At 46.6% G+C, this 144,179-nt stretch overlaps 1 protein-coding gene across 1 annotated transcript; it reads left to right on the top strand.

Annotated features, from left to right (window-relative positions):
* Positions 1-43,775: 43,775 nt before the first annotated feature.
* Positions 43,776-122,872, top strand: LOC140734996 (synaptotagmin-10-like). The gene is made up of 7 exons (XM_073059792.1): positions 43,776-44,170; positions 84,227-84,593; positions 90,335-90,893; positions 102,149-102,269; positions 104,317-104,488; positions 110,799-110,928; positions 114,696-122,872. Exons 1-7 carry the CDS (start codon positions 44,023-44,025, stop codon positions 114,765-114,767), a joined length of 1,569 nt encoding a protein of 522 aa, XP_072915893.1. The 5' UTR covers positions 43,776-44,022; the 3' UTR covers positions 114,768-122,872.
* Positions 122,873-144,179: the final 21,307 nt, after the last annotated feature.

Below are 144,179 nucleotides of genomic sequence, written 5' to 3'. Positions count from 1 at the left end.
CTTCTGTTGAGCTGAGCCCAATGTTGGAGATTAATTATTGATCTGCACTGCCTGTTGTTTATATTTACTGGTCTAATTGCACATCCAAAATGTTACAGCAATAAGGTTTTCGTTTTGCTAATCTTCCCACACACTTTAGTTGTTTTGTAACAGTAATATGTTTCATTTGGGATATAACAAACAGCATAATTAAACCAAAATCTCACATAATTAACTACCCTTAATTGAACCAAATTAGCTCTGATTGGACCATTTGATGACACAGCAATGTAAATCTGTTTATTTCAGATGGGCTTCCTCTTCGTCCAAAGCAAGAATCTCACTGCCTCTCCACTGGGCTTTGGACCACCTGGGTTTTACGTCACTCTAGCTAATTTCCACAGATGTACAGTACTGTGCAAAAGTCTTAGGCATTTATATTTATAGACTGGGTGCCTCAGACTATTACAGTGTACTGTAGTAATTTTATGTGTTACACTGCAGTACTGCCATTAAAAAAAACAGATTTCATGACATATGTGATAAACCTGATTCTGATCTGGGTCTCTGTTGTGGACTGAGAGTGGGAAGGGGGCAGGGAGAGGGGCATCATGTTGGGAGAAGGGGAAGGGAGAGGGGAGGGAGCAGAAAGCATCAGAGAGACATTCTGTAATGATCAATAAGCCAATTGGTTGGAATAAAATGACCTTGCCTGGTGTCTCAGGGCTGGTTGTGCCAAACCCCTGCCCCCATCTCTGGCATTCCTTCTCAGCCACCTGTTCCACACCCCTCCCGTGACACTCCACACACATCATTCCCAACATCCTTTGCTCCTAGCAGATTTACAAATTCGCTTTCTGCTCCACGTTGACAAACACAGCACTATTCAAAAGTCTTGGGCACCCTAGCTGTATATACATGGCTAAGACCTTTGCACAGTACCGTACAGTGGACAGCATTGTGACTGGTTGCATCACTGCCTGGTATAGAGCTTCCAATGCACAGGATCACATGAGGCCGGAGAGGGTTGTAAACTCAGCCTCAATCACAGTCACAACCCTCCCACCATTGAGGACATCTCAAAAGGAGGTGTTTCAAGAAAGTAGCATCCACCATTAAGCACTCACACTATCTGGGACGTGCTCTCTTCTCATTGCCACCATTAGGATGGAAGACTCAGCATTTTAGATCAGCTTCTTCCCCTTACACCGTAAGGTCCATGCACCCATGAACTACCGCATTATTCCTCTTTTGCATTATGCATTTATTTATTATATTACCGTAACTTATGGTAATTTGTTATGGTTGCACTGTACTGCTGCCACAAAACAACACATCTCATGACGTATACCAGTGACAATTAACCTGATTCTGGTTCCGGAGGAACTCAGCAGGTCAGGCAGCATCTATGGAGAGGAATAAACAGTCAACGTATTGAGATGGGTGAGATGAAGACTAGAGGTCAGACGTTAAGGATGAAAGGTGAGATGTTTAAAGGTGGTGAACGAACTGCCAGCAAAATTGGTGGCTGTGGGTTCAATTTCAACAGTTGAGAGAAGTTTGGATAAGCACATGGAAGGGAGGGCCAGGGCCCAGGGGTGCGTCGATGGGACTAGGAAGAATAACAGTTTGGCACAGGGGTAGGTGGGCCAAAGAGCCTGTCTGACTCTGCACTGTAATAGTGTGGCAGCAGCACTTGTTGTTTGACAGCAGGCAGATGGAGCAGTAATTAACCAGACTTGTTGTAACCTACTCTCTGTAAACAGGATATACCTGGACAGTTTCCCAGATGATTCGAGACGTGCTGGTGTTGTCACTGTTCTGGAGATGTCTGTCTTAGAGGCACATCTGGTCCAGGAGAATAGCCAGCAATGCTACCTGACCCCAGGGCCTTGGCTATATGCAGTGCTCTCAACTGTCTCACGATATCCCGTGGAGTGAATCAGATCAGCTGGGGATTTCATGTGGTCCTTCAACATCACCTCTTTGCTCAAGAAAGCACAGCAATGTCTCTACTTCCTGAGGAGATTGAGGCAAGGAAGCTTCCATTGTAACCAATTTGTACAGGAGTGCCACTGAGGATGTCCAGACCAGCTGCATCACCGTCTGGCATGGAAATTAAAGGCATCTGATCACAAGTTCCTACAAAGGCTCATGAGGACCGCTGGGAGGATCATCAGGGTCTCTCTTCCATCTATCAGAGATATTTACCAGGAGAACTGTGTACACAAAGGCCCTTAGCATTGTCAAAGATCCCTCCCATCTGTCCAACAATCTCTCTGACCCCCCACCATCAGGAGGTAGCGTAGCATTAGGACAAGAACTATTAGGATGGGAAACAGCCTCTTCCCCCAGGCTGAGAGACACTGAACTCCCTGACACCACCCGGGTCTCATCCTACCATCAGGCAGGAGGTACCACAACATTAGGACAAGAACTGTCAGGATGGGAAACAGCCTCTTCCCCCAGGCTGTGAGACACCGAACTCCCTGTCACCACCCGGCTCTCATCACATACGAAGTGCCGGTAGTGTTAAACTGTTTACTTTTTAACTTGTATTGAATATGCATCTTATTATTTGTTAATTTATTTGTGGTAATATTACTTTATGTGGTGTGTGTGTGAGTTATATGTACTGTGCATGTGCATGTGTTGTGCATCTTGGCCCAGAGGAAAGTAATTTCATTTCATTTGGTTGTTTACACATGTACGGTTGAATGACGACAAACCGAACTTGAACTTGGATGGTCTCCAGTGATGATGGGGATCCCCGGAGGGACCGAGAAGGATCACACACATGACACTTCGGCTTGCAGGTACAGCCGTATGTACAATGGTGGGGCAGCTGTTAGCTCAACACTATTACAGCTCAGGACATTGGATTTTGGAGCTCAATTCCTGCATCCTCTGTAAGAAAGTTTGTAAGTTCTTTCCGTGTGTACGTGGGTTTCCTCTGGGTGCACTGGTTTCCAAAGTACAAAGACATACTGGTTAGGAGGTTAACTGGCCATTGTAAGGTGTCCTGTGATTTGGCTAGAGTTAAATTGGTGGGTTGCTGGGCAGCAAATCAGTGGACTGGAAGGGCCTGTCCACACTTCATCTTTAAATAAATAAACACCAAGGCTCTCCCACTGTTCTCATCTTGTCCATAGTTTGATCAGAGGCCAACACAGACAAAATGCTGAAGGAACTCAGCAGGCCAGGCAGCTTTGATGGAAAAGAGTGCAGTCGATGTTTCAGTTATTGGAAGTTTAGAGAGGAAGGGGCTTCAATCAGGTCCACTGCCCGAGAATAAAAGACAGGAGCCGGTCGCGGCAGCGTAAGAGAGCTTTGACCAGCGACCAATTGGTGTTTGAGATTGATTAGTAAGAGCAAATTAAAGGAAGGCAGGGGAAGCACAGCAGCTGCTGTCTGAGTGGAGTGAGTCAGAGTGGTGATCTTAAGGCTTTAGCTCGACGGTTTCAGAGAAGAGAGGCTTCACTCAGAGAAAGTAAGGGAAAGAAAAGTTTTTAACCCTTCTCATTTTTATATCTCCTAGGACAGTAGAGATGTCAGGCAGGATAGTGCAAAGCTCCTCTTGCGAGATGTGGGAAGGCAGGGAGACTTCCAGTGTCCCTGACCACTACAACTGTGAGAAGTGCATCCAGCTGCAGCTTCTAACAATCCATGTTAAAGAGTGGAGCTGGAACTGGATCAACTCCGGATCATTTGGGAAGCTGAGGGGGTGATAGATAGGACATACGGAGAGGTAGTTACACTCTGGGTGTAGGACACAGGAAACTGGGTGACAGTCAGGGAGGAGAAAGAAGGAAACAGTGCAGAGTGCCCCTGTGACCAACCCCCTCAGCAAAAGGTATATCACTTTGGATACTGTCAGGGGGATGACCTAACAGAGGAAAGTCACAGTGGTCAGGACTCTGGTACTGAGTCTGCCTCTGTAACTCTGACTCAGAAGGGGGAAGAAGAGGCACACTGTGGTGATTGGGGATTCTATATTTAGGGAAACAGACAGGAGGTTCTGTGGGTGAGAATGAAATTCCCTAATGGTATGTTGCCTCCCGGGTGCCAGGGTCCGGGATATCTCAGATCAAGTCCTCAGCATTCTTAAGTAGAAGGATGTAGGGCCAGAAATTGTGGTTCACGTAGGTACCAATACCATGTGTAGGATGCGTGAAGAGGTTCTGCAAAGGGAGTCAGGTGCTAGTTAAAGGGCAGAAGCTCCAGGGTGGTGATCTCAGAATTGCTACCCAAAGCATGTGCAAGTGAGGCTAGAACTAGGAAGATTATACAGTTCAGTATGTAGCTAAGGAGCTGGTGTAGGAGGCAGGGCTTAAGATTTTTGGATCATCGGTCTCTCTTCAAGGGGAGATGGGACCTGTACAGAAGGATGGTTTGCACCTGAACTCGAGGGGGACTAATATCCTAGAGGGAAGGTTTGTTAATGCTGCACAGTGGGGTTTAAACTAGAGTTGCAGTTGGGTGGGAAACAAAGTGCCAGAACAGTTAGTGGAGAAGTTGTGGAGGCAAATGTTGGTAAGACCACAGACAAAGTTAGGAATCAAAGGTCGAGCATGGTACAACTAGTGTCCTGAGCTGCCCATATTTCAATGCAAGAAGTATCGTAGGAAAGGCGGATGATAGAGCTGAAGGTGAGCTAGCTGGTTTACAAACAGAGGCAATGTGTGGTGAGGAGAGGCTGTTGATCAAGAAAATTGCAGTCAACAGAATAAGTTACAACATAAAGGTCAGTAAAAATTGAAAAGGGTGAATACAGGACTGAAGGTGTTATATTTGAATGCGCACAGTATACAGAATAAAGTAGATGAAAGTAGATGCCAGATTAGCAGATATGATGTTGTAGGCATCACTGAATCATGGCTGAAAGATTATAGCTGGGAGCTTAATGTCCAAGGATACACAGACTCCCAACAGTGGTAAGGATGTGGTCTACAAATTAAAATGGGCGAGGGAAAAAGCATGCCAAAAGGTCAATGTTACAATAGTCATGGGGGAGCTTCAGATTGGGAAAATTGGTTTTGTGCTTTATTACAGGAGGGGCAATTTCTAGAGAGTCTACAAGATGGCTTTTTAGAGCAGCTCGTGGTTGAGCCCACTGGAGGATCAGCTACTCTGGATTGGGTGTTGTGCAATGAACCAGAATTGATAAGAGACTTTAAGATAAAAGAACCCTTTGGGACAAGTGATCATAATATGATCAAATTCACCCTGAAATTTAAGGGGAAGCTGAAGTCAGATGTATCAGTATTACAGGAGAGTAAAGGGAATTACAGAGGCATGAGAGAGGAGTTGGCCTAAATTAATTGGGAGGTGAAGTTGGAAGGCAGAGTACAGGGTTAATAGCAGGATTCTTAGAAGTGTGTGGGAATAGAGGCATCTTGGTGTCCACAGCCATAGATCCTCAAAGTGCCACGTAAGTTGTTAGGCGTATGGTGTGTTGGCCTTCATAAATTGGGGGATTGAGCTCTATAAAATTCTGGTTAGACCACGCTTAGAATATTGTGATAACATCTGGTCACCTCAAAATAGGAAGGTTGTAGAAGCTTTAGAGAGGGTGCAGAATGATTTCCAATCAGAAACAAGATGCTGGAAATCCGAGGAATGCTGGAGGAACTCAGCAGGCCAGACAGCATCTGGGAAAAGAGTACAGAAACCTTTCAGTGGGACACGCCTGGCCTGCTGAGTCCCTCCAGCATTTCATGTGTTGCAGAGCAATTTATCAGGTTGCTGCCTGGATTAGAGAGCATGTTTTATGAGGAAAGTTTGAGTAAGCTAGGACTTTTCTCTTTGGAGTAAAGGAGGATGAGAAGTAACTTATAGAGGTGTATAAGATGATAAGAGACATAGATAGAGTGGTCATTTAGAGACATTTTCCCCAGGCTAGAAGTGTCTAAAACAAGGCGCATAATTTTAAGATGATTAGAAGAAAGTTTGGGGTGGTGGGGGGGGAGATGTCAGTGGTAGGTTTTTTACACAGACAATGGTGGGTACATGGAACACCCTGCCAGGGGTAACAGTAGAGGCAAATACTGTATCTCAAGCCTTTCAGTCTAGGCAACATCCTTGTGAACATTTCCTGGAGTTTTACCAGTTTAATCCCATTTTGCTTCAGAATTAGCGTTATTATCATGGGCATATGTGGGAAATTTGTTGTTTTGTGGCAGTAGTACAGGCAAAGCATAAATAATTAATATATGTACATAAATAAATAGTGCAATGGACATACAATAAGGTAATTAGTGTTTATGGGTTCACTGTCCATTCAGAAGAAACTGTTCCTAAAACAGAGTGTGTCTTCAGGCTCCTGTAGCTCCTCACTGATGGTAGCAATGAGAAGGTGACATGTCCTGGAAATCCTTAGCAATAGATACTGTTTTTCTTGAGGCATCACCTCTTGAAGATGTCCTTGATGGTGGGGTGGAGGGGGGGGGGGGTTGCCTGAGATGGAGCTGAGTGAGACTACTCTCTGCATTCTCTTGTGAGCCTCCACACCAGCCTTGAGGCAGCCAGTCAAAATGCTCTCCATTTTACATCTGTACCAGATCCCCTGAAACTCCTAATGAAGTGCAGCCGCTGGGAGGCCTTTTTCATGGAAAACTCTGATGCAGGGTTACTGAGACACACTCAAACCTCCCAGATTCAGTACTGTAAAAGTACCTGGAGACATTGTCTAACTTCTCACCTTCATTAACAATCATAGAACACAGAACAGTACAGCACAGGAACAGGCCCTTCAGCCCACAATGTTGTGCTGTATCAGTTGAAAAGTAAATCAACCCCCTCTAAACCAATCCCTCCTACATACACAATGTCCATATCTCCCATCTCTTTCACATCCATGTGCCTATCCAAACATCTCTTAAAAGCCTTGAATGTATTTGCCTCTACTACCATACCAGGTAGCGCATTCAAGGCATCCATCACTCTCTGGGTAAAAAAGTTACCCCTCACGCCCCCCTTGAACCAAACCCCCTCTCACCTTCAATGCATGCCCTGTGTATTAGACATTTCAACCCTGGGAAAAAGATACCTCCTGCCTACTCCATCTTTGCCTCTCATAATCTTATAAACTTCAACCAGATCTCCCCTCAGCCTCCGCCACTCCACAGGAAACAATCCAAGTTTGTCCAGCCTCTCATGCCCTCTAATCTAGGCAGCATCCTGGTAAACCTCACCTGCACCCTCTCCAAAGCCTCAACATCCTTCCTACAATGGGGCGACCTGAACTGTATGCAGTAGTCTAGTATTGCATTTTGTCCTTTCCACAGTTCCTGCAGTTTCGATAGGCAGAGATCTGGGAGTGCTGTATCCCTGGCCGGTGCTCCAGGGTTCACGTTGCCAGTATTCTGGCTGCTTGCAATACAGCTGGTATGGAAATGCCAATGCCCAGGAATGGAAAATCCTCCAAGAAGTGGTAGATAAGGCCCAATCCATCACAGGCAAAGCTCCCCCCAACATTGAGCACATTTACAAGGAGTGCTTCTGTCATCAAGCACCCCCACCATCCAGGCCATGCACTCTTCTCACTATTACCTTCCAGATGAAGGTACACGAGCCTCAGGTCCCTCTACCAGCGGGTTCAGGAGCAGTTATTATCCTTCAACTATCAGGCTCCTGAACCAGTGGGGATAACTATCCACAACTTACAAATTCACTTTCAAGGAATCTACAACTCAGCTTCTCAGTACGTATTTATTTATTTATTGTTTGCATGATTTGTCTTCCTTTACACATTGTTCATTTCTCATGTATAGTTTCTCATAAATTCTTTTGTATTTCTTTATTCTCCTCTGAATGCCTGCAAGAAAATGAATCTCAGGATTGTATGTATATGGTGACATATATGTACTTTGATAATAAATGTGACTGACAGTGTAGACCAGGAGCATCCTGAGACACAGAGCTGTAAAACAAACACACGTGTCACTGCAACATGAAGAGGTGTGTTATATTTGGAATTAGCACACAAAAGGTTAATATACAGCAAGTGATTCTATCCATTCACAGTAACAGAAAAATTGTCAGTGTTTATGAATGAAATATTTCTTTGTAAAATCCTACAATTGTAGCAATCAGTGGGTTTAAAAACCATAGCATTGAAAGAGCCTTGCCTTCGAGGTTGATGCAATTTCCCGTGTTTGAGTGAGACCACAGTTATCGATATTCCACAGTGAGGCAGGCAGCCACATTAATGCTCACACACAGTTCAGTCTCCAAGGTGCTGTTAGTGTTTGGAACAAAGATCATTTTCTATCAGCATGTAGAATAAATCCCAGGAAATGTGTACAACTTCGTCGGCAAGTCTTACTGTTCAAACCATCTCTCAACTCCCAATTCCTCTGCAATGGAGAGGGGCAACTGAGGGAGGGTCACACTGTGGGAAGGGCAACTGAGGGAGAGTCACACTGTGGGAGGGGTGATACTGAAGGAGGGTCTCTGTGGGAGGGGTGGTACTGAGGGAGAGTCACACTGTGGGAGGGGTGATACTGAAGGAGGGTCTCTGTGGGAGGGGTGGTACCGAGGGAGGGTCACACTGTGGGAGGGGTGATACCGAGGGAGGGTCACACTGTGGGAGGAGTGGTACCAGGGGAGGGACACACTGTGGGACCCTAAGGGAGGTTCATACTGAGCAAGGGTCACTCTGCCAGATTGTCAGTAGAAGGCAGATTGAGGGAGGAAGAGAGTTAGGGTGAGGGGTCTGAGGAAAGTTCAAGGGGAGGGAAGTTCAAGGGGGATATTAGAGGAAGGTTTTTCACTCAGAGAGTGGTTGGTGCATGGAATGCACTGCCTGAGTCAGTGGTGGAGGCAGATACACTAGTGAAGTTTAAGAGACTACTAGACAGGTATATGGAGGAATTTAAGGTGGGGGGTTATATGGGAGGCAGGATTTAAGGGTCGGCACAACATTGTGGGCCGAAGGGCCTGTATTGTGCTGTACTATTCTATGTTCTATGAAATGCAGAGAAAAGAGAGCAGTGCATCTAAACTGCTAGAGGACCTCAGCTTCTGGGTTGGCAAGCTCTGTCGACGAAGACCAGTAAGTAAGATGTCTGGTGGCCCACTGGGCCAGGGAGATACCCCCACCCCACCAGGTCAGTAGGTCCCAGGAGCAAGGGGCATGAGAGTCATTGATCCCTTAGGTATGAGGGTCAGTGAGCCCAGAGTTTGAGGCCTGGAGTCTGGGGTCCTTCATCAGCAAGTCAGAAATTTGTGGCCTAGAGTTAGGGTCCCATCATCAGCTAGTCCTACGGTTCATACCAAAGATTGCATTCCAAAGTCCAGAAGTTGAAGTCTGATGGTCAAATCCCTGGGTCGGTAATGGGTGTGTGTGGGTGTCTGTGTGTGAGTGTGTCAGTGTGCATGTGTGTGCGCATGCGTGTGTATGGGTGTGTGAGTGTCAGTGTATGTATGTGTGTTTAGTGTGTGTCTGTGTGTTTAGTGTTTCTATGTGTGAGTGTGTTTGTGTGTATATATGGGTGTGTGTGTGAGTGTCAGTGTGCATGTGTGTATGTGTATTTAGTGAGAGTGTGTGAGTGTGTATGTGTGTTTAGTATGTTTCTATGTGTGATTGTGTTTGTGTGTATGTGTGGGTGTGTGTGTGAGTGTCAGTGTGCATGTGTGTATGTGTATTTAGTGTGTGTGTGTGTGTGTGTGTGTATTTAGTGTGTGTATGTGTGTGTGTGTGTGTGTGTGTGTATTTAGTGTGTGTGTGTGTGTGTGTATTTAGTGTGTGTATGTGTGTGTGTGTGTGTGTGTGTATTTAGTGTGTGTGTGTATTTAGTGTGTGTGTGTGTGTGTGTGTGTGTGTGTGTGTGTGTGTGTGTGTGTGTGTGTGTGTGTGTGTGACACTTGCGGGTTCTGTTGGATGCTAATGCCAGCAACCCATTTCAGTGTATGTTTCGGGGTAGACGTGGTAAGTGGTTCTGTATCTGAGGAGAGAGATTCAGAGCCTGAGGCAGGGTTCTGAGGCTGTCTTTGCAGCTCTAATGGTTGGTCGGTGGGTTTGTTATTGTCACATGTACTGAGATAGAATCAAAAGCTTGTCTTGTATACCGTTCACAGAGATCAGATTATTACACAGTGCATTGAGGCAATACAATAACAATGCAGAACAAAGTGTAACAGTTACAGAGAAAGTGCCGTGCAGGTAGACAATAAGGTGCAGGAACAGAATAGGTAGATTGTGAGGTCAAGAGTCTATCTTCTCATGTAGGGAACCATTCAATAATCTGATGACAGTGGGGTAGAAGCTGTCTTTGAGCCTGGTGATATGTGCTGTCAGACTTCTGTATCTTCTGCCCGATGGGAGAGAATGTCTGAGGTGGGACGGTCTTTGATTATACCGGCTGCTTTACTGAGGTAGTGAGCAGTGGAGACAGTGTCCGTGGAGGGGAGGCTAGTTTCCATGATGTGCTGAGCTGTGTCCACGACTCTCTGCTGGGTTTTGTAATTCCAGCTGCACTGGGCTCTGAGCTTGTGTTGTTCAGCACCCTTCCATTAATTTACTTTGATTAAAATTAAAATTTAATTTAAGCTTACTTTTGACTTTGATGTGGCCTTGCCAATCATAGTGAGCACCAAACCCTCCTCACTCCCTGAGCTCAAAACTCTTCCCCCTTCCCCCCAAAAAAATCAGAAACAGGCATGCAGACTTCTAAATGTTGAAACGGTTCAGGGTAAGCGACATCACTGTGAATGTCGAGTTCTACACTGTGTGATATCGTTTGCCATTCCCACCAGTGAGTCTGTGCTCTGTTAAGCTCTTGGTGTCAGGGACTGGGCTAGCTGATGATATGAATTTGATTTCTGATATTATTGGGATTATATTATCTGCATTTCTTCTTGCTGTTCAACACAGAAATAAATTTTGGTAAGTTCTGAATAGTTTTATTAAAGTTTCGTTCCTGCAACAGATGAATGTACAACCATGGACCGCATCCAGCAAACCTTCACCATTCTGAGGAGGATTTCTGAAATCAGCCATGATGCAATGGTGGAGTCAGGCTGGATTTTCCTTTCAGGAAATAATGCTGGCGTTGACTTTTCTTGTCATGTGCCTCCAGGTACTTCATAATCTCATCCCTAACAATCAATTCCAACAACCTCCCAACCACTGATGTCAGGCTAATAGGTCTATAGTTTCCTTTCTGCTGCCTCCCGCCCTTCTTAAATTGCGGAGTTATCTTTGCAGTTTTCCAGTCATCCAGTACAATGCCAGAATCTATCCATTCTTGAAAGATCATTGTTAATGCCTCCGCAATCTCCCGAACTACTTCCTTCAGAACCCGAGGGTGCATTCCACCAGGTCCGGGAGAGTTATCCACCCTCAGACCATTAAGCTTCCTGAGCACCTTCTCAGTCATAATTTTCACTGCACATAGAAGACAGACAGACAGACATACTTTATTGATCCCGAGGGAAATTGGGTTTCGTTACAGTTGCACTAACCAAGAATAGTGTAGAAATAAAACAATATAAAACCATAAATAATTAAATAATAATAAGTAAATTATTCCAAGTGGAATTAAGTCCAGGACCAGCCTATTGGCTCAGGGTGTCTGACACTCCGAGGGAGGAGTTGTAAAGTTTGATGGCCACAGGCAGGAATGACTTCCTATGACACTCAGTGTTACATCTCGGTGGAATGAGTCTCTGGCTGAATGTACTCCTGTGCCTGACCAGTACATTATGGAGTGGATGGGAGTCATTGTCCAAGATGGCATGCAACTTGGACAGCATCCTCTTTTCAGACACCACCGTCAGAGAGTCCAGTTCCACCCCCACAACATCACTGGCCTTACGAATGAGTTTGTTGATTCTGTTGGTGTCTGCTACCCTCAGCCTGCTGCCCCAGCACACAACAGTAAACATGATAGCACTGGCCACCACAGACTCGTAGAACATCCTCAGCATCGTCTGGCAGATGTTAAAGGACCTCAGTCTCCTCAGGAAGTAGAGACGGCTCTGACCCTTCTTGTAGACAGCCTCAGTGTTCTTTGACCTGTCCAGTTTATTGTCAATTCATATCCCCAGGTATTTGTAATCCTCCACCATGTCCACACTGACCCCTTGGATGGAAACAGGGATCACCGGTGCCTTAGCCCTCCTCAGGTCCACCACCAGCTCCTTAGTCTTTTTCACATTAAGCTGCAGATGATTCTGCTCGCACCATGTGACAAAGTTTCCCACCGTAGCCCTGTACTCAGCCTCATTTCCCTTGCTGATACATCTAACTATGGCAAAGTCATCAGAAAACTTCTGAAGATGGCAAGACTCTGTGCAGTAGTTGAAGTCCGAGGTGTAGATGGTGAAGAGAAAGGGAGACAGGACAGTCCCCTGTGGAGCCCCAGTGCTGCTGACCACTCTGTCTGACACACAGTGTTGCAAGCGCACGTACTGTGGTCTGCCAGTCAGGTAATCAATAATCCATGACACCAGGGAAGCATCCACCTGCATCACTGTCAGCTTCTCACCCAGCAGAGCAGGGCGGATGGTGTTGAACGCACTGGAGAAGTCAAAGAACATGACCCTCATAGTGCTCGCTGGCTTGTCCAGGTGGGTGTAGACACGGATCAGCAGGTAGACGATGGCATCCTCAACTCCTAGTCAGGGCTGGTAGGCGAACTGGAGGGGGTCTAAGTGTGGCCTAACCATAGGCCGGAGCTGCTCCAGAACAAGTCTCTCCAGGGTCTTCATGATGTGGGAGGTCAATGCCACCGGTCGTAGTCATTGGAGCCACTGGGGCGCGGCATCTTTGGTACAGGAACGAGGCAGGACATCTTCTACAGCACAGGAACCCTCTGGAGACTCAGGCTTAGGTTGAAGACATGGTGAAGTACTCCACATAGCTGGGGGGCACAGGCTTTGAGCACCCATACTTCATTTCCCTGACACTATTGAATGTTCCGTATACTGCAGATGTCTTCTACTGTGAAGAGAGATGCAAAATACGAATTCAGTTCCTCTGCCATATCTATATCTTTCGTTACAACATCTCCAGCGTAATTTTCTTTTGGTCCTGTATCTACCCTTGACTCTCTTTTATCCTTTATATACTTAAAAAATCTTTTAGTATCTTCTTTGATATTAGTCGCCAGCTTCCTTTCATAATTAATCTTTTCCTTCTTAGTTTCCTTCTGCGAGTTTTTAAAAGCTTCCCAATCCTCTGTCTTCCCAGTAGCTCTGGCTTCCTTGTATGCCTCTCTTTTGCTTTTACTTTGGCTCTGACTTTACTTGTCAGCCACAGTAGTGTCCTTCTTCCATTTGAAAATTTCTTCTTACTTGGAATATTTTTGTCTTGCATTTCCCTCCTTTTTCAAAGAACCCCCAGCCACTGCTGCTCTGCTGTCCTTCCTGCTGGTGTCTCTTTCCAGTCAACCTTGGCCAGTTCCCCTCTCATGCCACTGTAATTTCCTTTATTCCACTGAAATATCAACACATTGGAATTTAGTTTCTCCTTCTCAAATTTCAAAGTGAACTCAATCATATTGTGATCACTGTTCCCCCAGGGATCCTTAACATTAAGCTCACTTATCACCTCCGGATCATTGCACAGCACCCAATCCAGTACAGCTGATTCCTGAGTGGGCTTAACAACAAGCTGTTTAAAAAGCCATCCGTTAGACATTCTACATATTCTCTCTCTTGAGGTCCAGTACTGGCCTGGTTTTCCCAATCCACTTTCATGTTAAAATCCCCAACGATCATCATGACTTTGCCCTTCTGACAAGCCTTTTCTATTTCCTGCTGTAATTTGTAATCTACATCCTGGCTGCTGTTTGGAGGCCTGTATACAACTGCCATTAGGATCCTTTTACCCTTGCTATTTCTTAACTCAACCCATAGAGAATCTACACCTTCCGATCCTATGTCATCCCTTTCAAATGATTTAATATTATTTCTTATGCACAGAGCCACACCACCCCCTCTGCCTACTAACCTATCTTTCCGATACACTTGGATGTTCAGCTCCCAATGGCAGCCATCCTTTAGCCAAGTTTCAGAGATGGGCACAACGTAAGACTTGCCAATCTGTAGCTGAATTTAAAGATCATCCATTTTATTTCTTATGCTGCATGCATTCAAATATAACACTTTCAGTCCAGTATTTGTTGTTTTCTGTTTTAACTGCACCACACCTCTATTGACCTGTAAATCATCCCACTGGCTGTAATCATGCTTCATCTCCTGCCTGTCCTTTCTATCATCTCTGTTGCACGCTATCTTTTATTTATTTCTGTTTTCCCCTACCTCAGCCCTATCACACCAGTTCAAATCCCCCTTCCAAATTAGCTTAAATGCTCCTGAACAGTGCTATTAAACCTGCCTGCTAGGATATTGAAACAACAACACACACAAAATGCTGGTGGAACACAGCAGGCCAGGCAGCATCCTGACAAAGGGTCTCGGCCCAAAATGTCGACAGCGCTTCTCCCTACAGATGCTGCCTGGCCTGCTGCGTTCCACCAGCATTTTGTGTGTGTTGTTTGAATTTCCAGCATCTGCAGATTTCCTCGTGTTTGCTAGGATATTGGATGCCTTTGGGTTCAGGTGTAACCTGTCCTTTTTTGTACAAGTCATACCTCCCCTAGATGAGGCTCCAATGATCCACGAACTTGAAGCCCTCTCCCCTACACCAGTCTCTCAGCCACACATTAATATGCCTGATCATGCTATTCTTGCACTCATTAGCATGTGGCACAGGCAGCAGTCATGAGATTACTACTCTGGAGGTGCTGCTTTTCAGCTTCCTGCCCAACTCTATGAATTCTCTCTTCAGGACCTCCTCCTTTTTTCTATGCATGTCATTGGTACCAACGTGTACCAAGACTTCTGGCTGTTCACCCTCTGCCTTCAGAATACTCTGCACCTGATCTGAGACATCCTGTACCCTGGCACCTGGGAGGCAACACACCATGTGGGTATCTCTATCAGGCTGACAGAACCTCCTGTCTGTTCCCCTCGCTGTAGAATCCCCTATGACTACCGCATTCCTCATCTTCTTCTCTCCCTTCTGCACCATGGAACCAGGCTCAGTGCCAGAGACCCGATCGCCATGGTCGTCCTCTGTCAGGTCACCCCCCTCAACAGCATCCAAAATGAGATAATGATTACTGAGGGGGATGGCCACAGGGGTGCTCTCTACTCTCTGAGCTCTCCCTTCCCTTTCCCGACAGTCACAGGACTGACAGGACAGGACAGTCACCAGCACCAGCTGCTCATATGAACATCCACCACCTGCTCCCATGGCCTCAGCTGACCTGATTGGAGGGCTACGCCTTGCCCGAGGGTGACCTGCAGGATAGCGGAGGGAAGGAGCATCTTACACTTTCTTTGGTAGAGACATATCTTCATCTCGTCACCCAATTCTGATTCTACAAGGAATGCAAAATGACCTGGAACAGTTCAACCATTGGTTGTTATTACATTGCTCTGAAATCCCTGGTCCAAGGTGGAGAAGAAGCATTCAAGATGAGATCTGAGGTTCACAGGTGCACACAAGCCCTATGTGAAAACACCCTTACCAATTGAAGTTACCGACACCTCAATGCCGAATACTCAACAGGCATATGTAATTGAACAAACATATTTGGTTAAACGTGCACACAGAGCCTACATTCCCAACGGCTATGTCCTAAAGAAAGGAAGGAGTGAGCAAGCCCCTTCCACCTGATATTTTATCTACCCAGGATATTTGACGCTGGACACCAGGTATCTATCCAATGGGAAAAACAGCTGCAGCTTCTAAACTGACCAATCACAATGGAAGCGACTTTCAACAGTCAGAATAAGGCATCCCCCACAGGACAGAGGTGATAGATGGAAATGGTAAAGGACTGAAGAAGAAGGAATCTGATAGGAGAGAAGAATGGACCATGGGAGAAAAGGAAGGAGGAGGGGAACCAGAGGGAGGTGATAGGCAGGATGACAGAAGAAAAGGGGGAGAGAGGAGCCAGAATGGAGAATAGAAAAAGAGAGAAGTGGATGGGGTAGAAATTACCAGAAGTTGCAGAAATCAATGATCCTGCCATCAAGTTGGGGGTTACTGAGACTTAATAAGATATTCGACCATAGGAGCAGGATTAGGCAACTCTGCCCAGACTTAGCTAATTCCATCATGGCTAATTTATTATCCTTCTCAACCCCATTCTCCTGCCTTTTCCCCATAACCTTTGACACCCTGACTGATCAAAAACCTGTTAACTTCCACTTTAAATATACCCAATGACTTGGCTTCCACAGCCATCTGTGGCAATGAATTCCACAGATTTACCTCCTCCTGGCTAAAGAAATTCCTCCCCTTCTCTCTTCAAATGGACATCCCTCTATTCTGAAGCTGTGTCCTTTGGTCCCAGACTTCCACACTATAGGAACATTCTCTCCAGGGGTATCAACGGAGGTCTGTGAGTTGAATGTTCATGCCGGCAGGAAGGAGGCTACCTAGGCGGGAGATAAGGTATTGCTCCATTGACCTGCGTGTGGCCTCATCTTGACGGTAGAGGAGGCCATGGACAGACATGTCGGAGTGGGAGTGGTCTGTGAAATTGAAGTGTGTGGCCACAGGGAGATCCCGCCACTGCTGGAGGACTGAGCGCCGGTGTTCAGCGAAACGGTCTCCCAGTCTGTGGCGGGTCTCCCCAATGTATAAATGGCCACATCGGGAGCACCGGATACAGTATATCACCCCAGCTGACTCGCAGGTGAAGTGGTGCCTCACCTGAAAGGACTGTCTGGGGCCTGGGATGGTGGTGAGGGAAGAAGTGTGGGGGCAGGTGTAGCACTTCTTCCATTTTCAGGGATGAGTGCCTGATGATGGGGGGGATGAATGGATAAGGGAGTCGCGTAGGGAGCGATCCCTGCAGAAAGCCGAGAGTGGTGGGGGGGGAGGGGAAGATGTGTCTGGTGGTGGGATCACGTAGGAGGTGGCGGAAGTTGCGGAGGATTATACGTTGGATCTGTAGGCTGGTAGGGTGATAGGTGAGGACCAGAGGGACTCCATCCCTGGTGGGCTGGCGGGGGGATGGGGTGAGGGCAGAGATGTGTGAAATACATGGGACACGATGAAGGGCAGAGTTGATAGTGGACGAAGGGAAGCCCCTTTAAAAAAGGAAGACATATCCTAGAATGAAAGGCCTCATCCTGAGAGCAGATACGGCAGAGGCGGAGGAATTGAGAGAAAGGGACAGCATTTTTGCAGGAGACAGGGTGGGAGGAGGAATAGTCTAGGTAGCTGTGGGAGTCAGTAGGTTTGTAGTAGACATCGGTGGATAGGCTGTCTCCAGAGATAGAAACAGAAAGATCTAGAAAGGGGAGGGAGGTTGTTTTTTGTTGCATGTTGTGCAAACACACCACAGCAAATCCCCAACCCATATAAATATATATAGCAAATAAAGTTCATCTTTTACCCTTGTTATCATTTGAACCTTCTGCTGCATACAGTGAGGTTAAAGGCTCCATATTGACCACCACTCATCCTTAGTCCACAGGAACTGCCCAAGAGACCTTAATAAGACCATAAGACATAGGAGCAGTATTAGGCCAGTTGGCCCATTGACTCTGGTCCACTGATTTATTATCACTAATAGCCGATTTATTATCCCTCTCAAACCTATTTTCTTGCCTTCTCTCCATAACCTTTAATACCCTGACTAATCAACAACCTACTAACCTCTGCTTTAAATATACCCAATGACTTGTCCACAGCCGTCTGTGGTAATGAATTCCACAGATTCACCATTCTCTGGCTAAAGACATTCTTTCTCATCTCTGTTCTAAATGGACATCCCTTTATTCTGAAGCTGTGTCCTCTGGTCCTAATCTCACCCACTACAAGATACATCCTCTCCACATCTACTCTGTCTGTGCCCTCTGGTCCTAGACTCCCCCACTACAGGGTACATCCTCTCCACATCCACTCTATCTGTGCCCTCTGGTCCTAGACTCCCCCACTACAGGATACATCCTCTCCACATCTACTCTGTGCCCTCTGGTCCTAATCTCCCCCACTACAGGATACATCCTCTCCACATCTACTCTGTCTGTGCTCTCTGGTCCTAGACTCCCCCACTATAGGATACATCCTCTCCACATCTACTCAGTCTGTGTCCTCTGGTCCTAGACCCCCATTATAGGAAACATCCTCTCCACATCCACTCTATCTGTGCCCTTTGGTCCTAGACTCCCCCACTACAGGATACATCCTCTCCACATCTACTCTGTCTGTGCCCTCTGTTCCTAGACTCCCCCACTACAGGATACATCCTCTCCACATCCACTCTATCTGTGCCCTCTGGTCCTAAACTCCCCCACTACAGGATACATCCTCTCCACATCTACTCTGTACCCTCTGGTCCTAATCTCCCCCACTACAGGATACATCCTCTCCACATCTACTCTGTCTGTGCCCTCTGGTCTTAATCTCACCCACTACAGGATACATCCTCTCCACATCTACTCTGTCTGTGCCCTCTGGTCCTAATCTCACCCACTACAGGAAACATCCTCTCCACATCCACTCTATCTGTGTCCTCTGGTCCTAGACTCCCCCACTATAGGAAACATCCTCTCCACATCCACTCTATCTGTGCCCTCTGGTCCTAGACTCCCCCACTACAGGATATATCCTCACCACATCTACTCTGTCTGTGCCCTCTGGTCCTAGACTCCTCCACTACAGGAAACATCCTCTCCACATCTACTCTGTCTGTGCCCTCTGGTCCTAGACTCCCCCACTACAGGGTACATCCTCTCCACATCCACTCTATCTGTGCCCTCTGGTCCTAAACTCCCCCACTACAGGATACATCCTCTCCACATCTACTCTGTACCCTCTGGTCCTAATCTCCCCCACTACAGGAAACATCCTCTCCACATCTACTCTGTCTGTGCCCTCTGGTCTTAATCTCACCCACTACAGGATACATCCTCTCCACATCTACTCTGTCTGTGCCCTCTGGTCCTAATCTCACCCACTACAGGAAACATCCTCTCCACATCCACTCTATCTGTGTCCTCTGGTCCTAGACTCCCCCACTATAGGAAACATCCTCTCCACATCCACTCTATCTGTGCCCTCTGGTCCTAGACTCCCCCACTACAGGATATATCCTCTCCACATCTACTCTGTCTGTGCCCTCTGGTCCTAGACTCCCCCACTACAGGATACATCCTCTCCACATCTACTCTGTCTGTGCCCTCTGGTCTTAATCTCACCCACTACAGGATACATCCTCTCCACATCTACTCTGTCTGTGCCCTCTGGTCCTAATCTCACCCACTACAGGATACATCCTCTCCACATCTACTCTGTCTGTGCCCTCTGGTCCTAGACTCCCCCACTACAGGATATATCCTCACCACATCTACTCTGTCTGTGCCCTCTGGTCCTAGACTCCTCCACTACAGGAAACATCCTCTCCACATCTACTCTGTCTGTGCCCTCTGGTCTTAATCTCACCCACTACAGGAAACATCCTCTCCACATCTACTCTGTCTGTGCCCTCTGGTCCTAGACTCCCCCACTACAGGATACATCCTCTCCACATCTACTCTGTCTGTGCCCTCTGGTCCTAGACTCCTCCACTACAGGAAACATCCACTCTATCTAGGTCTTTCAAGAGCAAGAAGAAGATGCTTAATCGAGTTTCCCAGAAAGCATTCAGTCAGGTCTGTGGTTGTAGAGGAGTCTGAAAAGAATGAACAGAGTATCAGGCTATGGGATAAGGCACTTGGATGAACAAGGATAAATGTCTCCAGCCAGAAGGTGCGGAGCATGTAGAAATCTCTCCCATGGAGGCCAGGTCAGTGAGGTAGGTAGTCAGTTACAAGAGGTTACCGAGGGTCTGTGGAGAGTGGTGGAATATGGGTCTTAGCAAGATGGTCAGCCAATGTACAAGAGGTGACACGGAGACAGGATGGTGAAGAAGGTATCTGCGCACTGTTGCAGCCACTCAGGAAAGAGACATTGGAGCTGACTGTGTGCCGCTAGATTCTGTACTGGGTTGGAAGCTGCCCCCCCTTCAGTGCTGCCCTCCAGTGTTTGCTCAGTAGAAGACAAACTGGAATGCATTCATCTGCGGCTGCATTTGCATGAGATGAGTAACTGCTGCGGGCTTGTTCTTGCAGAAATGTGGCTCCAGGCCAACTTCCATGCACTAACAACCTACAGGCATGACACTCGGAAACTTGGGCTATATTTTTTTAGATATTATTTTCTGTAACTGTATGTTTTTTTGCTAGCATAATTATATGTGTTATATGTGCTTTGTGTTGTGTGTGCTGTTGGTTCTGTGTTATGCAGCTTGGCCCCAGAGGAACACCATTTCATTTGGCTGTATTCATGGGTATGGTTGAATGACAATTAAACTTGAACTTCAACTTGAATTTGAACTTCATCAGTGTGGGCACTGAGTACAGGAGACGGTATGTCATGTTACAGCTCTACTGGATGTTGGAGGCACCACACTTAGAATAGTGAGTAGAGTTCTGGTCGCCCCGCCTTTAGGAAGAACGTTGTTAAGGGTGCTAAAAGATTCAAAAAGACGTTGCCGGGACTGGAAGCTAGGACTGCTTTCCCTGGAGAGAAGGAGGTCAAGTATGACTTGGCTGGGGTCAACCATGGATATTCTATCCCAGCTGTCTAAGTCAATACACAAGCTGGGGCAGTACAATATGGAAAGCAAGCTGTTGCACATGTAGCAGGATCCCTTGTTGCACACAGCTGATGAATCCAAAGGAACGGCAGAGACTGATACAGTTTGACATAGGTGGCATCGCAGAGGTTGCTAGTCAGTGTTGAACTCAATGTAGGATTGCTTCAGGGAATCCAGCTCCAAATAAAATCACAGGGGATGGAGATAAGGTCATGAGGTTTATGGTCTTCTTCCCAGTGTACAAGTGTCTAATGCCAGAAGGCACAGGTTTAAGCTGAAGCATTTACCTGAGGGGCAACTTCTTTATTCAGAGGCTGGTGGGTGTTTGGAATGAGCAGACAGGAAAGTGGTTGAGGAACATTTAATTACAATGTTTAAAGGACACTTGGAGAGGTACATGGCTGGGAAAGATTACAAGGGCAATGGTTCAAACATGGTCCAGTGGAACTACTCAGGAAAGCAACCGAATTAGCCTGGAAGATAGAGTCAGAGTCATAGAACCCAACAGCACAGAAACAGGCCCTTCAGCCCATCTAATTCATGCTAAACTATTTATCTGCCTAGTCCCATCAACCTGCATCTGGCCCTCCATACCCCTCCCATCCATGTACCTATCCAAATTTCTCCTAACTGTTGAAATTGCACCTACATTCACCATTTCCACTGGCAGCTCGTTCCACACTCTCACCACTCTCTGAGTGAAGAAGTTTCCCCTCATGTTCTGCTTAAATATTTCACCTTTCACCCTTAACCCATGACCTCCAGTTGTAGTTTCACCCAACCTCAGTGGAAAAAGCCTGCTTGCGTTTACCCTATCTATACCCCTCATAATCTTGTATGTGTCTATCAAATCTCCCCTCAATCTTCTATGCTTCAGGGAATGAAGTCCTAACCTAGTCAATCTTTCCCTATAACTCAAGTCCTCAAGTCCTGGCAACATCCTTGTAAATTTTGTCTGTACTGTACTCTTTCAACCTTGTTTACACCTTTCCCGTGAGTAGGTGACTAAAACTGCACACATTTTGCCAAATTAGGCCTCACCATTGTCTTATACAACTTCAACATAATGTCCCAACTCTTGTAGTCAGGTCTTTGATTTATGAAGGCCAATGTGCCCATAAGTTTCTTTATGATCCTATCTACCCTTGACACCACTTTCAAAGAATTATAGATGCATATTTCCAGGTCCCGCTGTTCTATTGAATGTGAGCTGGGCCAAAGAGTCTATTCTGTGCTGTATGACCTAGTGACTCCATTGTACTGAGTCTCGAAGGGCTGAATGGCTGGCTCTCAGCTGTTCTATCACATTTCTCCACTGTTACAAAGGATGTCAGTGGCTCGCTGTCTATGAACTGTGGAACTCTGAAACTCACTGACCCATCCCGGCGTGTGGCTACATTGTGTTGCCTGCTTCAGCAAGTCGAGGAAAAATCCTTCTGACCACCAGACCTCTGTTGGACACAGTGATAGTTAACATCTATCCTATCATCAAACCTTCCTCAACAACTTCCTGCTCCAGCTGTGTGTTACATAACATTTGTAAACATAGAGACATCAGATATTCTGAGCACACCTAGTGCAAATCAGCTCACTCACCAGACAGAATCACAAACTAATTTTATCAGCACTGTTAAGTCATTCCCTGGTGGATGAAATAACCTGCAACGGAAACTAGGCAACAGATTCAGTCTCATCATCAATGGCTTTGTGCTTGTGTAGGACTCATGGGTTCTGATGAAGGGTCTCTGCACGAAATGTCAACTGTTTATTTCCCTCTATCGATACTGCCTGACCAGCAGAGTTCATCAGAACTTTGTGTGTGTTGCTCAAGATTTTCAGTGTCTACAGAAGTGTGTGTGTGTGTGTGTGTGTGTGTGTGTGTGTGTGTGTGTGTGTGTGTGTGTGTGTGTGTGTGTGTGTGTGTGTGTGTGTGTGTGTGTGTGTGTGTGTGTGTGTGTGTGAGTCTGAGTGTGTGTGTGTGTGTGCGCGTGCCTGACTGTATACTGTATGTGTCTCTGTTTCTGTGTGGGGAGAACGGGTGAGTCTTGAATGAGAGGGTTCAGCCTCAGAATCGGAGAACTTCCCTTTAGAACAGAGATGAGGAGGAATTTCTTCAGCCATAGGGGGGGTGAATCTGTGAAATTCATGACCACAGATGCCCGTGGAAGCCAAATCATTGGATATATTTAAAGCAGTTGATAGATTCTTGATTAGTCAGGGTGTCAAAGGTTATGGGGAAAAGGCAGGAGAATAGGGTTGAGAGGATAGTAAATTATCCATGATGGAATGGCAGAGCAGAATTGATGGGCTGACTGGCCTAATTCTGCTTATCTCTCTATTGGGCTTATGGAAACTGAAACAATTAAACCAGAGGATATGTCGAGACCTTAGACCAAATAAAAATGTAACTGGGTGTAAAAGAATAATTTTCAGTAAGTCATGTATTGAGTGTGGATGGAATTGCTATAAATAAATTTGAGAGATGGACAGGTGTAAATGATATGGCCAATGCTTTAACAACAATGTCACACCCTGTGAAGATTAAATGCAACACCAATCCTTTGAGAAGTTTGCACCGGTAGATTAGATTTAGGTCAGAGGTTTGATGTTAAATAGCTGGGTAGCCCTTGTCTTCAGCTGAAGTTGGTTTCTGTCAGCAGTGGAATAAGACCAGAGATGCTCTGATTGGATGATCCAGACACAGAAGACCACAGCACAGTAATAGAACTGTGAAGGTTTGGTGAAGGGGGGCGGAGGAATGTTCACAGGACTGCTTAGAATCGGTAAAACAGATGGTGTTCAAGGATTGAGCTTCAGACGATGCAGTCAGACCATAAGACATTTGAGAAATCTAGACCATTTGGCCCAACAAGTCAGTGAGGACATACAGGAGCCTAAAGACCCACACTCACTGATTCAGCAACAGTTTCTTCCCCTCTACTATCAGATTTCTGAACAAACAATGAACACTACCTCACTATTTAAAAAAAATTATTTTGTGATTTAAAGTAACTTTATGTCTTTGTACCATCCTCCTGCCAGAAGCAACAAATTTCACATCATATAAGCCTGTGACAATAAAGCTGATTCTGACTCAGAACTATTTCATAGTTTGATGTTGCCAACAAAGGACAACCCCTTCACATCTGTGGTCACTTCCCTAACCTTTGCAAACCCATCATGTTTTACCAGGAACCTGAACCTTTATTTTCAAGATTCAAGATAATTTAATGTCATTTCCAGTACACAAGCATAAAGGAGAACAAAATGATTGTTCCAGTGTAGCACAATAAGATAAAGGACACAATAATAATGAAAACACAATAAATATAAATGTATAACATTGTTTGTATACACAGATTGATTGTATGTCCATAAAGTGACGCTAAACACAGAAGTGTCTGTACATAAGGTGACTGACAGAAAATGATAAAGTTGTGGTGGTGGGGCATGTGGAAGGGTGGTTAGTGAGTGGAGCTGTTGATTTGATCAGCCTTATTGTTTGGGGAAAATAACTGCTTTTGAGCCTGGTGGTTTTGGTGTGGATGCTACATAGCCTCCTCCCTGATGAGAGTGGGACAAACAGTCCATGAGCAGGAAGGGTGATGTTACTGAAATTTTCTAACACCTTTCTGTGCATGTGTCGCTGATGGCAGGTAGGCTGGTGTCAGTGATGCGTTGGACAGTTTAGAGCTGTAGTTTTTGTACTATGCAGTGAGGCAACTTGTTAGGATGCTCTACTGGGCATCTGCAGAATGACTTGAGCATAGCTGTCAGGGAGCCTGATTCCAAGACATTCAGAAGAACTTCTGGGAGGGATAGGAGGGATGTTAGATGTATGTTTTTACAGAGAGCTTGGAGGGGGTTGGAATGCCCTGCCAGGAGTGGTGGTAGAAGCCGATATATTTGATGTCTTTATTCTGTACTTCTACCGCAGTTAAACAAATTTCCCTCATATAAGTTAGTGATAATAAACCTGATTCTGGTCCTGAGTTACTCATGCAGATCGTGTGTTGAGTGACTGTTGGGATTTTATAAATTCCCAAATGCTAATCTTTGGGGAGGAAACCGGTCACTTTGGATTCTATGTCACTCCAACATCATCCCACGTCCGTGTGATTGCCCTCTAAAGTAGGCCAACTAGATGTCGAATTGATTCATCAGGAGAATAAAGGGAATAGTTAGGGTTAGGGTTAGGGTTAGGGTTAACCCAACATCATCCCACGTCCGTGTGATTGCCCTCTAAAGTAGGCCAACTAGATGTCGAATTGATTCATCAGGAGAATAAAGGGAATAGTTAACACAGACAAAAAAACCATCAAAGAATTTCGACGCATTGACTTCAAAGGGATCCGACTAAGAGGTCTGTTTGCTCCCCACTGATAGACCTGGTATTACGTGACAAATTGTGGCCATTAGCACAAAGCAGCTTTAGGTAGGTTTTAATATTAAAGTAGAGATCAAGAATATTAAAGGTCAATTGACTATCGGGACACTTCAACACACAAAATGAATTGTAATGTTTATGGGGAGAATCTCATCCTATGACATAGTGCAGTTAGCTACCAGTGAGAAGATATTGATGGCATCATCCTGATTTTTTTTCAATGAATAATTTGTCAATAAATTCTCCTGACCACATGGGCATCATGGTTGTAGCATGACACTATTACAGCTTGAGGCATTCCGGAGATCAGCTTTCAATTCCAGTGCTGCCTGTAGGGAATTTGTATCTTCTCACCGTGAACTGCGTGGGTTTCCTCCGGGTGCTCTGGTTTCCTCCCACAGTCCAAAGGTGTACTGGTTAGTAGGTAAATTGGTCATTGTAAATTGTCCCGTGATTACGCTAGTGTTAAATAGGCAGGTTGCTGGGCCAAAAGGGCTGTATCTCTAACTAAACATAATAAACAAAATAACTTCCTCAGTGGTTTCTCAGGACCAGGTCTGACTTTCTTCCTCTTCCATTCAATGAGTTCTGATGTGAGCAGGTGGGTGGTTTGTGAAGTATTGTCTATGAAAAGCTATGCGACTCCTGTAAGCCCTTGAGTTCCCAACACCACCTCAAATGCTCCAGCTGCATGTTGAAAGGTCATGGGTTGGAGTCAGTGACCAGTGGCGTTCTGCAAGGATCTACAACCCCTGCTCTTTGTGATTATTATTAATGACTTGAATGAGAGAGCCAGAAGTTGGAGTTAGTAAGTTTCCGGTTGACACGATGGATGGTGGTGTTGTGGGTAGTGTTGAAGATTGTCAAGGACATTGACACAGGGTGCAGAGCTGGGCTGAGAAGTGGCAGATGGAGTTAATTCTGGAAAAGTGTGAAATGATTCACTTTGCAAGGTTGAACTTTAAGCCAGAATACAAGGTTAATGGCAAGATTCTGTGCCATGTTGAGGAATGGCAGGATTCTGTGCCGTGTTGAGGAATGGCAGGATTCTGTGCCGTGTTGAGGAATGGCAGGATTCTGTGCCGTGTTGAGGAATGGCAAGATTCTGTGCCGTGTTGAGGAATGGCAGGATTCTGTGCCGTGTTGAGGAATGGCAGGATTCTGTGCCATGTTGAGGAATGGCAGGATTCTGTGCCATGTTGAGGAATGGCAGGATTCTGTGCCATGTTGAGGAATGGCAGGATTCTGTGCCATGTTGAGGAATGGCAGGATTCTGTGCCGTGTTGAGGAATGGCAGGATTCTGTGCCGTGTTGAGGAATGGCAGGATTCTGTGCCATGTTGAGGAATGGCAGGATTCTGTGCCATGTTGAGGAATGGCAGGATTCTGTGCCGTGTTGAGGAATGGCAGGATTCTGTGCCATGTTGAGGAATGGCAGGATTCTGTGCCATGTTGAGGAATGGCAGGATTCTGTGCCGTGTTGAGGAATGGCAGGATTCTGTGCCATGTTGAGGAATGGCAGGATTCTGTGCCATGTTGAGGAATGGCAGGATTCTGTGCCATGTTGAGGAATGGCAGGATTCTGTGCCGTGTTGAGGAATGGCAGGATTCTGTGCCATGTTGAGGAATAGAGGGATCTCGAGGTCCACGTTCATAGATCTCTCAAGTCGCTGTACAAGTTAATACATAGAAACATAGAAAACTTACAGCACAATACAGGCCCTTCGGCCCATAAAGCTGTGCCGAACATGTCCTTACCTTAGAACTAACTAGGTTTTACCCATAGCCCTCTATTCTTCTAAGCTCCATGTAGCCATCCAGGAGTTTCTTAAAAGTTCCTATCGTTTCTGCCTCCACTGCCGCCGGCAGCCCATTCCACATACTCACCACTCTGCATAAGAAACTTACCCCTGACATCTCCTCTGTACCTACTTCCAAGCACCTTAAAAACGATGCCCTCTCGTGCTAGCCATTTCAGCCGTGGGAAAAAGCCTCTGACAATGGTTAAAAAGGTGTATGGTGTGATGGCCTTCATTAGTTAAAGGCTGCGAGGTAGTGCTGCAGCTTTATAAAAGTTTGGTTAGACCACACTTGGAGTATTGTGTTCAGTTCTGGTCACCACTTTATAAGAAGGGTGTGGAAACTTTAGCAAGCGTGCAGAGGAGATTTACCAGGATGCTGCCAGGATTAGAGAGCATGTCTTATGACAATAGGATGAGCAAGCTGGGGCTTTTCTCCTTGGAGCTTAAGAGGAAGAGAGGCATCTTGATCAAAGTTCAAAGTAAACTTATTATGCCACTATATACAACGTTGAGATTCACTTTCTCACAAGCATCCTCAGTAAATCCAAGAAACATAATGAAATCAATGAAAGACCACACCGGACAGGACAGGCGCCAGTGTGCAAATGACGACATGCTACGCAACTACACAAAGAAATAATCAGAATAAATAAACAAGGAATAAATATAGAGAGCATGAGATGAAGAGCGTTTGAAAGTGAGTCTGGAGGTAAATGATCGAGGGGCATAAGGTGATAAAAGACATAGACAGAGTGGAGAGTGAGGATGGCAATGGCTAGTTTAAAGAGTTTGGGGGAAAGAACGGAAGGGATGTCAGAGGTAGGTATTTTACCGAGTGGTGAGGGTGTGGTGCCATGGACATCACTCTGTGTTTTAAAAGCAATGCAGTGGACAATGAGATGTCTCGGGTAGTGAACTGCTGGCAGACAATCCACACACAGTCATAGACCCATCAATTATGATATTTTTCAGCTGTCAATCCTCAATATTGTATTTGGATTGTATAAAATGCTTTGATTCTTGGCAAATTTTGTATTAAATCTCCCCTACAGTCAAAAGCTGCCCACTGTCCTGTTAAACACCTCCTGCCATACATCGAAACATCAAAACATGCAGAGAAATGCATTGTTTGCGTCAAAATCAAATCAGCAGGGATTGTGCTGAACAGGCCTGCAAATATCGCCATGCTTCTGGTGTCAATACAGCTCTCTAACCCAACCCATATACCTCAGCAACGTAGGAGGAAACACATGGGGAGTACATACAGCTCCTTATAGACAGGTGTGAATCAAACCCATTTTTCTGATCACTGCTATGGTAAAGCATCACACTACCAAAGATTCAAAGGTCCAATTTAATGCCAGAGAAATGTATACAATATACATCCTGAAATGCTTTTTCTTCGGAAAAATCCATGAAAACAGAGAAGTGCCCCAAAGAATGGAGGACAGATAAATGTAAGAACCACCAAGTCCCCCCCCCCAGCTCCCCTCCCTCCCGCGTGTAAGCGGCAGCAAGCAACAATCCCCCTCCCCCCACCAGCAAAAACAAAAGCATCAGCACCCACCACCGAACACTCACCATGAGCAAAGCAACAGCAAAGACACAGACATGCAGTTACCCCAAAGACTTTGTGTTTCACCCGGCATTCAACATACCACAGGCTCTCTCTCTCCCTAATAAGGGAGAAGGAGGAGTCTCCATTTTCCCAGCAAGCAGGGAGACGTAACAAACAACTTGCTGGTTTATGATGTTAAAAGTCCGGTATATTGTTTTTTCCGAGCTCTGTGCCTGAAGATCACAAAGATCTCAGGTCTTTGGGCCCACAGCAGATATCCTGACTCCCCCAACGACACACGGGTCTCCGGCCGTGACACCGACCCCCCGATCTGCCCATCTCCAGGGCCCCGAGATCTTAAGGTTCCAAATTTGAGCCAGACTGTCAGGCCAAACTCTTGGCGTGCCGAGCAATGGCCAGTTATGGAACCCCGAGAGCAGGTCCCATTCCCACAAAGAACCAAAATCAGCCTGTAACTCCAAGTCAGGGTCTTCAAAAGAACCCTGAAAGGGAAAAATAAATATATTAAAGATGGAAATAGAGATGTTTCCAAAGATGCAAGCAAAGGAGTCGCTGTCTAACTTCGCCCCGTGGTGTCTGTGGGAGAGTTCCAACATTACGCTCATCTCCTACCCCCGAGCCTGCAGAACCCGACTGAGAACTGAACTATCCTACAAATGCTGAAAGAGAGAGGAAATTCAGAGGGTGAATTCCCTATTCTCCTTCAAATAAATACCTTCACATCCATCAACAGCACAGGAAGGTGTTGTTGCATCACCCCCAAAGCCCAGCAGTGCAGTAGGTCCAACTGGGCAGTAATGCTGAGGCTTTAGAAGGCGTTATTGGTCAAATCACACCTGGAGTGTTGTGAGCAGCTTTGGACCCCTTATCCAAGAAAAGGTGTTCTGGCATTGGAGAGGGTCAGGAGGATGATTCCAGGACTGAAAGCATTCACATAAGAGGAGTAGGATCTTGGCCCAAAACTTTGTGTGTGTGGCCTGTAGTGTCTGGAGTTTAGAAGAATGAGGGGTATCACATTGAAACCTATCGAATGTTGTAAGGCCTGGATAGAATAGATGTTTCCTCTTACATAGCCCCCTATTTTTCTTTCATCCATGTGACTATCTAATAAATCCCTTTATTTTTGGTGGCTCAGGTGTGAGAAGTGTGCATCACAAGTTGGGAGAGAGGATAAAAGGAGTATACTTGGGCAAGGCTAGTCTTTCTGGGTTGCACAGGTGCAGCAAGTGTCAGCATTGGAGGTCTAACCTCGGCTGCTAATGAAAGGAGGCTAGGCTCAGGTGGAGTGGCCATTGTCAGAGTTTGCCAGTGGCAGAGTGTGAAGGCTTTCACTTAACAAACTTTGGCAGGAACAGGCGAAGACACTGTTAAGAAGAGGCAAACCTTTTTCTTTTTTAGTATGGAGTAGTCAGGTTGGAATGTGGGAATTCAGCGTTCCTGACTTTTTCACTGATGACCACACCTGCAGGAAGTGCAACCAACTTCAGTGCTTGACTGACCAGGTCAAGGAGTTGGAGATAGAGTTGGATGAACTCAGGATCATTTGGGAAGCTGAAGACCTTTGAAGTGGTAGTCACACCTACAGAACAGGCGGCAGATTTGTCACTACCAGGAGAGTTAAGTGGAGTAAGTAGTGCAGGGTTTCCCTGTTACCATTCCCTTCAGCAACAGTATACCCCTTTGGACACTGCTGGGGTGGATGGCCTATCAGATCATGGCAGCAGCTGCCAGGCTGGTGGCACTGTGCCCGGCTCTGAGTCTCCACAGGGAAGGGTAAAGTCAAGCAGTGCCATAGTTCTAAGGGACCCGATAGCTATGGGGACAGAAAACAGATTCTGTGCCCGCATGGATGAATGAGTGACTAAGGAGATGGTGCAGGGGGCAGGCTTTCAAGTTCCTGGATCATTGCGACCTTTTCTGGGAAAGGGGTGACCTGTACAAGAACAATGGGCTACACCTGACTGGAGGGGAACCAATATACCAGGTTTCCGAAGTTTCAGAAAAAATATGGAAGCAGCTAAAAGAGGGGGTGGAGTTGCACTATTAATCGGGGACAATATCACAGCTGCACTCAGAGGAGACATAATGGAAGGGTCAGGCACTAAGTCCATTTGGGTGGAATTCAGGAATAGGTAGGGTGCCATCACACTAATGGGAGTGTACTACACCCCCGCCCCCCCAATAACCACTGGGACATTGATGAACAGATGCGTCATCAGATCAGGGAAATGTGTAAAAATAATAGGATTGTTGTCAACTTCCCTAATATAAACTGGGAGCTTAGGGGCTGAATTTGTTAATTGTATCCAGGCAGGATTCTAAAATCAATATGTGGACAGTCCACTTAGAAGAGCGGCTGTACTGGACCTGGTGTTGGGTAATGAGCCTGACCAGGTGACTGACCTTTCAGTTGGTGAACAGTGACCACAACTCCTCAACTTTCAGAATAGCTGCAGGTAAGGATAGGTATGGTCCTTGTGGGAGAATTTTAAATTGGAGTAAGGTAAGTTACAAGGGGATTAAGCATGAACTAAGAAGAGCTAATGGGGAACACCTTTTCTCTGACAAGTCCACTTCAGAGATGGGAGGCCGTTTAAAGATCAATTGCACAGAGTAGAGGAAAGGTATGTTCCTGATAGAAGGATGGGGATGGAAAGATAAGAGAACCTTGGATATCCAGAGAGGTGATGAACTTAGCCAAGAAAAAAAAGGAAAAGTATGTAAAGCTTTTGAAGGTAGGATCAAACGGAGCACATGAGAAGTATAAAGAAGCCAGAAAATATCTAAAGAAGGGAATTAGGAAAACCAGGAGGGGTCATGAGGAGTTCTTGGCAAGTATGTTCAAGGTGAATCCCAAGGCATTCTATACATATATTAAGGGCAAAAGCATAACTAGGGAGAAGATGGGACCACTCAAGGATACAGGGGGGAACATTTGCTTAGATGCAGAGAACGTGTGAGGTACTTAATGAGTACTTTGCATCAATATTTACCAAGGGAAAGGATATGGAGGATCAGGAGATCAATACGGAGTGTATAAATATGTCAGGGTGTTCAGAAGTCAGCACTTCCGAGAAGGAGGGAGTGTTGAGCCACCTAAGGAGTATTCAGGTGGATAGGTCCCCAGGGCCCGATGGGATTTATCCCAGGTTATTGAAGGAGGCAAGAGACAATATTGCTAGGCCTTGATCAGTATCTTTGTGTCCTCTCTAGCCACAGACGAAGTCCTGGAGGACTGGTGATTGGCTAATGTTGTATCTCTATTTAAGGAGGGAACAAGGGAAAATCCTGGGAACTATAGACCATTGAGTCTCACATCAGTTGTAAGGAAATTGCTAGAGAAAATTCTTAGGGATAGGATATATGAGCATTTGGAAACCCTTAGTTTAAATAAGGAGAGACAGCATGGCTTTATGTGGGGCAGGTTGTGTCTTAGCAACTATATTGAGATTTTTGACAGGGTGACGAGAGAGATTGATGAGGGTAGGGCAGTGGATGTTGTCTGCATGGATTTTAGAAAGGCATTTGACCAAGTCCCTCATGGGAGACTAATCCAGAAGATTAAGATGCAGGGGATCTGTAGCGAATTGGCTGCTTGGATTCAGAAATAGCTTGGGCAAAGAAGACAGAGTGTAGTGGTTGAAGAGACTTATTTGCTCAGGAGGCCTGTAAATAGGGGAGTTTTGGAGGGCCCTGCTCTAAGACCTCTGTTGTTAGTAATGTATATAAATGACCTGGATGAAAACGTGGATGGGTGGGTTCGTAAATTTACGGATGATACCAAGACTGGCGGAGTTGTGGATGGTGTAGAAGACTGGCAAAGAATACAGCACAATATAGATCAGTTACAGACATGGGCTGAGAAATGGCAGATGGAGTTTAACCCAGACAAATGTGAGGTGTTGCACTTTGGTAGGACAGAAGCAAGGAGACAGTACACTATTAAGGGCAAGGTCCTGAACAGTGTTGCTGAGCAGAGAGATCTCGGGATCCAAGTTCATAGCTCCTTGAAAGTGGCTACACAGGTTGATAAGGTGGTTAAGAAGACTTGCTTTTATTAGTTAAGGCACTGAGTTCAAAATCAGGAGGTTATAATGCAAGTTTATCAAACTCTGGTTAGGCCACATACACTTGGGTAAACTTGTGTTGTTTTCTCTGGAGCATCAGAGGCAAAGGGAAAGCCTGATAAAGGTTTGTAAGATTATGAGAGGCTTAGATAGAGTAGACAGGGAGTATCTGTTTCCCAGGGTTGAAATGTCTAATACCAGAGGGCACGCATTGAAGGTGAGAGGGGGTGGATTCAAGGGGGATGTGAGAGAATTCTTTACTCAGAATTGTGGATGCCTGGAATGGCGGTAGAGGCAAATACGTTAGAGGCTTTTAAGAGAGGTTTGGATAGGCACATGGACGTAAGGAAGGTGGAGGGATATGGACATGGTGTAGGAAAGAGGGATTAGTGTTTGGGTGTTTTTGATTTGCCTTTTAGCTAGTTCAGCACAATACTGTGGGCTGAATGGCCTGCTCTGTGCTGTACTGTTCTATGTTAAACACCCCTAATATATCTGCTTCAACACTCTCTGTAAAAAATCTACCTCTGACATTCCCCCTATACTTTCCTCCAATTACCTTAGAATTATGCCCCCTTGTGTTAGTCAGTTCCATCTTGGGAAAAAGTCTCTGACTGGCCACTCTATCTATGCCTCTTATCACCTTATACACCTCTGTCAAGTCACCTCTCATCTTCATTCACTCCAAAGAGAAAAGCTCTATCTCTCTCAACCTATCCTCATAAGACATGCTCTCTAATCCAGGCAGCATCCTGGTAAATCTCCTCTGCACTCTCTCTAAAGCTTCCACATCCTTCCTATAATGAGATGACCAGAACTGGGCACAATATTCCAAGTGTGATCTAACCAGGGCTTTATAGAGCTGCAACTTACCATGCCACTCTTGAACTGAGTCCCTTGATAAATGAAGGTCAATAAACCACACGTGGAATTTACCCTTGCAAGTGGAACAAGTGCCACACCTGTCCCTACACTTCCTCCTCACTCCCATTCAGGGCTCCAAACAGACCTTCCAGGTGAAGCGACACTTCACCTGTGAGTCTGTTGGGGTTATCTACTGTACCCGCTGCTCCCAGTGTAGTCTCCTTTATATCAGAACATAGATTGGGAGACCTCGTCACCAAACCCCCCCCCCCCCCCCACTCCGATGGCAACCTATTCCAATCCAATTCTCCTTCTCATTCCCATTCTGACATGCCAGTCTTTGGGCTCCTTACTGCATGATGAGGCCACACTCAGGGTGGAGGAACAACACCTTATATTACATCTGGGTAGCCTCCAAACTGATGGCATGAACATCGATTTATCGAACTTCATATAATTTCCCCCCCCCTTCTTCTTCACCATTCCCCATCACCATTTCCCTCTCTCACCTTATCTTCTTACCTGCCCATCGCCTCCCTCTGGTGCTCCTCCCCCTTCCCTTTCTTTCATGGTCTTCTGTCCTCCCCATTGGATTAACCTCTCTCCTACCTTTTATCTCTTTCACCAATCAACTTCCTAGATCTTTTCTTCACCCCCTCTTCCTCTCCCAGTTTCACCTGTCACCCACTACCTTGTACTTCTTCCTCCCCTCCCTCAAATTCTTAGTCCATTTTGTTCCCCCTTCCTTTCCAGTCCTGATGAAGGTTCAGCTCAAAACATCAACTGTGTATTCTTTTCCACGGATGCTGCCCGACCTGTTGAGTTTCTCCAGCTTTTTGTGGGTGTTGTTTTGGATTTTCAGCATCTGCAGATTTTTTCATCTATCTCATCTTGTGCTGCCATCAGGAAGGAGGTACAGGAGCCTCAGGAAAAGTTATTAGCCCTCAACTATTAGGTTCTCTGACCTGAGGAGATAACTTCACTCATCTCAACAATGACTCACAATCTATGAACTCACTTTCAAGGATTCTTCATCTAATTTTCTCAATATTTATTGCTTATGTATTATAATTATTATCATTAATATTATTATTTATTTTTCACTTTTTTTTGTATTTGCATAGTTTGTTTTTATTCTTATATTTACTGTGAATGCCTGCAAGAAAATGAACCTTAGGGTTATATATCTGTATTGTATTATACGTCTATGTATTTGTACATGTGATTTGATAATAAATTTTTGAGCTTTGACTATCGTGAATGGACTGCATATCAGGGGAACAATCTCAGGACAAAGAGTGGTTTGGAGAATTCACATCACTCTGTGTGTTAACAGCAATGCAGTGGACAATGAGATGTCTCGGGTAGTGAACTGCTGGCAGACAATCCACACACAGTCATAGACACATCAATTGTGCACTGTATTAGCTATCAATCCTCAGTATTGGGTTGGGATTCTATAAAATGCTTTGATTCTTGGCAAGTATTGTATTACAAATCTCGTGTAATCAAAAACTGCCAACTGTCCTACCAAATACCTCTCCCACTACTTCGGGAAGGCCGTTCCTTCCATCCATCACTCTCTCTGCATTGGGAATGTCTCTGGCCGTCCACTCCATGATAGCTTTTATAATCTCGGACACCTCAACCAAGGCACCTCTTATCGTTCAGATAAACCCCAGCTAACCCAAAAAAGCATTCTCTCTAATCTACTTCCTCTCTGCTGCCACTGCAGACCCAGGTGTGATATGTCTGTCCCTACACTCTCCCTGTCACCACAGACCCAGGTGTGATATGTCTGTCCCTACACTCTCCCTGTCACCACAGACCCAGGTGTGATAAGTCTGTCCCTACACTCTCCCTGTCACCACATACCCAAGTGTGACATGTCTGTCCCTACACTCTCCCTGTCACCACAGACCCAGGTGTGATATGTCTGTCCCTACACTGTGTTGTGTCACCACAGACCCAGGTGTGATATGTCAGTCCCTACACTCTCCCTGTCACCACAGAACCAGGTGTGATATGTCTGTCCCTACACTGTGTTGTGTCACCACAGACCCAGGTGTGATATGTCTGTCCCTACACTCTCCCTGTCACCACAGACCCAGGTAAGATATGTCTGCCCCTACACTGTGTTCTGTCACCACAGACACAGGTGTGATATGTCTGTCCCTACACTCTCCCTGTCACAACAGACCCAGGTGTGATATGTCTGTCCCTACACTCTCCCTGTCACCACAGACCCAGGTGTGATATGTCTGTCCCTACACTCTCCCTGTCACAACAGACCCAGGTGTGATATGTCTGTCCCTACACTCTCCCTGTCACAACATACCCAGGTGTGATATGTCTGTCCCTACACTCTCCCTGTCACCACAGACCCAGGTGTGATATGTCTGTCCCTACACTGTCCCTGTCACCACAGACCCAGGTGTGATATGTCTGTCCCTACACTGTGTTCTGTGACCACAGACCCAGGTGTGATATGTCTGTCCCTACACTCTCCCTGTCACCACAGAACCAGGTGTGATATGTCTGCCCCTACACTCTCCCTGTCACCACAGACCCAGGTGTGATATGTCTGTCCCTACACTCTCCCTGTCACCACAGACCCAGGTGTGATATGTCTGTCCCTACACTCTCCCTGTCACCACAGACCCAGGTGTGATATGTCTGTCCCTACACTCTCCCTGTCATCACAGACCCAGGTGTGATATGTCTGTCCCTACACTCTCCCTGTCACCACAGACCCAGGTGTGATATGTATGTCCCTACACTCTCCCTGTCACCACAGACCCAGGTGTGATATGTCTGTCCCTACACTCTCCCTGTCACCACAGACCCAGGTGTGATATGTATGTCCCTACACTCTCCCTGTCACAACATACCCAGGTGTGATATGTCTGTCCCTACACTCTCCCTGTCACCACAGACCCAGGTGTGATATGTCTGTCCCTACACTCTCCCTGTCACCACAGAACCAGGTGTGATATGTCTGCCCCTACACTCTCCCTGTCACCACAGACCCAGGTGTGATATGTCTGTCCCTACACTCTCCCTGTCACCACAGACCCAGGTGTGATATGTCTGTCCCTACACTCTCCCTGTCACCACAGACCCAGGTGTGATATGTCTGTCCCTACACTCTCCCTGTCACCACAGAACTAGGTGTGATATGTCTGCCCCTACACTCTCCCTGTCACCACAGACCCAGGTGTGATATGTCTGTCCCTACACTCTCCCTGTCACCACAGACCCAGGTGTGATATGTCTGTTCTGATAAAGTTGCAGACCCTGGTCAGACCCCATTGGAGTACTGTGCTCAGCTCTGGTCACCTCACTACAGGAAGGATGTGGAAGCCATAGAAAGGGTGCAGAGGAGATTTACAAGGATGTTGCCTGGATTGGGGAGCATGCCTTATGAGAATAGGTTGAGTGAACTCAGCCTTTTCTCCTTGGAGCGATGGAGGATGAGAGGTGACCTGATAGAGGTGTACAAGATGATGAAAGGCATTGATCGTGTGGATAGTCAGAGGCTTTTTCCCAGGGCTGAAATGGTTGCCGCAAGAGGACATGGGTTTAAGGTGCAAACACGAGGAAATCTGCAGATGCTGGAAATTCAAACAACACACACAAAATGCTGGTGAAACACAGCAGGCCAGGCAGCATCTATAAGGAAAAGCACTGTCGACGTTTCGGCCCAAGACACTTCGTCCTGACCTGCTGTGTTCCACCAGCATTTTATGTGTGTTGTATGGGTTTCAGGTGCTCGGGAGTAGGTACAGAGGAGATGTTGGGTAAGTTCTTTACTCAGAGAGTGGTGAGTGTGTGGAATGGGCTGCCGGCAACGGTGGTGGAGGCAGATATGATAGGGTCTTTTAAGAGGCTTTTAGATAGCTACATGGAACTTAGTAAAATAGAGGGCTATAGGGAATATTTACCCTCTAATAAATATCCTCTATTAGATCCTCAGAAATCTTGACACCCAGGAACTTGAAGCTGCTCACTCTCTCCACTTCTGATCCCTCTATGAGGATTAGTATGTGTTCTTTTGTCTTACCCATCCTGAAGTCCACAATCAGCCCTTTCGTCTTACTGACGTATGTTTCAATGTTTCGGTGTACATGCGACAAATCAAGTTAATCTTTGTTTTCTTTTTCCTTTCTAACTGTGGGCTAAAAGGACTAGCTCAGATGGGAATACAGTATTGGTCAACAGGAAGGGCTCTATCTCCCTCTGACTCTGTGAATTAATGACTCCGTAATTCTGGGGCTTTGGTGATGCTCTTAATCTGAATCAAGTTTGATATCACTGCCATTTGTCATGTTTTGCAGCAGCAGTATATTGCAATGCGAAATAAACTGAATATGTAGTGTAAAATGGGAGCAAAAAATAGTGAGATGGTGTACATGGGTTCATTGTTCATTCAGAAATCTGCTGGTCGTGTACATGGGTTCATTGTTCATTCAGAAATCTGCTGGTAGTGTACATGGGTTCATTGTTCATTCAGAAATCTGCTGGTAGTGTATGCGGGTTCATTGTCATTCAGAAATCTGCTGGTAGTGTACATGGGTTCATTGTTCATTCAGAAATCTGCTGGTAGTGTACGTGGGTTCATTGTTCATTCAGAAATCTGCTGGTAGTGTACATGGGTTCATTGTTCATTCAGAAATCTGCTGGTAGTGTACATGGGTTCATTGTCATTCAGAAATCTGCTGGTAGTGTACATGGGTTCATTGTTCATTCAGAAATCTGCTGGTAGTGTACATGGGTTCATTGTTCATTCAGAAATCTGCTGGTAGTGTACATGGGTTCATTGTCATTCAGAAATCTGCTGGTAGTGTACATGGGTTCATTGTCATTCAGAAATCTGCTGGTAGTGTACATGGGTTCATTGTTCATTCAGAAATCTGCTGGTAGTGTACATGGGTTCATTGTTCATTCAGAAATCTGCTGGTAGTGTACATGGGTTCATTGTCATTCAGAAATCTGCTGGTAGTGTACATGGGTTCATTGTCATTCAGAAATCTGCTGGTAGTGTACATGGGTTCATTGTTCATTCAGAAATCTGCTGGTAGTGTACATGGGTTCATTGTTCATTCAGAAATCTGCTGGTAGTGTACATGGGTTCATTGTCATTCAGAAATCTGCTGGTAGTGTACATGGGTTCATTGTCATTCAGAAATCTGCTGGTAGTGTACATGGGTTCATTGTTCATTCAGAAATCTGCTGGTAGTGTACATGGGTTCATTGTTCATTCAGAAATCTGCTGGTAGTGTACATGGGTTCATTGTCATTCAGAAATCTGCTGGTAGTGTACATGGGTTCATTGTCATTCAGAAATCTGCTGGTAGTGTACATGGGTTCATTGTCATTCAGAAATCTGCTGGTAGTGTACATGGGTTCATTGTCATTCAGAAATCTGCTGGTAGTGTACATGGGTTCATTGTTCATTCAGAAATCTGCTGGTAGTGTACATGGGTTCATTGTTCATTCAGAAATCTGCTGGTAGTGTACATGGGTTCATTGTCATTCAGAAATCTGCTGGTAGTGTACATGGGTTCATTGTCATTCAGAAATCTGCTGGTAGTGTACATGGGTTCATTGTTCATTCAGAAATCTGCTGGTAGTGTACATGGGTTCATTGTTCATTCAGAAATCTGCTGGTAGTGTACATGGGTTCATTGTCATTCAGAAATCTGCTGGTAGTGTACATGGGTTCATTGTCATTCAGAAATCTGCTGGTAGTGTACATGGGTTCATTGTCATTCAGAAATCTGCTGGTAGTGTACATGGGTTCATTGTTCATTCAGAAATCTGCTGGTAGTGTACATGGGTTCATTGTCATTCAGAAATCTGCTGGTAGTGTACATGGGTTCATTGTCATTCAGAAATCTGCTGGTAGTGTACATGGGTTCATTGTCATTCAGAAATCTGCTGGTAGTGTACATGGGTTCATTGTTCATTCAGAAATCTGCTGGTAGTGTACATGGGTTCATTGTCATTCAGAAATCTGCTGGTTGTGTACCTGGGTTCATTGTCGTTCAGAAATCTGTTGGTAGTGTACATGGGTTCATTGTCATTCAGAAATCTGTTGGTAGTGTACGTGGGTTCATTGTCGTTCAGAAATCTGCTGGTAGTGTACATGGGTTCATTGTCGTTCAGAAATCTGCTGGTAGTGTACATGGGTTCATTGTTCATTCAGAAATCTGCTGGTTGTGTACATGGGTTCATTGTCGTTCAGAAATCTGCTGGTAGTGTACATGGGTTCATTGTCATTCAGAAATCTGCTGGTAGTGTACATGGGTTCATTGTCATTCAGAAATCTGCTGGTTGTGTACATGGGTTCATTGTCGTTCAGAAATCTGTTGGTAGTGTACGTGGGTTCATTGTCATTCAGAAATCTGTTGGTAGTGTACGTGGGTTCATTGTCGTTCAGAAATCTGCTGGTAGTGTACATGGGTTCATTGTTCATTCAGAAATCTGCTGGTAGTGTACATGGGTTCATTGTTCATTCAGAAATCTGCTGGTAGTGTACGTGGGTTCATTGTTCATTCAGAAATCTGCTGGTTGTGTACATGGGTTCATTGTTCATTCAGAAATCTGCTGGTAGTGTACATGGGTTCATTGTTCATTCAGAAATCTGCTGGTAGTGTACATGGGTTCATTGTTCATTCAGAAATCTGCTGGTAGTGTACGTGGGTTCATTGTTCATTCAGAAATCTGCTGGTTGTGTACATGGGTTCATTGTTCATTCAGAAATCTGCTGGTAGTGTACATGGGTTCATTGTCATTCAGAAATCTGCTGGTAGTGTACATGGGTTCATTGTTCATTCAGAAATCTGCTGGTAGTGTACGTGGGTTCATTGTTCATTCAGAAATCTGCTGGTAGTGTACATGGGTTCATTGTCATTCAGAAATCTGCTGGTAGTGTACGTGGTTCATTGTTCATTCAGAAATCTGCTGGTTGTGTACATGGGTTCATTGTCATTCAGAAATCTGCTGGTAGTGTACGTGGGTTCATTGTTCATTCAGAAATCTGCTGGTAGTGTACGTGGGTTCATTGTTCATTCAGAAATCTGCTGGTAGTGTACGTGGTTCATTGTTCATTCAGAAATCTGCTGGTTGTGTACATGGGTTCATTGTCATTCAGAAATCTGCTGGTAGTGTACGTGGGTTCATTGTTCATTCAGAAATCTGCTGGTAGTGTACGTGGGTTCATTGTTCATTCAGAAATCTGCTGGTAGTGTACGTGGGTTCATTGTCATTCAGAAATCTGCTGGTAGTGTACGTGGGTTCATTGTCGTTCAGAAATCTGCTGGTAGTGTACATGGGTTCATTGTCATTCAGAAATCTGCTGGTAGTGTACATGGGTTCATTGTTCATTCAGAAATCTGCTGGTTGTGTACATGGGTTCATTGTTCATTCTGAAATCTGCTGGTAGTGTACGTGGGTTCATTGTTCATTCAGAAATCTGCTGGTAGTGTACGTGGGTTCATTGTCATTCAGAAATCTGCTGGTAGTGTACGTGGTTCATTGTTCATTCAGAAATCTGCTGGTTGTGTACATGGGTTCATTGTCATTCAGAAATCTGCTGGTAGTGTACATGGGTTCATTGTCGTTCAGAAATCTGCTGGTAGTGTACGTGGGTTCATTGTTATTCAGAAATCTGTTGGTTGTGTACATGGGTTCATTGTTCATTTCGAAATTTGAAGTGGAAGGGAAGAAGCTGTTCCTAAAACACTGAGTGTGTGTCTTCAGGCTCCTGTACCTCCTCCTTGATGGTAGCAATGGGCAGTATGGGTACAATTCCCATTGCTGCTTGTAAGGAGCTTGTATGTTCTCCCCGTGACCATGTGAGTTTCCTCTGGGTGCTCTGATTTCCTCCCACAGGCTAAAGATGTACCAGTTGTTAGGTTAATTGGTCATTATGAATTGTCCTGAGATTAAGCTAGAATTAGATCAGGGGACTGCTGGCGGTGCAGCTCGAAGGACCATAAAGACCTATTACATGCTAAATGTCAATAAATAAATAAAAGAGGGCCTGTCCTGGGTGATAGGGTCCTTAATGATGGACATGCCTTTTGAAGCTGTCCTCGATGGTGGGTGATTAGATGCCAGCATCCAGTATCTAATGCACTCCCACACTCCCTGCCAGGTGACAGTGAGGTACCCCATGCATGTCCCACACTCCCTGCCAGGTGACAGTGAGGTACCCCATGCGTGTCCACATGGGGAGGAGGTGTTCCCACTCTGGAAGGAAGCATTGCTGGAGGAACAGACTCCATTGCTCAGATCCTCTTACTATCTTTCCTTTCAGTTAGTCCTGACGAAGGGTCTCGGCCCGAAACGTCGACAGCGCTTCTCCCTATAGATGCTGCCTGGCCTGCTGCGTTCCACCAGCATTTTGTGTCTGTTGCTTCCATTGCTCGGAGCCAGATGTGCAGAGTGTGGTGTTCACTGGATATTGGTGTTCCTGTCTGTGCCACAGACCAGAGGGAAGTACAGTATGTAAGAGCCCCAGGAAGATTGACCAAGTCTAATACCCAGCACTCACTGGCCATGCTGTTCAAGATGGGCATTGTCCTATACCCAGCACTCACTGGCCATGCTGTTCAAGACGGGCATTGTCCTATACCCAGCACTCACTGAGCCATGTTAAGGTGGGAGATCCAGGAGCAGGATTTTTTGCACTGGGTCAGGAGGATGCCTTGAATATGCTGCTGGGGAGGTGCTGGAGGAAGATACAATAGAGGTGTACTAGAGGCTGTTTAGCGAGGGCCATGAACATGCAAGGAATGGAAGGACATTAAGGTTCAGAATAATTTATTTCCCATGTATACATCAAAACAAATCTGATGTTTGCATTAACAGCCAACTTTCCTAATGAAGTGCTGGCAAAAATGGGCATTATTTAGGCACAAGGCATTAGTTTAGAGTAGTAATTGAATATCTAACTAATCAGATTGGCACAACATCATGGGCTGAACAACCAGTACCATTCTATAAAACATCAACTGTTTACTCCCTTCCATAGATGCTGCCTGACCTGCTGAGTTTCTCTGGCATTTTGTCCATGTTGCTCAGGATTTTCTGCATCTGCAGTATCTCTTGTGTTCACAATGGATTGTTGGAAAGCTGCTCAGTCTCTTTGGGATGCCCCATCAGAGGATGACCTCAGGAATGGCAGACACCGAGCTTAGGAGGTTCAATGCAGCAACACGATTTCCAACAGCAAGATCCAAATGTGAAATTTTGGGACTGGTCATGGAATTGAACAGAACCCCGTTCACCATCTAGAGATGAACAATGGGAGGGTCACACTGTGGGTGGGGTGGTACTGAGGGAGGGGTGGTACCGAGGGAGGGTCACACTGTGTGTGGGGTGGTACTGAGGGAGGGGTGGTACCAAGGGAGGGTCACAATGTGGGAGGGGTGGTACTGAGGGAGGGTCACACTGTGGGAGGGGTGGTACCGAGGGAGGGTCACACCGTGGGAGGGGTGGTACTGAGGGAGGGTCACTCTGTGGGAGGGGTGGTACCGAGGGAGGGTCACACTGTGGGAAGGGTGGTACCGAGGGAGGGTCACACCGTGGGAGGGGTGGTACTGAGGGAGGGTCACACCATGGGAGGGGTGGTACTGAGGGAGGGTCACACTGTGGGAGGGGTGGTACCGAGGGAGGGTCACACCGTGGGAGGGGTGGTACTGAGGGAGGGTCACACTGTAGGAGGGGTGGTACCGAGGGAGGGTCACACCGTGGGAGGGGTGGTACTGAGGGAGGGGTAGTACTCAGGGAGGGTCACACTGTGTGAGGGTGGTACCGAGGGAGGGTCACACCATGGGAGGGGTGGTACTGTGGGAGGGTCACAGTGTGGGAGGGGTGGTACCGAGGGAGGGTCACACCGTGGGAGGGGTGGTACTGAGGGAGGGGTAGTACTCAGGGAGGGTCACACTGGGTGAGGGTGGTACTGAGGGAGGGTCACACCGTGGGAGGGGTGGTACTGAGGGAGGGGTGGTACTGAGGGAGGGTCACACTGTGTGAGGGTGGTAGCGAGGGAGGGTCACACCGTGGGAGGGGTGGTACTGAGGGAGGGGTAGTACTCAGGGAGGGTCACACTGGGTGAGGGTGGTACCGAGGAAGGGTCACACCGTGGGAGGGGTGGTACTGAGGGAGGGGTGGTACTGAGGGAGGGTCACACTGTGTGAGGGTGGTACCGAGGGAGGGTCACACCGTGGGAGGGGTGGTACTGAGGGAGGGGTAGTACTCAGGGAGGGTCACACTGGGTGAGGGTGGTACTGAGGGAGGGTCACACTGGGTGAGGGTGGTACTGAGGGAGGGTCACACCGTGGGAGGGGTGGTACTGAGGGAGCGCCGCGCTGCGGGAGGGGAGGTGCTGTGTGACGTGCAGAGGCCGATCCCAGGACACGGTTCAGAAACATCTCCCAGGAGCCGGGTTCCACAGATCCCCGGCGCAGCGCAAAATATTGCTGACGGACCGCGGAAACATTCTGGGCCGGTGGCGATCGGACGAACTGTTAAAGCACCGGATGGGGTGGGCGCCAGTCAGATGCAAGCTGCAGCGCTGAGTTGTGCGGGGATCGGAGCGGACCGACAGCACCGGGCGCAGGGTCGGTGCGAAAGCGGCGCAGGAGGAGCGCGAGGAGGGGGCGGCGATGAGCGGCCCCTCACAGAACGGGGTCAGTCTGTGCGAGAAGGCGCTGCACATCGTTACCGAGCTCTGCTTTCGGGGGCTGGTGGAACGCAACAAATGCTACGAATTCATCTTCAGTGGAGAGCGGCGGAGCGGAGTCAACGGGGCAGGTAACGGAGGGCGAAAGGGGCAGGGAGGAGAGGAAGGTTGGGGAAAGGGGGATGAGGAATAGGGAGAAGAGGGAGGGTGAGGTCGGAGGGAGCGGTGTCAAGCTGCGGGACCGTCCACCTGTTGCTTCGAGCATTGACTCCAACCCGCGGCAAGCCACGTCCTCTCCGCCCCATTCCCGAATCCTCCCCAGCTACACTCCCCCTTCCCATTCCCCAACCTTCTCTCCTCCTCCCCATTCCCAAACTCTCCCCAACCTGCTCCCCCTTCCCCATTCCCAAACTCTCCCCAACCTGCTCCCCCTCCCCATTCCTAAACCCTCCTCCCAACCCGCTCCCCTCCTCCCCATTCCCAAACCATCCTCCAACCCGCTCCCCTCCTCCCCATTCCTAAACCCTCCTCCAACCTGCTCTCCTCCTCCCATTCCCAATTCCCCCCCAACCCGCTCCCCATCTCCAACTCTCATTCCCTTCCCTCCATCCTCTTCCTCAATTCCATACACTTTTCCCCAACCTTTCTCCTCTTTCCCCATTCATCTCTTTTCTAGCCCCTCCCCCTCCTCCACCCTCACCTACTCAACCTCTCTTTCCCCTCTCCCGCACTCGTCTCAACCCAACCTCAGTCCCTCACCCCATTCTCCACTACTCCTCCTTCCATTCTCTCTTCTCCACCCTCTCATCCATCCCTCTCCTTTCCCTCTCTACCTCTCCCCCTCGCTCCTCCCCCTCTCTTCCTCAGTTCTTCTCCCCCTCTTACCCTCCTCTCCCTTCCGCCCCTCTCTCCCTCGCCCATCCCCTTCTTCCCTGGCATATTACTCTTCCCGTTTCCCCTCTTCCCCTTCTCCACCTCGTCCATCGTCCCTTCCGCTTTTCCTCGTCTGTATCTCTTCAGTCCCTGTTTCCTTTTCCCCTTCCCCCACGTCGCTCCTCTCTTTCCCTCTCTCTCCCCGTCTGTATCTCTTCAGTCCCTCTTTCCTTTTCCCCTTCCCCCTCCTTCTTCTCCCCTTAGCCTCCTTCTCCCTTCCACTCTCTGCCTTTCCACCACCTCCCTCTGTCCCATCCGCTCCTCTTTTACCCTCTCGCCCTCTCCCGGCAGACTGCGAACGGAATGGTGTTGTTGCGGCTCCCCTGGCGGCGCTGGGTCCGGCGGAGAGAAGGTCTCTCTTGTCCTCCAGTAGGTATGGGGTTGTCCCGGCTCCGGGACTTACACCGCATTCGTTCCTCCAGACCGCGACCAGGTCTGACTATCAACCAACTGCCGACCCCCGTTAACTCGAGACTTAAGATAGAGTTTAAATCCGGACTGGCCTTGGGTTCCGTCTCCTTCCCCCCTCTCTCTCTGAGCTGTTTAAATCTCTCCTGCTCCTTTTGGCATCTCTATCTCTGTCTCTCTCTAACTCTCTCCGAAGTTCTCAACCCTTGGTTCTCCCCCACCCACCCAGCCTGAAGGTCATATAACACGCTCCCTCCCACCCTCTCTCTCTCCTGGGGTCACACTTCCCTCCGACCTATGCTTCATCGATCAGTGGCAGTGTGGGAAGACCATTAATTTCCAGATTCACCAGGATTGGGATTCCTGATAAACTATTAACACAACAATACTTATTTTTATCAATTTGTGTAAAGTATTTGTTTTCAAGTGAAGCTGCGCAGGCAGGCAAGGCACAAAACTTAAGTTGGAAAAATGCTTCTAATAAATATCTCCGAAGTTCTATTCAATGGACCAGCAATCTAATTTGGAGTGCAAAAGATCATCTCAGAATTGGAATCAGAATCAGGTTTATTATGACTGACATATCTTGTGAACTTTGTGTTTTTCAGCAACAGTACAGTGTAGCACATAAAGTGCACTATGAATTATAATTAGGAATTATATTTTTAAAAAAGTAATATAATATAAATGGAATACTAAGGTAAGGTAGCCAATAATATTAACGAGGATTCCAAAATATTCTTCAGACATGTAAAGTGTAAAAGAGGGGTGAGAGTAGACATTGGACTGCTGAAAAACTGCACTAGAGAGGTAAAATGGCGGACGAACTAAGTAAGTATTTTGCATCACCCTTCACTATGGAAAACACAAGCAGTATGCTGGATGTTCGAGAGTGTCAGGTGACAGAAGTGAATGAAGTGAAACTGAAGGTAGAAAAGTCACCTGGATCAGATGGTGCACACCCCAGAGTCCTGAAAGGGGAGGCACTAGTAACGGTCTTTTAAGAATCACTAGATTCTAGAATCATTCTGGAAGACTGGAAAATTGCAAATGTCACACCACTCTTCAAGAAGGGAGAGAGACAGAAGAAAGGAAACTATAGGATAGTTAGTCTGACCTCAGTAGCTGGGAAGATGTTGGAGTCCATTATTAACGACGTGGTTTCGAGGTACTTGGAGGCACATGATAAAATAGGCCGTAGCCAGCATGGTTTCCTCAAGGGAAAATCTTGTCTGACAAATCTGTTTGAACTCTTTGAAGAAATATCAAGTAGGAGAGATAAAGCTGAATCAGTCGACGTTGTGTATTTGGATTTTCTGAAGACCTTTGACAAGCTGCCACACATGAGGCTCCTTAACTTGTTAAGAGCCCATGGTATTACAGGAAAGATTCCAGCATGGATAAAGCATTGGCTGGTTTGCAGGAGGCAGAGTGGGAATAAAAGGAGCACTTTTCTGGTTGGCTGCTGGTGACTCGTGGTGTTCCCCAGGGACCGCTTCTTTTTACGTTATATGTCAATAATTCGGATGATGGAATTGATGGCTTTGTTGCAAAGTTTGCAGACGATATGAAGGCAGGTGAAGGGGCAGGTAGTGTTGAGGAAGCAGAGAGGCTACATAAGGACTTAGAACAATTAGGAGAATGGGGAAAGAAGTGGCAGATGGAATACAGTGTCGGAAAGTGTACAGTCATGCACTTTGGTAGAAGAAATAAAAGCAGAGACTATTTTCAAAATGGAGAGAAGTCTCACTTGGGAATCCTCATGTAGGCTTATCAAATGAGGAGCTTTAATGGCTGAGGGGGGATCGCATTGAAACCTATTGAATGTTGAAAGGTCTTGATAGAGTGGGTGTGGAGAGGATGTTTCCTATGGTGGGGGAGTCTAAGGTCAGAGGACACAACCTCAGAATAGATGGATATCCTTTTAGAATGGAGAAGATAGGAATTTCTTTAGCCTGAGAGTGGTGTATGTGGAATTCTTTGCCACGTGTGGCTGTGGAGACCAAGTATATTTAAGGCAGAGATTGATAGATTCTCGATTAGTCAGGACATGAAGGGAGAAGGAAGGAAATTGGGACTGAGAGGGAAATGGATCAGTAAAATGGCAGAGCAGACTTGATGGGCCAAATGGCTTAATCCTGCTCCTACATGTAATGGTCTAATATACTGTATCATTATATTAGCAAATAATAATGTAATATATAGTGAAAACATATATTTGTGTGCAAACGAAAATTTTATTTCTATACAGTATATTATATGTGGCAACATATATAACTATATAATTCAAACTTATGTAACACTCTCTTTCCGTATGTATATACGGTAGATAAATATGTGGATATCCCTCATGTGAACCCTTGGGGATGTTTGGGTTAACCTATTGTTGCAATGTTACTCGCAGTGCGGCAATTGAAGTATAATTACAGATCCAGAGATAGCAAGGCGTTTAGTGAGAAGGATGCTGCATTCAGATAGCGTCTTTCAATGGCTGTGAGAGTAGCCTCCAGCACTCAGAGGCAGACAGTATGCACTGTGTCTGGGATACTTTCACGCTGATTCTAGTTCAGAGTGAGGTGTGAACAATGTGATAACTCAAAGTTCAAAGTCAATTTATGAAAGAACATGTATGTCACCATATACTAGCTGAGATTCATTTTCTTGTGGGCATTCACAGGAAATACAAAGAAATGCATTGTAATTTAAGAAAAACTATAACATAAGCAAAGACTGATAAACAGCAAATGTGCAAGTACTATATATTTATATATACAACATGTATATAAAGTGTACATATACCTTAAATCTATGCCCTCTAGTTTTGGACTCTCTGACCCTGGGGAAGAGAGTTACTGTCCACCCTCTCTATGCTGTCATGATTTTATAAATCTTGATAAGGTCATAAGGCCTGCTGCGATCTGGGGGGATAAAAGTCCCAGCCTGTCTAATCTTGTGTACAGGCCCTTTGGCCCGCTGTGTTTCTGCTGAGTATCAAATTCATTGATATGAATCTCACTTGTCTGCAGAAATTCCGTATCCCTCTATCCTCTGTTCATTCCATCACTTGCCCAGCTGACCCTTAAATGTGTTACTGTTTCTGCCACCACCATCTCCATGGCAGCTAGTCTCAGATACCGACTACTCAAGGTGAAAAATTTACCCCATCCCCGGGGCCCTTTAAAGCTGCACCCTCTCACCTTAAGCAAATTTGAATGTGGGATATTGGGTTAATGGCAGGATTCTGCAGTGTGCAGGAACAGAGGGATCTCGGACTTCACATCCATAGATCCCTCAAAGTTGCCACGCAAGTTGACAGGGTGATGAAGGTGTACGGCGTGTTGGCCTTCATTAGTCAGGGGACTGAGTTAAGAGCTGTAAGATAATGTTGCAGCTCTATAAAAGTCTGGTTAGATTAGAATTGGAATATTGTAATACAGCGCCAACTCTCAGACACCTCCTCTTACTCAGTGCCAACTCTCAGAAACCTCCTCTTACTCAGTGCCAACTCTCAGAAACCTCCTCTTACTCAGCGCCAACTCTCAGACACCTCTTAATCAGCACCAACTCTCAGACACCTCCTCTTACTCAGCGCCAACTCAGACGCCTCCTCTTACTCAGCGCCAACTCAGACACCTCCTCTTACTCAGTGCCAAATCTCAGATACCTCCTCTTACTCAGCACCAACTCAGACGCCTCCTCTTACTCAGCGCCAACTCAGACGCCTCCTCTTACTCAGCGCCAACTCTCAGAAACCTCCTCTTACTCAGTGCCAACTCTCAGAAACCTCCTCTTACTCAGTGCCAACTCTCAGACGCCTCCTCTTACTCAGCGCCAACTCAGACACCTCCTCTTACTCAGCACCAACTCTCAGACACCTCCTCTTACTCAGCACCAACTCTCAGACACCTCCACTTACTCAGCACCAACTCAGAAACCTCCTCTTACTCAGCGCCAACTCTCAGAAACCTCCTCTTACTCAGTGCCAACTCTCAGACACCTCCTCTTACTCAGCGCCAACTCAGACGCCTCCTCTTACTCAGCGCCAACTCAGACACCTCCTCTTACTCAGTGCCAACTCTCAGAAACCTCCTCTTACTCAGCGCCAACTCAGACACCTCCTCTTACTCAGTGCCAACTCTCAGACACCTCCTCTTACTCAGCGCCAACTCAGACGCCTCCTCTTACTCAGCGCCAACTCAGACACCTCCTCTTACTCAGCGCCAACTCAGACACCTCCTCTTACTCAGCGCCAACTCAGACACCTCCTCTTACTCAGTGCCAACTCTCAGATACCTCCTCTTACTCAGCGCCAACTCTCAGACACCTCCTCTTACTCAGCGCCAACTCAGACACCTCCTCTTACTCAGCGCGAACTCAGACACCTCCTCTTACTCAGCACCAACTCTCAGACACTTCCTCTTACTCAGTGCCAACTCTCAGACACCTCCTCTTACTCAGCGCCAACTCTCAGTCACCTCCTCTTACTCAGCACCAACTCTCAGACACCTCCTCTTACTCAGCGCCAACTCTCAGACACCTCCTCTTACTCAGCGCCAACTCTCAGACACCTCCTCTTACTCAGCACCAACTCTCAGACACCTCCTCTTACTCAGCGCCAACTCTCAGACACCTCCTCTTACTCAGCACCAACTCTCAGACACCTCCTCTTACTCAGCGCCAACTCTCAGACACCTCCTCTTACTCAGCGCCAACTCTCAGACACCTCCTCTTACTCAGCGCCAACTCTCAGACACCTCCTCTTACTCAGCACCAACTCTCAGACACTTCCTCTTACTCAGCGCCAACTCAGACACCTCCTCTTACTCAGCGCCAACTCAGACACCTCCTCTTACTCAGCACCAACTCTCAGACACCTCCTCTTACTCAGCGCCAACTCTCAGACACCTCCTCTTACTCAGCACCAACTCTCAGACACCTCCTCTTACTCAGCGCCAACTCTCAGACACCTCCTCTTACTCAGCACCAACTCTCAGACACCTCCTCTTACTCAGCACCAACTCTCAGACACCTCCTCTTACTCAGTGCCAACTCTCAGACACCTCCTCTTACTCAGCGCCAACTCAGACACCTCCTCTTACTCAGCGCCAACTCTCAGACACCTCCTCTTACTCAGTGCCAACTCTCAGACACCTCCTCTTACTCAGCGCCAACTCTCAGACACCTCCTCTTATTCAGCGCCAACTCAGACACCTCCTCTTACTCAGCACCAACTCTCAGACACCTCCTCTTACTCAGCGCCAACTCTCAGACACCTCCTCTTACTCAGCACCAACTCTCAGACACTTCCTCTTACTCAGCGCCAACTCAGACACCTCCTCTTACTCAGCGCCAACTCAGACACCTCCTCTTACTCAGCACCAACTCTCAGACACCTCCTCTTACTCAGTGCCAACTCTCAGACACCTCCTCTTACTCAGCACCAACTCTCAGACACTTCCTCTTACTCAGCGCCAACTCAGACACCTCCTCTTACTCAGCGCCAACTCAGACACCTCCTCTTACTCAGCACCAACTCTCAGACACTTCCTCTTACTCAGCGCCAACTCAGACACTTCCTCTTACTCAGCGCCAACTCAGACACCTCCTCTTACTCAGCACCAACTCTCAGAAACCTCCTCTTACTCAGTGCCAACTCTCAGAAACCTCCTCTTACTCAGCGCCAACTCAGATACCTCCTCTTACTCAGCGCCAACTCAGACACTTCCTCTTACTCAGCACCAACTCTCAGACACCTCCTCTTGCTCAGTGCCAACTCTCAGACACCTCCTCTTACTCAGCACCAACTCTCAGAAACCTCCTCTCACTCAACACCAACTCAGACACCTCCTCTTACTCAACACCAACTCTCAGAAACCTTCTCTTACTCAGTGCCAACTCTCAGACACCTCCTCTTACTCAGCGCCAACTCAGACACCTCCTCTTACTCAGTGCCAACTCTCAGACACCTCCTCTTACTCAGCGCCAACTCAGACACCTCCTCTTACTCAGCGCCAACTCTCAGACACCTCCTCTTACTCAGCGCCAACTCTCAGAAACCTCCTCTTACTCAGCCCCAACTCAGACACCTCCTCTTACTCAGCGCCAACTCAGACACTTCCTCTTACTCAGCACCAACTCTCAGACACCTCCTCTTACTCAGTGCCAACTCTCAGACACCTCCTCTTACTCAGCGCCAACTCAGACACCTCTTCTTACTCAGCGCCAACTCAGACACCTCCTCTTACTCAGTGCCAACTCTCAGACACCTCCTCTTACTCAGCGCCAACTCAGACACCTCCTCTTACTCAGCACCAACTCTCAGAAACCTCCTCTTACTCAGTGCCAACTCTCAGAAACCTCCTCTTACTCAGTGCCAACTCTCAGATACCTCCTCTTACTTACCCCTTGAACAGGACCCCATAAAGGAACTCCAGACCATTGTCTTCCACACCATCACCAACCTTATTGACTCTTGGGATCTCCAATCCACCACCCACACCTCCCGTTTCTACCTCCTCCCCAAGATCCACAAACCATTTATCCAGGTAGACCCATTGTTTCAGCTTGTTTCTGCCCCACTGAACCTGTATCGGTATACCTCGACTCTGTTTTATCCCCACTAGTTCAATCCCTTTCTACTGACATCCGTGACACCTCACGCACTCTGGATCTTTTCAATGATTTCAGGTTCCCAGGCCCTCATCACCTTATTTTTACTATTGATGTCCAGTCCCTATACACCTCCATCCCCCACCAGGAAGGCTTCAAAGCCCCCCATTTCTTTCTGGACACCAGACCCAACTAGTTCCCCTCCACCACCGCTCTCCTCTGCCTAGCAGAACTTGTCCTCACTTTCAATAATTTCTCCTTTGGGTCCTCCCACCCACTTCCTTAAAAAAAAAAGGGGTAGCCATGGGCACTCGCATGAGTCTCAGCTGTGCCTGCCTGTTTGTCGGCTACGTGGAACAGTCTATGTTGCAAGCCTGCACTGGTGACCATCCCACACTTTTCCTACGCTACACCGATGAATATATTGGTGCTGCTTCCTGCACCCATGTTGAACTCATCAATTTCATCCATTTCGCCTCCAACTTCTACCCCGCCCTCAATTTCACCTAGTCCATCTCCGACACCTCCCTCCCCTTTCTCGATCTCGCTGTCTCTATCGCTGGAGACAGCTTATCTGCTGATGTCTATTACAAACCCATGGACTCTCGCAGCTACCTAGACTATGCCTCCTCCCACCCTATCACTTGTAAAAACACCATCCCAGTTCCTCTGTCTCCACCGCATCTGCTCTTGGGATGAGGCTTTTCATTCCAGAATGGAGATATCCTCCTTTTTCAAAGAAAGGGGCTTCCCTTCCACCACAATCAATGCTGCCCTCAACTGTATCTCTTGCTTTTCAAGAATGTCTGCTCCCACCCCATCCTCCCACCACCCTACCAGGGATAGGGTTCCTCGTCCTCACCCACAACCCCACCAGCCTCCGCATCCAGCACATAATTCTCTGAAACTTCCACCATCTCCAACAAGATCCCACCACTAAACGCATCATTCCCTCCCCCCCCACTTTCTGCTTTCCACAGGGATCGTTTCCTATGCAACTCTCTTGTCCATTTATTCCTCCCCATTGATCTCCCTCCTGGTACTTATCCTTGCAAGCAGAACAAATGCTACACCTGCCCTTACACCTCCTCCCTCACCACCATTCAGGGCCCTAAACAGTCCTTCCAGGTGAGGCAACACTTCACCTGCGAGTTTGTTGCTGCTCCCAGTGTGGCCTCCTGTATATTGGTGAAACCGATGTAGATTTGAAGACCACTTCACCAAGCATCTACACACCATATGCCAGAACAAGCAGGATCTCCCAGTTACCACCGATCTTAATTCCACTTCCCACTGCCGTGATCAGGACACACTCAGGTTGGAGAAACAACATCTTATATTCTGTCTGGGTAGCCTCCAACCTGATAGCATGAACATCGATTTCTCAAACTTCCAGAAATGTCCCCAACCCCCTTCCCCCTTCCCCATTCCCCATCCCCTTTTCCCTCTCTCACCTTTTCTCCTTGCCTGCCCATCGTCTCCCTCTGGTGCTCCCCCTCCCCCCTTTTCATTCATCCATGGTCTTCCGTCTCTTTCACCAATCAACCTCCCAGCTCTTTGCTTCATCCTCCCCCTCCGAGTTTCACCTATCGCCTGGAGTTTCTCCCCTCACCCTACCTTTTAAATCAACTCCTCAGCTTTCTTTCTCTAGTCCTGCCAAATGGTTTCGACCCGAAACGTTGACTGTACTCTTTTCCATAGATGCTGCCTGGCCTGCTGAGTTCCTCCAGCATCTTGTGTGTGTTGCTTGGAGTATTGTATTCAGTTCTGCACCCCTCATTATAGGAAGGATGTGAATGCTTTAGAGCGTAGAGCGAGTGCAGCGATTTACCAGGATGCTTCCTGGATTAGGGAGCATGTTTTATGAGGATAGGTTGAGTGAGGAGGGCTTTTCTCTTTGGAGTGAAAGAGGAGGAGAAGTGACTTGATAGAGGTGTACATGATGAAGGAAGCATTAGATTGATCTTACAGGATGCTAAGAGGTCAGCACAACATTGTGGGCCGAAGGGCCTGTACTGTTCTGTTTTCTAAACCTGCACCCTCCAGTGTTAGACATCCCCACCCTGAGAAACAGACAAATTGTGACAGGTTGGTGCAGAAACTAGTAACGGAAGCCAGCAGCACAGAGGAATCCCAAGTTAGTAAAAAGCAGCAAAGCTGAGCAGTCCTTATTTGAATGCATGCTGTGTTTGCAATAAGACGGATTGTCTGACAAAACTGACAGCAAACTCTGAGTGTGATCTGACAGTTGTTCTAATGACGCGGTTCCAGGGCCACCAGGATGTTGCTGGTTACGCCCTGTTCCTGTGGGAAAGGAAGTGGGCTAGGCTTTTAACCGAGGGGGTAGGGCTGAGCAGGTGGTAGGTGGACCAAGGAGGCATGAAAGATACTGGCAGATTGACTCAGGTGGGGAATGGAGAGGGATGGAGTTGGGAAACAGGCAGGGCTGTGATAGGTGGTATTGGGGGACAGAAAGGACTGTGATAGGTGGTATTGGGGGACAGGACTGTGATAGGTGGTATTGGGGGACAGAAAGGACTGTGATAGGTGGTATTGGGGGACAGACAGGACTGTGATAGGTGGTATTGGGGGACAGGACTGTGATAGGTGGTATTGGGGGACAGACAGGACTGTGATAGGTGGTATTGGGGGACAGGACTGTGATAGGTGGTATTGGGGGACAGACAGGACTGTGAAAGGTGGTATTGGGGGACAGGACTGTGACAGGTGGTATTGGGGGACAGACAGGACTGTGATAGGTGGTATTGGGGGACAGGACTGTGATAGGTGGTATTGGGGGACAGACAGGACTGTGATAGGTAGTATTGGGGGATAGACAGGACTGTGATAGGTGGTATTGGGGGACAGGACTGTGATAGGTGGTATTGGGGGACAGACAGGACTGTGATAGGTGGTATTGGGGGATAGACAGGACTGTGATAGGTGGTATTGGGGGACAGGACTGTGATAGGTGGTATTGGGGGACAGAAAGGACTGTGATAGGTGGTATTGGGGGACAGACAGGACTGTGATAGGTGGTATTGGGGGACAGGACTGTGATAGGTGGTATTGGGGGACAGACAGGACTGTGATAAGTAGTATTGGGGGACAGACAGGACTGTGATAGGTGGTATTGGGGGACAGACAGGACTGTGATAGGTGGTATTGGGGGATAGAAAGGACTGTGATAGGTGGTATTGGGGGACAGAAAGGTCTGTGATAGGTGGTATTGGGGGACAGAAAGGACTGTGATAGGTGGTATTGGGGGACAGGACTGTGATAGGTGGTATTGGGGGACAGAAAGGACTGTGATAGGTGGTATTGGGGGACAGACAGGACTGTGATAGGTGGTATTGGGGGACAGGACTGTGATAGGTAGCATTGGGGGATAGACAGGACTGTGATAGGTGGTATTGGGGGACAGAAAGGTCTGTGATAGGTGGTATTGGGGGACAGACAGGACTGTGATAGGTGGTATTGGGGGACAGGACTGTGATAGGTGGAATTGGGGGACAGGACTGTGATAGGTGGTATTGGGGGACAGGACTGTGATAGGTGGAATTGGGGGACAGGACTGTGATAGGTGGTATTGGGGGACAGGACTGTGATAGGTGGAATTGGGGGACAGGACTGTGATAGGTGGTATTGGGGGACAGACAGGACTGTGATAGGTGATATTGGGGGACAGGACTGTGATAGGTAGTATTGGGGGACAGACAGGATTGTGATAGGTGGTATTGGGGGACAGAAAGGACTGTGATAGGTGGTATTGGGGGACAGACAGGACTGTGATAGGTGGTATTGGGGGACAGGACTGTGATAGGTAGTATTGGGGGACAGACAGGACTGTGATAGGTGGTATTGGGGGACAGACAGGACTGTGATAGGTGGTATTGGGGGACAGACAGGACTGTGATAGGTAGTATTGGGGGACAGGACTGTGATAGGTAGTATTGGGGGATAGACAGGACTGTGATAGGTGGTATTGGGGGACAGACAGGACTGTGATAGGTGGTATTGGGGGATAGACAGGACTGTGATAGGTGGTATTGGGGGACAGACAGGACTGTGATAGGTGGTATTGGGGGATAGACAGGACTGTGATAGGTGGTATTGGGGGATAGACAGGACTGTGATAGGTAGTATTGGGGGACAGACAGGATTGTGATAGGTGGTATTGGGGGACAGAAAGGACTGTGATAGGTAGTATTGGGGGACAGACAGGACTGTGATAGGTGGTATTGGGGGACAGGACTGTGATAGGTAGTATTGGGGGACAGATAGGACTGTGATAGGTGGTATTGGGGGACAGAAAGGACTGTGATAGGTGGTATTGGGGGACAGAAAGGACTGTGATAGGTAGTATTGGGGGACAGGACTGTGATAGGTAGTATTGGGGGATAGACAGGACTGTGATAGGTGGTATTGGGGGACAGAAAGGACTGTGATAGGTGGTATTGGGGGACAGACAGGACTGTGATAGGTGGTATTGGGGGACAGGACTGTGATAGGTAGTATTGGGGGATAGACAGGACTGTGATAGGTTGTATTGGGGGATAGACAGGACTGTGATAGGTAGTATTGGGGGACAGGACTGTGATAGGTAGTATTGGGGGACAGACAGGACTGTGATAGGTGGTATTGGGGGACAGAAAGGACTGTGATAGGTGGTATTGGGGGACAGACAGGACTGTGATAGGTGGTATTGGGGGACAGAAAGGACTGTGATAGGTGGTATTGGGGGACAGACAGGACTGTGATAGGTGGTATTGGGGGACAGGACTGTGATAGGTAGTATTGGGGGACAGACAGGACTGTGATAGGTGGTATTGGGGGACAGGACTGTGATAGGTAGTATTGGGGGACAGACAGGACTGTGATAGGTGGTATTGGGGGACAGGACTGTGATAGGTAGTATTGGGGGATAGACAGGACTGTGATAGGTGGTATTGGGGGACAGACAGGACTGTGATAGGTGGTATTGGGGGACAGGACTGTGATAGGTGGTATTGGGGGACAGGACTGTGATAGGTAGTATTGGGGGATAGACAGGACTGTGATAGGTTGTATTGGGGGATAGACAGGACTGTGATAGGTAGTATTGGGGGACAGGACTGTGATAGGTAGTATTGGGGGACAGACAGGACTGTGATAGGTGGTATTGGGGGACAGAAAGGACTGTGATAGGTGGTATTGGGGGACAGACAGGACTGTGATAGGTGGTATTTGGGGACAGGACTGTGATAGGTAGTATTGGGGGACAGACAGGACTGTGATAGGTGGTATTGGGGGACAGAAAGGACAGTGATAGGTGGTATTGGGGGACAGACAGGACTGTGATAGGTGGTATTGGGGGACAGGACTGTGATAGGTAGTATTGGGGGACAGACAGGACTGTGATAGGTGGTATTGGGGGACAGGACTGTGATAGGTAGTATTGGGGGATAGACAGGACTGTGATAGGTGGTATTGGGGGACAGAAAGGACTGTGATAGGTGGTATTGGGGGACAGACAGGACTGTGATAGGTGGTATTGGGGGACAGGACTGTGATAGGTAGTATTGGGGGATAGACAGGACTGTGATAGGTTGTATTGGGGGATAGACAGGACTGTGATAGGTAGTATTGGGGGACAGGACTGTGATAGGTAGTATTGGGGGACAGACAGGACTGTGATAGGTGGTATTGGGGGACAGGACTGTGATAGGTAGTATTGGGGGATAGACAGGACTGTGATAGGTTGTATTGGGGGACAGACAGGACTGTGATAGGTTGTATTGGGGGATAGACAGGACTGTGATAGGTAGTATTGGGGGACAGGACTGTGATAGGTAGTATTGGGGGACAGACAGGACTGTGATAGGTAGTATTGGGGGACAGACAGGACTGTGATAGGTGGTATTGGGGGACAGAAAGGACTGTGATAGGTGGTATTGGGGGACAGGACTGTGATAGGTAGTATTGGGGGATAGACAGGACTGTGATAGGTGGTATTGGGGGACAGGACTGTGATAGGTGGTGTTGGGAAACAGGATGGAGGGACACCCTTTCAAAACAGAGATGCGGAGAAATTTCTTTAGCCAAAGGGTGGTGAATTTGTGGAATTTGTTGCCACATGCTGCTGTGGAGGCCGGGTCATTGGGGGTATTTAAGGTAGAGATTGATATGTTCTTGATTGGACACAGCATCAAAGGTTACGGGGAGAAGGTCAGGAACTGGGGTTGAGGAGCCATGATTGAATGGTGGAGCAGACTCGATGGGCCAAATGGCCTAATTCTGCTCCTTTGTCTTATGGTCTTATGTACAATATTCAGATCCGTTTGCTCACAGAAACCCAATAGAACCTATTAAAAAAGACCGCCATACACCCAGAGTGCTGAGACAAAACAGACTGTGCTGTTATTAATAGTAAACAAATAACATTTAGAACTGTAGCTCATGAAAGTGAGTCCACAGCCACAAAGCCAGTCACAGCTGAACCACAGCCTCAGTTCAGTGCAGAGACAAGCAGTGATCTGAACACTGGCCGTCCCTCTCCCCAGGCCTTTACACCCTGACCTTTTCAATCTGGTCAGAAATTAAATCAGCCACACATCTTTGCTCTTGGACCCGGGTCCTGCTGCTTCGATACGCTCTCAGGCCTGGGCCCTACCGGTTCAGTTCAGCCTGTACCTGACCTTTCCAATCTGGCCCAGCATTCATATCAAACAGTGGGTTGTTCCTCACTCTCAGGCCCAGGCCCTGCTGCCTCAGTTCTGCTGCTTGAATTGCCTCCAAGTCTGCTCCAGCAATCAACTCATTCCCTGCTCTTGGGTCCAGGCCCGCCATCTTGATTTGGCCCGTAAGCACCACGCCACAACTGTCCTGCATCTTCGAGACTCAGTTCACTCTGCAAAAATGCCAGGTCCTACTGGCGGTTCGAAGGCTCAACTCCAAAAGGGAAGATATTGTCATGACTGTTTACCAGAAAACATGTGAGCAGTAGGTAGTTAGTGGTTGTGTTTTCTTTCTATCAGCAAGTTGTTGCTGTGTTTCGCCACCACCAGCTCAAACTGCAACTTAAAGATGTTTTTTGCATTTTTATATTGTTCAGTGAAAGTTTCAGTAATTGTGCAAACACGAGGAAATCTGCAGATGCTGGAAATTCAAACAACACACACAAAATGCTGGTGGGACACAGCAGGCCAGGCAGCATCTATAAGGAGAAGCACTGTCGACGTTTCGGGCCGAGACCCTTCGTCCTGACACATCGACAGTGCTTCTCCTTATAGATGCTGCCTGGCCTGCTGTGTTCCACCAGCATTTTGTGTGTGTTGTCAGTAACTGTGACACAGTTGCTTCTGTCTTTTTCTGGAAACTTGGTTTCCGTGGCGGTTGTTATATTACTTGAATCTGGCTATCGCATCGATTAACTGTTATGTCTCAGCTGGCATGAGAAGACCACGAGTACTTTTATTGTTTTTCTCTCCTTCGTCTCTCGCCACACTTCTCATTCTTTGCTCTCGTAACACTTAATGAATAATCAGCAACTTTTATGCCTCATTCTTGACTTCCAAAGAACTTTTGGGTCACAAAAGTATCAGGATCTAAGACGGAACAATAATCTACTAAATGAATATGTTTTCTCTGTATTTCCTGCAGAGAAGGTAGTGGACTCTAAATCTCTCTGTTTTAAATGGATGCCCTTCTATACTGAGGCTATCTTGCCCGAGACTCCCCCACCATGGGAAACATCCTTTCCACATCTACTCTGTCTAGGTCTTTCAATGTTCGAAAGGTTCCCCTCATCAGTGGGCTAATACTGCTCTTATATCTTATGGTCTTATGGTCCTATCCTTCTAAATTCCAGCGAGTACAGTCCCAGAGCAATCAAATATTCTTGGTATGATAATCCTTTCATTCCAGGAATAATCCCTGTGAACCTCCTCTGGACCCTCTCCAATGCCAGCATATCTTTTCTTAGATGAGGAGCCCAAAACTGTTCACAATACTCAAGGTGAGGCCTCACCAGTGCCTTATAAGCCTCAGCATCACATCTCTGCTCTTGTATTCTAGATCTCTTGAAATTAATGCTAACATAGCATTTGCCTTCCTCGCCACTGACTCAACCTGCAAGTTAACCTTTGTAAACTGTTTATTCCCCTCTATAGATCTTGCCTGACTGGCTGAGTAACCCCTCAAGAATTCCATCATCTGCAGAATCTCTTGTGTTTTTGATCTATATAGAGAAATGGACGGTCAATATTTTGGGCTGTGACTCTTCATTTGGGCCTATAAGGAACAGTCAGCATGGTTGTGTGTATGAGAAATCGTGTCCCAAGAATTTAATTGGATTTTTTTGAAGAGATGACAAAGAAGATTGATGAGGGCAGGGTAGTAAAGATTGTCTAAAGGGACATTAGCAAGTCTTTTGACAAGGTCCCACATGGTGCAAGGGGAGATCATTGGGGATGCAGGTTGAATGAGTCAATCGGATACCATTGTCCTGGTGGAGGTAGACAGGGTTGCAGTGGAAGGTTATCACTGAGATGCAGGCCTGTGGCCAGCAAAGTGCAGCAGGGGTCAGTGCTGCATTCCTTGTTGCTTTTCAACTATATTAACAATTTGGACAACAATGTTGTTAATGTGTTGGGAACATTTATGAATGACACCAAGATTGGTGATGTAGAGGACAGTGAAGAAGATTATCTAAGATTACTACAGGATCTATAGGACCTGGGGAAGTGGCCCGAGGAATGCAGACAGAATGTAATGTGAACAAATGTGAGGTGTTGTATTTTGATCACTTTAAACCAGAGCAAGACTTGCAAAGTTCACAGTAAATTTATTATCCAAGTACATACATGTCACCATACACAACCGTGAGATTAATTTTATTTTTTATTTATTGTTTGATTGTTTGAGATACATTGCCTTCCAGCCCATCAAGCCGTGCTGCTCAGAAAATGCTGACTTAACCCCAGCCTAATCATGGGACAATTTACAATCATCAATTAATCTACAAAATGAAATGTCTTTGGGATGTGGGAGGAAACCACAGCACCCAGACAAAACACATGCACTCACAGGGAGGACATACACATTCCTGATAGAAACAGTAGGAATTGAACCCAGGTCACTGGTACTGTAAACCGTTGTGCTAACCACTACGCTACAGTGCCACCAGTGTCATTTGGGCATACTCAATCAATCCAATAACCATAATAGAATCAATGAAAGGGAACGAGGTTCCAGGAACAACATCTGCGTGAAGTACATCCAGTTTGAAGACCGTGTTAGGGATCTGGAGTGGCAGCTGGATGACCTTCAGCTTGTACAGGAGAGTGAGGAGATCATCAATCAGAGTTACAGGGAAGTAGTCACCCCTAAATTGCAGCAGATGAGTAGCTGGGTGACTGTCAGGAGAAGGAATGGGAAGGCGATTAGGCAGTTAGTGCAGAGCACCCTTGTGCCCATTCCCCTCAATGATAGATATTCTGGTTCGGAGACTGTTGTGGGGCCACGAAGACCAGGTTACTGGTACCAAGCATGGGTACATGGTGCAGAAGGGAAAGAGGAAGAAGAGGGGAGCAGTAGTGATAGGGGACACAATAGTCAGAGGAACTGACAAGATTCTGTGGATGTGAACGGAATGCCTGGATGATATGTTAACTCCCAGGTGCCAGGATCAGAGACATCTTGGACCAGGTCCGTAGCATTTTGGAAGGGGATGGAGAGCAGCCAGATATCTTGGTACATATTGGTACCAATGACTTGAGAAGGAAAAGCAAAGAGAACTGAAGAGAGAATTTAGAGAGCTATATCATGTTATATAATGAACCAGAGGCAATTAGGGTGCTTAAGGCAAAGGAACCCTTAGGAGTCCGTGAAAATAATGTGATTGAGTTCAACTAGAAATCTGACAGGGAGAAATTAGAAGGAAGATAGAGGATTGGGAAGCGTTTGAAAACCTACAGAAAGGAACTAAAAGAATCATTAGGAGGGAAGAGATGAACTATGAAAGCAAGCTTGCAAACAACTTCAAGGAGGATAGAAAAGGCTTTTTCAGGTAGATAAAAAATGAAAGAGAGATGAGAGTAGATAGAGGACTGCTAGAAAATGAGGCCAGAGAAATAATAAGACCATACAACATAGGAACACGATTAGGCCATTTGGCCCATCGAGTCTGCTCTGCCATTCAATCATGGCTGATCTTTTTTCCCTCTCCTCAACACCACTCCCTGGCCTTCCCCTCATAAACTTTGATGTCATATCTATTGAAGAACCTATCAATCTCCGCCCTAAATACATCCAATGACCTGGCCTCAGCAGCTGCCAGTGGTAATAAATTCCACAAATTCACCACCCTCTGGCTTAAGAAATTTCTCCACATCTCTGTTTTAATTGGCTGCCCCTCCATCCTGAGGCTGTGCCCTCTTGTCCAAAATTCCCCCACCATGGGAAACATCCTTTCCACATCTACTCTGTCTAGGCCTTTGAATATTCAAAAGATTTCAATGAGATCTCCCCTCATCCTTCTAAATTTCAGCAAGTACAGACCCAGAGCTGTCAAACATTCCTCGTATGATAACCCTTTGATTCCTGGAATCATCATGTGAATCTCCTCTGGACCCTCTCCAATGCCAGCATATCTTTTCTTAGATGAGGAGCCCAAAACAATTCACAATACTCAAGGTGAGGCCTCAGCAGTGCCTTATAAAGCCTCAGCATCACATCCTTGCTCTTGTATTCAAGACCTCTTGAAATAAATGCTAACATTGCACTTGCCTTCTTTATCACCAACTCTACCTACAAGTTAACTGTTAGGGTGTTCTTCACAAGGAGTACCTGGTCTCTTTGCATCTCAGATTTTTGGATTTTCTCCTTGTTTAGAAAATAGTCTGCATAATTATTTCTACTACCAAAGTGCACGACCATGCATTTTCCAACATTGTATTTCATTTGCCACTTTCTTGCCCCTTCTCCTACCTGCAGCCTACCTGTTTCAACACTACCTGCTCATCCACCAATCTTCATATCATCTGAAAACTTGGCAATAGAGCCATCTATTCCATCATCTAAATCATTGAAATACTGCACCAAAAGAAGTGGTCCCAACACTAACCCCTGCGGTACATCACTAGTCACTGGCAGCCAACCAGACAGGGATCCTTTTATTCCCACTCGCTGCCTCCTACCGATCAGCCAATGCTCTAACCATGTTAGTAACTTTCCTGTAATACCATGGACTCTTTAACTTGGCAAGTAGCCTCATGCGTGGCACCTTGTCGAAGGCCTTCTGAAAGTCCAGAGATACAACATCCACTGCATTCCCTTTATCTATCCTACTTGTAATCTCCTCAAAGAATTCCAACAGGTTTGTCAGGCAGGATTTTCCCTGAAGGAAACCATGCTGAATTTGTCCTATCTTGTCCTGTGTCACCAAGTCCCCTATAACCTCATCTTTAACATCCTTAACGGGGGACAAGGAGATGACAGATGAACTTAATGAGTACTTTGCATCAGTCTTCACTGTGGAAGACAGTAGCAGAATGCCAGGTGGAAGGTGTGAGGGAAAAGTATTGGGTGCAGTTACTATTACAAGGGAGAAGGTGCTCAAAAAGCTGAAAGACCTGAAGTTGCATAAGTCAACCGGACCAGATGAACTGCATCCTAGGGCCCTGAAAGAGCTAGTGGTAGAGATTGTGGAGGCTTTAGTAATGATCTTTCAAGAATTATTGGACTCTGGCATGGTTCTGGAGGACTGGAAAATTGTAAATGACACTTCACTCTTTAAGAAAGGAGGGAGACAGCAGAAAGGAAATTACAGACCAGTTAGCCTGACCTCAGTGGTTGGGAAGATGTTAGAGTCAATTGTTGAGGGTGAGGTTAAGGAGTATTTGGTGACACAGGAGAAGATAGTACAAAGCTAGTATGGTTTCCTTAAGACCTGATGAACCTGTTGGAATTCTTTGAGGAGATTACAAGTAGGATAGATAAGGGGGATGCAGTGGATGTTGTATAACTGGATTTCCAGAAGGACTTTGACAAAGTGCTTACCAATCTTATCAATCTCATTACTTACACAGGCACAATGAAGTGGTAAACGTCGTCCACAAAAGTCTTGCTTAAAAACACAAGCTCATAAAAGACACTATAGCTCATTATAAATACAATCTGATCCAGTTTTAGGATTGGAGTCCTACAAATTATATTACGACTGATCTGTTATTACAGATAGGACAATCCATAATAACCATCTGGATATAATAATGCAGGATAAACAAGCAGGAACATCTCACTTAATAGATACAGCCATTCCAAACACACAGAAATCAATAAGTGAAAAACACCAGAAATATGCTGAATTACAAGAAAAAACTGAAATACTACAGAACATGAACAAGGTACACATTGTCCCAATAGTAATATCTACAACTGGTCACATCCCAAAGGCACAACACAATAGTATTAAACAATTTGGTCTACACAGCAATATTTATGTAAATCTCCAGAAACACCACTAAGCACCACTAGAATGGTTCAAAAGTTCCTAACAATTAAGAAATAAATGCCCGTACCTGAGGTTTTACCAGCTTGAGCTGAGAAAAATAATAATAAGAGTAATAAATAAGCAATAACTATCTAGAACATGAGATAAAGAGTCCTTGAAAGTGACTCTATAGGTTATGGGAACAGTTCAGTGATAGGGCGAGTGCAATTTAGTGAAGTTATCCCCTCTGTTTCAGAAATCTGCTGGTTGAGGGCTAATAACTGTTCCTGAACCTGATGTGTGAGGCCTGATGCTCCTGTACCTCCTTCCCGATGGCAGCAGTGAGAAGAGAGCATAACCTGGAAGGTGGGGGTCCCTGATGATGGAAGCTGTTTTCCAGTGAAAACGCTTCATGTAGATGTGTTCAGTGGTTGGAGGGATAGACTGGACTATATCCATTACTTTTTGTAGGATTTTCCATTCAGGGTCATTGATGTTTCCATACCAGGCTGTGATACAGTCAGTCAATCAATATGCTCTCCACTACACATCTGGGGGAACTTGTCAAAGTTTTAGATGTCATGTTGAATTTTTACAAACCCATTATTAGAGGTGCTGCCATGCTTTCTTTATAATTGCACTTACATGTTATGTTCTCGACAGGCCCACCAAAGTAATAGCACCGAGGAATTTGAAGTTGCTGACTCTCTCCACCTCTGATCCCCCGATGAGGACTGGCTCATGGATCTCCCGTTTCCTCCTCCTGAGGTCAACAATTAGCTCCTTGGTCTTGTTGACATTGAGTAAGAGGTTGTTGTGGCAGCACTCAGCCAGATTTTCAATCTCCTTCTTTATGCTGGTACGTCACCACCTTTGATTCAGACAATGACAGTGGTGTCCTCAGTGAACTTGAATATGGCATTGGAGCTGTGCCTAGCCTCACAGTCATAAGTATAAAGTGATCAGAGCAGGGGGCTAAGCACACAGGCCTGTGATGCACCTGTGCTGATGGAGATTGTGGAGGAGATGTTGTTGCCAATCTGAACCGACTGGGGTCTGCAAGTGAGGGAATTGAGGATCTCATTGCACAAGGGGATATTGAGGCCAAGGTGTTGAAACTTATTAATTAGTTTTTAGGGAATGATGGTATTGAATACTGAGCTGTAGTCAAGAAAGAGCATACTAATGTAAGCATCTTTGATGTCCAGGTGTTCCAGGTTTGAGTGAGGACTTCTTTTGTAGACCTTTTGTGATGGTAGGCAAACTGGAGTGGATTCAACTTGCGTCTCAGTACACAGTGAAGAGTGGAGTTCCAGAGACTGATGTAGAACAGAGAGACCTAGGGATACAGGTTTCCCTGAAAGTGGTTACACAGGTAGACAGGGCAGTAAAGATGGTGTTTGGCACATTGGCCTTCATCAGTCAGTGTACTGAATACAGGAGGTGGGCTGTTGTCGTGCACAAAACTGGTGCTACTGGATGTGCAGCACACCCTCTCAATGTTATCGATACAATCTGCAACCTGTGATTGCCCTGTAAGAAATGTACTCTTTAGTCATCTAAACACCAGAGCAATCTTACACCTGCTTGTCGGTTGTTTGTCACGCTTTGTCTGTTCATGAACACAAGAGATTCTGCAGATGCCGGAAATTCAGAGCAGCACACAAAATGCTGGAGGAACTCAGCATCTATGGAGAGGAATGAACAGCCAAAGCCCCTCATCAGGACTGGAAAGGAAGGGAGCAGGAGGCAGAATACAAAGGTGGGGGAGAGGGAGAGGAGTACAAGTTGGCAGGTGAGGGGGATGGGGGTGTGTGGGGGAGGGGTGATGAAATCAAAATCTGGGAGGGGATTGGTGGAAGAGGTAAAGGGCTGAAGAAGAAAGAATCTGATAGGAGAAGAGAGTGGACCCTGGGAGAAAGGGAAGGAGGAGGGGCAAAAGGAGGTGATGGGCAGAAGAGAAGGAGTAAGAGTCAAGCAAAAATGGAGAATGAAAAAAGAGAGAATTGCGTGCAGCAGTGGAGCCCAGTATTGCGTGCAGCAGTGGAGCCCAGTATTGCGTGCAGCAGTGGAGCCCAGTGTTGCGTGCAGCAGTGGAGCCCAGTGTTGCGTGCAGCAGTGGAGCCCAGTGTTGCGTGCAGCAGTGGAGCCCAGTATTGCGTGCAGCAGTGGAGCCCAGTATTGCGTGCAGCAGTGGAGCCCAGTATGGCGTGCAGCAGTGGAGCCCAGTATTGTGTGCAGCAGTGGAGCCCAGTATGGCGTGCAGCAGTGGAGCCCAGTATTGCGTGCAGCAGTGGAGCCCAGTATGGCGTGCAGCAGTGGAGCCCAGTATTGTGTGCAGCAGTGGAACCCAGTATTGTGTGCAGCAGTGGAGCCCAGTATGGCGTGCAGCAGTGGAGCCCAGTATTGTGTGCAGCAGTGGAGCCCAGTATGGCGTGCAGCAGTGGAGCCCAGTATTGCGTGCAGCAGTGGAGCCCAGTATGGCGTGCAGCAGTGGAGCCCAGTATTGTGTGCAGCAGTGGAGCCCAGTATTGCGTGCAGCAGTGGAGCCCAGTATTGCGTGCAGCAGTGGAGCCCAGTATTGTGTGCAGCAGTGGAGCCCAGTAATGCGTGCAGCAGTGGAACCCAGTATGGCGTGCAGCAGTGGAGCCCAGGATTGCGTGCAGCAGTGGAGCCCAGCTATAGAAAGGAAGTCATTGCATTGGAAGAGGGTTCCTTAAGGTTGTCATAGGAGAGTGGGTTAGTGAGGATAAGCTCCTACCACCTATTATATGCTCCCAATGATGTATGTCTCAAATAGCCTCTGACAACCAACTCTAGTTCTTGGCTTTCACATGTGGTTTATCTTCTAAGCCCAGCAGAACCATTTCTTCTACCAGGAGAAGGGGTAAAGGTGGGTTACTGCTTTGGGCAGATGAGTCTCGTCGCCCATGGTTGGCAGCTCACCTTGGAGGGGGAAAACTCTGATCTTGGACCAGCACTGCCTTGCTGCTAAACCCACGCATGGGGAAGACTTCAGGAGTAAACCCCGAGGGAAAAATCCAGAGCTGAGTTCCCTAAGGCAGTCCCATGTTGAGTTCAATGCTAACTGGCCATTCCTGTGATATCCCTGGTGCCAGACTATATCGGTTTCTGCTATTCCTTTGGTTCATCAGCTGTATGTAGAGGGGGAGCTTGCTACATGGGCATCTGTTTGCTCTCCATATTGTACTGCCATGGCTTGTGTATTATATAGATAGCTAGGACACAGTATCCATGGTCAACCCTGACGAATGGAGGGCCTTAAAGTGGCAAGGGTACAGAAAATCACAAGGGTGTCACCGAGACTGGAGGTCTTGAGTTACAAGAGACTGGAGAAGCTGGGACTTTTTCCTTCAGTCTCAGAGGCAGAGGGGTGGCCTTTTAAAGTTTTGAAGGGGGAGATCAGGTGGGTGTTAACAGTCTATTTCCAGGGGCTAGGGGAGGCCAAAACTGGAGGGCACTGTTATAAGGTGGGGGGGGAGAGAGACTTGAGGTGGCAGATTTTTTCTCACAGAGGGTGGTGGGTACATGGAATGAGCTGTTAGAGATAGAAGTGGGTACAGTTAGAAAGTTGAAAAGGTACTTGTAGGGAAGGGTTAGAGGGATATGGACCAAACACAGGGAAATGGAGCCATCAGATTGACACTGTTAGAGTGAAGGGCCCTTTTCATGCTGTGTGACCCTGAGTCTAATGTGAGACAATTCCGAATGTTCTAGATTGAGCATCACACACAAAGCCACTGTCCTCAGCTCTAGTCATAGTCATAGAGGATTACATTACATAAACAGACCCTTCAGCCCATCTAGTCCATGCCAATCAGTTATTCTGCCTAGCAACACACACAAAATGCTGGAGGAACTCAGCAGGCCAGGCAGCATCTATGGAAACAAGTACAGTTGAAATTTCGGGCCGATACATTGACTGTACTTTTCTCCATGGATGCTTCCCGGCCTGCTGAGTTCTTCCAGTGTTTTGTGTGTGTTGCTCAGACTTCCAGATCTGCAGATTTTCTCTTGTTTGTTATTCTGCCTAGTCCCATTGGTTCTCTACACCCTCCCACCCATGTGCTTATGTAAGAATGCTGTTCCAGGACTACAGTTCAGCATTCAACACTATAATTCCACCCAGGCTCGACAAGAAGCTCAGAGACTTCAGCCTTCACCCTGCTTTGTGTAGCTGGATTCTGGACTTCCTGTCAGATTGCCACCAGGTGGTAAGAGTGGGCTCCCTCACCTCCACCCCTCTGACTCTCAACACAGGAGCCCCTCAGGGCTGTGTACTGAGTCCCCTCCTTTACTCTCTGTATACCCATGATTGTGTTACCACTCACAGCTCTAATGTACTAATTAAATTTGCTGATGACACTACATTGATTAGCCTTATCTCAAACAATAATGAGGTGGCCTACAGGGAAGAAGTCATCTCTTTGACACAGTGGTGTCAAGAAAACAACGTCTCCCTCAATATCGCAAAAACAAAGGAGCTGGTTGTGGATTACAGGAGGAATGGAGACAGGCTCACCCCTATTGACATCAATGGATCTGGGGTTCCTTGGTATTCACATCACCGAGGACCTCACGTGGTCTTTACACACCAGCTGTGTGGTGAAAAAGGCACAACAGCACCTCTTTCACCCCAAATGGTTGAGGAAGTTTGGTATGAGCCCCCAAATCCTAAGAACTTTCTACAGGGGCACAATTGAGAGCATCCTGACTGGCTGCATCACTGCCTGGTATGGGAACTGTACTTCCCTCAATCACAGGACTCTGCAAAGAGTCGTGCAGACAGCCCAGCGCATTTGTAGATGTGAACTTCCCATGATTCAGGAAATTTACAAGGACAAACACGAGGAAATCTGCAGATGCTGGAAATTCAAACAACACACACAAAATGCTGGTGGAACACAGCAGGCCAGGCAGCATCTATAAGGAGAAGCACTGTCGACGTTTCGGGCCGAGACCCTTTACAAGGACAGGTGTGTAAAAAGGGCCTGAAGGATCATTGGGGATCCGAGTCACCCCAACCACAATCTATTCCAGCTGCTACCATCTGGGAAACAGTACCGCAGCATAAAAGCCAGGACCAACAGGCTCCGGGACAGCTTCTTCCAGCAGGCCATCAGACTGATTAATTCATGCTGATTTGAGTGTATTTCTATCTACATTGATTGTTCTATTTATTATAAATTACTATGGTTATACATTGCACATTTAGACGGAGACGTAACATAAAGATTTTTACTCCTCACGTATGTGAAGGATGTAAGAAATAAATTCAACTCAACACTTATCCAAACAACTGTCAAATGTTGCAACTGAACTGCTGTTCCACTCCTGCTGGCAGTTCACTCTGCACTCTCAACACCCTCTGAGTAACGATGATCCACTTCAGGCTCCCCATAAACATTTCACCTTTCACCCTTGACCCATGACCTCTAATTCTCACCTCACCCTGCGTGCATTTACCCTATTTACCCTCATTCTGTACCAAAACTGTACATAATACTCCAAATTAGGCCCCACCAATATCTTTTGGAACTTCAACATAACATCTCTCCTGTATTCAGTACATTGATTTATGAAGGCCAGTGCTTTCTTTACAAGTCTATCTACCTATGATGTCACTTTTAATGAATTCCCAGGTCCCTTTATTTTACCACACTCCTCAGTGCCCTCCCGTTCACCGTGTAACACCTACCCTGGTTGGTCCTACCAAAGTGCAACAGCTCCCACTTGTCTGCATTAAATTTCAACTGTCATGTTTCAGCCCATTTTTCCAGCTGATGCAGTTCCCTCTGCAAACCATGATTGCCTTCCTCACTGTCCAGTATGCCCCCAGTCTTGGTGTCATCCACAAATTTGCTGAACCAGTTAACCACATTATCATTCAGATCGTTGATATAAATGACAAACAACAAAGGACCCAGCACTGATCCCTGCGACACTTCACAGGCCTCCAGTCAGAGAGGCAACCATCTACGACCACTGTCTGGCTTCTCCCATAAAGCCAATGTCTAATCCAGTTTACTAACTCATCTTGAATGTCAAGTGACTGAACCTTTTGGCCATCCTCCCATGTGGGACCTTGTCAAATGCCTTGCTAAAGTCCACGTAGACAACATCCACTGCCTTGCTTTCATCCACTTTCCTGGTAACTTGCTCGAAAAACACGTTAAACAGTATAATCTTCCTAGTTCTGGCTTCACTAGCAGTTGGCATGGCTAGCAATCCTGAGATCACAACCCTGGAGGTCCTGCACTTTAACTTAGCACCCAACTCCCTGAGCTCCCTATGTAGAACCTCATCACTCATCCTACCCATGCCACTTGTACCTACAGTGCATGGCCCATGACCTCTGGCTGTTCACCCTCCCATTTAAAAATGCTGAGGGTTGGATCAGAGATGTCCTGGACCCTGGCACCCATGAGGCAAGTACATTCCAGGAATCTTGTTCTCACTCACAGACCTCCTATCTGTTTCCTTAACTAACAAATCCCCTATCATCACAGCTTGCCTCTTCTCCTCCCTTCTCTTCTGAGTCACAGAGCCAGACTCAGTGCCAAAAACCGGGAGGCTGTGACTTTCTAGGTCTTCCCTCCAAAAGTATCCAAAGTGATATACTTGTTGAGGGGGATGGCTCCTTAACCCTTTACCCCTTCTTGACTGTCACCCAGTTTCCTGTGTCCTGCACCTTGGGTGTAACTACCTCTCTATGTCCTATCTATCACGTGCTCAGTCTCCCGAATGATCTGGAGTTCATTCAATTCCAGCTCCAACTCCTTAACACGGGTTGTTAGGAGCTGCAGCTGGATGCACTTCTTGCAGGTGTAGTCATCAGGGACACTGGAGGTCTCCCTGCCTTTCCACAACCTGCAAAACGAGCATTCCGCTATCCCGCCTGGCATCTCTATTGACCTAGCAACATCCTTGTAAATTTTCTCTGTGCTCTTTCAATCTTATTGATATCCTTCCTGTAGGTTAGTGACCAGAACTGTACACAATACCTCATGAGTGAAGCTCTTGCTGAATGAATTAAAGTCCTCCTTTTAAAATTAAGTTAATAATCTATGAATTTTAGTGCACCAGGCAGGCTGTTCATCACCTTGTATCTGTGCTAGGATTGTTAATGGAGCACAGATCATTCAGCCCCAGTCTCCTGGTCTGTACCAACATCCCCTCTTTGCCAGCTCATAACGGGATGTAGTTTTCTCCCCTTATGGTGAATCAGCCTGCATTCCCACACATAGCTGTTTCTTTCTTCCTCAACAGAATATTAAATTATGGAACAGTGCAATACGAGCCTGTGGCAGGTTCTGAAGCATCCATCAATTATTAAGCCATCAGTAATTGAAAGATTATCGGTAGGTTCTGAAGGGACCTGCACTGAGTAAATGTGGAACTGAATACATAAATATGTGCTGGAATTGGAATGCTAAACACGTTTTGATGAATAGCTCACACTGAGCACAGAGCAGATTTTTTTTTCAGATTCACATTCCGATTTATTTATCACGTGTACATGGAAACCCACAGTGAAATGTGTCGTTTGCATTAACAACCAACACAACCAAGGATGTCCCGGGGGCAGCCTGCAAGAGTGGCCACACTTTCCAGTGCCAACATAGCATGCTCACTGTGCTCAGGAGAACAACACAGAACATGACAAGCAACAAAACAGCAAAGCAAGCCTGTTCCTCCTTCCTACTCCCCTCATACACATGGACAGTCCACAACAGACCTCCCGTCTCCAGTATCCCAGGCTTCAGCCATGGGGTTTCAGCTTCTGGGCTTCTGTTGGGTAGAACAGTGTAGCACAGAAACCAGCCCTTCCACTCACAATGCTGTACCAACTTAATTAAACAGAACACTTCATCCATTTTGCCTGCACGTGGTCCTTTGCCTCCATTCCCCAAATATCCATGTGTCTTTCTAACAATCTCTTCAATGCCTCCATTGTATCTGCCTCTATCAACACTCCTGGCACCTTCCAGTTGCCCACCACTCTCTGTGTAAAAGAATTTGCCCTATACATCGCCTTTGAAATTTCCCTCTCACCTTAAACCCATGCCCTGCTGGATTAGTCTGCCTCTACTTTCTTAGAAGTTTGTGCAGATTTGGCACGTCCCCAAAAACTTTGACAAACTTCTGTAAATGCACAGTGGTGAGTATCCTGACTGGTTGCGTCACAGCCTGACCTGGAAACACCTACATGCCCAGAAATGGAAAAGTCTACAGCAGCTGGTGGACAAGTCTATCACAGGCATAATCCTCCCCACTACCGAGCACACTTGCAAGGAAGACAGCCACAAGAAAGCAGCATTGATCATCAAGGACCCCCAGCACCCAGGCCATGCTCTCTTCTCTCTATTACCATCAGGCAGGAGGTACAGAGCCTCAGGTCCCACACCACCAGGTTCTGGAACAGTTATTACACCTCAGTTACCAGGCTCCTGAACTGGTGTGGATAACTTCACTCACCACTTCTCTGAACTGATTCTACGACCTATAGACTCACTCGCAAGGACTCTACAACTCATCTTCTCAGTATTATTTTCTTTATTTGTCCTCTTTTGCACATTGATTATTTGTCAGGCTTTGTTTATGTAGTTTTTTATAAATACTATTGCAGTTCCTTATTTTCCTGAAAATGCCTGCAAGAAAATTAATCTCAAGATAGTATGTTGTAACGTATGTGTTCTTTGGTAATAACTTTACTTTGAAATCTCATTTTGGCTCTGAGCAGACATACCTGTACAATGGGGCAGCTGTAGTGAGTGGAACAGTGTCCAGTAATAATGGGGACAATAACAGAATGGCTTGATAACACCACTAATCCATAGCCCTAAAGGTTGGAGGACTGACTTTGAACCTCTGATAAGGTTAAAAGTCAAAGTTAAAAGTAATTTTATTATCAAAGTACTTATAAGTCACCATATACTACCTTGAGATTCGTTTTCCTGCAGCCATTTACAATAGAAAAATACAGTAGAATTTATGAAAAGCTACACATAAAATATACAAAACCTATACACAGAGGTCATGGGTTAAGGGTGAAAGGTGAAATGTTTAAGGGGAACATGAGGAAGAACTTCTTCACTCAGAGGGTGGTGAGAGTGTGGAGTGAGCTGCCAGTGGAAGAGGTGTGTGTGTGTTCAACATTTAAGAGAAATTTGGATGGGTGTTACACATACAGTGCAAGTGACCCTCCTGCATGTAATGGTGTTTAGTGCAAACACTTTCTAGTTATTTAAATGTATTGTTACAACTATAGAACATAGTACAGTACAGCACAGGAACAGGCCCTTCAGCTCCCAATGTTGTGCCAACTCAATTAAATTAGTAATCAAGTGGCCAACTAAACTAATCCCCTCTGCCTACACAATGTCCATATCCTTCCATTTTCCTCACATTCATTTGTTAATTTATCTGCCTCCACCACCACCCAGACAGTATGTGCCAGGCACCCACCACTCTCTGTAAAAAACAATTGTCCCCACATCCCCTCACATAAATGTATGCCCTCTGGTATTAGATATTTCAATCCTAGGAAATATCTATTGTCTGTCTCCTCTGTCTGTGCCTCTCATAATCTTACAAACCTCTGTTAGATCATGCCTCAGCCTCCACTGCTCCAGAGAGAACAACCCAAGTTTTCCAACCTCTCATTACAGCACACTCCCTCTAATCCAGGCAATATCCTGGTAAAACTCTTCTGCATTTTCTCCAAAGTCTCGGCATTGTTCCAATAATGGGCTGGCCAGAACTCTAGCAATACTCCAGATGCATCTAAACTAAAGTTTTATTAAGCTGCAACATAACGTCCTGACTTTTGAACTGAATACCTTGGCTGATAAAGGCAGCGTGCCGTATGCCTTGTCAGACACAGTTTGCAGTCTTGTGTTAAACTCAGTAATAGTACAACAGTGCAGGCCCTGCACTCTCTGTAAGTGTGTAAGCATCATACATGCTGAAAGATACCTATCTTTGCAAAGCATTGACTCCCTGGGCACCTCCACAGGATCTCTGATGGGATAATAGTGGAAGAGGTATACCTGATGCCTGTACATGTCACACTTTGTAAGTTCAAGTTTAATTATCATTCAACCATACATGAATATAGTCAAATGAGACAGCGTTCCTCTGGGTCCAAGGTGCAAAACGTATTCCCAACAGCACACAACATACCGTACATAGTGGAAATAGCACAGAGAGTAACAGAGACAAAGCTGATTTCTAATACTTGATCGACAGCCTGAGAACGGCTGAACTCCAGCTGTCAGCCCAAGAGACCAGTCAGCGCATTCTGCTGTCCTGGTTCTGGCAATCCATCATCGATCACAACCTCTCCTTGTCAGCACCTCTGAAACAAGGTGAACAAACAAAATTCACTCCTGCTATTCTGCTGTGTGGGAGGGGCGGATCTGAGGGACGGTCCCACTGTGGGAGGGGCAGTACTGAGGGAGACTCGCACTGATGGAGCTCTCTCTCTTAAAGTTGAAAATTTACTGCAAAATTGCCTAAGAACAGTTTTGGAGACAGCCAGTGGACTTTGGGAGTGTGGAATATCACCTCAGCAGTGGGCTGAAACAGTTTTCTTGCCTGGAAGGCTTCTGTTTGGTGAAGTTTTTCGGTCTATGTCTCTTGGTGCTGAGTAGCTGGCAGATTGCCAAAGTTGGAGTCTGATTTTGCTGGGAATGGGGATGGATTATTCCGTTTGTAACAGTGGAAACCATCTCCCGTTTGGAGCACCTATCCCAGGGCGACTGGGTGAAGAGGACTTTGGACTTCGGAACGGCAAGAGGAGCAGGGACTCGCCAGGAAAAACTTTCATTGTTCGCAGGTGCACAGATGGTGCTGGGGTTTTTAACACCGCATTTTAAACTCTGCCTATCCACTCCTTTTCCCCTCCCGTCCCATCCCGTCTCGTCTCTGAACTGTTTGTTTTTGACTGTTTGCTGGTGTTCCGCTGGGTGTAGACTGTGCAGTATCCCAGTGGAGGTGTTGAACTTTTGAATTCAAACTGAGTCGTGGAGGGGTGCTCTAAGATGTCTGGGCTGAAGTTGTATGTGGAGGCTGTGGGGTTGGGAATTGCAGCTCAGGAGGAGGACCACCCGTTCTAAAGAATGCTGTACCGTGTACTGTGCCCACTTCAGTCGTTAGGAATGCTGCAATAAAGGCCATGGCGGAGACTGTTGGAGGCCGCGAGGGCATTGTTACGAAGCGGTTTTGAACGGGAAGACTATTTTCTATTTGAAGTCTGTCAGCGGTGTGTTTTTGGCCCCGAGTCAGGGGTTAAGGTTGGGGAGAGTTTTTATGCAGGTGGAGCTGGTGTTGGCCCTCATACAGATGGGAATACGCTCAAACGTCCCTGACAAGGCCCTCATCCCCTACCTGCACTCCATCAGTGAGGTGAGTTTGAAACTAACCCCGATACAATATAGGGCACCTCCGCAGGGTTATGAGCACTCATTTTCATTCCAATGCCATCTGCTGCTGGGGATGCCGAGAGGCAGCTTCAGGTATATTTTGATGAGCATTATTATACCGTCCCGTGGGCTACGGGACACTGGAGGTGCCACCCCTGTAAAGAGCTTGGGCATATTCCAAAACATTGCCTGAACTGTCCGGCTGCCAACTCTGCCCCGGAGGCACAGCTGGACCTCCCCCGCTGACGCCCCTCCTGCTGTCTACCCTGTTGTCCCCTCCCCCCCACCAGGCCGTTGGCTGTGGACGTCGTTGGATACAGGGTGGGTAATGGTGAGGGGTGGGTTCAATGGGGGCAGGAAGGTGAAAAAGCAGGAAAAGCATCTGAAGGCTTCTCCCCCAGAGGATGACCAGCTTGTTGCTGTTGAACTGAGCCTGGAGGGTCTCGTGGCTCCTGAAATCCAGCAAGAGCCTGGGGAAGTCGGGGGAGGGAGGTGGTGGCGGAGGCTGATGAGGACGCCTCTGAAATGGAGGTCGACGTGCCTCAGCATATATGCGGCCTGAAACCGCAGAGGAATGTGTCCCCTGAGACTGGAGATCAGGGTCCACAAGAGGAAGAGGAGGATTTACCCCCGGTAAAGGCCCTATGTGTGGAGTATATTCCCCCAGAGCTGGAGGATAGCCCTATCGTACAGGGGCCCTCTGCTGGGGTGGCATTTTCTGAAGGTGTGTCCTCTGGGCTGGTGAGCGGTGCCACTGTAGAGAGGCCGTGTGGGGAGGCAGATGCCTTTGGTTGAGACTGCGCACTCAGTATTCCCTGGGGATGGGAAAAGCCCTGTAGAACAGGGGTCACCTGTGGGATTGGTTTCCCAGATTGTTGCCTCAATGAAGGTCAAGTGCCCTACGGAGCGTGTAGTCCACGAGGGGAACCGGAGACACCCAGAATCACCATCCCACGCAGCTAATCGGAGGGAATATGTCCCAAGGGGTGAGGAGGTTGGGGACTCTCCCAGTGCTGAATCTGGGGAGGGTGACAAGGGTGTGGAGATGGGTTCGGTCCAGCAAGCTCGTATCCCGGTTGTGGGAGGAATTCTGGATCCAGAGGTGGTGGGGCCTCCCTCTGACGCTGGTCCTGGGGATGGTAGGACCAGCATCTACAGTTAGGGTGAGGAGGGAGGTGGTCACATCAGGTGTGGGTGACGAGAGTGTTGGACGTGGTGAGGAATTCTGGATCCAGAGATGGTGGGGCCTCCCTCTGTCGCTGGTCCTGGAGATGGGATAGAGCCTGTGGTCAGATCTCCCATTGGGGCCACGGTGGGGAAGATAAAGGGGGACTCTTTTGAAGCAGAGATGGCAGACTTGCTTGAGCCCAGCACCAAGTCACAGCCCATCTCTCTGGAGGAGAACCGGCAGTTTGTGAAGGACTACTGCAGGAAACCATTTGAGGTCCAGCTGGCCACTGATCGATGGTCCAGTCTGCAGGGGGTTATTCAGTCCATCTGAACTGTCCTACAAAAGAAGGGGAAGGGAGTTGAAGTGACCTGTAAGGAGAGGCGCCAGTTTAAGAGACCCTTGGAGACCCCGGAGAAGGGTTGTGGGGTGAAGACGGGAAAGAGGTTGAAGGAGAGCTCTGCTCCTTCTCCCAGGGGTCTCAATAAAGTGAGTCATGAAGTTAAGTGTTGCCACCCTTAATGCCAGAGGTGGTGGGGGGGCTCTCCGCAGATTCCATTATCTCTCTGCCCTCTGAGACAGGTGATATGTGGTAAGATTCTTGCAGGAAACCCGCACCTTTCCAGATGGATCCACCTGGCTCCTGAAATGCCGAGGGATGTTGGGGTGGGGGGGTGGGTGGGTGCAGGTTGTCCACATGAGTCACCTCAGCTCCAATTCCAGCGGGGTGGCCATCTTGTTGGCCCTTTTTCTCCATCCTGAGGTTTTGCTGGCTCAGAAACTCGTGCCAGGCCACCTACTTCACCTAGCCGTGTGCCAGGATGGTGTGCCGATGGATTTTGTAAATGTGTACACCCCTGAGCCTGGCCCAATACAGTTGCGCCTGTTCTAAGAGATGTTTGTGTTGCTGGGTCCATAGATCAGAGCGAATGGATAATCCTAGGAGTGATTTCAATCGCACCCTCATGGAGAGGGATCGCACTGGTCCTCAGAGTAGTCGAGCATCAGTAAGACAGTTAATGGAGTTGGTTGTGTCCTCTGACTTGGACGATGTCTGGCGGAGCCTTCACCCCGACCTCTGTGCTTTCTCAAGGAGGTACAGAGGGGGTGAAGACGCGCAGATCGATTAACTGTACATCTCCAGGGCACACATCTCCCGGGTGTTCGCTGCCTCCATGTGGCCGGTTGTGTGCTCGGACTGCCACTTGGTGTGGGCAGAGCTGAATGCGCTGCCCACACGGGTAGAGTTCACAAACTGGCATCTCAAAACCGGCTGCTAGAGGGCGGCTGGTTCCAGGATTCATTCCCTCAGTTTTGGAGGATCTGGCAGGAGGAACAGGGAAGTTTCCCCTTCCTGAGGCTCTGGTGGGATGTGGGCACGTCTCACATCCGACTGTTTTGCCAGGAATATGCTAGCGGGTCGACCAAGTGGTGGTTGTCCGGAAACGATTGGCTTGAGAAGGAGCTGATCGACCTGGAGTTCCAGCCAGGGACGACTAGTGGAGACCAGCTCCTCTGGGATGAGTACCAGACGAAGGAGGAGGCACTGACACCTGCAGCTTGAGAGGTCCCAAGGCGCTTAAGTGAGGTCGCGGGTCCAGATGCTGCAGGATCTGGACCGCGCCCTGCCCTCCTCCTACTCTCTCGAGAGGTGAAGGGTGTCCACAGGCAGTGAGTGGAGTTGCTGGCAGAGGATGGCTCCTCCGTCACGGATCCGGCGAGAATTGTTGAGGAAGTTCTTTCCTTTTACGAGGCTCTTTTCACACCGGAACCATGCAGTGAGGATGCACACGGAGCTCTGTGGGAGGACTTGCCGAGGGTCAGCCTGGGGGTGCTGTGTGACTTGATGGACCGCTGCCTTTGGTGGAGCTGACCAGTGCCCTCAATCAGCTGCAGAGAGCCAAGACCCCATGAGTAGATGGGTTGACCTTTGAATCTCTCTGAGCCTCTGGGACATCCTAGGAGTTGATTGTGCAGGGGATTGGGGGAGAGCCTGGTGATGGTTGAGATGCCCCTCTCTTGGCGTAGAGCTCTTGTAGCCCTGTTGCCAAAGAAGGGGATCTCTGTTGCCTGAGGAACCGATGGCCAGTATCTTCCCTCAGTGTGGAGTACAAGATCTTTGCCTGGGGAATGGCCAATCGTCCAGGCTCCGTGCTGGCGCAAGAGGTCCACCCTGACCAGTCCTACACAGCCCAGAGTGGTCAATCCACCATGTCTGGGACCTGATTTACCTGTGCAGGGAGGCTGGTCTGTCAGTTGCCTCTCTCTTCCTTGGCCAAGAGAAAGCGTTTGGCAGGGTGGACCACGAGTACCTTTTTGGGACTCTGTGCCACATTTTGTGGTCCGTATCCAAATGTTGTACACTGCTACAGAGTGCCTCGTTAAGGTTAATGGGTCGTTGACAAGCTCCCCTGTGCTTGGGGGTGGGTACGTCAGCAGTGCCCCTCGTCAGGGCAGTTGTTCTCTGTTTGCGTGGTGCCTTCTCCATAGGAGATTAACGGGTTTGGTTCTACATGAACCAGAAATGGAGGTTGTCTTTTCAGCTTATGCCATTGACTTCCTCCTCATGGTCACCAGCTGGTTAACCCTTGCAGAGGATGCAAGACTGTCAGCCGATCTTCTCGGCCGCGTCCTCTGCAAGGGTCAACTGGGAAGAGTGTTCGGGTCTCTTAGTGGGTCAGTGGCAGGTGGGCTCCTTACCAGAGGGGCTGAGACCCTTGGTTCTACTTGGGGGTCTGCCTGAGCTCGACGGAAGAGGTCTGGCCGGTGAACTGACAGGGCTTGGATCCCTGTCTGATTATTCTAGTCCCAGCCACTGCTTTTGTCTCCAGGACCCAGAGGGGCCGGTGGACTTCTGGGGCATTTGGAGGCATTGAATCTCTGCCGCAGCCCTGAGCCTTCCGATGTGGAGGGCAGTCGGTCATTGGTGTGGATGTGCACCCAGCTGGTGGCTCTCCACCTCCGGACCCTGCAGAGATACCTGTACAGTGACCAAGCTCTGGAACAGTATGTGTTGGTGCCAAACTTTCTCTGCTGGGGACGCTGCCTGCAGGAGACAGTGTGGCTTCCAGCAGACAGCATCAGCCACAGCGCTCTGAGGGAGCTGCCTTGTTTTACCGAGAGCTGTTGAGCGTATGGGGTCAGGTCTTGTCCACACAGGGTGATCCTGCACCCATGGGGGTACGGTGCTCTAGCTGTCAGGGGGTCTGGTCACCATCCTATCACAGTGGGTCGGGGGGGGTCAGGAAGTGGAGCGTTTCCGGCTGCACCGCCTCCTGATGGGCTGGAGGTACTCATCAGACCCAGGCCTCGGGATACCACGTGGGAGAGGGTCCCACACAACATGAACCGTCTCGTGGGGATGCCCACTGTGCATTCCGTGATGCTCCATAGCATTTCTTGTACAGGCTGCTCTTGCACACCTTTCATTTCCTTGCCTGCATCTGCCAACTGGATTTGCCTTCACAGTCTGGCAGCAGTGGAGGTCCCCAGCAGAAATCTCTGAATCTCTACACAGGGTCCTTCTCCTGTACTTTGGGGATCTGGGGTGGAAGGTGTTACGTAGGGCAATACCATGCAACAGGTTCACTGACACCCCGTCCCCCTGTCCAGTCTGTGTCCGGGAGGGGTCAGTGTACCAGCTTTATGGAGTGTGAGGGGTTACAGCCCCTGGGGGAGTATCTGAAGGGGCTGCTGCTCAGGTTCTGCCTGCACTCAGCCCTGCGCTCCTCGTACAGGAGGGGGCGGGTTGTGAGGAGGGTCTACTGGTGGGCTTGGTTCTGGGCCTGGTGGCCAAGGTGGCCATTCACGGGCCTGGGCGATGGAAAGTCAAGGGATCTGCCAGGGTCGACTGCCTGCCCCTCTTCCGAGGATACGTTCGTGCCCGGCCATACTTCGAGAGGGAGCATGCGGACACAATGGGTACAGTGGGGGTTTTCTGGTTGCAGTGGGCTCCCCAGGGAAATGACTGTTTTATAGACAGTAATAATCATATTTTAATTTAAATTAATTCACTCTCTTGGAAATACTGAATGTTTGTACTTTGTGTATTTGTTTGTAAATAAAGGTTTATAGTTTTGTTAAAAAAGAGGGTGGTACTGAAGGGGGGTCACACTAGGGAGGGGTGGTAGTGAGGGAGGGTCACACTGTGGGAGGGGTGGTACTGGGGGATGGTCACACTGTGGGAGGGGTGGTACTGAGGGAGGGTCACACTGTGGGAGGGGTGGTATGAGGGGAGAGTCACACTGTGGGAAGGGTGGTACTGAGGGAGGGTCACACTGTGGGAGGGGTGGTACCGGGGGAGGGTCACACTGTGGGAGGGGTGGTAGTGAGGGAGGGTCACACTGTGGGAGGGGTGGTATGAGGGAGAGTCACACTGTGGGAAGGGTGGTACTGGGGGATGGTCACACTGTGGGAGGGGTGGTACTGAGGGAGGGTCACACTGTGGGAGGGGTGGTATGAGGGAGAGTCACACTGTGGGAAGGGTGGTACTGAGGGAGGGTCACACTGTGGGAGGGGTGGTACCGGGGGAGGGTCACACTGTGGGAGGGGTGGTAGTGAGGGAGGGTCACACTGTGGGAGGGGTGGTACTGAGGGAGGGTCACACTGTGGGAGGGGTGGTACCGGGGGAGGGTCACACTGTGGGAGGGGTGGTACTGGGGGAGGGTCACACTGTGGGAGGGGTGGTACCGGGGGAGGGTCACACTGTGGGAAGGGTGGTACTGAGGGAGGGTCACACTGTGGGAGGGGTGGTACTGAGGAAGTGTCTTACTGTGAGAGGGGTGGGTCAGAGGGATGGTCATACTGTTGCTCTCTAAAACCTCTCTTTCTTCCATTGAGTGAGTATGTCTAGCTTCCCCTCTAGTCCTGTAGTTCCTGGGTGGGTGCTGAACCAGTGTGAGACATGCAGATGGGAGAGGAGATGCCTGTGCATCTGTGTGACCCCAGGATCTCTGTGCCTTTGGGAACTCCCCCCTCATGGATACTCTTGTGCCGGGGCTTTGCAGGAGTCAGTGGGAACGTTGAATCTGACTGGCTGCATCATCGTCTGGTACGGAGGGATCAGAAAAGCTGCAGAAAGTTGTCAACTCCATCATGGGTACTTGCCTCCCCAGCACGGAGAACATCTTCAAAAGGTGATTCCTCAAAAGGGCAGCACCTGTCATTAAGGACCCCTGCCACTCAGGACATGCCCTCTTCTCATTGTTACCACCAGGAAGGAGGGACAGGAGCCTGAAGACCCACACTCAGTGTTTCAGGAACAGCTTCTTCCTCTCCACTGTTAGATTTCTGAATGGACGATGAACCCATGAACACTCACCCCCTCTCTTTTTGCACTATTTAATTTAATTGAATGTTTTTATATATATCGATCGTAATATATAGTTATTATATTGGAATGTACTGCTGCTGCAAAACAACACGATTCACAATGTATGCCAGTGATATTAACCCTGATTCTGATTATTTTTCGGGAAGCTTTGAGCACCTCTTTGAATTGTTCCTTCTGCCTGTCGGAGAACTCAAGGCAGAGCTTGTCCCAGTAATCTTGTGCTGACCTGCGATCACAGTGTCCTTACTGAGGTTGGATCCAGACTGAAGGTGATGTAGGATTAAGAAATCCCAATCTTTTCATGCTACGGACCAATACCATTATGCAAATTGTCTGTGGACCCCAGGTTGGGAACCTCTGCTCTAAATGATCCCCATAGCCTGCCGGAAGGTGCTGATGGTGAGAGCAAACAAGGGCTGTGTTGAGGGCAAAGTTTCAACCTTGCTTGTCTGCATTGGTGTTGTGCTGTGGGGTACAGATAGCAAGAGTGCAGATGGTGAACCAAAATGGGGGAGCAGGACAGCACAATGGGCTGAATGGCCTCATCTTGTTCCCATTGGCAGCCACTGGAGAGGCTGTGTAAGTGCCGCTGAGTCTATCTCTGGCGTGCACACCTCACATCTCATGGTCCAAAGCTCCCCGGTGTCTCTACTTCCGGAGCAGGCTGAAGGGAGCTGGACTTTGTGTATCTATACTCACGTCATTCTGCAGAGGCACAGTAGAGAGCATCCTAACAAGCTGCATCACTGCTGGTATGGAAACTGCACTACAACGGGTAGTCAAAGCTGCCCAACCCATCACCAGCACCAGCCTCAGCCTATCCACCATCAAGAACATATATTCAGAAAGGTGCCAGAAAAGGGCTAGTCACATCATGAAGGATGCTGTATACTCTGCTCATGGACTGCTTGTCCCACCCCATTAGGGAGGAGGCTACATAGCATCCATGCCAGGACCACCAGACTCAAAAATACTTCCCCCAAGCAGTAAGGCAGATCAACACCTCCATAAGACCATAAGATCTAGGAGCAGATTTAGGCCATTTGGTGCATTGTGCCTGCTTCACCATTTCATCATGGCTGATCCAATTTCCCTCTCAGCCCCAATCTCCTGCCTTCACCCAGTACCCCTTCATGCCCTGACCAATCCAGAATCTATCAACCTCTGCCTTAAATATTCATAAAGACTTGGCCTCTGCAGCTGCCTGTGGCAATGATTTTCACAGATTCACCACTCTCTGGCTAAAGAAATTCCTCCTCGTCTCAGTTCTAAAAGGATGCCCCTCTATTCTGAGGCAATGTCTTCTGGTCTGAAACTCTCCCACCATGGGAAACATCCTCTCCACATCCACTCGATAGGTTTCAATGAGGTCACTCCTCATTCTTCTGAATTCAAATGAATACAGGCTCAGCCATCAAATATTCTTCATATGACAAGCCATTGAATCCTGGTCTACCACCCTGGACCTCCACACCCCAACCTCAAATGCCCAGTGTCACTTTATGGACAGACAGTCTATATAAACTATCTCATGTGTTTATATTTATTATGTTTTTTTTATTCTTATTTTTTGTGTTCTTTACCTTTTTTTTGTGCTGTATCGGATCTGGAGTAACAATTATTTCATTCTCCTTTACACTCGTGTATCGGAAATGACACTAAACGATCTTGTTATCTTGAATCTTGAAACTTGAACTGTGTGAATCTTTGGATGCGAGACCTGGCGGCCGCACTGATCTCACATCATCTCCTTTTCTCTCTCCTCCCTGTCTGTCCACTGTGCTGTGTGTTTCACTCGGACTTTCTGCTTGCCTGTAGACATTTCGGTCAGTCTGCTTGCGGTGGTCGTCAGTTTCTGTGCTCTTGCCCTGTTGGTAGTGTCACTGTTTGTGTTTTGGAAGCTATGCTGGCCACACTGGAAGAACAAAGGTCTGACATCTGATGCCAATAACATCCCTCAGCCAGCGCCCAGCCATGACCCCGAACCCGAGGAAGCTCCGGAGAAAAAGGAAGTTGAGGAGGTCAGAGAGAACAGGAAGAGCTCTATGGTGTTACTGGCTACCCCCATGAAGATCAGCCAGACCTCTCCTGACATCCCGGCAGAGGTACAGGCTGCCCTCAGAGAACACCTGCTGAAACACACCCGGGTGCAGAGGCAGACGACAGAGCCCACCTCTTCCTCCAGGTGAGTGAGGGGGACACATCCTGAGGACATGGAGGACGGAAGCGATGGCTTTGTGGCCAACTTGGTGGATGAGGTGGAGGGGAAGGTAGTGTCGATGAAGCAGGGAGTCTACCGAAAGACTGGGAGACTGGGCAAAGAAGTAGCAGATGGGATATAGTGTAGGGAAGTGTATGGTCATATATTTTGATAGAAAGAATAAAAGCATAGACTATTTTCTAATGGAGCTAGTTCAGAAATTGGAAGTACAAAGGGACTTGGGAGACATGGAACATCTTCTGCCAAGTCCCATCAACCTGCACTGGGACCACAGCCCTCCATACCCTCTCATTGATGTACCAATCCAAACTTCTCTGAAATGTTGAAATCAAACCTGCAAGCAGCACTTCCACCGGCAGCTCATTTCACACACTCACCACCCTCCGAGTGAAGAAGTTCCCCCTCACGTTCCTCTTAAACATTTCACCTTTTACCCTTAACCCATGACCTCTAGTTGTAGTCCCACCCAACCTCAGAGGAAAACGCCTGTTTGCATTCACCTTCATAGGAAAATCTGCAGATTCTGGAAATCAAAGGAACACACAAAATGCTGGAGGAACTCAGCAGGCCAGGTAGCATCTATGGAAATAAGTAAACAATCAACCTTTTGCACTGAGACCCTGTATCAAGACTCCTGGCCTGCTGAGTTCCTCCAGCATTTTGTGCATATTACTTGCATTTACTTTATGAATTCCTCATAATTTTTTATATCTTTATCAAATCTCCCCATATTCTTCTACGCTCCAGGGAATAACGTCCTGACCTATTCAATCTTGCCCTCATATCCCAGCAACATTCCTGTAAATTTTCCCTGTACTCATTCAGTCCTAGTTCAGGATTCCCTAAAGATTAACAAACTTAGAATTGATTTTGAGAGGACTGGAATATAGAAAAAGGGTGTAATGCTGAGGCTTTATAAGCCAGTGGTCAGACTGCACTTGGAGAAATTTTGGGCCCCTTTTCTAAGAAAGGATGTACTGGTATTGGAGATTGCCTACCCCACTTTATTCTGACTTTATTCCTGATGAAGAGTCTTGGCCCTAAACCTTGACAGTTTATTCCCCTCCATAGATGCTACCAGACCAGCTGGGTTCCTCCGGCATTTTGTGTGTGTTGCTCTTTTTCACAGAAAGCACTTTGATGTCAGGTGTTAGAGCAATTGGGTTAATGCAGGGTAAACTAAACTGGTAAATTGGTTTATTATTGTCACCTGTACAAAGATACGGTGAAAATCCTGTCTTACACACCGTTCATACAGATCAGATCATTACACAGTGCATTGATGTAGAACGAGGGGAAACAATAACAGAATGCAGAATAAAGTGTAACAGCTACAGAGAAAGTGCATGCAGGCAAACTGTAAGGTGCAGGGTGATAATGATTGAGAGCCCATCTTCTCATACTAGGGAACCATTCAACAGTCGATAGCAGTGGGGTGGAAACTGTCCTTGAGCCTGGTGATAGGTGCTTTCAGGCTTTTGTATCTTCTGCCCGATGGGAGAGGGGAGAAGGGAGAATGTCTGGGGTTGGTAGGGTGTTTGATTGTGTTGGCTGCTTTGCCGGGGTAGTAGACGGAGTCCATGGAGGCGAGGTTGGTTTCCCTGATGTTCTGAGCTGTGTCCACAACTCTCTGGAGTTACTTGTGGTGAGGGAGAAGGTGGGGTGGGGGAGATGAGTGAAGGCCTTGGCATCGACTGCCCCTCCTTTAGGTTTCAATGTTTTTAAGTACATGTGACAAATAAAACTCATCTTTAATATTAATCTTTAAACTGAACTTTTTACAAATCCAATGAGCTGTAACCTCCATCGCATACAACCAGAGATGAAGCATGGAAACAGACCTTTTGGCCCATTGAGTCTGTGCTGACCCATTTACACCAATCCCATTTAATTCTATTCACTTCTCATCAGTTCCCCGCAGAATTTACCGCTTAGCCACTGGGGATAATTTGCAGAGGGGGATTCACTCACTGACCAGCAGCGTTATTGGGATATGCGGAAGGTGCAAAGGATCTTGCAAGTCCTCATGAAGCTTTCCCTGATAGTTAAGGTCCATGGGTGAGATTTTAAAAAGGAACGTCTGCAGGCTTTTGGCTTTCTTTTCCAGTGGCTCAATTGAATTGGGATCGAGAGAGGAGGCAACTCACAGGGCTGTGAGTGAGATTTATAAACGGAGTGTCAGTGGGCTTTTGCTGTTTTCCAGTGGCCTAATCAAACAGCAATTCAGTAGCAAATGCAAATAAAAGTAAAGGTAGAGACAAGTGAAGTAGCCATTGTGTGAGTCGACCAGCATCAGAGTGAGAAGAGTTCGGCTCATCTGGCTTGGGTGAGGAACATATCAGGTAAGTTTGTTCTTCTTCATTCTTTGTCTGCTAGTGCATAGTGCAGTGAGGATGGCTCCAGGGGCTGTGTTGTGCTCTTCATGTCAGATGTGGGAATTCTGGGAGATCTCCAGCCTCCTGGACAACCACATCTACACTAGGTGCAGTTCCTCAGAGAATGTGTCAACAAACTCGATAATCTTCGGCTTATACAGGAAACTGAGGAGATGATAGAAAGGAGGTACAGGGAAGTAGTCACCCCGAAGTTGCAGAATGTACCTGGGTGACTGTCAGGAGAGGGAAGGGAAATGGACAGCCGGTGTAGAGTACCCATGTGCTGTCCCTTAAATAATCAGTATGCTGCTTTGGATACTGTTGAGGGGGGTGACCTGCAGGGCGAGCCACAGCAACCAATCCTCCGCACTGAGTCTGGCTCTGTGACTCAGAATGGAAGTGCGGAGAAGAGGACTGCAGAAGTGATTGGACATTCCATGGTTAGAGAATAGACATGGAATTCCGTGGACCCAGATAGTGCCAGGGACAGGGATGTCTCAGATCAGGTCCACGGCATCCTAAAGGGGAGGGTGAGCAGTCGGAAGTCTTGGTACATATTGGCACCAATGACATGGGTAGGAAAAGAGAAGAGGTCCTGAAGAGAGAGCTTAGGGGGCTAGATAGCAAGCTGAAAAGCAGGGCCTCCAGGGTAGTCATCTCTGGATTGCAGCCTGTGCCACTCACTAGTGTAGGTAAGAGTAGGATGATTTAGCAGATGAATGTGTGGCTGAGGAACTGGTGCAGGGGACAGGGTTTCATTATTTCTGGATCATCGAGACCTCTTCTGGGGAAGTTATGACCTGTACAAAAGGGATGGTTTACACCTCAGGAACCAATATCCTTGTGGGCAGGATTGCTAGAACTGTTGGTGAGGGTTTAAAATAACTTGTCAGGGGGTTGGGAAACTGAGTGATAGGGCTGAGGATGGGGCAGTTGGTATACAAGCAGAGGCAGCGTGTGGTGACTCTTTCAGGAAGGGCAGGCAGATGATGGGGCAAAATTGCAGCCAGTGAGATAAGCTGAAGTGTAACATGGGCCAAAATTGAAAAGGGTGATGAACACAGGACAGAAGGTGTTACATTTGAATGCATGTAGTGTTTGGAATAAGATAGATGATCTTGTAGCACAGTTTGAGATTGGCAGCTTCGACGTTGTGGGTATCACTGAGCCGTGGCTGAAAGATTATGATTGGGAGCTTCACATCCAAGAATACATATTGTATCAACAGGAGAGGCAGGTGGCATGCTCTGTTGGTAAAAATGAAATCAAATCCTTAGAAAGAGGTGACATAGGATCTGAAGATGTGAATCCTTGTGGGTTGATTTGAGGAACTGCAAGGGTACAAAGACCCTGATGGGAGTTATGTACAGGTCTCCAGAATGTGGGCTACAAATTTCATGAAGAGATAGAGAATGCATGTCAGAGGCAATGTTACAATAGTCATGGGGGATTTCAATATCCAGGTGGATTGGGAAAATCAGGTTGGTGCTGGATTCCAAGAGGGGAAATTTCTAGAATGCCTACAAGATAGATTTTTAGAACAGCTTGTGGTTGAGCCCACTTGGGGATCAGCTATTTTGGATTGTGTGTTGTGTAATGAATTGGATTTGATTAGGGAGCTTAAGGTCGAGGAATCCTTAAAAGATAGTGATCGTAATATGATAGAATTTACCCTGCAGTTTGAGAGGGAGAATCTAAAGTCAAATGTATCAGTATTACAGTAGAGTAAAGGGAATTACAGAGGCATGAGAGAGGAGCTGGCCAAAGTTGATTAGAGGGGGACACTAGAAGGGATGACAACAGTAGCAATGGCATGTAATAGAGCAAAAATTAGTGGGAAGTTTTAAAAAACCAACAGAAGGCAACTAAAAATGCCGTAAGGAGTGAAAAGATGAACTATGAAGGTAACACACACAAAATGCTGGAGGAACTCAGCAGGCCAGGTAGTATCTATGGAACAGAGTGAACAGTCAATGTTTCGAGCCGTGACCCAGCACTCATCAGGAGACCTGATGGAGGATCCTGGCCCGAAACGTCAGCTGTTTACTTTCTTTCCCAGACACGCTGCCTGGCTTGCTGAATTTCTCCAGTATTTTGTGTGTGTTACCTTGATTTCCAGCATATGCAGATTTTCTCCTGTGTGAATTATGAAGTTAAGCTAGTCAATACTATCAGTAATGACACCAAAAGTTTTATCAGATATATAAAGAGTAAAAGAGAGGCAAGAGTAGATATCGGACCACTGGAGATTACACTGGAGAGGCAGTAATGGGGACAAGGATATGGTGGACAAACAGTAAATATTTTGCATCAGTCTTCATATTGGGATACACTAGCAGTACATCGGAAATTCGAGAGCATCAAGGGGCAGAAGTGAGATCAGTTGCTATTACTACAGAGAAGGAGCGTGAGAAGCTGGAAGGTCAGAAGGTAGAAAAGTTACCTGGACCAGATGGACTACACTTCTGGGTTCTAAAGTAGGTAGCTGAAGACATTAGTAATAATCCTTCAAGAATCACTAGATTCTGGCATGGTTCTGGAAGATAGGAAAATTGCAAATGTCACTCCACTCTATCTCATTGGGTGTATTAATCTCAGAAAGGATATGCTGGCATTGGAGAAGGCCCAGCAGAGGTTTACGAGAATGATCCTGGGAAAGAAAGGGTTAAAATTTGAGGAGTGTTTGATGCCTCTGAGCCTGTACTCACTGGAGTTTAGAAGAATTGAGGAGAAATCTCATTGAAATCTATTGAGTACTGAAAGGACTGGACATGGAGAGCAACTCACACAAAATGTTGGGGGAACTCAGCAGGTCAGGCAGCATCAATGGAAATGAATAAACAGTCAATGTTTCAAGCCAAGACCATTCATCACTGGAGAGGATGTCTCCTATAATTGGTAAGTCTAAAACCAGAGGGCACAGCCTCAGAAATCAGGAATGTGTCTTTAGCCAGAAGGAGGTAAATCAGTGAAATTCAATGCCACAGGCGGCTGTGGGAGCCAGGTCATTGAGTATATATAAAACGGAGGTTGATAGGTTCTTGATTTGTCTGGGTGTCAAAGTTTACGGGGAGAAAGGCAGAGGGTAATAAATCAGCCATGATTGAATGGTGGGGCAGACTTGATGGCTTAATAATGGTCTTATGGAAACTCACAGGGCAAGGAGAACATGCAAACTCCATCCAGACAGCACCTGAGGCGGGAATCGAACCCAGATCCCTGGAGCTGTGAGTCAGCAGCTCTACCCGCTGTGTCACACTCTGTGAGTAGAATCTGATCCCAGGGAAGGGTGTGAATTTGAGACTGAATCGTCTCCGTTTGTGTCTGCAGGCATAACTCCTTTAGGAGGCACCTCCCAAGGCAGATGCATGTCACCAGTGTTGACTTCAGCTCAGACAGCCTGCCCCGGGGAGAGACCACCACCAGCATCGGCCGCATCAAACCCGAGCTCTACAAACAGAAGTCTGTTGATTCACAGGACGGTGAGGAGGAGGAGTTGAAGACCAGTGGCAAGTTAAACTTTACTCTGAGATATGACTACGAGAACGAGAACCTGATTGTGACGATTCTTAAATGCTTGGACTTGCCAGCAAAAGACGATTCCGGAACCTCAGACCCATACGTTAAAATTTATCTCCTACCTGATCGGAAAAAGAAGTTCCAGACTCGGGTCCACAGGAAGACGCTGAACCCCAGCTTCAACGAGAGCTTCCAGTTCCCTGTGTCCTTCGACCATCTGAACAACCGAAAGCTACACTTCAGTGTGTTTGACTTTGACCGGTTCTCCAGACACGACCTGGTTGGTGAGGTGGTCACTGACAATCTGTTCGAGCTCCTCGAGCTTCCCAAGGAGGACACCATCTGGAGGGACATCGTCTGCGTCACATCGGTGAGTATGGTTGTTGTCGGTTCACCAGTCACCTGGTGAGGCAGCTCCTGGACCAGTGAGAAGGTCCAGGCTCCACACCGAATAACTGAATCAGATTTACTGTCACCGGCAGGAAATTGGTTAACTTTACGGCAGCAGTACGATGATAATGTAGAAAAAAACAGTGAAGCACAGTGAGTATATATATTTAAATTAAATTAAATAACTAGTGAAAAACAGAAATTAAAAAAGTAGTGAGTTCATGGGTTCAATGTCCATTCAGAAATCTGCTGGCAGAGGGGAAGAAGCTGTTCCTGAATCACCCGGTTACAGTTAGGGTGACCCACAAGTGCTGTGTTCAGTTCTGGTCACCTCAGAACTGGGCTGAGAAGCGGCAGATGGAGTTCCACGCAGATAAGTGTGAAACGGTTCATTTCGGTAGGTCAAATTTGAGGACAGAATATAATACTAATAGGAAGACTCTTGGGGTCCATGTCCAAAGGACACTCAAAGCTGCTGCGCAGGTTGACAATGTTGTTAAGAAGGCATAAGGTGTGTTGGCCTTCATGGGACTGAGTTCAAGAGCCGTGAGGTAATATTACAGCTATTTAAGACTTCGGTCAGACCCCACTTGGAGAACTGTGCTCAGTTCTGGTCACCTCACTACAGGAAGGATGTGGAAACTATAGAAAGGGTGCAGAGGAGATTCACAAGGATGTTGCTTGGATTGGAGAGCATGCCTTTTGAGAATAGGTTGAGTGAACTCGGCCTTTTCTCCTTGGAGCGACAGAGGATGAAAGGTGACTTGATAGAGGTGTATAAGATGATGAGAGGCATTGATCGTGTGGATAGTCAGAGGCTTTTCCCCAGGGCTGAAATGGTTAGCATGAGGAGGCATAGTTTTAAGGTGCTTGGAAGTAGGTGCAGAGGGGATGTCAGGGTAAGTTTTTCTACACAGAGAGTGGTGTGTGTGTGGAATGCACTGCCTGTGACGGTGGTGGAAGCAGATACAGGAGGGTCTTTTAAGGCTTGTACACGCTGGAATTAAGGAGATTGAGAGGGGATCTGATTGAAACATATAAGATTATTAAGGGATTGGACAAGATAGAGGCAGGAAATATGTTCCAGATGCTGAGAGAGTCTAGTACCAGAGGGCATGGTTTGAGAATAAGGGGTAGGTCATTTAGGACAGAGTTAAGGAAAAACTTCTTCTCCCAGAGAGTTGTGGGGGTCTGGAATGCACTGCCTCGGAAGGTAGTGGAGGCCAATTCTCTGGATGCTTTCAAGAAGGAGCTAGATAGGTATCTTATGGATAGGGGAATCAAGGGATATGGGGACAAGGCAGGAACCGGGTATTGATAGTAGTTGATCAGCCATGATCTCAAAATGGCGGTGCAGGCTCGAAGGGCTGAATGGTCTACTTCTGCACCTATTGTCTATTGTCTATTGTCTTAGACGGTACATGGAGCTTAGAAAAATAGAGAGCTATGTGATGGGGAAATTCTCGGCAGTTTGAATTGAATTGACTTAATTTCTTACACCCCTTCACATAATGAGGAGTAAAAATCTTTATGTTACTTCTCTGTCTGAATGTGCAATGTGGAAATTACAGTAATTTGTAATAAATCGTATGTAGAGTAAGATATAAAACAGACCAGTCAATATAGCTTAGAAATACAATTTTTATCAGTGTGAATTAATCACTCTGAAGGCTGGTGGAAGAAGCTGTCCCGTTGGTCCAGGCTTTAATGCTGTGGTACCGTTTCCCAACAGCTTCAGTGCCGCCGTAGAGTGTACCGTTTCCCGACAGCTTCAGTGCCGTAGAGTGTACCGTTTCCCGACCGCTTCAGTGCCGCGGTAGAGTGTACCGTTTCCCGACAGCTTCAGTAGAGTGTCGCCCCCGGCACAGCCACACAGCGGGACAGCAGGTTCAGGCTAATGATGCAGGAATCCTGGATGTCAGCAAGCCACACCTTGTGCTCCATTGTGATGCACAGCCACCTCTTCCCTTTCCGGCTACCTCCACCATAGGAAACATCTTCTCCAAATCTGCCTTATTCTGTCCTTTGAACATTCGGTAGGTTTCAATGAGATTACCCCCCCCCCCATTCTTCTAAATTTCAGTGAGAACAGACCCAACGCTGCCAAATGCTCCAAATATGTTAACCCCTTCATTCCTAGAATCATCCTTGTGAACCTCCTCTGGACTCTCTCCAATGACAAGACATCCTTTCTGAGATATGAGGCCCAAACTATTGACAATACTCCAAATATTGCCTGACTAGTGTCTTGTAAAGCCTCAGCATTATCTCCTTGCTTTTATATTCTATTCCCTTGAAATAAATGCCAACATTGCAATTTGCTTTCTTTACCACAGACTCAATCTGTAAATTAAAGTTCTGGAAGTCTTGCACAAGGACTCCCAAGTCCCTCTTCACCTCTGACGTTTGAACCTTCTCCCCATTTAGATAATAGTCCACACTATGGTTCCTTTTACCAAAATGCATTATCATACATTTCCCAATGCTGTATTCCATCTGCCACTTTTTTGCCCATTCTTCCAATTTGTCTAAGTCCTGCTGCAATCACATTGCTTCCTCAGCACTACCTACCCCTCCACCTATCTTTGTATCATCTGCAAACTTAGCCACAAAGCCATCAATTCCATTATCCAAATCATTGACAAACGATGTGAATAGTAGTGGTCCCAATACTGACCCCTGAGGAACACCACTAGTCACTGGTAGCCAACCAGAAAAGGCCCCTTTTATTTCCACTTGCTGCCTCCTGCCTGTCAGCAATTCCTGTATCCATGCCAGTATCTTTCCTGTAACGCCAAAGTATTTTGACTAAACATTGCCGTTACTTTACTGATTCCTCTTCAGTAATTTGTGACCAGTTCTACATAACTTCCTGGATTTCATTTTCTTTCATTCCCTCAGCATCCCTCTCAACCCCACCGAGATCTATCTGCTCAGGTAATTGGTGTGGCAGTGGGCTGGTTGTATTCAGAGAGATGGTGGAATTGGAGGATTGCTGTAACACAATCCACCCACCTTCCTCACCCATGTGAGGAGAGCGCACGCTGCCATTGTTCAGCTCCTGGACACAGCCTTGATCATTCTAGTCTTAGAGTCATAGAGCTCTAGAGCACAGAAACAGGCCCTTCTGTATATAGAAACATAGAAAGCCTACAACACAATACATGCCCTTCAGCCCACAAAACTGTGCCGAACATGCCCCTACCTTAGAACTACCTAGGCTTTACACATAACCCTCTGTTTTTCTAAGCTCCATGTAGCCATCCAGGAGTCTCTTAAAAGACCCGATTGTTTCCGCCTCCACCACTGCTGTCGGCAGCCCATTCCACACACTAGGCCATTGCTAAACTGTTACTTGCCTGGTCTCATACCCCTCCCTGACTTGGTAACCCCCTCTGGCCCCTACACCTCTCCCTGACTCTGTAACCCCCTCCAGCCCCTACACCCACCCATCTCTGTAACCCCATTCGGCCCCTAGACCCCCCCCCCATCTCTGTAACAGCACTGGGCCCCTACATCTCTGGTGTCCCAACTCCGTCCGTCAGGTCCCAGTGGTCAGAGTCTACTTGGCAGCTCCACCATGTCAGACAAATCGTCTGGTGGTTCAAACCGCTTCGGAGGGTCATTTCCAGCACTTTTGGGGAAAGAATGGGCGAATGGGATGTCTACAATCCCTTTGAGGGGTTGGAATGGGACAGGGGGGCCGAATGCTCTCAGTGATATAAATGTTCTCACAGAGGTTTCTGAGAGGCATAGATAGAGTAGACAGATTGGGTTGAAATGTCTAGACCCAGAGGGCATGCAATTAAGGTGAGAGGGGGTAATTGCAGGTTTTTTACACAGAGTGGTTGGTGTCTGGAATACACTGTTCTGGGGTGGTGGTAGGACAGTTACATCAGAGACTTTTAAGAGACATCTAGATAGGCAAATAAATGTGGGAAATGGAAGGATATGGACATTGTGTCGGCAGAAGAAATTAGGGTTGGCAATTTGATTACTAATTTCATTGTGAGCTGAAGGACTGTCTGTACTGCTGTACTGTCTTTGTTCCATGGTCTATGTTCTCTGAAGATGTGACGTTATGGTCATTAATTTTCCTCATCGATTACCTCCAGAAGAGCAGATGGAAAGTTCTGGAATGAATGTTAATGATCTTTGCGTCACGTTCTGACGGTTGTGTAAATATTGACTCCAGAGTAAGTATGTCTGTCAGCTATTTTATAACAGAGGGATTAACTCACTAAAGACCAGCGTGAAGCAAGCTGCTACATTCCTTACAACATTTGCAGGCACTGGGAGTGATGGACTTACTGACCAATCGGTTTATTATTGTCACATGTAGCGAGGTACAGTGAAAAACTTGTCTTGTATACTGTTCACGCAGATCAGAACAAGGTAAAACAATAATAATGCGGAATAAAGTGTAACAGTTATAGAGAAAATGCAGTGCTGGGAAGCGATATGGTACAAGATCATAACAAGATCCATCATATCATACTAGAGTGCCTAGGATAGAAACTGTCCCAGAGCCTGGTGCTGCATGCTTTCAGGCTTTTGTATCTTCTACCACCTGGGATGGAGCAGAAGAGAGAATATCCGGGTAGGGTGGGGACTTTGAGTATGCTGGCTGCTTTATTGAGGCAGAGAAAGTGTAGACAGAGTCCATGGATGGGAGGCTGGTTGCTGAAACATGCTGAGTTGTGTCCACAACTCTCTGCAGTTCCTTGTGGTCATGGGCAGAGCAGTTGCCATAACAACCTGTGATACACTGGATAGGAAGCTTTCTGAGGTGCATTGATAAGGATTGATGGGGACATGCAAATTTCTTTTAGCCTCTTGAGCAAGTAGAGGTGTTGGTGAGATGTGTTGGACCAGGACAGGATATTGGTAATGTTCATTCCGAGAAACATGAAGTTCTCAGCCTGAGCACTGTTGATGTAAACAGGATTGTGTCCCCTGTCCGTGGCCAGCTCTTTTGTTTTGCTGACACTGAGATAAGGCCTGTTGCCAGTGCGGGTAGCAGTAAGGTGCAAGGCCAGAACTAGGTAGATTGTAAAGTCAAAACTTCACCTTCAGCATTCAGCCTGGGAAAAATACATACTCAGGACAACAAATATCACAGGTCTTTAAGTCCTTTATTTGTTTTAGATGTTTTAATGCAGAAAGAATCAAAATAAAAACAACAAAATGAATTTTAAAAAACGGTTACTGCTGTTACAATCCCAGCTCACACTCTTATGTATCAACTTGTTACATATTAAATATGAAAATAAATAAAACAAAATATACAAAACCAATATGGTAGAATTATTGGCACACACGTGCTTGACTTCCAATAAAGTATTGTCTAGCCCCTAAACAAATTCACCTCGCTCACACTACTAGCCCAATAAGGAACTTTGCACAATCACGCCACCCTGTGCCGATTCCTTACTCGTGAAAATCTTTCCGTACTGTACAACCAGTACTCCTAGGGAAAAGTATCTCCCAGTTTTGATGTTCTTTCTAGAACATTGTAACTCTTCTTTCTACTCCGCAGTGCATAATAACGTTACCGTTTTCTGCTAAAGTCACAGGCAACTATTTTAGCGTTACCATGGTGAATAGGTAGGTGCACTTTAACAATAAAAAATAATATTCAATGGTCACCTGATTACACATAGACCAATTCAGCACAGGAACAGGCGCTTTGGCCCATAATGTATGCCAAACCAATTAAATTAGTAATCAAATGGCTAACTAACTAAGCTCTTCTGCCTCCACAATGTCCATATCCCTCCATTTTCCTCATAGTCATGTGCCTAGCTCTCAGTCCTCTCAACCTCAGCACCACTGATATAGGCAGGAGCAGTGCTCCCCCTCCCCACCGTGCCTGAAGTCAGGACCAGCTCTTTCGTTTGGTTGACATTGAGGGAAAGGTTGTTGTCAGGACACCAGGTCACTAGGCTGGAGATCTTCCTGTACTCCGACTCACTGCTATCACAGCCCACCACGGTGTTACCATCTACAAACAAGTAGCTGGAGTTAGGTCAGAATCGGGCCACTCAGTTGCAAGAGTTGTAAGTATATCCGGACCAAATAAAAACCATGAATTTCCCCAGGATTCCTGATTGTCAGGTGTTGCTACAAATTTCAGCTCTCGGAATTTGAGTGTGCTTCTGTTAACTTCCTTCCATCTCTACGGCAGGACCTGATGATGCCCGGATAACATCTCAGCCAAGGATCTCTGTGTTCTAGCCCAGTCTCTTATTTCTCCCAGGATTTGATATCCGTATTGGTTTATTATTGCCACATGTACATAAGAAGCTTTTTATCTGCATCCCATTCAGACTGATCATTCTCTACATAAGTACATCCGGGTAGTAAAAAGATGACTGAATGCAGAATGTCATGCTACAGTTACAGAGACAGCGAAGTGCACGTCAACAAAGGAGACGGTCATAATGAGGTCATGAATTCATCTTTTAGTATTTGAGGGGTCTGTTCTGGAATCTGATAACAGTGGGATAAAAGCTGTCCTGGAATCTGGTTCTCAGCGTTTCCTACCTTCTGTCCAATGGGAAGAGAGAATGTCTAGGATGGGAAGGATCCATAGTTACACTGGCTTTTTTATGGAGGCGATGAGAAGTAGAGATGCTGTCAAAGTTTCTTGATTCTGGTACCTGTATGGCTGGACCAGGACAGGCTGGTCAGACAGGAAGATCTGTAGGTGCACCTGTAAAGATTGGTGAGGATTGACAGGGACATGCCGAATCTGTTCAGGGAATTGTGGTAATCTGGAAACAGTCCTTCTGTGACATGAATCTGCATTTGGATGGAGCAGGTAGGTGGGTATGTGGTCTGTTACTGACACGGCAGAATAATCAGACCACGGACTCTCCCAGCACAGGAGGAGGCCATTCAGCCCATAATGCCAGGCATAGCAAAAGACCTCCTCCTTGAAGAGTGCCCCAGTGTGAACCTCTTACTTCCTGCACAACCCTGTTCAAGCACTTGTCAAATTCAGTATTTGTTTATTGAGAGATACAGTACGGAACAGGCCTTTGATATGCTGCCCATAGCCCACCAATTTAACCCTAGCCTAATCACGGGACAATTTACAATGACGAAATAACCACTAACCAGTCTTTGGACTGTGGGAGGAAACTGGAGCTCTTTGAGAAAACCCCCACACACGGGAAGAACATACAAACTTGCGACACCAGAACTGATCTCTGAAGTCCTGAGCTGTAATAGTGTTGCACTATGTTTACAATTATACAGGTTTTCCCAGCTTTCCGAAGGTAGAGCGTTCCTATGAAACCGTTTGTAAGCCAAAATGTCGTAAAGCGAAGAAGCAATTACCATTAATTTATATGGGAAAATTTTTTGAGCGTTCCCGGACCCAAAAAAAACCTACCAAATCAAATAACACATCAAACCTAAAATAACACTAACATATAGTAAAAGCAGGAATGATATGATAAGTATACAGCCTATATAAAGTAGAAATATTGTATGTATGGTGTAGTTTCACTTATCAAAATCAGGAAGACAGCAAGCCAAAATGGATTTGGAGAAAAAAAATCGGCACGTACACGCACGCGCACACAAGGCTTCACGGTCATTGTAGTCTTTCTCGGGGTAAACACACGTATAAAGCAGGCATCTTATTTTCATAAAAGTGAAAATCCTCTTTGGTTAGCAAAAACAGGTACTAATGTAGGTCTTTCGTAACAGTGAGCTGTCGTAAAGCGAACGTTCGAGAAACGGGGGCACCTGTATTTGTTTCCTCTTCAGCAATTCCCTGCTGATAGTAGCCATCATAAACGTTCCCCCACACCCCACTCCATTGGTGACACCTATTACCTGTAACCCTCCAGTTCGGCCGGCGGTGTTAGTCTAGGGAAGACAGTCTCTGGCCCCACCAAATGTGTGAAATCTGAGGGGCAAAGCCGTCTGTTTGTGTGGATGCTGTGTGATGTGTCCCCTGTTACAAATCAGTATCACGAAATAACAGACTATACATCATATGCAATTAAACGATTTAGCTTTATAATTCTTAATTTGACTAGAGGGTTAGTAAAGAAAACAAAAAGAAAAGGGCCCACATTAATGAAACAGTCTGATGCCCACGTTGGAGCTCACGGATTCCTGTCTGGTGGTCCTCCATCGATTTCCCCCGGGTTTCGTCGACTCCTGGCTCCACTCCAAGACCACTCCTTTCAGGCATCTTCTCTCTTCATCTTCCACCAAACAAAAGACCTCGAACAACTCACTCTCAAGCACACAAGAAAAAACACTCCCTTCATTGGATGGCGCACATTCCAAAGCCCCTGTTATCTCCAGCCATAATCCAAACACTACTGCTACTGAAAACCCATTGCATTAACAGTGAAACCTTTCCCAGAGCGTTACATACCTTTTTGCTTTTCGTTCTCTGTTGAACCTGCTCTACTCATTGTAGAACCATTCCAGATCCTCTCCATGTGACCATAATGCATAGGAGCATATTTAGGCCACTTGGCCCATCGAGTCTGCTCCACATGGCCGATTTAATTTCCATCTCAATTCATTTCTCCTGCCTTCTCCCTGTAACCTTTGATCCCCTTGCTAACCAAGAACCTATTAACTCAGCTTTAAATATATTGCTGACTTTGGCAACAAATTCCACAGGTTCACCACCCTCTGGCTAAAAAAGTTTCCTCATCTCTGTTCTAAAGGGATTTTCTTCTATTGTGACACTGTTCCCTCTGGTCCTAGACTCTCCCACTGTGGTAAATATCCTCTGCATGTCCACCTTACCCAGGCCTTTCAAAGGCATAGATAGAGTGGACAGCCAGGCTGGAAATGGTTAATACAAGAGGGCATATTTTTAAGGTGATGAGGGGAAAGTATGTGGGATGTCAGAGTTAGGTTTTTTTACACCGAGTGCGGTGGGTGTGTGAACACGCTGCCAAGTGTGGTGGTGGAGGCAGATACATCAGGGGCATTTAAGAGACTTAGGCACATGGATGATGGGAAAATGGAGGCAATATGGGAGTGAGGGGTTAGATTCATCGTAGAGTAGGGTGAAAGGTTGGCACAACATCATGGACTGAAGAGCCCATACTGAACTGTACTGCACCATACTGTACTGTACCATACCATACCATACCATACTGTACTGTACCGTACCATACCATACCGTACTGTACTGTACTGCTCCATGTTCTATGTAATATTCCTAATTCTGAACTATTTATTATTCCAAATAGCTTGATTCTGCTCCTATGTCTTATTGCATTGTGGTCTTATATTCGGTAGCTTTCAATGAGATCCCCCAATCTTCTGTCTTGCCTCTGGCTGTCACTGGGACCTATCCATCCCCAGGACAGTTGAACCTTTCTGAGTGTGTGTTCAGCAGTGGACACACTGCTCTCCACTCAGGGTTCTGCTGCTCGACACAGAACTGAAACAGGCAAGTCAGAGTAACTCACACAGAAAGCTGGAGGAACACAGCACGTCAGGCAGCATCACAGTCTACAGTTCAGGCTGAGACCCTTCAGCAGGACCGGAAAGCATAACTGAAGATACCAGAATAAGAAATGGTCAGACAGCTGGTGGTGTCATTAGACTCCGAGGCAAGTGGTCTCAGGTTCGCATCTAGTTGGTTCCTTGCACACTTTCCATCCATGTTGGGTTGTGTGTTGAACTTGCAACTCAGCCTCATAAAAAGCAGAGTAAGTGCTAAGGAAATGGCAAGGTTGTTACCAGATGTGCACAAGGCATGGAGAGGAATATCAACAATATTTCAAAGAGAGTTTGTAGTGACTTGCATTTTGTTTGTGTTGTTCTGGATTTCCAGCATCCGCAGAATCTCTTGTGTTTATGATTTGCTGCTCCACTGTAAAGTCTCTTCAAGGGATGTCTTCCCTGAAGAAGTTTAAATCTTCTCTTCAGTGGGAGTTCTGTGGACCCTTTCTCTGTGATCTCTGATCTATCACCTTCCACCTTTCACCCCCCCAACCTTCTTATTCTGGTTCCCTACCCCTTCCTTTCCAGTGTTAAACAAAGCTCTTGGTCCAAAACTCTGACTGTTAATTCCTTTTCATGGATGCTGCTTGACTTGCTGAGTTCCTCCAGTATTTTCAGTGCGTGCTATGGATTTCCAGCTTCTGCAGAATTTCTTGTGTTTCTGAACAGCCAAGTCACGTGTAGCTTTTTGTTATGTTCACAAGGACAGTGAGGTACAGGTAGAATGAATAGGTCCAGGTGAGGTACAGGTAGAATGAATAGGTCCCCGTGAGGTACAGGTAGAATGAAAAGGTCCAGGTGAGATACTGATGGAATGAAAAGCTTGCTTGAATCATCATTGCAGGCACTTAGGTACAGACAACGCACTGAACATAAATTGTACCACACAGTAAAATAAAAGGGCTGTAAACCAAGACCTTAGTACAAAAAAAAAACACACTTGGAAACAAGTCCATGGTAGAGCCAGAGCTGGTCCATGGAACACTTTAACAAACTTCTAGAGATGCACAATGGGGTCGATCCTATCTGGTTGCACCATGGCCTGGTATGGAAACATCAGTGCCCAGGAATGGAAATGTCTACAGAATGTGGTAGATAAGGCCCAGTCCAACACTGGCAAAACTGAGGACATCTACACGGAATGCTGTCTCAAGAAAGCAGCATCCATCATCATGACACCCTCTATCCAGGCTATAGTCTCTTCTTGAAGCTGCCATCAGGAAGGAAATACAGAAGCCTCAGGACCCACACCACCAGGTTCAGGAACCATTAGTCCCCCTCAACGATCAGGCTCCTGAACCAGTGTGTATAACTTCCGTCACTTCAACGCTGACCTGATTCCACAACCAACAGAATCACTTTCCAGAACTCCACAACTCATGTTCTCAGTATATTTGTTTGCTTATTTACTTTTCTTATCACCTTTTTTTGTATTTGCATAGTCTATCTTCTTTTGCACACAGATTGTTTGTCAGTCTGTGTGTCGTTCTTTACTGATTCTCTTCTATTTCTTTGTGCTACAATGAATGCCTGAAGAAAATTAAATTTGGATAGGTACATGGATGGGAGGGGTATGGAGGGCTATGGTCCAGATGCAAGTCAATGGGATTAGGTAGAATAACAGTTCAGTATTGACTAAATGGGCCGAAAGGCCTGCTTTTGCACTGTAGTGCTCAATGATTCTACAATTTGAAATGTCAGATGTTAATGTCTGCCTTTAATTGCTGCCTCTGCCCACAGGAGAGCGTGGATTTGGGAGAGATTATGTTCTCTCTGTGTTACCTTCCCACAGCTGGGCGGATGACTCTGACCGTCATCAAATGCAGGAACCTGAAAGCCATGGACGTCACTGGATTCTCTGGTAAGCTCAACCACAACACCGGAGAGGCAAGTGCTGTTGACAAACATGGGTGTTTTGGAACAATGTTGTCTCCGGGATAAGTGCAAAGGGTAACGGTGACCAGAGGGTTGTGGGTTGTAGAAGGGTTAGCCTGCAGCCCTGCACTCCTCATGAATGAGAGATCTGGGAGTCCAGCCTTCATGACCCGTTCAGAAATGGTGTTGCAAAGCTGGTGATGGATAGCACCACAAGACATAGAAACAGAATGAGGCCATTTGGCCCACTGAGTCTTCTCCCCTATTCTATCATGGCTGATTTATTCTCCCTCTCAACCCCATTCTCTTGCCTTTTCCCCATATCCTTTGATCCCTTCCCTATCAATCTCTGCTCTAAATATACCCAATGACTTGGCCTCTACAGCTGTCTGTGGAAATGAATTCCACAGCTTCACCACCCTCTGGCTAAAGAAATCCCTCTTCATCTGTGTTCTAAAAGGACATTGCTCTTTTCTGATTTTCTGCTTTCTGGTCCTAGAATTTCCCATTACTGGAAATATCCTCTCCATGTCCACTCAAGCTTGGCCTTTCAATATTTGGTAGGATTCAATGCGAGATCCCCCTCATTCTTATAAACTACAGCAAGTACAGGCCTAGAGCCATTAAATGCTCCTCATAGATTAACTCTTTCATTCCAGGGATCATTTTCACAAACCTCCTCTGGATGCTCTCTAATGCCAACATGTTCTTTCTTAGATATGGGGCCCTGAACTGCTTACAATATGCTAAATGCAGTTTGACCAATGCCTTATAAAACTTGAGTATGATACCCTTACTTTTGTGTTCCAGTCTTTTAAAAACATTACATTTGCCTTCAAGAATCTGATGCCCCAAGAGAGCAGCATCTTTAATCAAAGATCTCCTCCATCTGGGCCAGGCTATCTTCTCATAGCCCATTGAGCAGGAGATACAGAAGCCTGAAGTCCCACACCACAAGATTCAGAAACAGCTCCTTCAAGTTCAATTGCCTTTCAAACATACATGAATACCCATGAATACAGTCAAACGAGACAGTGTTACTCCAGGACCAAGGTGCACCAACAGTCACACACAGCACAAGGCACACATAGCACATATAAGATGGCAATTACATAGAAGATGTCAATAAAATACAGTCACACAAATAAAATATAGTCCATGAATGTTGCAGCTATCTGTAATTGAACCCAACATGGCTTGTCTTTCCTTCAACCATTCAATTCTTGAACTAACTGGTACACCCTAATTGCTATAACTTAGGAACACCACAATCACTTTGACTTTTCACCTCATGCTCTGTGTTTCTGATGCTGCTGTAAGTAAGTTTTTCATTGCATCTGTGTACACATGGACTTGTGCAGCTGACAATAAACTTGACTTTGACCAAGGCACAGGTCAAATTCAATCCAATTTGATACAATTTATCAAATTAAATTTAACTTCCCATTCCCATTCCAATATGTCTGTCCATGGGCTCCTCTACTACCCCGAAGATGTCATTCTTAGGTTGGAGGAGCAACAACTCATATTCCATCCGGGTAGCCTTCACCCTTTCGGTATGAATGTAACTCCTGTAACTTATCTCGTCTTCCTTTCCCTGTTCTGCTTTCCTTTTTACCGCCTCTCTTCTCCTCACCTGCCCATCACCTCCCTCTGGTGCCCCTCCTCATTCCCTTTCTTCCATGGTCAGCTGGAAAAAATGGTGGGGTGGAGGTGCATTTGGGAGCAACTGAAGTGTTGCCCTGTGCCTGCTGTCCCTGGCTGTAGAGGTTATGTTTTTGGAGGTGGTAGCTGCCCAGCATAAGTGGCTAGACTGCACTCTGCAACCATTGTCTGGTGTGAGGGAGGAGGGAGTATTTAGGGTTGAAGGTGAGGTGCTGATTGAGCAAACTGTCATCAGGGAATCCATTAACCACTTTGGTGTTGTCTGAACCGCACACAGGGGAAGTGTTTCACCACTCCTCACTTGTGCCTTGTCTATGAAGGAAAGGCTTAGGGGTTTTGGGAGGTGTGAAACTCTCTTTGTTTTTCAGACCCATATGTAAAGGTTTCTCTCATTTGTGATGGAAAGAGATTGAAGAAGCGAAAGACTACCACAAAGAAGAATACCCTCAACCCCGTTTACAATGAGGCCATCATCTTCGACATTCCCCCAGAGAGCATGGAGCAGGTCGGCCTGTCCATCACCATCATGGACTACGATCGGTGAGTCTCCCTCTCTCCACTGCTCTCTGCTTTCACTCAAACGGCTTCCTGACTACGCTGCTGAGAATATTGTTCGGGACTGCAGTCAGACAGACAGACATACTGTATTGATCCCGAGGGAAACTGGGTTTCGTTACAGTCGCACCAACCAAGAATAGTGAAGAAATATAACAATATAAAACCATAAATAATTAAATAATAAGTTAATCATTCCAAGTGGAAATAAGTCCAGGACCAGCCTATTGGCTCAGGGTGTCTGACACTCCAAGGGAGGAGTTGTAAAGTTTGATGGCCACAGGCAGGAATGACTTCCCATGACGCTCAGTGTTGCATCTCGGTGGAATGAGTCTCTGGCCGAATGTACTCCTGTGCCTAACCAGTACATTATGGAGTGGATGGAAGACATTGTCCAAGATGGCATGCAACTTGGACAGCATCCTCTTTTCAGACACCACCGTCAGAGAGTCCAGTTCCATCCCACAACATCACTGGCCTTACGAATAAGTTTGTTGATTCTGTTGGTGTCTGCTACCCTCAGCCTGCTGCCCCAGCACACAACAGCAAACATGATAGCACTGGCCACCACAGCCTCGTAGAACATCCTCAGCATCGTCCGGCAGATGTTAAAGGACCTCAGTCTCCTCAGGAAGTAGAGACGGCTCTGACCCTTCTTGTAGACAGCCTCAGTGTTCTTTGACCAGTCCAGTTTATTGTCCATTCGTATCCCCAGGTATTTGTAATCCTCCACCATGTCCACACTGATCCCTTGGATGGGAACAGGGGTCAACTGTGCCTTAGCCCTCCTCAGGTCCACCACCAGCTCCTTAGTCTTTTTCACATTAAGCTGCAGATGATTCTGCTCGCACCATATGATGAAGTTTCCCACCGTCGCCCTGTACTCAGCCTCATCTCCCTTGTTGATGCATCCAACTATGGCAGACTGCTGTCAGTATTGTGTTCAGTTATGGTCGTCTCATTATAGAAAGGGTGTGGAGATGTGGCAGAGGAGATTTGTTAGGATCCTGCCTGGAATAGACAGCATGAAAAGCTAGGGCTTTTCTCTATAGAGCAAAGGAGGATGAGAGGTGACTTGATAGAGGTGTACAAGATGATAAGAGGCATGGAGCCAACAGCTAAAGTCCTTTTTCCATGGCAGAAATGGTTAATATGAGCAAAGGTAATATGAATGTGATTGGAGGAATGAATTTGGGTGATGACAGATGTAAGTTGTTTCACTGTGCTGGGTGTTGTGGTGAGACGTTTGGATAGGCATACATGAATGAAAGGGAAATTCAAGATTCAAAATCCAACATTATTTAATGTTATTTCCTGCACACAAATGTAAAGCAGAATGAAATAATTGTTCCTCCATGTCCAAAGCAACACAAAAAACACAAGATAAAGAATATAGTAATAATAATAAGAAGGCAATAAATATAAATACATAAGATAGTTTATATACATAGATTGATAGTGTGACGCATAGAGTGACACTAGGCGCAGGAGTGTCTGTACATAAGGTGACTCTGATAGTTAATGATAAAGTAGTGGTGGCTGTGGAGGGGTGGGTTACTGGGTGGAGGTGTTGATCAGAGTAATTGTTTTTGAGTCTGGTTGTCCTAGTGTGGATGCTACATAACCTCCTCCTGATGGGAGTGGGACAAACATTCCATGGATCCTTCCTTTTCTGACACTTTTTGGTTTCTTCTTGATGGTAGGCCAGTGCAGTGCAACTCCATACCAAATAGCTTGCTCACACAGTAGTTAATACATAACATGTCTGTACGTGACCTTGTGGAACATCGGGTGGCATTTTTACCATTTCCATTTGACTGTTTTTTAACGAGGCTGAGTAGCTAACTCTTCGCTCAACCTAGCATGGATAGTAAGCGTGCAAGGAGCTGGCCGGATTTGAACTCAGGACCATTTGCCTCAAAGTCCATACTGATGCCACTACACCACCGGCTGTCTTCTGTACGTAAGGTGACTGAGAGGAAATGATAAGCGAGAGATGTGGAGGTCTGGGTTGGGTAAAGTACCAACCCAACTTACTGCTTGGGGGAAAGTAACTGTTTCTGAGTTGGGTGCACCTGGTGTGGATGCCGTGATTGGAAGGATAATTAGGAGGGAAGGGTTAGATTGATATTAGAGTAGATTAAAAGGTCAGGACAACATCTTGGGTCAAAGTGCCTGCTCTGAGTTCTAAAGGTGGAGGTGATGATTCATGTTGCCTCAAGAAGGACAACATCTATCATCGGTGATCCCCGTCATCTGTTTTCCCACTGGTCACTTTGCTGAATGATTGGCCTTATTTCTGAATGGTCATCGCTTTTGTATCAATACCATGAGTACCTGAGGAAGGAAGCAGCACTGCAGAGAGCATTAAACACAAGCGATTCTGCAGACACTTGCAGTCTTGAGTAACACACAGATGGAGAACTGGACTAGGATGGTTGTCCTAGAGGAGGTAATCTCCTGAGTCCAAGGCCAGTGAATACCACTCTATTATGGGCAGTCTGGTCAACCTGGGAGGACCTGATAAAAGTTATAAGATTGAGATATATATATGTAAAATTTAGTAAGTCATACAAAACGAGAGGGAAAAAAAATTGAAGTATTGTAAATGGGTTCACTGGCCATTCAGAAATCAGATGGCAGAGGCAAAGAGTCTGTTCCTGAATCATTGAGTGTGTATCTTCAGGCTCCTGTACCTCCTCCAGATGGTAACAATGAGATCAAGGAATGTCCTGGGTGAATGGGGGGGGGGGGGGTCCTTAATGATGGATGCTGCATTTTTTTGAAGCATCACCTTTTGAAGTTGTTCTGGGTGAAAGGAAAGGAAGGAAACTATAGACCTGTTAGCCTTGACATCAGTGGTTGGGAAGTTGTTGGAATCGCTTGTTAAGGATGAGATTATGGAGTACCTGGAGGCACATGACAAGATAGGCCAAAGTCAACATGGTTTCCTGAAAGGAGAATCTTGCCTGACAAAGGAGATTCAATAGACATGGTGCACATGGATTTTCAAAAGGCCTTTGACAAGGTGCTGCATATAAGAGCCCATGGAATTACAGGGAAGTTACTGACATGGATGGAGCATTGGCTGGTTGGCAGATAACAGAGAGTGAGAATAAAGGGATCCTATTCTGGCTGGCTGCTGGTTACCAGTGGAGGTCAACAGGGGTTGGTTGGAACCACAGCTTTTTATGATGTATGTCAATGATTTAGACCATAGTATTAATGGATTTGTGGCTAAATTTGCCAATTATACAAAATAGGTGGAGGAGCGGGTAGTGTTGAGGAAACAGAGAACCTGCAGAGAGACTTAGATAGTTTAGGAGAATGGGCAAAGAAGTGGCAAATGAAATACAATGTTGGAAAGTGTATGGTCTTGCACTTTGGTGGAAGAAATAAATGGGCAGACTATTATTAAGATGGGGAGAGAATTCAAAATGCAGAGATGCAAAGGGACTTGGGTCCTTGTGCAAGATACCCTAAAGGTTAACCTCCAGGTTGAGTCAGTCGTGAAGAAGGCAAATGCAATGTTGGCATTCGTTTCTCAAGATATAGAATATAAGAGCAGGGATGTGATGTTGAGGCTCTATAAGTCACTCGTGAGACCACACTTGGAGTATTGTGTGCAGTTTTGGGCTCCTTATTTTAGAAAGGATATACTGGCATTGGAGAGGGTTCAGAGAAGATTCAGAGAGTGATTCCAGGAATGAATCCAGGAATTTTCTTTTGGTATGTTGGCCTTTATAAATCAGAGCATTGAGTATAGGAATTGGGATGTAATGTTAAAATTGTACAAGGCATTGGTAAGGCTGAATTTGGAGTATTGTGTACAGTTCTGGTCACCAAATTATAGGAAAGATATCAACAAAATAGAGAGAGTACAGAGAAGATTTACTAGAATGTTCCCTGGGTTTCAGCACCTAAGTTACAGGGAAAGGTTGAACAAATTAGGTCTTTATTCTTTGGAGCATAGAAGGTTGAGGGGGAACTTGATAGAGGTATTTAAAATTATGAGGGGGATAGATAGAGTTGACGTGGATAGGCTTTTTCCATTGAGAGTAGGGGAGATTCAAACAAGAGGACATGACGAGAGTTAGGGGGCAAAAGTTTAAGGGTAACACAAGGGGGAATTTCTTTACTCAGAGAGTGGTAGCTGTGTGGAATGAGCTTCCAGTAGAAGTGGTAGAGGCAGGTTCGGTATTGTCATTTAAAGTAAAATTGGATAGGTATATGGACAGGAAAGGAATGGAGGGTTATGGGCTGAGTGTGGGCCAGTGGGACTAGGTGAGAGTAAGCGTTCAGCACGGATTAGAAGGGCTAAGATGGCCTGTTTCCGTGCTGTAATTGTTATATGGTTATATGAAAGGGTTTCCGTATGAGGAATGTCTGGCAGCTCTTGGGCTGTATTCCCTGGAGTTCAGGAGAATGAGGGGGATTCTCATACTAATAGTCCGAATGTTAAGAGGCCTGAACAGATTAGATATGGCAAAGTTATTTCCCATTGTAGGGGATTCCAGGACAAGAGGGCACGACTTCAGGATTGAAGGACGTCCATTTAGAACTGAGATGCAGAGAAATTACTTTAGTCAGAGGGTGGTAAATCTGTGGAATTTGTTGCCACGAGTGGCTGTGGAGCCAAGTCATTGGATGTATTTAAGGCAGAGATAGATAGGTTCTTGATTAGCCAGGGAATCAAAGGGTATGGGGTGAAGACGGGAGTGGGGATGACTGGAAGAATTGGATCAGCCCATGATTGAATGGCGGAGCAGACTCAATGGGCCGAATGGACTACTTCTGCTCCTATATCTTAAGGTGTTATGGTCTTATGGGTGCTGGGGTTACTAGTGCCCATGATGGAGCTGGCTGAGTTTACAACCCTCGGCAGCTTTTTCCGACCCTGTGCAGTGGCTCCTCCACACCAGACAGTGATACAGCCTGTTGAATGCTCCAGTGAATGAAACCAGTTAGAATGCAGGAGAGTGATTTGTAGACGGTACACACTGCAGTCATTGTGTGGCAGAGGGAGATAGGGAGGGGTTGAAGAGTGGGTAAAATGCTATTGTGTGGCTGTTCTGGAGTTGTACTTTTGCTCACCTTATGCAGGTTTGACATTTGACCTTTATAACTTGGACAGCAATGGTGACATAGAGGTTAGCGCAAGGGTTGCCAACCTTTTTTATGCCATGGACCAATACCATTAAGCAAGGGGTCCATGGACCCCTAGGTTAGTGTAATGTTATTACAGAGCCAGTAATCTAGGTTCAATTCCTGCTGCCATCTTCAAAGGATTTGTACCATTTGTGAGCACATGGATTTTCTCCGGGTGCTCTGGTTTCTTCCCACATTTCAAAGACGTATGGGTTAGTAGGTTATAGACACTAAAGACACTGCAGATGCTGGAAATCTAGAGCAACAAATAACAAATTTAAACATTTACCCCACAGTTATATTACTAATTTTCCCCAGTAAATATGTTGGAGCAAAAGTACTGTCTCGTTGCTGGAAATGTTGGTTAAGCAAAGAACAATCGCGTCATAATGATGCCACTGATGTTAAATATTGGTTTAGTCAAAAAGGAAATCGAAGTTCTGATGAAGGGTCTTGGCCTGAGATGTCGACTGTTTGCTCATTGCCATAGATACTGCCTGCCCTGCTGAGTTCCTCCAACATTGTGTGTGTGTGTGTGTGTTGCCAAGGAAATCGAAGAATGAAATCATGGTGGACCAGGCACACAAATCTGGCCTCCTCAATGTTCCCACTTCTTATGTTATACGTATAAAAACATTATTTGGATATTAACAGAAACTGGTACAGCACAGTAGCATAGTGGTTGGCATAACACTATCACAACACCAGCGACCCTGGTTTAATTGCCGTCGTTACATATAAGGAGTTTTATGTTCTCCCCATGACTGCAGGCGTTTCTCCAGATGCTTCAGCTTCCTCCCACAGTCCAAAGACATTTGGGTCAGGAGGCTGATTGGTCACATGGGTATAATTGGGCAGCACAGGCTTGTTGGCCCAGAAGGGCTTGTTAGCCTGCTGTATCTCTAAACCTAATGGAGTAAACTTCTGGAGGAACTCAGCAGGTCAGGTAGCATCTACTGGGGGGAATAAACAGTCAGCTTTTTGGGCTGAGACCCTTCATCAGGACTTTTGTCGGGTCAGTAGGTAAGTTGGTCACATGGTGCAATTGGGCAGTGCAGGCTCAATGGGCCAGAAGGGCCTGTGACAGTGCTGTATCTCTAAATCAAAGATAAAATGAGCTGTGGCTGCTTCTTCTGTCCATTCACAGAGTTGGTCACAATGAGGTCATTGGCGTGTGTCGTGTGGGGCAGGATGCAGAGGGACTGGGACGTGAACACTGGAATGAGATGTTGGCCTACCCCCGTAAACCCATCGCCCACTGGCACCCACTGGCAGAGGTAAGGGAGTGGTCATTGTGACTTTGTGTTGGTGAAACAGGGATGGTGGACCAACGTTAGTTACCATGGCCCCCTTGCAGGAAAACTGAGAAGAGGTATACACGATGGGTGGGAGGCAGATCAGATAGTGACCAGCCCATATTCTCCACCTTTGTCAGCTCCCTCAGTCAGGGAATCCATCATTACTGTCATCGAGCAGATGGGGAGACTGTAAACCTGTTCACAGTACCGCTTGCTGTCATCTGTCTGGCAACTTAAACAGTGTATCAGACACCCGTCCATATCCGTTCAATCCTGTCCTCCATGTGTTTCTAAAATGATACTATTGTTCCTGCGTCAGTCACTTGTACTGTATTCGTCTGCTCGTACTATATACTCATCACACTCTATGTCAAAAAGTTGCTCCTCACAACCCTTTTAAATCTTCCTCCCCACCCTAAAACTATGCCCCCTACCCTGGGAAAAGGCTGTCACCTTATCGATGGACTCCCCTACCCTGGGAAAAGGCTGTCACCGTATCGATGGACTCCCCTACGCTGGGGAAAAGGCTGTCACCTTATCGATGGACTCCCCTACGCTGGGGAAAAGGCTGTCACCTTATCGATGGACTCCCCTACCCTGGGGAAAAGTGTGTCACCTTATCGATGGACTCCCCTACCCTGGGGAAAAGGCTGTCACCGTATCGATGGACTCCCCTACCCTGGGAAAAGGCTGTCACCGTATCGATGGACTCCCCTACCCTGGGAAAAGGCTGTCACCGTATCGATGGACTCCCCTACCCTGGGAAAAGGCTGTCACCTTATCGATGGACTCCCCTACCCTGGGGAAAAGGCTGTCACCGTATCGATGGACTCCCCTACGCTGGGAAAAGGCTGTCACCTTATCGATGGACTCCCCTACGCTGGGAAAAGGCTGTCACCTTATCGATGGACTCCCCTACCCTGGGGAAAAGGCTGTCACCTTATCGATGGACTCCCCTACGCTGGGAAAAGGCTGTCACCTTATCGATGGACTCCCCTACCCTGGGGAAAAGGCTGTCACCTTATCGATGGACTCCCCTACGCTGGGGAAAAGTGTGTCACCGTATCGATGGACTCCCCTACCCTGGGGAAAAGGCTGTCACCTTATCGATGAACTCCCCTACGCTGGGGAAAAGGCTGTCACCTTATCGATGGACTCCCCTACCCTGGGGAAAAGGCTGTCACCTTATCGATGGACTCCCCTACGCTGGGGAAAAGGCTGTCACCGTATCGATGGACTCCCCTACCCTGGGGAAAAGGCTGTCACCTTATCGATGAACTCCCCTACGCTGGGGAAAAGGCTGTCACCGTATCGATGGACTCCCCTACGCTGGGGAAAAGGCTGTCACCTTATCGATGAACTCCCCTACGCTGGGGAAAAGGCTGTCACCGTATCGATGGACTCCCCTACCCTGGGGAAAAGGCTGTCACCGTATCGATGGACTCCCCTACGCTGGGGAAAAGGCTGTCACCTTATCGATGGACTCCCCTACGCTGGGGAAAAGGCTGTCACCGTATCGATGGACTCCCCTACGCTGGGGAAAAGGCTGTCACCTTATCGATGGACTCCCCTACGCTGGGGAAAAGGCTGTCACCTTATCGATGGACTCCCCTACGCTGGGGAAACGGCTGTCACCTTATCGATGCTGCTCATCATAAGGTCAACCCTCACTCCCTGACGTTTCAATGACCGTGCCTGGCCAACATCTCCCTGTAACTCAAGCCCTCTAGTCCTGGCAACATCCTCATAAATCTTTTCTGCATTCTTTCCAGTTTAACCACATCTCTCCTATAACAGGTTCCCAAAGCTATACACATTACTCCAAGAACAACGTCACCAACTACTCGTACAACTGTAACACAGTGTTCCAACTCCTACCCTCAGTATGCTGACTGGTGCAGCCAGCAGACTGAACACCTTTTTCACCACCTGTCTTTCTGATGTGGCTTTTAATGCACTGTGCCCTTATACCCCCAGGCCCCTCTCTTCCATACACTCCTGTTGCCTTGTCATTACTCCCTAGGTAGTATGTGTTAACGTAGAGTTGTAGAACACTACACAGAAACAGGACCTTCAGCCCATCTAGTCCGTGCCAAACTATTAATCTGCCTAGTCCCACTGACCTGCACTGGAACCACAGCCCTCCATACCCCCGCATCCAAATTTCTCTTAAGTGTTGAAATTGAACCCACATCCATCACTTCCACTGTCAGCTCGTTCCACACTCTCACCACCCTCTGAATGAAGAAGTTCCCCTCATGTTCCCCTTAAACATTTCACCTTTCACCCTTAACCCATAACCTCTAGTTGTAGTCCCACCGAACCTCAGTGGAAAAAAGCCTGCTTGCATTTACCCTTTCGATACCCTTCATCATTTTGTATAACTCTTTCTGTATACATAATTTTGTGTACCTCTATATGAACTTAACAGCAAACACAGAACACTACAGCATACTACATGTTGTGCTGATCTTTTAACCCTTAACCCTTTCCTCCCACATAGCCCTCCAGTTTTCTATCATCTATGTGCCTGTCTAAGGGTCTTTTAAATGCCCCTAGTGCTGCCTCTACCACCACCCACTAGCAGGGCATTCTACACACTCACCACTCCCTGTGTGAAAACAACCCAACTCTGACATCCCCCCTATACTTTCCTCCAGTCACCTTAAAATGATGTCCCCTCATATTAGCCATTTCTGCCCTGGGAAAAGTCTCTGGCTGTCCACTATATCTGTGCCTCTTATCTTGTACACCTCTATCTTAATCACCTCTCATCTTCCTTCACTCCAAAGAGGAAATCCTGAGCTCACGCAACCTATCCTCATAAGCCCTGCTCTCTAGTCCAGCAGCATCCTGGTAAATCTGCTCTGCAGCCTCTCTAAAGCTTCCACATCCTTCCTATTGAAGCGACCAGAACTGAACACAATATTCCAAGTGTGGCCAAACTGGAGTCCTATGTTACCTAACAGCTCTTGAACTCAGTCTCCCACTGAAGGCCAACACACCATACGGCTTCTTCACCATCCTTTGAACATTCAACTTTCAAAGTATAATTCAGTCGGCACGGTCGTGTAAATGCTATTACAGAACCAGCGAGCTGGGTCCAGTTCCCGCTGCTGACTGTGAGGAGTTTGTCAGTTTGCTCCATGACCTCCAGGTGCTCTGGTGAACTGGTCACACGGCGCAGGCTCGTTGGGCCAGAGGACTTGTTACCATGCAGCATCCTTAACAAAAATCCCTACACTGGTTTGACTTTCTAAGTGCAGTCACCTCACACATATCTATGTATGTAGGTATTTATGTGTGTATATATCTATCTACCTATTTTAATTAGAGATACTGAGCAGAATAGGCCCTTCTGCCCCTTAAAGCTGTGCTACCCCAGAAACTCCCCACAATCCCGATTTAACCCTAATTTAATCATGGGATAATTTGCAATGCCCAATTAACCTCCTCACTGTTGTGCCTTTGAACTGTGGGAGGAAACCGAAGGATCCGGGGAAAACCCACACATTCCACAGGGAGGTTGTGCAGAGACTCCATACAGAGGATGCCGGGGTTGAACTCTGGACTCAGACACCCCGAGCCTTCATAGCCTCACGCTAACCGCTACACTAACATAGCGCCCTCTATCTGTATCAGAATCCTATGTGGTCTAATGCAACCTCCCATATGTAAGCAGGGTCTTAGTACTGGAGAATGACTCATTCTTGGAGTAATTTTGCTCTGAACTGATTCTATTCCAGGCGCCAGGACGAGCGACGAGTTTTGACAGCCAAGGATCCTGTCCTTCTCCCAAGCTTCCTCCTTCACCATAGGAAGAGTCTTCCTCCGCACCGCATACCCAGAATCCATGGGGGAGACTGGAGACTGGAAGCAATCCTGTCGGACACGCACGGGGCAGGTTTGCCAGTGTCACATGGATCACTGATGACTGATTCCAGCTGCTATCAGGATGAAAGGGGGGCCCTTCCTGGGAGTTACTTCAGGGGGGTACTTTCTGAACACATGGCTGGGGACGGGGTCACTTTAAATCACACGTTGTTTTATTGTAAGTTATTTGCCGATGTTGTGACCTTTTGATCCACTTTCTGTCGTTATGTAATCTGTAGGAGTCGAGCTGGATGAAGGCAGCATCAAACTCAGGGGGGTCGTCAGGGCAGTTCACGGCCAGGATCCCAGTGGGTGGGCAGGCAGGAACTGGGGAGGGGCGATGACCTGTCACAGGCACTCAACACAGACACATCTGACAGACTCAGAATCAGGTTTAATATCACCGGCATATGTCATGAAGTTTGTTGTTCTGAGGCTGCAGCACAGTGTATACATAATAATAATAAATACATAAATTACAATACGAATTAACGTAGAAAAATTAAATTAAGTAAGTAGTGCACAAGGAGAGCAAAACATAATGAGGTAGAGCAGTGTCCATGAGTTTATTGCCCAATCAGAAATTGGATGGCAGAGGGGAAGAAGCTGTTACTGAAATATTGAGTGTGTGTCTTTATGTTTCTGTATCTCCTCCCTGATGAGAAGGAGGCACGTCCAGAGTGATGGGGGTCCTTAACGATGGACGTACCTTTTTGAAGGATCACTTTTTGCTGATGTCCTGGAAGCTGGGGAGGGTGGTGCCCATGATGGAGCTGGCTGAGTTTACAACTTTCTGCAGCTTTTTCTGATCCTGTGCAGTGGCTCCCTCCCCATAACAGACGGTGATGCAGCCAGTTAGAATACTCTCCATCGTACATCTGTAGAGATTTTCAAGAGTCATGCACTGATGACCTCAGTTTCACAGTCCCAGCACAACTGTTCTAAACAGGAAAGTCTCAAACAGGCTGGTAGCGATAACAGAGGTGGGGTAGAGAAAGTATCTTAACACTCATTCCTCATTTGATTCAGCAGGAAGTAAAGGAAGCAGTGTTCATGTGTTAAAGGTTATAAAAATATTTTGTTAGAGTTTTATAAAGAAAAAATACAGAAAAAAATGGTTGATGAAATAGTAAAATACACAAAATAATATTTATCAACCTATCACAATGCTGGCTACACAATGCACTGCCGGAGGAAGCCATAAATATCCAACAGCTTTTTCACTCTCTCTCTCTCTCTCTCTCTCTCTCTCTCTCTCTCTCTCTCTCTCTCTCTCTCTCTCTCTCTCTCTCTCTCTCTCTCTCTCTCTCTCTCTCTCTCTCTCTCTCCCCCTCTCTCTCTCTTCATCTTCCTCTCTCTCTTTCTCTGTCTCACTCTCTTTCTCTCCCTCTCAATATCCTTGTCTTTGTCTCCAGCAATTGGCCTTAGTCGTGACCCAAGCTAAGAAAAGATTTGCCCTCACAGACAGAAGTTCATCTTCTTAAGCTTATCACCCCTGCTGGGGCATAGTCTGCTGACAGCAGCTCATCAGAGTCCTCTGTAGTGGGCCAGTCTTTCATGTTGTCGCCAGGTATAGCCCATCTTCTTAGTGGCTCCTTCCTCTCCCAGGGACGAGGTCTTTGAAGCTTCTGTTGGTGTTTCTGTAGCTCTGGGTTTAATGGGATGGGGTTTCTAGCCCCATGCTCAACCCTCCTCCTTTCACAGACGGGCTCACAACCATCATGGTGCAGTTACAAAGAAATTGCCCTTTTTAATATCCTTCAAGACCCTTTACTCCAATAATACTTGGTAAGTTGATGAAGAAGATCCTGAAAGGTAGGACTTATGAACATTTGGAGAGGTATAATATGATTAGGAATAGTCAGCATGACTTTGTGAAAGACAGGTCATGCCTTACCAGCCAGATTGAATTTTTTGAGGATGTGACTAAACACTTTGATGATGGTAGAGCAATAGATGTAGTGTATATGGATTTCAGCAAGGCATTTGATGAAGTACCCCATGCAAGGCTTATTGAGAAAGTAAGGAGGCATGGGATCCAAGGGGACATTGCTTTGTGGATCCAGAACTGGCTTGCCCACAGAAGGCAAAGAGTGGTTATAGATGGGTCATATTCTACACGGAGGTCGGTGACCAGTGGTGTGCCTCAGGGATCTGTTCTGGGATCCTCACTCATTGTGATTTTTATAAATGACCTGGATGAGAAAGTGGAGGGATGGGTTAGTAAGTTTGCTGATGACACAAAGGTTGGAGGTTTGTGGATAGTGTGGAGGGCTGTCAGAGGTTACAGCGGGACATTGATAGGATGCAAAACTGGACTGAGAAGTGGCAGATGGAGTTCAACCCAGATAAGTGTGAGGTGGTTCATTTTGGTAGGTCAAATATGATGGCAGAATATAGCATTAATGGTAAGTCTGTTGGCAGTGTGGAGGATCAGAGGAATCTTGGGCTCCCAGTCCATAGGACACTCAAAACTGCTATACAGGTTGACTCAGTGGCTAAGAAGGCATACGGTGCATTGGCCTTCATCAATCATGGGATTGAATTTAAGAGCCGAGAGGTAATGTTGCAGCTATACAGGACCCTGGTCAGACCCCACTTGGAGTACTGTGCTTAATTCTAGTCACCTCACTACAGGAAGGATGTGGAAACCATAGAAAGGGTGCAGAGGAGATTTACAAGGATGTTGCCTGGATTGGGAAGCATGCCTTATGAGAATAGGTTGAGTGAACTTGGCCTTTTCTCCTTGGAGTGATGGAGGATGAGAGGTGACCTGATAGAGGTGTACAAGATAATGAGAGGCATTGATCATGTGGATAGTCAGAGGCTGAAATGGCTAGCATGAGAGGGCATAGTTTTAAGGTGTTTGGAAGTAGGTACAGAGGAGATGTCAGGGGTAAGTCATTTATGCAGAGAGTGGTGAGTGTGTGGAATGGGCTGCCGGTGGCAGTGGTGGAGGTGGAAACGATCGGGTCTTTAAGAGACTCCTGGATGGCTACATGGAGTTTAGAAAAATAGAGGGTTATGGGTAAAACCTAGTTAGTTCTAAGGTAGGGAGATGTTCGGCACAGCTTTGTGGGCTGAAGGACCTGTATTGTGCTGTAGGTTTTCTATGTTTCTACTTTGCCCGTTTATTCCTATCATGACCTGCAGAGTTCCTACAGCATTTTGTGAGTGTTAAACAACATTTTCACCATTATCTGCTCTCAAGGTCGTAGAATAGAACTCATACTGAAATCTCATGTCCACGTCTGATGCTATTTTGTCTTTCAAACCTCTATTTGGTGTTATGCATTTTAGCATATGTCACGGAGGAATCAAATTTGTTGTTACACAAAATGCTGGAGGAATTCAGCAGACCAGGCAGCAACCATGGAAAAAGGTACACAGTTGACATTTTCAGGGCGAGACTCTTCATCAGGACCGGATAAAAATCAGATTAGAGGTTAGAGTAGGAAGATAGGAAAGAGGAGAGGATGAAGTACAAGGTAGTGGGTGACAGGTGAAACTGGGAGGGGGAGGGATGAAGTAAAGAGCTGGGAGGTTGATTGGTGAAAGAGGTACAGGGCTGGAGAAGGGGTAATCTGATAGGAGAGGACCGAAGACCATGGAAGAAAGGGAAGGGGAGGAGCACCAGATGATGATGATGGTGCCAGAAGGTGATGGGCAAATAAGGAGATAAGGTGAGAGAGGGAAATGGGAATGGGGAATGGTGAAGCAGAGGAAGGAAGGGCACTGTTACTGGAAGTTTGAGAAATCGGTTCATACTGTCAGGTTGGAGGCTACCCAGACAGAATATCAGGTGTTGCTCCTCTGACCTGAGCATGGCCTCATCACATTTTGTGTGTATTACTTTGATTTGCAGCCTCTGCAGATTTTCTCCTTTGTTGTTAGAGTAAGAAGGTGAGTGGTGTGTTGGCCTTCACTAGTCAAGGGGATTGAATTTAAATGTTCACCAAAACCCTGATTAGACCACACTTATGCTTTATGTTCTGTTCTGCTCTCCTCATTACAGGAAGGATGTGGAAGCTTTAGAGAGGGTGCCTAGGAGATTTACCAGGATGCTGCCTGGATTAGAGAGCATGTCTTATGAGAATAGGTTGAGAGAGGCAGGGCTTTTCTCTTTGGAGTGAAGGAGGATGAGAGGTGACTTGATAGAGGTGTACAAGATGATAAAAGGCATTGATCAAATGACTTTTCCCAGGGTGGAAATGGCTAATACGAAGGTGCACAATTTCAATGTGTTTTTAGGGAAGTATAGGAGGATATCGGGGTAGGTTTTTTACAGAGAGTGGTGGGTGTGTGGAAACTCGCTGCCAGAGGTGGGAGGAGAGGCAGATACATTAGAGACATTTAAGAAACTCTTAGATAGGCACATGGATGACAGAAAAATGGAGGGCAATGGGGAAGGACAGGTTAGATTAAAAAGTTGGCACGACATCGTGGGCTGTGATGTTCTATGCTCTATAAGAGATTTAGATAATTCCTTATGGGAGTCACTGAGGAGTGGTGGGACAAAAGTGAACATAGATTTATAAAGCATAGCCCAAACAAATCACAAATATTTTATTCAGTAACTAACAATCTGCTGGGGGAGACCACAAGTCAGGTAGTAGTGATGACTGTTTACTCCCCTCTAGAGATACTGCCAGGCCACTGAGTTACTCCAGCGGCTGGATGTTACTCCACTTCCCGCATTTGGTGTCAAATATGTCACTGGGATCAATATGCGACCAGTCCCACTCCAGCATTCAGACACACAGCTCGGTGCTGTGAGGCCCAGGCGCTGGTTACCTGGACCCTGGCTGTTTACCTGGTGATGACCTTTCAGCCACCGTTTGTGGCTCTGAATTGATCAAATACAATCAGTTTATTGTCACTGACATAGGTCATGGAATTTGTTATTATGCTACAGTAGTACAATGCAATACATAAAAAGTTAAAATAAAATAAGCAGTGTGAAACAGGACTCAGGAAGGAGATCAGAGGCCAGTGTGGGTGGTAGGATGTGATGCCTGGACACTGACAGTGTGGAGACGCGGACTGAGACACAGGATCTCCAGTCACTGTACTCGAGTCGTAGTGCTGGATAAACAACACCCTGAACACAGACACGTGCCCTGCCGGATACAAGGACACTCCAGCGGTGCCACGGTAACTGTGTGCCATGGCAACAGCTTATTATTGAGCGTTTCAGTCTGAGGGGTTAGAATGAGCAAAGCCCAGAACCTCGAGGCACTGAGCAGGGATGTGAACCTGCCTCCCAGTCTCTCTATCCGAATCTCACCATGTTATCAGACCTTCACACTGAGCAGGGATGTGAACCTGCCTCCCAGTCTCTCTATCCGAATCTCACCATGTTATCAGACCTTCACACCGAGCAGGGATGTGAACCTGCCTCCCAGTCTCTCTATCCGAATCTCACCGTTTTATCAGACCTTCACACCCGCAGTGACCACAGCAGGTGGCGAACATCTGGCTTCGTACAGCTGGTTCCAAAGGGAAGCAATGGCCCATCCAATGGGTTGGACAGGTCCAACCTGTGGACTTGGTACGGGAGATTGTAGTTATTTATTTTTCAGAGTCTCAGTGCAGAACAGGCCCTTCTGGCCCAATGAGCCGCACCTCCCAGCAGCCCCCAATTTAACCCCTGTCTAATCACAGAGCAATTTACAATGAACAATTAACCTACTGGCCAGTGTGTCTTTGGAATGTGGGAGGAAACCTGAGCTCCCAGAGGAAATCTCCTTAGGTATGGTGCCTGAATTGAACTCGGAAATCCGGTACGCCCTGCGCTGTAGTAGCATCGTGCTGTCTGCTGTGCCACTATGATGGCGGATTGAAGGAGTCAGTAAGGTAGAGAGTGGTGGGCCCCCCTCCTCTGTGGGTGGGTGGGCCACAGAAGGTCAGACTCCGGACCAGATGTCCATGGACAAAGCCGGAGAGAATCATCTCACACTGGAGGGATGTGAGGAGGCAGGAACTCCCCCCAGTCCCTGACAGGTGGCAATGGCACATTGGGACATCTCCCGTCTCATTGCTACCATCAGGGAGGAGATACAAGAGCCTGAAAACTCACTCAACTCTTTAGGATCAGCTTCTTCCCCTCTGCCATCAGATTTCCAAATGGTCCATGGTATTCTCCCTGTGACCAGGTACTCGGATTTCCTCCCACATTCCAAACACACATGGGTTCGGGATGGTGGGTTGTGGGTGCTAGAAGTATGGCCACACTTGCGGGCTGCCCCCACTACAATCATCGGACTGTGTTGGTCAGTGACGTATTTCATATGTTTTAATGTTTTGATATACCTGTGGCCAGTAAAGCAAATCTTCCAACAAAGGGATGAAACAACAGCCCAACACGAGTCCATTTAGCATCACGAACAGTCAGGAAACTGTATTGACATTGACGTTAGCCAGGGCTGTTCCTTTTGTCAGGAACACAGTGTAAGCACGTGAATGTTTGGGGTAAGGACTCGTATGGCCCATGTGTCACTCCACAGTCAGCTGCCAAATGAAGACTGTAGAAATAGCTAATACCAGGGGCGTAACTTTAAGGTGATTGAAGGAAAGTGTAGGGAGATTGTCAGAGGCAGGTTTTTGATACACAGAGTGGTGGTGTGTGGAATGCTGTGCCGGCTGGTGGTAGAGGCATTTAAGAGACATTTAGGCACACGGATGATATAAAAATGGAGGGCAACATAGGAGGGAAGGGTTAGATTGATCTTAGAGTAGGTTCAAGGTCAGCACGTCACTATGGGCCGAAGGGCCTGTACTGTAGTACAGCCTTCTGTGTAAAACAAGTTGTCAAACTCCACCAGATAAACCTCTTTAATTATGTAATCATGCTGTGTACACACCACCTGCTTGTGTTTCTTACGTTACAATGACAACTTTAAAAGGCACTCGGAATGTACCTGAAATCTGCGGTGGTAATGAAAACTTTCTTGAAGAACGTTGCAATGGTGAAGCGGGAGTGACTCTGATAAATGCCACACAACAGTTGCACTGGTTTGCCTCTGTCCAGCACCGTTACGTTTTCTGACAACTGAACTTCAGAGCCCTGATTAAGGTCTCGGCCCAAAATGTCGACTGTTTATTCCTCTCCATAAATGCTACCTGACCTGCTGAGTTCCTCCAGCATTTTGTGTGTGTTGCTCTGGATTTCCAGCATCTGCAGAATCTCTTGTGTCACATTTTCTTCCACGTCTATTTGTAGGAGCTTCTTTCTAAAGGCGCCACAGTAGTGTAGCGGAAAGCACGACACTTACAGCTTGGGGCATCAAGTATGGCACCTTCTATACCTTCTGTATGTCCTCCCCGAGAATACATGGGTTTTCTCCAGGTGCTCCAGTTCCCTCCCGCAGTTCAAAAGTGTACTGGTTAGTAGGTTAATTGGTCATTGTAAATTATCTTTTTAAAAACCAGGGGTGGCTGGGCAGTGAGGTGTGAAGGACTGGAGGGGCCTAGTCAGTGCTATATCTCTGAAACAAAACCACCATTGCCCTAAGTTCATCCTGAAAATTTTTGTAAACACTTTGGAAATATCAGCAATCACCAACACTGCCTCCCCCAATATCTTTAATCAGGAGTGGAGGAAGACCTGCTTCACTTGACTAAAATCATTGCAAGTGAAGTTCAAATGGAAGACGGTGCCATTTATTAAGAGTCCCCTCAAGTCTAATGCAGTATCATTTAGTGACTATCGAGTGGTAATGCAGTTCAATTCCTAACATCAGCAGTAGATGTTGTGAATATCGGGTGCTCTGTCTGTGAGCTTCAGCTTGGCACTGTGTAACTATGATGTCAATGTGAGCTACAGTGTTGAGATTGAAGTGTCTCAAATATCTCCTGCCCTCCTCTCCTAGTGTACCCGTGACACCGTTGATCAGGTTCGGTGTGTGAACCTGGGCATTACATGTGGCACTTAAGGTGGCTAATTAACGTGCAATGAATGTACAGTTTGTGATATTTTTGTAAAATCATATTTACATTATTACTATATAGAAAATATAACTGTTTAATATGTATTTTGAAAATAAATGAATAAATAAATGGATAATTATTTTAAAATGATTCTATCATCTCTGTATTTAATCAGGAGGGCAATCGAGATTCCAAAGGCAGTGTTTGGTGACAATTTCTCTGGGTAAGAGGGATTCATTAGAAAGGGCCAATAAGAATAATTAGTGCAAGCAGAGAGGCCATTCTTGGAGCAGCCATTCATTTGGAGTATGCCAGTGTTTAGAGTGACTTTGGCTCATCAGGCTTAGGCGAGGTCAGGTTTAGGTGAAGTAAACTGCCCTGAAAATTACTCTTTCTCTGTTCTTACTTGTTCATTCCACATCTGTTAGAGCATTGTAGGTTAGTGAGAATGGCTCCGGGGACAATGTGTGTGGGATGTGAGAAGCCTGGGACATCTCCAGTCTCACAGATAAACACATCTGCACCAGGTGCATCGAGCTGCAGCTCCTGAGAGAACACATTAAGGAACCGGAGCTGCAGCTCGATGGTTTTACACTCGTACAGTAAAGTGAGGAGATAGGCAGGAGCTACAGGGAAGTAGTCACCCCTAAGTGACTACTTATGTTTGTAATATACATAAATGATCTGGATGATGGGGTGGTAAATTGGATTAGTAAGTATGCTGATGATACTAAGGTAGGAGGTGTTGTGGATAATGAGGTGGGTTTTCAAAGCTTGCAGGGAGATTTATGCCGGTTAGAAGAATGGGCTGAACGTTGGCAGATGGAGTTTAATGCTGAGAAGTGTGAGGTTCTACATTTTGGCAGGAATAATCCAAATAGAACATACAGGGTAAATGGTAGGGCATTGAGGAATGCAGTGGAACAGAGAGATCTAGGAATAACAGTGCATCGTTCCCTGAAGGTGGAGTCTCATGTAGATAGGGTGGTGAAGAAGGCTTTTGGAACGCTGGCCTTTATAAATCAGAGCATTGAGTACAGAAGTTGGGATGTAATGTTAAAATTGTACAAGGCATTGGTAAGGCCAAATTTGGAATATTGTGTACAGTTCTGGTCACCGAATTATAGGAAAGATATCAATAAATCAGAGAGAGTGCAGAGACGATTTACTAGGATGTTACCTGGGTTTCAGCACTTAAGTTACAGAAAAAGGTTGAACAAGTTAGGTCTCTATTCATTGGAGTGTAGAAGGTTGAGGGGGGATTTGATCGAGGTATTTAAAATTTTGAGAGGGATAGATAGAGTTGACGTGAATAGGCTGTTTCCATTGAGAGTAGGGGAGATTCAAACGAGAGGACATGATTTGAGAGTTAGGGGGCAAAAGTTTAAGGGAAACACGAGGGGGTATTTCTTTACTCAGAGAGTGATAGCTGTGTGGAATGAGCTTCCTGTAGAAGTAGTAGAGGCCAGTTCAGTTGTGTCATTTAAGGTAAAATTGGATAGGTATATGGACAGGAAAGGAGTGGAGGGTTATGGGCTGAGTGCGGGTAGGTGGGACTAAGTGAGATTAAGAGTTCGGCACGGACTAGGAGGGCCGGAATGGCCTGTTTCCATGCTGTGATTGTTATATGTTATATGGTTATAAGTGCAGGAGACAGGTAACTGGGTGACCATCAGGAGAAGGAGAGGGAATGCAGAGTACAGATGTGGCTGTTCCCTCAATAATAAGTTTACAACTTTAGATACAGTTGAGGAGGAAGCCCTACTGGGGGGAGCCAGAGTGACTGGGTCTCAGGCACTGAGTCTGGTGCTGAGCCTCAGAAGGTGAACAGGACTGCGGTGTTGATGGGAGATTCCTTAGTCTGCAGGCACAACAGAGACATCTGGATGGTAAGTTACCTCCCTGGTGCCAGGTTCAGGGATGTCCCAGATCGGGTCCATGGCATTCTCAAGGGTGAGGGTGGGCAGCCAGAACACCAACACACAGATAGACAAGGTGAGGAGTTCCTGAAGAGAGAGTTTAGGGAGCTGGGTAGGAAGCTGCGGAACAGGATCTCCGGGTTGCTTCCTGTGCCATATGATAGAGAGGGTGAGAATAGAATAATTTGGCAGAAGACTGCATGGCTGAGGTGCAGGGGGCAGGGGTTTAGATTCACTGATCATTGGGATATCTTCTGGGGAAGGGATGGGTTACACCTGAGCCCAAGGGGTTCCAATATCCTTGCAGTCGTGTTGCCTAGAGTTGTTCGAGTGGGTTTAAACTCATTTGACAGGGGCATAGGAACTGAAGTGATAGTGCTGAAGATGAAGTAGTTGGTTGACGAACAGAGGCAATATGAAGTGAGACTCTTAGCAAGGAGAGGCGGGTGATAGGGCAAAATTGCAGTCAACAGGATGAGTTGCAATGTAAAAGATGGACAAAATCGAAAAGGGTGAATGCAGGGCTGAATTTGAATGTGTGCAGTATACAGAATAAGGTAGATCAACTTGTAGCACTGTTACAGATTGGCAGGTATGATGTGGGCGTCACTGAATCATGGCAGAAAGAAGATTATAGCTGGAAGCTTAATGTCCAAGGATACACATTGCATCGAAAGGATAGGCAGAAAGGTAGAGGGGGTGGCATTACTCTGTTGGTTAAAAAACTGAAATCAAATCATTAGAAAGAGATGACAATGGGTAGGAAGATGTTGAATCAGGGTAAAAAGATCTTGAGGGGAGTTATATGCAGACCCTCAAACAGTAGTAAAGATGTGGTCTACAAATTACAATGGAAGGTAGAAAATCCATGCCAAAAGGGTAATGCTACAATAGTCATAGGGGATTTCAATATAGAGGTAGACTGGGAAAATCCGGTTGCTGTGGAATTCCAAGAGGGGCAACTTCTAGAATACCTATGAGATGGCTTTTTGGAGCAGCTCATGTTTGAGCTCTATTCCGGACTAGGTGCAATACAATGAACCAGAATTGATTAGAGAGCTTAAGGTAAAAGAACCCTTAGGGGAAAGTGATCATAATATGATCAGATTCACCCTGAAATTTGAGAAGGAGAAGCTGAAGTTAGATCAAGTCAAGTCAAGTCACTTTTTATTGTCATTTCAACCATAACTGCTGGTACAGTACACAGTAAAAACAAAACAACGTTCCTCCAGGACCATGGTGCTACATGAAACAGTACAAAAACTACACTGAACTACGTAAAAGCACCACAGAGAAAAAAAATGTCACTGGACTACAGACCTACCCAGGACTGCAAAAAGTGCACAAAACAGTGCAGGCATTACAACAAAAGATGTATCAGTGTTACAGTGGAGTGAATGGAATTACAACAGCATGAGAGAGGAGTTGGCCAGAACTGATTGGAAAAGAACACTGGCAGGGATGACGGCAGAGCCGCAATGGCTGGAATTTCTGGAAGCAATTCAGAAGGTACAGGATATATACATAGATTGAAGTATTCTAAAGGAAAGATGACACAATTGTGGCCAACAAGAGAAGTCAAAGCCAACATAAAAGCCAAAAAAAGGGCATATAATGGAGCAAAAATTAGTGGGAGGTTTATTGGGAAGCTTTAATAAAACACCAGAAGGCAACTAATAAAGTCATAAAGAAGCAAAAGATGAAATATGAAGGTAAGCAAGCCAATAATATTAAAGAGGATACCAAAAGTTTCTTTAGATTCATAAAGTGTAAAAAAGCTGCGTGAGTGGATATCAGATCAATAGGAAGCGATGCTGGAGAGGCAGTAATGGGGGACAATGAAATGGTGGACAGATGAAGACACTAGCAGTATGGTGGAAGTTCCATGTGTCAGGGGTCATGAAGTGTGTGAGGTTACCATTACTAGGGAGGAGGTTCTTGGGAAACTGAAAGGTCTGAAGTTAGATAGGTCACCTAGACCAGATGATGTATACCCCAGGGTGCTGAAAGAGGTGGCTGAAGAGATTGTGGAGGCATCAGCAATGATCTTTTAAGAATCACTAAATTTTGGAATGGTTCTGGAAAATTGCAAATGTCACTCCACTCTTCAAGAAGGGAGAGAGGCAGAAGAAAGGAGACTATAGGCCAGTTAGTCTGACCTCAGTGGTTGGGAAGATGGTGGAGTCAGTTATTAAGGATGAGGTCTCAGAGTACTTGGAGGCACATGGTAAAATAGGCTGTAGTCAAAACACAAAAATACAACTGCAGATGCTGTGGATCAAAGAATACGTACACAACGCTGGAAGAACTCAGCAGGTCAGGCAGCATCCGTGAGAAAAGAGTAGCCAATGTTACGGGCCGAGACCCTTCATCAGGAATGGGGGGGAAGAGAGGGCCGAAGCCCATTAATAGAGATAGGGGAGGGGGTAGGGCCTAGAGGCACCAGGTGGAAAACCAATCAGAGGAAAGATAAAGGGGGGAGGTGGAGGGGATAAGCATGAAAGAACTGTAGAGATAAAGAAGCAGAAAGTTGAAAGGGGAGAGAGGCCTCCCCTTTCTATAGGCTGTACGTATTCTATAGGCTGTAGTCAGCGTGGTTTCCTCAAGGGGAAATCTTGTATGATAAATCTGTTGGAATTCTTTGAAGAAATAGCAAGCTGGATGGGCAAAAGAGAATTGGTTGCTGATGTGTACTTGGATTTTCAAAAAACCTTTAACAAGGTGCCACACATGAGGCTGCTTACAAGCTATGAGCCTGTGGTATTACAGGAAAGATTCTAGCATGAATAAAGCAGCAGCTGATTGGCAGGAGGCAAAGGGAGGGAATAAAAGAACCCTTTACTGACTGGCTGCCATTGAGTACTTTACTTTTATTATCATCAAACAATTGATACTAGAGTGTACAATCATCACAGCGATATTTGATTTGATGCTTCACACTCCCTGAAGTACAAATCAAAGTAAATATAATAAAAATTTAAATTATAAATCATAATTAGAATTAGTCAGTAGTACTAGTAGTAAGTTAGTAGTTAGTAGTGATGTTCCACAGGAGTATGTGTGGGGACCGATTCTTTTTACGTTATACAGGTATGTCAATGATTTGGATGGTGGAATCTATGACTTTGTTGCAAAGTTTGCTGACAATATGAAGATAGGTGGAGGGGCTGGTAGTATTGAGGAAGTGGAGAAGGACTTAGACAGATTAGGACAATGGACAAAGAGTAGCAGATGGAATAAGGTGTCTGGAACTGCATGGTAATGTACTTTGGTAGAAGAAATGAAAGGGTTGACTTTTTTCTAAATGGAGAAAAAAATACAAAAATCTGAGGTGCAAAGGGACCTGGGAGTCCTTGTGCAGGATTCCCTAAAGGTTAATTTGCAGGTTGAGTCTGTGGTGAGGAAGGCAAATATGATGTTAGCATTCATTTCAAGAGGACTAGAATATAAAAGCAAGAACGTACTGTTGAGACTTTATAAAGCACTGGTGAGGCTTCACTTAGAGTATTGTGAGCAGTTTTGGGCCCTTTATCTTAAAAAAGATGTTTGGAAACTGGAGAGGGTTTAAAGGAGGCTCATGAAAATGATTCCAGGTTTGAATGGCTTGTCATATGATGTCTCTGGGCCTGATTCACTAGAATTCAGAAGAATGAGGGGTGACATTGACCCAAACCAGTGTCTGTCACAAAAACCTCTTCATCCAGCTTGTGTGGCATCAGGGGTCGCTTTAGCAACAGAGGCTCCTACCGAGGACTTTGCCCTGCTGACGGAGGCCTCCCACTCTTCCACTGTGTTTTTCTCTTCTTTAACTTCTCTGAGTAACTCGATAAAAGATGGAGGAGAGTGCATCTTGTGGGTCATTCAAATCTCATCACGTGACAATGCGCCCTTCACAAATTGCTCCCTCCTCAAGCAATTTCTCTTAGACAGTTGAATGCCCCCTTTGGGGTGCAAACAGTGCAGCAGCCTCTCTAACCTAAAATTATAAATGGACAACTTCTCCCCTTCCTCCTGAAATGTGTGGCTAAACTTCATCCTGAGATCAGCTGCACTTCCAGCAGTGCCAAAAGCATCTTCCAGAGCTTGCAGGCAATCAGCTAACATGGCTAATAGATCTTCTGCCTTGAGGAATCTCACTATACCAGCCGCTGGGCCCTTTAATCTCTATACCAGTCTCTGTTTTCTCATATTATCTGAGCACTGCCATTCATGCAGTAACTGAGAGATCTGCTGAGATGTCCAAGCCTCATCAGGTGTGGGCTTGATCCCAGAGAATATTCCCAGCCTACAATAACTTCGGCTCTCCACAGATATACATACTTCTGCATTTGTCAGCCAGTGAAGTAATAGCCAAAAGCTCAGAATTTAAATCAACAACTGAAGGACTCTTTAAACCTACCATATCAGGCAACTCCTTCCCCTCACTCCACAGAAACAAGAGCAACTTTTCTTTAAATCTCTGCCCTCAGCTACGGGAAACTCGACTTCCAAATTGGCACCCTCACCTACACTCCCCTCTTCTCGGAAAGTATGGACGCCCATAGCCCTGCCTGTCCAGATGCTCCAATTGTATCAGGCAGATCCACTCCTATCACATCCTTGCCAGTCTGAACTAAAACCACCTCCTTGAGCGCCATTTGGTCAAACAGACATTCCACAATCATAACTTTCCCTAATACTTCAATGTTACTTAAAACCCTAATCAACAACTCATCTGGGCTGATATCCACCCTGCTTGGAACACAAGCATTAGTTATAGACAATAGACAATAGACAATAGGTGCAGAAGTAGACCATTTGGCCCTTCAAGCCTGCACCGCCATTTTGAGATCATGGCTGATCAACTACTATCAATACCCGGTTCCTGCCTTGTTCCCATATCCCTTGATTCCCCTATCCATAAGATACCTATCTAGCTCCTTCTTGAAAGCATCCAGAGAATTGGCCTCCACTACCTTCCGAGGCAGTGCATTCCAGACCCCCACAACTCTCCGGGAGAAGAAGTTTTTCCTTAACTCTGTCCTAAATGACCTACCCCTTATTCTCAAACCATGCCCTCTGGTACTGGACTCTCCCAGCATCTGGAACATATTTCCTGCCTCTATCTTGTCCAATCCCTTAATAATCTTATATGTTGCAATCAGATCCCCTCTGATTGGCAATCTCTTTGAATCGCACCAACACGAATTCTCTGTAGTGTCCATAACCGTGTATCTTAATCACTTTCCCAGACAATAGTTTAACACAGGGTTAAACACAAACCCACTTAATGAATTCTTAGGCAAATGTATAGCATTCAACAAGTTCGATCCTGGATGAGGCCCCACAATGATATCCCTTTTTACTGGGCATTTCTGGAGATGCGGTTTGAAGTCCCCTTGCTGGCACCCACGGGACTCAACTGTGAGAAACCACCTTTCTCAGACTCCATATGTTTAGGGTCGATGTGACCTGGGTCCTGCCAAACCCATGAGGTCGGGATGTCTTGCCCACCTGAACCCCAATTTGTGTAATTTCTGTGTAACCTACTGCTCCTATGCAATCTCCCATTGTCAAGAAATAACAGACCATACCCTGCATACAATTATAAAGAAAGTATACCTGTATTTAAGAATATTAACTTAACCAAACAGTTATTAAAGAAAAGGAAGAAAAACAAAGGGCCCATCATAATTAAACTGTCAAATGTGCACATAAGTTGAAGCTCATCTCAAAGTTGTCTTTAACTCACACGCTGGACCCATGGTCTGCCGGAAAGCCCACACCACCTTCTGAATGTCGCTCAAAATCCATCTCGAACAAACGGGCTCTCCCACGGGAGTATTGGTCCTTCCTCCTTGAAGCCACTCATCTGCACAAAGTAACAGGGACGGATCCTCAGCCTTCTTCCTTCCTGTCTTTTCCCAGCTCCCGCCAGAAGGACCTCGATCCACACCAGTGTCCGTCACAAAAGGTCTTCACCCAGCATTCTCCCAATTCCACCATCCTGACTGGCTGACACCACATTCCTAAGTTGAACAACAAAGCTCCTTATCTCAGCTCAAAACCACACAGGCTAAAAGCAGATCAGATTGCTTTACAGAACTGCTAACATGAAATACCTATAGCATAGCAGTAAAAATCATAACCAGGGTGTAACAATAGAATTATACAAAATACTACACACAAATAGAAACTGACGAACAACCTGTGACTGTGTACTATTCTATAATATTCTACGTTGCCTGTTGAATGTTGTTTGTTCTATGTTAAATGTCAGTCAGACAGTCAGACCAAGGAATTGATAGGCTGTAAACATAAACGAGAAAATTATAGGCTGGTGGGAAAGTTGTTGGAAGGTATTCTAAGGGACTGGATATATAAATATTTGGATAGACAGGGACTGATTAAGGATAGTCAGCATGGCTTCATACATGGTAGGTCATATCAAACCAATCTTACAGAGTTTTTTTGAGTAAGTTACCAGGAAAGTGGATGAAGGCAAGGCAGTAGATGTTGTCTACGTGGACTTTGTAGAGAGCATTTGACAAGGTCCCGCATGGGAGACTGGTCAAGAAGGTTCAGTTACTCAGTATTCAGTATGAGGTAGTGAATTGGCTTAGACATTGACATTGTGGGAGAAGCCAGAGAGTGGTGGTAGAGGGTTGCCTCTCTGACTGGAGGCCTGTGACTAGTGATGCACCGCAGGGATCAGTGCTGTATCCATTGTTGTTTGTCATCTATATTAATGATCTGGATGATAAATGTGGTTAATTGGATCAACAAATTTGCAGATGCCGCCAAGTGTTGGGGTGTGGTGGACAGTGAGGAAGACCATCATGGCTTGCAGAGGGGTCCGCACCAGCTGGAAAAATGGCAGACAGAATTTAATGCAGACAGGCGGGTGGTTTTACACTTTGGTAGGGCCAACCAGGGTAGGTGTTACACAGTGAGGCACTGAGGAGTATGGTAGAAGAGGGATCTAGGAATACTGATTCATAATTCATTGAAAATTGTGTCACAGGTAGATAGGATCATGAAGAAAGCTTTTCACACATTGTCTTTCATAAATCAATGTACTATGTACAGGAGATGGGATGTTATGTTGAAGTTGTATAAGACATTGGTTAAACCTAATCTGGTGTATTGTGTGCAGTTTTGGTCACCTATCTACAGGAAAGATACTGAGAGAGTACAGGCTTGGATGTTGCCGGGACTGGAGGACCTGAGTTATAAGGAAAGATTGTATAAGTTAGGATTTTATTCCTTAGAAAGTAGAAGATTGAGATGGGATTTGATAAAGGTAAAACAAAATTATGAGGGATATAGACAGGACAAATGCAAGCAGGCTTTGTCCACTGAGGGTGGGTGGGTCTACAACCAGAGGTCATGGGTTAAGGGTGAAAGCTGAGAAGTTTGAGGGCAACATGAGGGGGCAACTTTTTCACTCAGACGGTCATGAGAGTGTGGTATGAGCTGCTGGCACAAGTGGTGCACGTGAGCTTGATTTCAACATTTAAGCCAAGTTTGGATAGGTGGATCGGTACATGGATGGTAAGAGTATGGAGGACCATGGTCCTGGTGCAAGTCGATGCGAGTGGACGGTTGGACTAGATGGGCCAAAGGGCCTGTTTCTGTGCTGTACTTTTCTTTGACTCTATGATAAGAAAGTGGAACCAGGTACTGGACACATGACAGAAGTGGAGGGGAGGGGAGGGAAAGCTGATGGAGGAAAGGCCATGGATATTGTGTACATGGATTTTAATAGGGACGCAGTGGGTCGATGTATGGGTGATAGGCAGATGGAAGCAGGTGGGCAGGGAACTAGGTGGTCTGGGGGAGGGACCCCATTTCACTGTACTCACTGATACATCAAGTAGCTGGACAGCATGAAAGGAGAAGACTTAAGGCTGAGTGTGAGGCAAACACTGGCCTGCGAACAGAGAAGCACTGGTTTGTATAAATCCATCATTGGCTGGTAATAGAGAGAATATTGGCAGCTGTGTACTAAACCTGTTTCTAGATAGCTCGCTCAAGCCTAAAGCATGAAGAATTGTGTCATTAAATTTAAAGACTTCTATACGCCATCTTAGAGCCAGACAACTATAGTTTTCTACCCTTGATAGTCAATGGCATTCTTACCACCAAGTCCCTATTAATCAGAATCAGAATCAGGTATATTATCACTGATATATGTATAACGTAAAACTCACTGCTCTGCAGCACAAATCATAAAATCTACTATAAGTTACAAAATAAATAAATTGTGCAAAATCGGGATAGTGTGGGAGTGTGCAAAGATTCTAGAAACTGATGTTTCTAAAATGTTGAGTGTATGTCTTCAAGCTCCTGTACCTTCTCCCTAGTGGCAGTAACAACGGGAAGGCATGCCCTGGGTGGTGAGAGTCTTTAATGATGGATGTCACCTTTTTGAAATATCCTCGATGGTGGGGAGGGTTGTTCCCGGGACAGAGCTGGCTGTCTGCAGCCTCTTGTGGCCCTATGCATTGGAGGACCCTGTACAGGTGCTGATGCAACCAGCAGAAATTCTCTCCACTCTACATTTGTTAAAATTGGGAAGAGTCTTTGGAAATATAAGGTTCGATATTGTCATTTAAAGTAAAATTGGATAGGTATATGGACAGGAAAGGAATGGAGGGTTACGGGCTGAGTGCAGGTCGATGGGACTGGGTGAGAGCAAGCGTTTGGCACGAACTAGAAGGCCGAGATGGCCTGTTTCCGTGCTGTAATTGTATATATGGTTACATGGAAATGTACCAAATCTCCTTCAGTTCCTAATGGAATGATTACATCTATGTGTTGTGCCCAGAATGGATCCTTGGAGATGTTGACAGCCAGAAACTCAACCAGACCAGTCACGTAAATACCACATGTACAGGCACAGGATAGAGGGTAAGTGACAGCCCATCTGCAAAGCACAGGTCAGACATGTCATAGAACATCCCCCTCTTGTCAGGGTGAGTACAGTTCCAACATCTCTCAAGAAACTTGGTATCATCCAGGATAAAATGACCGAATTGATCAGGAATCGATTAGTTTGCCAGCATTCTTTGGTTGCAGTGAGTAGCTAGAAAATCACGAACACAAGAGATTCTGTAAACAAAACGCTGGAGGAACTCAGCAGTTCAGGCAACATCTATGGAGGGGAATAAAGAGTCGACGTTTTGGGGTGCAATCCTTCATCAGGTCTATCATGAATGGAAGGGAGTAAAGAGTCAATGTTTCGGGTTGAAACACTTCATCGGGTCCAGGACAGCAGAATCAGCTTTAATATCACTGCCATATGTCATGAAATTTGTTAACTTAGCAGCAACAGTACAATGCAATACATGAAAATATAGGAAAAAAGTAAATCGATTACTGTTATATATGTATGTTAAATAGCTAAATTAGAAATAGTGTAAAAACAGAAATAACATTAAAAAAAGTGAGGTAGTGTTCATGGGTTCAATGTCCATTTAGGAATCGGATGGCAGAGGGGAAGAAGCTGTTCCTGAATCGCTGAGTGTGTGCCTTCAGGCTTCTGTACCTCCTCCCTGATGGTGACAATTAGAAGAGGGCATGTCCTGGGTGATAGGTGTTCTTAATAATGGACACTGCTTCCTTAGAGATGCCTTGGATACTACACAGGCTAGTACCCTAGATGGAGCCAACTAGTTTTTACAACTTTCTGTAGCTTCTTTCGATCCTGTGCAGTAGCCTCTCCCCCCACCCCACCCTGTACCAGACAGTGATGCAGCCGGTCAGAATGCTCTCTGCAGCACAGCAGTAGAAATTTCCAAGTGTTTTAGGTGACAAACCAAATCTCCTCAAACTCCTAATAAAATCTGGGTGTTGTCTTACCTTCTTTATAGCTGCATCAATATGTTGGGCCCAGGATAGATCCTCAGAGATCTTGACACCTAGGAACTTGAAATTGCTCACTCTTTCCACTTCTGATTCCTCATATTCCCCCATTTTACCCTTCCTGAAGTCCACAATCAGTTCTTTGATTCTGCTGACGTTGAGTGCAAGGTTGTTGCTGCGACACCACTCCACCAGCTGATATATCTTTGTCCTGAACATCCTCTCGTCTCCATCTGAGATTCTACCAACGATGGTTGTACCATCATCAGATTTATAGATGGCGTTTGAGCTGTGTCTACCAACACAGTCATAATCTTAGATGAGTAATAAAAGTTGGCTCTGCAAACATCTTGCCCAGTGAATGGACAATGAACAGGATATTCTGTTGATCATTACGCTTGTGTATTTTACTTTATTTGGAGATACAGAGTGGTATAGACTCTTCCGACCCAACGAGCAGTACTGCCCAGCATCCCACTGATTTAACACCAGCTTCATCACAGGATGATTTACAATAATCAATTAACCTACCAACTGTACATCTTTGGACTGTGGGAGGAAACTAGAACACCTGGAGGAAATACAATCATTTACAGGGAGGGGTGTACAAATCCTTTACAAACAGTGTTGGAACTGAATTGCAAACTCCAACGCCCCGAGCTGTAAGAGCACCATGGTAACTGCTGTGTTACTGTGCCACCTAAACATTGATTTAGTGGAAATTATGGAACAATTCCTGAACATTCGATGAGATATTTCTCAAGGTTTCAATGTTAAATAAATAATTGTCCAATTCGTTATTTTAAATTGGTCTGGATTTTAGAACAAATTAATCAGCAAGCCACTGATTTTATGAAATATTCTCTATACTCTACAATGGAAATCAATCTTCAATTATGAGTATGTTTGTTGTTCTTATTTAGAGATACAGCACAGTATCAAACCCTTCTGGCTCAATAAGTCCACATCGTCCAGTTACAACCATGTGACCAACTAACCAACCAATCCATACGACTTTGAAATGTGGGCGGAAACTGGAGCACCCACAGGAAACTCACTGGTCACGGGGAGAATGTACAAACTCCTTCCGGGCAGTGGTGGGAGTTGAACCTGGGTCACTAGCACTGTAAAGTGTTATGCTAATATCCTGACCCGATTTCATGTTTTTGATCATAATTCAGTGATATAACCTCCTCTTGCCAACTCTCCACTGTCCACTGAGTCTCAAGGACTTGGGTAATAACTCTATTCAATTTGTGACCTCCTCCTACATTCAAGTTCGGGTTCATTGTTATTCAACCATACACATGTCTACAGCTAAACGAAACATCGTTCCTCTGGGGCTGAGGTGCGAAACACAGTACATACAGTCACGCACCACACATATAGTTACAATCCAGCACATACAGTCTCAAAATAATATTAGCACAAGTTCCTGAGCGTCATGGCCTGATGATTGACAGGTTGACATATACCCATGACTGTATGGCCACCCACAGCTCCAATCTGCTAATTACATTTGCCGACGACTCTACATTGATTTGCCTCATGGCCTACAGGGAAGAAGTCATCTCTCTAACACAGAGGTGTGAAGAAATCAACCTCTCCCTCAATGTCGCAAAAACAAAGGAGCTGGTTGTGGATTATAGGAGGAATGGAGACAGGCTAACCCCTATTGACATCAATGGATCTGGAGTTGAGAGGGTAAACAGCTTTAAGTTCCTCAGCATCCACATCACCGAGCATCTCACGTGGTCTGTACACACCAGCTGTGCGGTGAAAAAGGCACAACAACGCTTCTTTCACCTAAGACAGTTGAGAAAGTTTGGTATGGGCCCCCAAATCCTAAGAACTTTCTACAGGGGCACAATTGGGAGCATCCTGACTGGATGCATCACTGCCTGGTATGGGAACAGTACTTCCCTCAATCACAAGACTCTGCAGAGAGTGGTGCGGACAGCCCAGCACATCTGTAGTTGTGAGCTTCCCATGATTCAGGACATTTACAAGGTCAAGTGTGTAAAAAGGGTCCGTAGGATCATTGGGGACCTGAGTCACCCCAACCACAAACTGTTCCAGCTGTTACCATCTGGGAAACGGTACCGCAGCATAAAAGCCAGGATCAACAGGCTCTGGGACAGCTTCTTCCACCAGGCCATCAGACTGATTAATTCACGCTGATTTGAGTGTACTCTATATTACATTGACTGCTCTATTTATTTTAAATTACTATGATTGCACATTGCACATTTAGACAGAGACATAACGTAAAGATTTTTATCACTCAAGTATGTGAAAGATGTAAGAAATAAAGTCAATTCAATTCAATAAAGTGTGAAGTGCATGTTTATGTAAGACAGTTATAATGTTACTGGCACTGTTATAATAAAGTCATATTAATTATTATAATGAAGTTATAATGTCACACAAGTATCTTGGGAACAGAGCAGACAATTACAGACGGTCAAATCCACTTCCCAGCAAACTACAATCCAGCACTGAGAGGGAGATGGTGTATTTATTGAACAACCTCAGAATGCCCCAAGTGGTCACCAGCTGACAGAACCACTGATCTGTGATCCCTGAGCTAAATGTGTTGCTGGTTTATGTGTACAAATCTCCCGCAATCAGCAATCACCTTGGGTATTGTACACAATGTACTGGAGAACTCCGTTGTCTGTTGTTCTGGGTGCAAGCACTACCAAGGGAATTTCTGAACACCATTTGAAAAGCTTGGCATCTCACCGAGACAATCACAGTCCAATTTGTCTGAAACGGGAGCCCGAGAGGCCATTTGGCCCCTTAGCTCTGCTCCCCATCTCAATGAGATGACTGTTATCATTTTCCTGATCACATGCCATTTCATTCCTCTAATATCCAGCAACCTACGAAATGCAGTCAATGACTGAGTCCAAGGCAGAGACTTCCAGCCTCTGTGTGAGGAGATTGGTTGGCTCCATCTGCCCCTATAGCTCTTCTCACCTGTTGCTTACCTGCCATCTCCGGCGTCTTACCTACCCCCTTCTTCTTCTTCAAGTCTACCGCCCCTGCTGGAGCATAGGCTGCCACTAGTGGATCTCTGTCCTGGGCCCGTAGAGAAACTGATTGGCTCAGCTTTCACCACATGACTTCATATGTCTTCCAGGCGAAGATCCTTCCTTTCCCAGGGATGAGGCATTTGGGGCTTCTGCTGGAGATTCTGTAGCTCTGGGTTTTTACGGGGTCGGGTTTCTAGCCCCATGCCCACCCCTTCTCCTTTCATAGCTGGGCTTGGGACCATCCATGGTAAAGTTCACCCCTGCTCCTCACCTCTGTATTTTCTGTCCTTCGATTTACATTCACAGTCCTGATGTAAGGTCTCAATAAACATTCCTCTGCCTCCACACATTTTCTCCTGACAGCTTGTCTTTTGTGTCATTTCCCATGACTCCTGTGGCTCCTGGATTTTATTTTATTTTATTTTATTTATAAATACAATAACAGGTCCTTCCAGCCCAAAGAGCTGTGCTGTCTAATTACATCTGTGTGACCAACTAACTTACAACACATACTTCTTCGGGATGTGGGAAGAAACTGGAGCACCTGGAGAAAACCTACTCAGTCACGGAGAGAACATGCAGACTCCTTACAGACAGTGGCAGGAACTGAAATCAGGTCACTAACCCCTATGCTAACTTGGCATCCTAAATATACTGCCATTCACTGGTGCTCTCACAGGAGTTCAGGTGTGGGAGGGAGTAACTCTATTTGGATTGGAGGGGTCCATTTTCATGTGTGGAGCTGTGGCCAGTGGAGTAGTGTGGTGTCCCATGTAGGGTACACAACTGCTTTGCAAACCTATCAAAGGTTTAGAGCCGGTGTCTGGACTGACAAAGATGTTGCAGTGACAACCTCACACTCAGCATCAGCAAGACCGAGGAGCTGATTATGAACTTCAGGAAGAGGAAGTCGGGAGAATACACACTGGTCTTCATCGAGGGATCAGCAGTGGAAAGGATGAAAAGCTTTATATTCCTGGCTATCAAATCTTAGAGGATCAGTCCCGGGCCCAACACATTGATGCAGTCATGAGGAAGGAAAGCCAGTGGCTCTAGTTCATTAATAGGTTCAGTATGCCACCCAAAGGTTTTTGCAATTTTCTATAGAAGTACTGTAGAGAGCACTCTGATTGGTTGAATCATCACCTTCATGGGGACCTCAGTGCTCAGAATTGCCAGAGGCTGCGGAGGTTTGCAGACGTAGGCCGCTCCATCACGAACACAACCCTTTCCCCCACCAAGGACATCTTCAGGAAGCTGTCCCTAAAGAAGACAACATCCCCCACCAGCCAGGACAGGCTCACCTCTTGTTACTACCTTTGAGGAGGAGGTAGAGGAGCCTGAGGTCCTCAAAGTTTTAGTAACAGCTTCTTCGCCTCCACCATCAGATTTCAGTAATTTCTAGTAATTTTGCGCCTTGAAATTGTACTGTTGCTGCAAAGCAGCAAATTTCATGTCATATAATTGAGATAATAAAGCAGATTCTGACTCTGAAGTAAGCACTATATTGTAGCCAGCTGATACAATGTAGGTGGGAAGTCAAGTTGTGAGGAGATTACGGTTCACCGAGAGGGTTAATGAGATGGCAAATACTTGTCAACCAGAGCATAATGCGGAAAAATGTAAAGTGTGTCAGTGTGGAAGGAGGCACAATGAAGAGTTTATGTTTTAAATGGAAAAACACTGCGGAAAACTGTAACCATGAGAGATTTTGGGGATACAGTACCCACCAAGTGTACCCACAGAAGTAAAAGATTTGGGTCACAGTTCCCACTGAGAGAACCTAAAATGTTGACGACTTTGGGCACGGTATTCACTAAGAGTACCATAACACTGAGAGATTTAGGACCACAGCACCCACTGGGAGTACCCACAGCATTGAGAGATTTAGGGACACACCCACTGGGAGTACCCACAGCACTGAGAGATTTGGGGACATAGCACCCACTGGGAGTACCCACAGCACTGAGAGATTTGGGGACACAGCACCCACTGGGAGTACCCACAGCACTGAGATATTTGGGGACATAGCACACACTGGGAGTACCCACAACTCTGAGAGATTTGGGGACACAGCACCCACTGGGAGTACCACAGCACTGAGAGATTTGGGACACAGCACCCACTGGGAGTACCCACAGCACTGAGAGATTTGGGGACATAGCACCCACTGGGAGTACCCACGGCATTGAGAGATTTGGGGACACAGCACCCACTGGAAGTACCCACAGCTCTGAGAGATTTGGGGACATAGCACCCACTGGGAGTACCCACAGCACTGAGAGATTTGGGGACATAGCACCCACTGGGAGTACCCACAACTCTGAGAGATTTGGGGACACAGCACCCACTGGGAGTACCACAGCACTGAGAGATTTGGGACACAGCACCCACTGGGAGTACCCACAGCACTGAGAGATTTGGGGACATAGCACCCACTGGGAGTACCCACGGCATTGAGAGATTTGGGGACACAGCACCCACTGGAAGTACCCACAGCACTGAGAGATTTGGGGACATAGCACCCACTGGGAGTACCCACAGCACTGAGAGATTTGGGGACATAGCACCCACTGGGAGTACCCACAACTCTGAGAGATTTGGGGACACAGCACCCACTGGGAGTACCACAGCACTGAGAGATTTGGGACACAGCACCCACTGGGAGTACCCACAGCACTGAGAGATTTGGGGACATAGCACCCACTGGGAGTACCCACGGCATTGAGAGATTTGGGGACACAGCACCCACTGGAGGTACCCACAGCTCTGAGAGATTTGGGGACACAGCACCCGCTGGGAGTAGTCACAACTCTGAGAGATTTGGGGATACAGCACCCACTGGGAGTACCCACAACACTGAGAGATTTAGGGACACAGCACCCACTGGGAGTACCCACAGCTCTGAGAGATTTAGGGACACAGCACCCACTGGGAGTAGCCACAACTCTGAGAGATTTAGGGACACAGCACCCACTGGGAGTACCCACAGCATTGAGAGATTTGGGGACACAGCACCCACTGGGAATACCCACAGCACTGAGAGATTTGGGGACACACCCACTGGGAGTACCCACAGCTCTGAGAGATTTGGGGACACAGCACCCACTGGGAGTACCCACAACACTGAGAGATTTGGGGACACACCCACTGGGAGTACCCACAGCTCTGAGAGATTTGGGGACACAGCACCCACTGGGAGTACCCACAGCTCTGAGAGATTTAGGGACACAGCACTCGCTGGGAGTAGTCACAACTCTGAGAGATTTGGGGATACAGCACCCACTGGGAGGACCCACAACACTGAGGGATTTAGGGACACAGCACCCACTGGGAGTACCCACAGCACTGAGAGATTTGGGGACACAGCACCCACTGGGAGTACCCACAACACTGAAAGATTTAGGGACACAGAACCCACTGGGAGGACCCACAACACTGAGAGATTTAGGGACACAGCACCCACTGGGAATACCCACAGCTCTGAGAGATTTGGGGACACAGCACCCACTGGGAGTACCCACAACACTGAGAGATTTGGGGACACAGCACCCACTGGGAGTACCCACAACACTGAGAGATTTGGGGACACAGCACCCACTGGGAGTACCCACAACACTGAGAGATTTGGGGACACAGCACCCACTGGGAGTACCCACAACTCTGAGAGATTTGGGACACAGCACCCACTGGGAATACCCACAGCTCTGAGAGATTTGGGACACAGCACCCACTGGGAATACCCACAGCACTGAGAGATTTAGGGACACAGCACCCACTGGGAGTACCCACAGCACTGAGAGATTTAGGGACACAGCACTCACTGGGAGTACCCACAGCTCTGAGAGATTTAGGGACACAGCACCCACTGGGAGGACCCACAACACTGAGAGATTTGGGACACAGCACCCACTGGGAGTACCCACAACACTGAAAGATTTAGGGACACAGCACCCACTGGGAGTACCCACTGCTCTGAGAGATTTAGGGACACAGCACCCACTGGGAGTACCCACAGCACTGAGAGATTTAGGGACACACCCACTGGGAGTAGCCACAACTCTGAGAGATTTGGGGACACAGCATCCACTGGGAGTACCCACAACACTGAGAGATTTAGGGACACAGCACCCACTGGGAGTACCCACAGCACTGAGAGATTTAGGGACACACCCACTGGGAGTAGCCACAACTCTGAGAGATTTGGGGACACAGCACCCACTGGGAGTACCCACAACACTGAGAGATTTAGGGACACACCCACTGGGAGTAGCCACAACTCTGAGAGATTTGGGGACACAGCACCCACTGGGAGTACCCACAACACTGAGAGATTTAGGGACACACCCACTGGGAGGACCCACAACACTGAGATCAGTGAGTCGGCTACAGGTGCAGCAGAGAATCGGCAAGGTTGGTGCAACACTGATTTTTATGTCATGTGGGTGTAATGTCAAACTGGGAAGTCCTTCTGCACCTCACTATAGGAGGGGCAGTATTGAGGAAAGCCACACTATGGGAGGGGGTGGGTCTGAGGAAGTGTCACACTACCGGGGGATCAGCACTGAGGGAGGGTCACATGTTGGACAATAGGGTAGGGGCTGACACTGCGGCAATGCAGGTAAAAATAATGTGCAAGAGCATAATAATGTAGTCCCAATAAACGATCTCCGCCAAAAGTTCGGACTGTTTATTCCCCTCCAGAGATGCTGCCTGACCTGCTGAGTTCCTCCAGCATTTTGTGTGCGTTGCTTTGGATTTCCAGCATCTGCAGAACCTCTTGTGTAATGACAATATAGATTGTGAGGTCAAGTGCTGATCCTACCGTACAAGAGGTGTGTTGAAGGAAACAACTGCAAAGTTCTAGGGTAGAGCACAGGCTTGTGGAGATGAAAAGGTGGCCCCACTAATCTGAAGGCACGGATGCATTAGGCTAAATGGATTCCTAAAGCACTCTGATTCCATCAGCTGAAACTGAGCGTTCGACATAAACACAAGAGGTTCTGCAGATGCTGGAAACCCAGAGCCACACACACTAAATGCTGTTGGAGCTCAGCAGATCAGGCAACATTTACGGAAATGAATAAACAGTGTACATTTTGGACTGGCACCCTTCTTTGTCACTGAAAAGGAAGATGGAAGAAGCCATCCCTAACCATCTCCCACTGACCTTGTTTCCCCTAACACGTTCTAGTTAGTCCTCCTTCCCCCCCCCCCCCCCCCCCCTCCTTTTTATTCTGGCAATTTCTCCCTTCCTTTCCAGTTCAGATGAAGGGTCCCGACCCGGAAGATTGACTGTTTATTTAATTCCATCCTGGGATCTGCAGACCCCTTGCTTAATGGTATCGGTCCATGCATAAAAGAGGCCTGCAGCATTGTGCGTGCGTTGCTCAGTTTAACAGCTGTCATTATCATGCATTAGTTCCCAGGTTTCTGCACTTCAAATAACTCTGAGTGATTCCTAAGTGTGTGCTCAGGTGAAGACGCTTTTAATGGGCACTAACTGCAGGAGTGTTTTCCGTGTGAAGAGAATGTCAGCTCTCCCTTCCTGCTCTGTTTGCAGTGCGTACACTGCAATCACGCCAATCAAGCATCATCACAAACACGAGAAAATCTGCAGACGCTGGAAATCTGAACAACACACACAAAATGCTGGAGGAAATCAGCAGGCCAGGCAGCATCAATGGAAAAGAGTACATTCAATGTTTCAGGCTGAAACCCTTCAGCAGGACTGGAGAAAGAAAAGTTGAGGAGTAGATTTGAAAGGTGGGGGGGGGGGATCAGAGAGAAACGCCAGGCGATGGGTGAAACCTGGAGGGGGAGGGATGAAGTAAAGAGCTGGAAAGTTGATTGGTGAAAGAGACAGAAGGCCATGGAAGAAAGTATAGGGGGTAGTGGGGTGAGGAACACCAGAGGAAGGTGATGGGCTGGCAAGGAGATAACATGAGAGAGGGACGAGGGAATGGGAAATGGAGAAGAGAGGGGTAGGGGGTGGGGGGCATTACCGGAAGTTTGAGAAATTGATGTTCATGCCAACAAGTTGGAGGATACACAAACGGAATATAAGGTGTTGTTGCTCCAACCTAAGTGTGGCCTCGAGTATGAAGTTCACTTGAGATTTTATTCCCTAAGTGGGAATTATAACCATATAACCATATAACAATCACAGCACGGAAACAGGCCATTCCGGCCCTCCTAGTCCGTGCCGAACTCTTAATCTCACCTAGTCCCACCTACCCGCACTCAGCCCATAACCCTCCACTCCTTTCCTGTCCATATACCTATCCAATTTTACCTTAAATGACACAACTGAACTGGCCTCTACTACTTCTACAGGAAGCTCATTCCACACAGCTATCACTCTCTGAGTAAAGAAATACCCCCTCGTGTTTCCCTTAAACTTTTGCCCCCTAACTCTCAAATCATGTCCTCTCGTTTGAATCTCCCCTACTCTCAATGGAAACAGCCTATTCACGTCAACTCTATCTATCCCTCTCAAAATTGTAAATACCTCGATCAAATCCCCCCTCAACCTTCTACGCTCCAATGAATAGAGACCTAACTTGTTCAACCTTTCTCTGTAACTTAAGTGCTGAAACCCAGGTAACATCCTAGTAAACCGTCT

The sequence above is a fragment of the Hemitrygon akajei genome, chromosome 10 (assembly GCF_048418815.1).
Source record: "Hemitrygon akajei chromosome 10, sHemAka1.3, whole genome shotgun sequence".
NCBI classification, from domain to species: Eukaryota; Metazoa; Chordata; class Chondrichthyes; order Myliobatiformes; family Dasyatidae; genus Hemitrygon; species Hemitrygon akajei.
Note: the sequence above shows the minus strand (reverse complement) of the source record. Positions and strands in the feature narration are given on the sequence as shown.

Coding starts and splice junctions, on each gene's coding strand:
- LOC140734996 (XM_073059792.1), top strand. CDS start 44,023: ATGAGCGGCCCCTCACAGAACGGGGTCAGTCTGTGCGAGAAGGCGCTG. Junction 84,594..90,334: donor GAGCCCACCTCTTCCTCCAG/GTGAGTGAGGGG, acceptor TTGTGTCTGCAG/GCATAACTCCTTTAGGAGGC. Junction 104,489..110,798: donor ACCATCATGGACTACGATCG/GTGAGTCTCCCT, acceptor GTCCATTCACAG/AGTTGGTCACAATGAGGTCA.